The sequence below is a fragment of the Apostichopus japonicus genome, chromosome 22 (assembly GCF_037975245.1).
Source record: "Apostichopus japonicus isolate 1M-3 chromosome 22, ASM3797524v1, whole genome shotgun sequence".
Classification (NCBI taxonomy): domain Eukaryota; kingdom Metazoa; phylum Echinodermata; class Holothuroidea; order Aspidochirotida; family Stichopodidae; genus Apostichopus; species Apostichopus japonicus.
In genome coordinates this window covers 4,579,079-4,691,697 of record NC_092582.1, presented here as the reverse complement: position 1 = coordinate 4,691,697, position 112,619 = coordinate 4,579,079, and the positions used below count along the sequence as shown (strand labels likewise).

At 37.3% G+C, this 112,619-nt stretch overlaps 6 protein-coding genes and 1 long non-coding RNA gene across 9 annotated transcripts; 5 read left to right on the top strand and 2 right to left on the bottom strand.

Annotated features, from left to right (window-relative positions):
• Positions 1–1,467: 1,467 nt before the first annotated feature.
• Positions 1,468–36,151, top strand: LOC139963357 (cholesterol 7-desaturase nvd-like). Its single transcript, XM_071964026.1, has 7 exons — positions 1,468–2,125; positions 17,781–17,969; positions 19,004–19,182; positions 21,009–21,103; positions 24,825–24,972; positions 26,984–27,160; positions 30,221–36,151. Exons 1-7 carry the CDS (start codon positions 1,660–1,662, stop codon positions 30,383–30,385), a joined length of 1,419 nt encoding a protein of 472 aa, XP_071820127.1. The 5' UTR covers positions 1,468–1,659; the 3' UTR covers positions 30,386–36,151.
• LOC139963358 (uncharacterized) lies at positions 31,600–43,676 on the bottom strand. The gene is made up of 4 exons (XM_071964027.1): positions 43,437–43,676; positions 41,264–41,425; positions 39,850–39,954; positions 31,600–38,412 (listed from the first exon to the last, which is right to left on the bottom strand). The coding sequence occupies exons 1-4, from the start codon at positions 43,524–43,526 to the stop codon at positions 38,047–38,049; spliced, it is 723 nt and encodes a 240-aa protein (XP_071820128.1). The 5' UTR covers positions 43,527–43,676; the 3' UTR covers positions 31,600–38,046.
• A 2,720-nt stretch (positions 43,677–46,396) lies between these two features.
• LOC139963837 (uncharacterized) lies at positions 46,397–65,480 on the top strand. Of its 2 annotated transcripts, none has more exons than XM_071965025.1 (19): positions 46,397–46,577; positions 48,788–48,930; positions 50,401–51,514; positions 53,019–53,146; positions 54,094–54,175; positions 54,498–54,559; positions 55,328–55,351; positions 56,017–56,133; positions 57,072–57,153; positions 57,830–57,918; positions 58,515–58,688; positions 59,628–59,722; positions 60,308–60,370; positions 61,169–61,257; positions 61,977–62,058; positions 62,685–63,542; positions 64,101–64,235; positions 64,729–64,831; positions 65,074–65,480. In XM_071965025.1, exons 2-19 carry the CDS (start codon positions 48,799–48,801, stop codon positions 65,230–65,232), a joined length of 3,588 nt encoding a protein of 1,195 aa, XP_071821126.1. In that variant the 5' UTR covers positions 46,397–46,577; positions 48,788–48,798; the 3' UTR covers positions 65,233–65,480. The 2 variants fall into 2 exon arrangements, with proteins under 2 accessions (XP_071821126.1, XP_071821125.1); XM_071965024.1 differs by having other exon boundaries at positions 46,398–46,577; positions 48,792–48,930.
• Positions 65,481–67,005: 1,525 nt separating this feature from the next.
• On the top strand, positions 67,006–69,220 carry LOC139963554 (uncharacterized). Its single transcript, XR_011791596.1, has 2 exons — positions 67,006–67,820; positions 67,881–69,220. It is a non-coding gene; the product is annotated as an uncharacterized lncRNA (long non-coding RNA).
• A 914-nt stretch (positions 69,221–70,134) lies between these two features.
• On the top strand, positions 70,135–73,180 carry LOC139963968 (uncharacterized). The gene has a single exon (XM_071965230.1). The coding sequence runs from the start codon at positions 70,667–70,669 to the stop codon at positions 72,203–72,205; it is 1,539 nt and encodes a 512-aa protein (XP_071821331.1). The 5' UTR covers positions 70,135–70,666; the 3' UTR covers positions 72,206–73,180.
• Positions 73,181–74,951: 1,771 nt separating this feature from the next.
• LOC139963967 (uncharacterized) lies at positions 74,952–79,756 on the bottom strand. The gene is made up of 4 exons (XM_071965229.1): positions 79,622–79,756; positions 78,882–78,972; positions 77,008–77,318; positions 74,952–76,651 (listed from the first exon to the last, which is right to left on the bottom strand). Exons 3-4 carry the CDS (start codon positions 77,224–77,226, stop codon positions 76,028–76,030), a joined length of 843 nt encoding a protein of 280 aa, XP_071821330.1. The 5' UTR covers positions 77,227–77,318; positions 78,882–78,972; positions 79,622–79,756; the 3' UTR covers positions 74,952–76,027.
• Positions 79,757–84,267: 4,511 nt separating this feature from the next.
• LOC139963812 (uncharacterized) lies at positions 84,268–108,850 on the top strand. Of its 2 annotated transcripts, XM_071964992.1 has the most exons (14): positions 84,268–84,507; positions 88,085–88,134; positions 89,842–90,019; positions 90,778–90,908; positions 94,142–94,830; positions 96,789–97,027; positions 97,597–97,754; positions 101,476–101,636; positions 102,680–102,792; positions 103,859–104,026; positions 104,825–104,976; positions 106,394–106,559; positions 107,864–107,948; positions 108,369–108,850. In XM_071964992.1, the coding sequence occupies exons 5-13, from the start codon at positions 94,166–94,168 to the stop codon at positions 107,941–107,943; spliced, it is 1,902 nt and encodes a 633-aa protein (XP_071821093.1). In that variant the 5' UTR covers positions 84,268–84,507; positions 88,085–88,134; positions 89,842–90,019; positions 90,778–90,908; positions 94,142–94,165; the 3' UTR covers positions 107,944–107,948; positions 108,369–108,850. The 2 variants fall into 2 exon arrangements, with proteins under 2 accessions (XP_071821093.1, XP_071821094.1); XM_071964993.1 differs by lacking the exon at positions 88,085–88,134.
• Positions 108,851–112,619: the final 3,769 nt, after the last annotated feature.

Genomic DNA, 112,619 nt, shown 5'->3' with positions numbered 1-112,619 from the left:
TCCTTTCATCAAAGGAGTGATCAATCAGGAACTTAAAACGTTCTGCATTCCTTTGATATGACATGTTGTAAAATCTACATAACCTTTTCGTTGTGCTGATTTGCATTTCGACAGATCACTGTACAAATAATTAGAGTCTAAAAGTTCTACCAATGTCATCATAGGAAGAACAGTACAAGCTTATTCGATTTGAACTCGGTTAAGAATGTGAGATATTTTCTGGACAGCATGGCATGAAACGTTAGTAGCCTACTCATAATTTTATGAACTGCATCGAGATAGGATTTTGATAGCGAATGATGTCGAAAACTTCATCTAAATTCAACTAGTAAGCCGCGTAGCACTATTTTGTAGTATTTTGCAGTGACCTACTGTGATGGTAGGCTCCGTCAGCGGTTTAAATTTTTGTTTTACTTTCAAGAAAAAGAGCGCCCTCTATTCGCCCGTATAATCTCATTCTGTTGATAGGAGATGTGATATGAATGGTATCCCCCTATAACTGAGTTTATTCCTACAAATTTCAACTGGATGTGAATCCATACAAGTAGTAAGAGACATGCATGGTAACAGAAAGTGAAAAAGATGATCGCTTTTATGTTGAACAGATAATTTATGAAGTAAATGACATTGACCTAACCAAACTTGCTTCGTCCAGATGGCCCCATACAACTACAATGATAGCCTAATTATGATACAGAGTAAATACAAAGTATTGTAATAAGTCCATTCAAGTCGACTCCCACTTACATCCCTCATAGACAGAAAATTTCATTCCAGATTGTGGGAGCAAGTTAAAACAGCCACCATCCCAAACATCATGTTCGATCTTTGAGATAACTTTCATCAATAACTTCCCCAAACTGCAAAGAACACTCTCATTCCATTTGGGAAACTATCACAGATTTCAAGTGTTTTCCTAATGTAAGGCGGAAGACTTGATCAAAGCTAATTATGGCATCATCAAGCCACATGTGTTTATTTTCTTATTTTTTTTCTATACATATTAGAGATGGATTTTGAATTTGCTGAATATAAAATATTGAATCAGGTTATATGACCTTATGTTGGCTTCAATGTCGCCCTCAATAGCCCAAGGACCAACCCCTCCTTTACGAAATCCTTCATTCGCCTCTGGTTCTTCAATGAAAGTTCTCTCCTATCTAAATCCCCCTCCCTACCTTTCAAGACCTGTGCACGCCACTGTTGCCCATTTATCGAGAACCTGTCAGCAATTCACATTTTCACAAACTTGTTCATTGTGTACAATGTTACGACAGAAATTTATACATACTTTATGTTTAAATGTTTGTGATTGTTACGTGTTCAGTTACCATTTTCACGTTTGATTGATAACGTAAACATCGATGCGGTTAAACCCTTTGCGCGTCCCATGGAACTTTGTTTACATTAGGTAATCTCCGTGGTTGCACGCACACATGGCTAGTACATTGGTCGTCTGCTATTTATAGTGTTATTATGTAGTACGTTCATCCAGAGCGCAACTAAGCAGACTCAATAGCAGACAGAGAGCATCTTCTTTGGCATAGGCTTGATCATATATTTTCTATCAGAAATACTTCACCGAAACTGCTCAGCGTCAACTTTGGAGGATATTTGAATTAATTTTGTTTACATGGACTGTGAAGTCATCTGTTTTTTATGATGGGTGTTCATGGTTTTAAACTTCATCTCTTTTTCGGGGTTTTAGTGGCGGTTATTATAGCTGTCGCGTTCGGGAACTCATCACCTCAACTGATCCGGGATAGAATTCGCGAAACAGATAATCCGTTCATGCAATCTCTTCTTGACATGCTTGAAAATCCTGTCGAAACTGCTAGGTTTTTTGTATCACAAGTGACGCTGTTTTCTCTCATAGTATGGCCATTGATTATTTATTGTTCGATACGCATTATGCGCGTGATGTTTGAACCGCTTCATGTCGAGAGAAAAGCCGGTGACATGGGATACATTATGGATGACGGCCGTAGCAAAATGGAGATAGCCAACGAAATGATGAGAAGACGAAGGCCCGGCAATCTTCCACCAGTCTACCCCAACGGATGGTTTTCCGTAGGCAGATCAATGGATTTGAAAAAGGGAGATATTTGGTACAAAAGTATGCTAGGTAAGTCTAGTCTAAGTAATTTAGTCCATGGCATATTTGGCACTAAATTTAGACTTGTCTAAGAGGTCAGGGACCATAGCCTTACCCTTACTCCCCTTAGGTACACTTAGGCATATGGTCCTTTGTGGCATGAGGGTTAGTTTAACGATTAAATTAGGCCTACTCTATAGTATATTTAATTTACTGAACAAATTAACTAAGACCAAGGCTCATGTTGAGTCACCTACAGTACCTGAGACCGAGGCTAGTATGCTTTACTACCCCTTTAGGCTTACAGTAGGTGTATTTTAGTCATGTTATCTTAGAGGGTCAGCCTAGGTCTACAGTTACACTTACAGACATAGCCTAACTGCAATACCTAATCAATTATTTAATATCAGCCTATGTAATATCAGCAATTGATAGACTAACGTTACAGCCTGATCCAGAAGATTTAATGGAGGCAAGCATATCCCACATTCGTTTGTAGTGCTTAATAAAGTAGGTTGCCAATCAAACAAAAGTGTTCTCTGTGAATAGCTTGTAACTAACTCTTGTTTTGTTATCTAATAACTTATAACTCTGACTCACACTTTGTAGCGCTCGGTTGGCGTTTATGTCCTCAAGTAGGATTTTAACCCATTCAGATTCCGAATATTTCTACAGCACATAGATATTAACTCCACATATAAAGTTGCTATATATAATGAACATAAACAAGAAATAAAAAGCATAAATAAAATAAATCAGTATACAAACATATAAAAAAATTGACATGTCACATAAATGAATAAGTTTACAAGGTCAAGTCTGTCATAATTTCTGTTCTGAAGATGAAATCAATAGGAAGAGTGTTATTGATTTCTAGTCCATGTATCACATCAAAGATTATTGTGCATTGTACTCATCCATTAAATAAACTGCTATATATATACTTGATTTCTCGACAACAAAACAATTAGCTTGTACAGTAAGAAGATGGGAACTGGACCATTGTGCTCTATTTCACCCACTTTGTTTTATATTTCTTAAATCTTTCACTTAAATCGGTTTAATAGGCAACCAAACATGTACGGAATTAGGAAGGGCCCAGGGAATAATTTATCCAATATCACATCGCAAATTGGTCAAATTGCTATGTACATACAAGTCCAAGATGTATTGCAAATTTTCTCTTTACACTTGAACCGTAGTATTTTATAAGAGAAAAATTTAAAGCCTTCAATAGTGCTACTAGCTGTACACAATACTTTGAAGACTAAATTATTCCCTGGGTAGTACGTCACAGCATTTTCTCCCCAGAATGTGTTTTCTTGTACTGTTGTACACTAAGTTTGTATACATGTGTTTGACAGTTTGAAAATAATTCCAGCAGTACAATGTAGAAATTGCACATTGAGACCTATTGTGCTATCATACTGTATCATATATGATGAGAATCGAGATAAGATTTTGATGCATGTATTGAGAATATAATTAAGAGCTCAAATTCTCATGTAGCAGTTTTTGAAGCCTCTGAACTTTGTCTCCTATAAAACATGTGGTTCCTATGTACACCAACTGTTATATACATCTTAACACTTAAGTGGCACTTTGCACTACATGCATGCAGCATTTTGTTAACAGATAGGGGATCAGTTATTCCCATGTGTTCTTCCAACTTCATACTACAGCAAAACCAAATTAATGAACATTCTACACTTTATGTGAATGTGCAGCTTTGAAGACTAGTTTGTTCCACCCAAGATGATGTACAGTAGAGTTACCTTTTGGCTTCTAAATGGATGAATATTCTACTCAAATACTATGTATCTGTCAAACTTAGTGAGAAAATATGCATAAAAAACCCTTCTCCCTCCCTTTCAACAATAAGAGAAATATGAGACTAATTGTACAGTATCTGGTGTAAATTATAGTTTCAGAAATTTCAACAGACTAGGCTAACACTCTGTGCTCATCTGTGAGCTCAACGTCTGCAGTATTATTGATGAAATGAAATGAAATGAAGTCTAGGAAGACATACCTTCGAGGATCAAGGTCAATGTTTATCATCCCAGTGCTGAAGTATCTTTCATTAAAAGCTTTATATAATTTATAATGTCATACTACCAATGTTGCAGTAATTAGGACTGACAGTATTACAATTAATTTAAACACTGTAGTACCAATAGAATATATTTCTCATCATATATGTACAGTTCTGTCTGCTTGGATCCCACATTGCATATGAAAATTTACTATCAAGCATAACTAGGTTATGTAATTAATTTAAATTAAACTAGGATTACAGTATAGTTATCAATGCAAGGAAACAGTTTTTTACAAAATTACAATTCATTAGAATATAGTTGTAACTGTTAATCTGCATTTATAAATGGTATATATGGAGAGATGTATTCCTTTCTTTGGAAGTGTATTTCAGAAGTAGGATAGTCCAACCTGAGAATGTGGATTCATTGCAAGCTTAATAACCTGACACACATGTCGTTAATATATTGAGTCAAATTTTGTCAATTAAATGTCCTTCATGTACTTCTACATGTCATAAGTTCTTTTAACATGAATATTCCAATCCTCTGGTGCACAAATATAAATGCATTTAGTCTTCAGTTATTTTGTGCTGAGCGTTGAGTTGACATTGACTCTTTTGGAAGTGTATTTCGGATGAAGGATAGTACAACCTGAGAATATGGATTCATTACAAGCTTAATAACCTGACATACATGTCGTTAATATATTTAGGCAAATTTTGTCAATTAAATGTCCTTCATGTACTTTTACATGTCATAAAATCTTTTAAACATGAATATTCTAATCCTCTGATGCACATAATAAATGCATTTAGTCTGCAGTTATTTTGTGCTGAGCGTTAAGTTGACATTGACTCTTTTGGAAGTGTATTTCAGATGAAGGATAGTCCAACCTGAGAATATGGATTCATTACAAGCTTAATAACCTGACACACATGTCGTTAATATATTTAGGTAAATTTAGTCAATTAAATGACCTTCATAAACATGAAAATTATAATCCTCTGGTGCACATTATAAATGCATCATTTAGTCTGTAGTTAATTTGTGCTAAGCGTTGAGTTGACATTGACTCTTTTGGAATTTTGGAAGTGTATTTAAGAATGATAGTCCAACCTGAGAATGTGGATTCTTTGCAACCTTAATAACCTGACACACATGTCGTTTATATATTGAGGCAAAGTTAGTCAATTAAATGTCCTTCATTTACTTCTACATGTCATAAAATCTTTTAAACATGAATATTCTAATCCTCTGGTGCACATTATAAATGCATTAGTTTTTGTGTACTTAGGGTTGAGTTGACATTGACTCTTTTGGTTATATATAGCTTATTGTAACGTCAAGAAAGGATTTTCAATGGCAGACTGGAAAGATGAAAGTCACTTAACTTTTCAACCTGGGCATTTTCATGCTCTTCCTGTAATATGAGACTGTAAGTGTACAGGAAATGTACAGGGCAGACTGTACATAATATCCATACAAGCATCATTGTACTTTCCTCAATCTATATTTATAAGCAGATTTAGTTCAATCCAGGTCTCAAATTCTGGGCTATTTATGAACGTCAGTGGATTTTGAAGATAAACGGTCGAATGACAAAGAGAGGATTAAGGGAAGGGGGTAGGGAACAGGAATAGTGGAGTTTGATAGAAGAATATTAAAAGGCACTGTATGTATTTTTCTGCCAGTATATACAATGAGAACATAAACACATGATAAGTTGGCTAACATGTCTTTCATGGAATTGGCATGATACCTAACATAAGCCCCATGTAATACCGAAATTTATTTATTTTTTATTAGCTCTGCTCTATACTTTTCTGTATAGTACCTGATCAGTGTTTTGATCCAGGAATTTTATAAATGCCAGTGAGAACGTGATTTTAAGCCAACATGTGTTTTAAGCACTTTCATTTTATAGGAAATTGAAAAACTGTGAAATTTTAGGTGTCATCTGACAGCAGATTTCAGAGAAACCTACCTCAGGAAATTCATTTTGTGTATGTACAGTATGTATGCCTCATATATTGTAAATTATCTCTAAATCTAAGTATTTTCTGTCATCTCACTTTTTACTGGTGTACCTACAGTGTACCTGGTGTATCTACACCTATCTACACCTACTGGTGTAACTACACCTACACTGGTGTACCTACAGCTCATCTCCTGTAATTTTCCAGGGTATTCATTATTTATTGGTTAGAAGTGGTACGGTTCATACTGTACTGATAATCATTTCACTCTCCTGGTTTATCTGATAATTTAAACCTAATCTCCATTATATGATATGTACAGCCACAGGGATATCCATAATTATAATAATAATTCTCGGCCAAAATGGCAAGTTTATGATGCTAAGCAGCCACATGTGGAAGAAACAGAACGACAAATTAATTTACACTTTCAAGTCGTCCTGTGGCTAACCAGTTTATAGCTCATTGTGGAAGCTAATTTTGGTTGTCTGAACAGAAATTTGGTCATCTCAGATGACCAGACTACCATTTAAAATTTTGCTCTGTATTGCATTTGGACAAAATGTTTGTATTTGACCAAGAGGTAAAATAACTCATGACAGAGACAACAGACCAAATTACTTGTTGCTCCAAAGGCCCTGGATTCGTCGTTAGTCACGTAGCGATACTCAACATCCATGTTGTATATGTCACAATGGTGTCGTAGTAGTTGTAACCCGAAGCACAATTTGCAGCTTTCCCGGAACAGCTACTGAGTTCTTGGTGTAATTACATCTAGCCTAACTGCATGTGTATGGTGAAGGAACATTGCAAATCCAATGATGAAAATTATGTAACTCAACCTGCAGTGAGTTCAACAAACTTCTTAAACCTTTGTACAGTAAGTTATGAGACAATATGTATGTACATGGCAATTGGGTCACTGGATTTACCTGGGTTTGAAATTTCCCAGTAAGAGTTAGTTGTATTGAATTTATTTGCTTTTCTTAGGACACAGGAGACACGGTATTATGATACTATACTGTACTGAATGGACACATACATGTTTCAACAGAAATATATGTGTCTATATGTGTCTAGGATGACAGTGTCTTAGTTGCATTGAGGTAATCTTCAAGATGAGAAGCACCCTGCATGAGGAACTGGTTAGGATAAACAGGGGTTTATTTAAATTTAAATATATGTTTTGTCTTTGTTAACTTGGGATATGGGATACGGATTGGGATATGTTCATTAGATCGACTACTGATAATGATGAAATAACTGAGATGGTCAGCAGTTACATGTTTTGTGGGGACTGTTCTGTAACCTCAAAAGCAGATCAAGATTTATCCAAACAGCAAGATAACAAGGTATCACGTTTCATTACTGTCTGCATTTTGTAGCGACAAGAAGAAACGTCATTTGCAAGTAACGGAAAGTTAACTTTTTCAGAGCGCGGTCTTCAATACCTTTAAGTAAATACAGAAAATGCCATCTTATATTGCCTTGAAATACTGTACTCTCACACTTTGTGATCAGAACTTTTCTTGAACTGAACATAAAGTTCAAGGCAAGTGAGATGGTATTTGATTTTAGGAAAGTCACACTCGAAGCCACGGAGGTAATCATTAAAGACATCGTTGTGGAACGTGTCTCACTCTTGGTGTAGTAATAGATGATTAGCTTGCTTGGCATGACCACATTGATAAAAGGATCAACCCGAGATTGCATTGTCTCCTTAAATTAAACAATATCAATAGCCGCATCCTTACTATTTTAAATAATTCTGTGATTTTCAGTGTGTGGCTGTGTTGAATTTTATCTTGGGGTGGGAATGGGGACTGTACATTAAAAAAAACAAGTTGATTCCATTATTTGACAAACTAGTCGTATTTTAGGGGATAGTCAGCCTACGATGGACTCATCATTTCAACATTATCTTGAGGCTAGAAGCTTGACACCATTCTTGATGATAACAACCATCCCTGTTATGTAGATTTTAATATTGCAATAATCCTTCGTAGTGGACGGATTAGATTACCATATGCTGCTACAAATCGTTGTTCATCCCTCATTGTATTAAACTTTATAACAATTTCTTTAATCCCTTTCTGGTATTTTACGGTTCTACTTTAATTTCTCTGTTTCTTAACTTGTCTTTTCATCCCATCATATGTATAATACTGTGATGCCATTGGTCATCATATATGTCGCCCTCTATTTGTCGTAGGCTACATTACGTAATAATTACAGGTCACGTGATGTCTGCTCACCAGCTCAGCTGAAGCAGACCTCACGACTTGTGACCAGTCTTCGCTCCCGATCTGAATCGTTCGGTTCGGTAGTAGCCCTGGCTCCGACCATTGTGGTCGTACTTGTATCTGTCTTGTATTCGTCTTTTATACACTTTTGTACGTATCGTTATAGGACTCTACTTCGGTATTGAGACCTCGTTTGTGACCATTATCGTTAAGTGCATGTTTTCTACCTATTATTGAGGGCTTCGTGCCGATGTATTGTTTGTACCGTGGCTGGTTATAGTAATAGATTGCGAAATCTACACAGCGCTTGTTCTTTACTCATTTATTTATGTGTTATATCTTTTGCATGTAATAGCGAGATGTAAGGCTCGTCGTTACTAACATACAGCCATCCAAGCCGCATTTGTTTCCATACCACCACCAGTCCTCAGCAGGGAATATTTGGACGCCCCAGAATCTTAGACTGAGTTAGCGTTACAATACCTTATTTTTTTATGCATTCTAAATGTTTTTATATTTTTATTGCAAACATGCAATTGTCCTTTTGGGCTATAATAAAGTTGAACTTGTCTTTGGACAGTAGATGTAGATTGGCAGTATCTTTTCAATGTTAACGTGAGTGTACTACTATTTAACTTACAAGTGTAATCAGCAAAGAAGACCTGCCCTACAATTTATTTTTCCTGAATTGTATAGTAAATTTCCATATTTCTGAGAGATAAATCATAAAATTTAAAGCTCCCATCCCTCCCTTCCACATGTCTTTTATATATATACTGTAGACTACATCTGTATGAAAAATACTCATATGAAAATGTCATCATTTAAATACCAACGTATTAGTTTCAACCTTAAGTAAACATATAAATATATAATCAACAGCTGTGTAAATTTTAATCCATAGTAGTTTTGTGTCTCTTAGATTGATTTTTCGTCCCACATTCAAAAACCAGCAACGTTGTAGTTTCATGCTTTTCACAGATATATTATATGTAAAATTGTGTATTCATGGAGAACAATTAAATTTACTAATTATTAATTACTAATTATTTTAAAGGCCACAACAATTCAAGCCAAACAAAAGGTGTCTTATTCTTTGTTGTTGCTTACAATGGTAGAGATGAAACATGCATCCGACTAATAGTTTCATCTCGATTATCATCATGATTGTGTTAATTATTTACTACACAATAGAACTGAAAAAGATCGTTTAGACTGTCGTCGAGACTGACTACATAATGGGGGTTTTAAAGCAACTTTCTGTTTACAGTGATTAGGAATTCCTGATCGAATATCTCAATTGTCAGGATCTGGAAAGGGCATTTTGTGACTTAATAAAGCATGAAAAGTCATCAAAGAATTTGAGCCAGGGTTGAAATGGTTTGTTGTTTCTTTTGAGTAGTGGCCCAACTATTTAAAAGTAGTCAGTATAGGCCCCAAATTATAGCATGCTGTAATTGCCAAGTTTTTAAAATTTACTTTCTTAGAGGTCTTTACTCTCCAAATTGTTCTCAGACATTTTTAAAGAACACACAAGATGACTGAATGTCCTAGTGAAGAAACTTTCTGCGAAAGGTTGTAACAAAAGCAGTATAAGAATTTTGACCTAAGGTGACCATATTTGAATATCTGGCATATTCGGGGCCTATACAGCATGACTTTAAACAGCCAATATTGTGGGCTGGAAAACCTTGCAAACCATCCAAACCAGGGTCGTGTGAAATGCAATATGCGAAAAAAGCAAAGTAATAATTTAAGAATAGACAAGTACGAAAAGAAACAAAAACTAAAGAGACATACAATGGTACTTAGAGCATTCAACTGTTTTTCTTTCAGTTTAAAGTTCCCTATTGTATCGGGAGTCGTTGATGCCGTGTTCCTCAAATTTGGGGAAAATTTGGGAAATCCCGTGTTTGAAATGTTCTCATAAGAAAATTTGTTAATATTATTTTCCCTACTCTGTTCCACTACAAGTTCTGCTGATCAATGTATGATTTGGTTGACAATGTATTTTGTTCATATCAAATCTATTCAATATATATACGGCAATTGTGTGTAAATTGAAAGCGTGCTATAAATTGTCCAACAGCATTGATTTCAGTTCTACATGTACTTATCACCTCAACTAATTGCAAGTGAGCAATAGATCTGTGGTGCATATATCATGATAATGTATGTATCTATTGTGTATGATATGAATTCAGCGTTTAAAGTGAATTGATTAGGTTCTATGTGATGACTGCAATATCCGAAAAAGTTTGATGAACTGTTTTCATCAATTGAACATTGTATAGTATGCATGTATCTGTTCTTGAAAGCTATAAGCACTAGTACTGTACATGTATATACAGCTTGTGCTTTTAATAGGCTGTTTATATTTTCAGTTACAGAAATGAAGTCTGAAGTTAGAAGATATTGTATGTCAGGGCTTCTCAAAAGAGATCAAGAGAGCAAAGTTAAACAAAGATTGGTTTGAGCAAATTAAGGTCATACAGAATAGGGTAAGCATGTGTGACGATTAATCAGGATTCGTCTCGTTTTTTGGCAACGAAAATATATTGCCCCTCCGGCAAACTAGATCTTCTCAATTTTCTAAAGTCTTTGTGAAGTTAGAAAATATGGCTGCTTTGCTGATGCTCAAACTAACAAATGTTGGACATTACAGAATTTGCCCTACAAGCATGGCTGGAAAAGTAGGTAATGTGAGCTACTTACAGTAGTTGCAACAGGTAGCCTGTTAATTAACGCAAACGTTATTGTATCTATATCGTGATATGGAGCAGGGTGTCCCCGGTCCAATGAAATATAAAATAACTATATAAATGCATACTAATAAAAGAAACCATATGTACTGCTATGCACCAACAAACTATCTTAGTTTCTCTTAAACTTGAAACATTGGAAGATAATATTTAAAGGATGACTTGAAGCACAGAAGTTTAATTTTTACATCCTTGTATAGTTCAAGAAACAAGAAAAATTTGATTGCTTGTATTGACTCTACAGCGATTCTGGTTTTCAATATTAGGGTCACCTTTAAAATATACCATATACTGTATGTGGAGCGCTCTTTTAAGGCTTAACTAGTAATGATGATGTTGGCTCCTCTGTGCAGGCCTAAATGTTATGTTATGTCACCACAAATATAATCAGCTTTTTGTGATGTACTTTAAAATATAAACCTCTAGTTTGTAGTGTACTTGTTAGGGGATTTCCCTTAAAATTTTACGTGATTACTACATGACGAGATCAATAATACTATATCGAGTGATAAGTGCAAAAACGATGGCAATAAAATTGCGGAGAACAAACTCAAAAAGAGACAGAAACAGAAACAAATATTTAGTGTGCAAAGTTGGTGTGTCATGTTTGCAGGTTTTGACAATCTTCTCTAATAGAGAACTTGGATTCTATGCACTTAACTTTCACTTTGTAAAGTAATTTGCCCATACTGCATATAAAAGCATTTTGCTATTTGTAAGTACTGGATAAATATTGGAAGTAAACTTAACCAATCTGCATGGTTTCATTATTAATATATGATACAAATATTAGGTTAACAAAGCACTAAAGCAGTGCAGAAAGTTTTCACCTCTTTTTTTTGTGGGGGGGGGAGGGTGGGGGGGGGAGAGAGGGATGTCTCAAGTTGGCTTCTGATTCCACAAGGATCAAATTAGTTTTAGAATTACATGAAACTTAACAGTTTAGATCTGGATATGTATCAAGAAGCTTATCGTATTATATAGCCAAGTGCTGAGCAATGCTGTGAGTATAATGCAATGCTGTATGCACATATACTTCGGTGAATTACCATACTTATTAATAGTCTTTACTACATCTACGGAAACCAAAAGATAACGTTATCAAACTTCATTGAACGTCCTGTTGCGTAGTTTCTAAAATTAAGACTGCTCAGTGCCAGGTGCAAGTTGTTAGTACTAAGCTGTTACCGTACAATTGAGTTGATGATTAAACAGCTAAAGAGGGTGAAGCTTGATAATTCTGTGAAGAGCTGTTTCATCATTAACTAACTACTATTAAAATTTATGCAAATGTTGACAGAGTTAATCAGGATGTAAAAAATAATACTTCAAATTCAAACTTTTCTTATTTGTTAATAAGTACTACGGAGGAAAAGTATAGTTATGTACAAAATGGCTTGTACAGTGTGCGTGTGGTTTTATAATTCTGTCACTGAAGTGCAAACTAGGTGACTAGGTCAAAAAGGCTTATGCAAACTCTTGGTATCTTATTTTTAACCAGCAATTACTTATTGATAAGATAACACAGATCATTTCCAGTGAACTGTAACAACAGAAAAATTTGCTTCCAGTGGTCAGTTGAGTCTTGGAAACAAAGTTTACCAAACTGTCTAAAGTGTCGAGATGACTTTATAAAATTACAACCTTGTTGCTTCTTATTTGCACCTTTGATAATATTCGCTAAAAGTTCAAACTACTTTCCTTTGGTTAAAATGGGGAAAAAAGAATTAAGTGGAAAATTCCTCACAAACTGGAATGGAATAACATGTTGAATGCTGACAATATTTGACTTGGTATTTCTGCAAATGTCTTTTGACATTTTTATCCCAAGAGGGATTTCTGGATCTAACAGTTTCTCAAAAAATGATCCACATCTGTTTCTAGTTACATATAAGGGTGAAAATTGTGTTCCTGATTTTTTTTTTTTCAATTTCCCTTGAGCTATTATTTCATTTATTCTTAAAATCTTTCTCAGAACATGAAAATTATTTCAAGGCAAGATCATGAGAGTTATTATTTATTTAATATTAGGAGTTAATTTAAATGGAATTGGGTGTTAATTGGTTTTTTGCTGTACATGGCTAGTTGTCACTTAGAGGTCAGCAGTATTGGCCCCAAATGATAGCATGTTATTGATCCCTGAACATTTTCAGAACTACTTGCCTGATCCTTCATATATTCTTTCCAAACATTGAGGAAGGCTCAGTTGGACATGTCAATGTCTCTGTATTTAGGCAAACCACTTCCAGGATGAGATGACAAAGAAGTTGTTGTTGAAATCTGAACACTTAGTCACTATTATTTTGAGTATCTAGCATATTTGTGGGTTATACCAATGACCTTTAAAGTACAAAGTTCATATCACCCTGAGCCTGTCATCATCTGTGTTTCCTTGGTACTGCTGCATGCACTGTGGTGTGTACTATATTGGTTACAGTTGGTCTGTTCCTTGGTTTCTCCGGTAGTGCAGTAGGTCGTTGAACCCGACGATCTTGTAGGTGTTACTTGTGCTAAGCTCACAGACAATAGCATATATAGCCAAAGGTGGTGCAGCGTGGGAACATGGTCTGAACGAGAAGGCAAAGAGATGTGGTGTTTAGGTAGTCGCTATGCCTTATAACGTAGTATAGGGATACGGTTTGCAAGGTAGCGTCCAAGTAGCTTTCTGGTAGTATCCCGTAGATATTGGAAGCTCATTTATATGCAAAGAGTATTATGTAGACCATTTGAAGGTAGATATGTAGGTGTCGCTTTTAGGCCAACTATAGGAGGAGGAGAGTTTGAAAACTAATTCACTAACCGTTGTTTAAATATCCAAATTTCACTCTCAGTATATGGGAAACAGGCAAAGTCAGTCGATTTCATCTCTTTGACAACAAAACTTTTCATTATTTCCTATCAAAACCCTCCCAAATGTAACTTGTGGTGAAGTTTTCATTGTCAGTACTAGAGAAACGTCCAGAAAGTGGGTTTATATCAATGTTAATGAAGAAGACCACATGCTTTACAATAAAGCCAGAATATTTCCCACGTTGTAATAAAAAAAAATATATAAAAAAAAAACATATTTTAATATGCTTCTTGAGCATTTTAAATTATACAAAAACCATGTTTATTTACCATGTGTTTATGATACCTTTATTTCCCTCCATAGCTTCAAATGAAATAAATAATGATAAAGAAATAAAAACCAAGGCTGTATGTACAGAGAAATAAAGAGGAAACCAAGGTTAGGTTCACACTTCATGCTCAATTGATTGAACTACTGTGTGTTTTGTTCTTTATGGTATTTCTTCCGGCCTTCACATCGCAAAACAACCATCTGCTTTCAGACGTAATGAGATACCGAATGGTTTAATGTTTAAATTCATTCGACTTTATCATATGACCATTTAAGTTTCTGGGATGAAAACTGATATAAGCATCTTTAAAAATAGTGTCATTACAGTCATAGTCAGCTGCACGAAGGCACGTATCGTGACTTTCAGATCAACTTTTTTCTTACCGAATGTGGGGCGCGTGCGTAGAAAAGGCAACCCAGACGTTGAGTTTGTGTGCACATGACAAACAAATATTGGCTAAAATTAGACTAGTGCTAGTCTCGAATAATTTGAAGGTTGAATGAATCAATAAACATCCTGCCAAGCTTAGTATGTTCACATCCATGTGCGTGCAACTTTGCATACAGGTAGTGAGCTGCAGGGTGGAGCAGGAGAGATCTAAGGTCTGGATTGGGAGGGGGAGGGGGGGTGGAGGGATGGTAAGAGATAGCTATAGAGGAAAGAACACAATTGTTTGTACATGAGTGGACTGCACTGTTTCAGGTCTGTGCAGACAGCTCTCATGTATAGACTTGAAGCTAGAAACCAGGATTGTTTTTTATCTGCTTGTGTAGTAAGACTGAATTCTGACATTCTGAATTCTGCTTCTGTCTTTCTTTTCTCTCGACTTTAAAGGCATTGAAGACTCGCCCCAAACTGTGTGCTGCCCTCTGAAAACTTAACTTTCTGTTGCTTGCAAGTGAAGTTTTCTTCCTGTCGCTACAAAATGCAGATAGTAATGAAACGTGATACCTTGTTATCTTTAGCTGGACCTGAGATGTCCATCGCTGCTATGAAAACTGTGTGGTGGGTATTGACCTTAGCTGCATGTATTGACTGTACACTAGTGTCTAATTACCGACGGTAGCAAGCTGTGTGTGTTTTTTCTGGGATCGATGGTGGTGTCTAAAACTGCTGTTACACCTAATTCAAAACTAGGATACATTACCGGCATCAGACGTTTCTTTGTGCGCAAGTCTTCAATGCCTTTAATATGCATAGTGGTAACAAAAGTAAAACTAATTTCGCATGTAACTGGTGGACTCATCTTGATGTACACACCTCTGCTTGTAACATGATCAATCTGCAGTTTACTACTCCCCATTCTAATTTCCACTCATTATGCATTCTAATTATCCACCCTAGACTACACAAACTGGACCCACCTCCTGGTACAACAGAGACACCTACTTTTAACCCCTAATTCACCATTCTGAAGATACAGGACACAACTAAATTTCTATGTGTTCAGTGTTATGATCTAAACAGGACAAAAAGGATTTTCTTTCCTGTATCCAGGACAATTATCTGGTCTGAAGAGATGGTTGTCTGAACAGCAAATTTGGTTTTCCGAGGAGGGATGTAGCAAAATAAAAAAATAAAATATGTACACTGTTTGGGAGGAAGATGTGTAAGTTTGGTGAATGTAGAACACTAGCTATGGGCCAGTAATACTCCTTAATCATTTGACCTAGCTATTTTAGGCTAAGTATTTACATGTAGTTTCAATGTAAACAACAGGTTGATTACTGTAGATGACTTTCTAAGATGATTTTGGTCTTCTGAACAGTAAAATGTCAATATATCTGACAAGCACTAAAAGTGTGCCTGTCACCTATAATATGACCGGTTTTATTAACTGTACATATGTGAATTTAATCTTGTCTAGCCTAGGTATAACACAGCATTTTCACTGGGTTTTTATGACCAAATAGTATTAAAGTTTAACCCCAATGCAGCAACAACAAAAAGGGTTCTTTCTGACTAAAATAGTCAAGCCAAGTCACTGGACTGCATTTTCACTGGGTTTTTATATGATCAAATATTATTCAAAGTTTAACCTCAAAACAAAACCAAAAAATCCTCTTTTTAAGACTTACTTATGATTGATCCTTGTAATTTTGTATCATTAATTAATTACATAAATGCTTTACATTTCTGGCAATGTTTTATGGTAACTTTATGAAAGAGAGGGAATTTGATTTTGGAATTTTGCAAATTTAAATGTTATAAGCTTGCCGGTATTAAATAATTGCAGATGGAGATGTCTGTGTTGTTAAGCACTGTAGCGTGGTTGAATGTGATTTAGAACAAGTGTTGATCAATGAAACGATTAATCATTCCTCCAAAGTGTACGAAACCCTTTTGGCATGTGTACACAGAGTAGATAGGAAGTGAAGACCAGCAAGAGACTGGTACTATAGAACTGTGTACACAAACTGGAAGAGGGCACTTGATAATGTCTATCTCCTGGATAAATAGACTAATAATTAATAAGTGACAACCCCCCACCGGTGACCCTTAGTTTCAAAGGTCAATATCAGGATAAGGGCCTAATTTTAATAGTAGAATGGTTCAAAGTGGAACCAATGTCACAACTTATGTTATGCAATAAAAAACTATCGTGTTATCGTTGTAGTTATTACTAGGGACAAACAACGCCCCATTGCACAAAACACATTGTAGTTTTCATTCATGCAATAGTAGAATGAAAACCTAAAAATAGCATTCCTCTGCTAAATCTGCTAAAACGTTTTAATTGTGCTGACCCAAACTTGCTGACGAAAATTGCACCCATACAATGATAGAATGACTTGCAACTTGTTTACAATAGACATACCACAGAGAAATATACTGTATATATAGAGATATATATAAAGAGATATATATATTTATATGTATTCAGTGGGACAGGTTTATGTTTTAAGTTGCCTTAATTACAAAGTTGCCTCATAAAACTTGTTTGCATATTGATATATACACCTGCATGGTCTGACATCAGTGGGTAAAATCAATTATTCGTGAGATTATAGGGTAATCTTGAACTCCTGATCTGCAACATGAATGCTAGCATCAAGTGACAGTATATTGTGGTATTTACAGTAGAAGAGGGCTCATTAAAAAAACTTATTGCAGAAGAGGTTGTTTTGCAAACAAAGCCAACTTTTATCTTTCTGTCATCTGTAATTTAATATTGCCTCCTTAAAAAAACTTACTCCACTGGAATGAGGGCTCCTCTGGAAAGCAGTGCTTCTGTACTGAGTAGGACTACCCTCAACAAACATACAAAAATGTTAACCTCACTAAGAAACCTCACTGACAATTGTTCAATGGTAACCATCCTTAATAAATGTCTGGAATAGTCTAGGGGAGTCTGAAACAACAGGGAAAGTGAGTTTTGTGAAACTTATTTCTAGGATAAATTTATATCACACCTGTTAGAGTTTAGAGTCCACATGGAGGATCTTTAAGACACGTATTTTGTTTAAGGTTCATCAATTTGAACAGCTATGTAAAAGTGTACTAGCTGACTTAATTTATGTTTTTCTCTTCATCATGTTACAGGGTTAGAGCTGGCTGTTTATAGGGGAGAAGATGGCGAGGCCAGGATCCTTCATGCCTACTGCCCTCACATGGGCGCCAACATCGCTGTTGGAGGTAGAGTGAAGGGCAACTGCCTGGAATGTCCATTCCATGGTTGGTCTTTTGAAGGAAAAACAGGAGAAGTCCAGTCCATACCATATGCAAGTAAAAGTAAGTATGTGCCTAATTGCCTATACTAATTAAGGTACATTAACTATATGAATTTATATTAATTAATATTAATATTAATTAATGTGAACTTTAAACACTGCTGTGCTATAGCCACAATACTGTCTTCGTTATTGAAAGCAACTAGACAGCTTTTAAGCGATTGCGGTTCGTCCAGTATTGTCAACAAGAAGGAAAGTACTATACTGGCCTTGAGCAGTATTTTAGATTGTTCATGCTAACATGTTGAAGGTCTGTAGGTTTCAATTTTCAGGACATTAAATTAATTTCAACAATATCTGTAACCTTACAAGGAGTCTGAGATTTTGTTGATGTCTACGCATCTTATCCAACCATCATATCGAATTTGTAGAAAACATTAGAAACATGTTGAAAATGTGTGACTTTTTTTCTACAATTTTCTACGGTAGTTATAAACATACAGTAATGCACTATGTATAAGTAAAAACTTAAACTGTTCTTGGTTGAGGAATTGTTTTCTTAAATCCCTTTTTTTTTTTTTTTTATAATTCAATATTCTACTATATGGGATGGTTTCTTTAAACACCATGATTCTACTTTGACTTGAAGAATTAAAGTTCAGATTTAAAAGCTCTAGCTCGGAGAATTATTTTAAAGATATAGCAGGAGAAATAAAATCCTCTTAACCTGATTAACATCTAGTAAAATTGCTATTGTGAATCATCGTAATATCAGTTTTGATAAATTTGATATTTTTCAAAGTTTCTCCATTACCTTTGTTTAATTTCTCTAGATACTTTTGGTGACTAATGGTATGAGTCATTTGTTGTTGACCTAGCTCCTCTTATGTTCAAACTGTCAGTCAACATTTCCAGATAAAGTTGGTAACTACTTTAGAACCTCCGTCTCACAGACTCTAAATAATTCCTTTAACAATGTTGTTGGTGGTAGCAGACATGCTTTAAAATTCCATTAATGCTGAATTCCAGTCTCTTCAATTAATGTCCACAATATTCTTTAGTTTTTGTATCATTTTTTTGTTTTTGATTTTGCAGTTCCATCGAATGCTAAAACCAAGCACTACAAATGCCTTGAGTTGAATGGTATAATCCATCTGTGGTACCATGCAGAAGGAGAGGAACCATCGTGGTACCCACCCGATGTCAAAGACATCCAAGCTGGCAAGATGAAATACCATGGTAAAACAGACCATGTGGTTAATGCCCACATAGAGGTAGGGTATGCTATGGAGTGCCAAAAGGGCAAATACGTTACTTACCCCTCCTCCACCTCCATGGCTTTGCCACCAAAGTTTCATGTAGGTGCATCTGCTGTGAAGTTTCTTGACAATGACAGACTATAGATATATTTGGTTAAGAATGGAATATATTGTTTTGATCATGATACTAATGAAAGAAAAACTATAAAATATATTAAATTTGTAAATTTTTGCAGGAATTGATGGTGAGTTGCCAATAACATAAGATGTAACTTTAAACCCAGTCTCATGCTTGTTCTTCTTTCTGAAAGTTGTTGTACAAGTAAAGCAGCACTTAAGTTTGTAAACCTGAAGGATAATCATATTTGGTGCTACATATTTAAAGTACTACTGACACCTAACCAATTTGTGCCATATTCATAACATTTACTTTAAGCCCTTATTACAAGCCTGTATATCATCATTTGAAAATGTGATGTTCCTTTGTCAAAGAAGACAAAATATTTTTAAAAAGGATCATAGGCTACAAACCTGTGCTCAGTGTCCTTGAAATGAAAGTTTTAAAAGTAAAGGAATAACATAACAGAAACTTTGGCTGTCACTCCCTTTACATCATCAATGTGCATAATTAGCTATGATTATTCAAACATTTAATAATAATATAATGATCAGCAGTTATTTTCAACTATATATAACTAAAATTGAGGAAAGACTTGTAAAATGGTCAATCTTTGATGGATTTGATGGGAATTGCAGCTGTTTTCATGATTTCTAATGCCTGTTAGAGGTTAGAGGTGTTTGTAGAACTTTAAGGATAGAAGCATTAAAGCACTCATAGTGCAACCTTACTAATATAGTTATTTAGCTATATTCATACAAGACACAGGCATGAGAGTCTTTTAACTACAATAACATTGTTTAAGGAATTCTACCCTTCAGCTTGAATTTATTTGAAAGTCATCTAAACTGACACACACATCCCTCGTACTGTAAATCACACACAAGCACGCCGTGTGCGTGCAAGCAAATTTGTACTGCCCCAAGAATTGAGTTAATCTGGACAATTAATCTTGTAAATGAAATTGGGTGCAAAGGTCATGTGAACACCAGATAGAGTTCTATAAATCTGCAGAGTGGACAGCAATGTCTTGTATAATATTTAAATGCCTTGTCATCATTTATACTACCTGCCAGGTGAAACTTCTCTCAGGTAAAGATGTTGCTCATGTAAAGAAGGTCTCCTGTGTTACTTTTTATGGAAAGACCTCGACCTGAAATGTCGGATGCATTATACTAACTGCAAAGTGAAAATGATTACAAATTGTTTATATAATCACCCGAAAAAAAACTACAATTCTTTTTTTAAAATCTAGTACAAAATATTTTCATGACTCAGAAATGGAGATTAATATTTGTATTTTTTCCTGGTGAGATGAAAAACACAAAGTTTTGAATGATCTGCTCAATTTAGAATTGATTAGAAAAGTCGTATTTTGCACATTTTAGAGCAGCTTATTGCATGTGAAGTCAATTCTAGGTATATGTGTCACAGATTTACTTAGCTTAACCTTTCTTGCATGCAAGAATTTAGGCGCTGAAGTTTGCTAATATCTAATTAAGCTGAATTAATTAAGCTATTAATATAATTAAGGGTTTAATAAATTAATTCTTTACATTCCTCATAATTTGTACAGTTTCCAAGTTTTCATAGCCTCCTTACCCACAAAACCATGAACACTATTTCCTATCTATCAACTGCCAGTTAATAATATCGTATGCACATGCACTTGATAGATGAGTTGGTTTCTCTTACAATTTTTTTTTTACCTTTTGCTTGACAGGAAATTCCTGAAAATGGGGCGGATCTAAACCACCTCACCCACCTGCACGAGCCAATTCTGTTTACTGGGCGGGATTTAAGACACACAACAGGAGGGTAAGGACCTTAACAGTTTTCACTGTGCATATGGTCATTTTTCTTTGCTTCACCCTTTCGCAAGTAGAATGAAGACAGCAAAAACATACGAAAGAGTGTTTCTGCTTTGTCATTTAAATGAGAAATGATAACTCTTTTAACACTGAGTTTATGTGAACTTATATTTGCTGACTGTTTGAATATTGAAGTGTCTTCAAACATTTCAAGTCCATTAAAGGTTTATTCATTAACTAGAAATAAATAAGTAGTTATAATAGATGAGTAGTTATTGAAGGGAACAAGTGATTTCAGTCACGTTTATTTCATTAATTGGTTTAAATTACTCCTTTGTCTCTATAACAGTGATTCATGATTGTGTTCCCTGTTATCTTTAGCATGTTATCAAAACTTGAACTATGTCTACAAATGGGTCCTTTTTATATTTTTAAACGGCAATCAGACGAAAGTACCAGCACTTAAACAATTTCTTGCCAGGTTGATTTTAATGACTTAAAGTACACATGTTGAAATGACTTAATCATTCAATAACTAGAAGAGACATTACATATTCTTAGAGACTGGTGGTAACAGGCTATAAAACTTAATAGCTGGTTTTGTAAGTAAAAGAGAGATATAACTGTTTAATATTAACGTATATGTTTGTTTTTCACCAAACCAGACTCCTTTTGGAGATATCTAAAAAATGAGGTTATATGAACTTTCAAACTTGTCATTGTTATATTAAGCAGGCCTAGCATTTTACAATTTTAACCACTTGTTAAAAAATGCAAATTGCTCACAAAATTTAGTGGCTGAAATCAAGTCATCACTGGCATTTTCCTGAAATTACACCACACATTATCCAGTTAAGTACTGTACACTGTGTATGAGAAGTTTGAGAGAGGCCCAATACTATTTGCTGATAATAAGCTTTATAGCAGGGCTGTTTGTTGGGTACAGAAATCATGCTACTTTCTTCATTGACAACTGTTAACCGACTTATCACAAGTATAAGTTCTTAATGTCTACTGCCAGAAAATTGCCGGGAACCTTTGTTTTGTCCTGGTAAATGGTAAAATCCACTGGCATTAAGCCAATAATATCCCAAATTTTGAAACCTGATGTTAAGTTGCATTTTGCGCTAGGTTCATCGTAATTAAGATTAATTCCACTAAGTCGATGAAACTGATCTTTATATACAAATTATATCATAATATATATGATCATAATTATAGTAAATCAAAGACAAAGAACTGTTGAAAGAATTGTCCAGACCAAGATGAGAACTTCAGGTAAAACAATTGAAAGGATGAAATACTGAGCCCGATTGCAATAGCATTTTTGATTTTTTAAGCTTATCCAAATTCTAAATTTGATTCAGCAATTTGACAATTTTTTTCAAAAGTGAATCCTCCAGTTATACAGAAATACATATGCTTTTGTAGATAAAGTTTGAACGATACTGTTTGCTTTCCTCCCCCCACCCCCCCCCCAAATAATGAAAAAGTATGGTTATGCCACTGAAGAATTAGCGCGTAGTCAATCACAATCAAATGAACAAGTAAATGAGTCTTTAGGTAACATGTAACATCTAAACAATATTGAAGTGACCAATGACGTCATTGTAACCTTCGGACATCTGCCACTCCTTATCTCCATGGTGATGCAAGATATTAATGGAGCGCTTCTTCTTATCAACCTGTCACTACTACAGTATCTATATTATTATATAATCAGCTTTGTATTTCCTTCTAGATTGTGTTTCACTGGCCACCCAGTACACTGCATTTAGTATAAAACATTAGCAACCTTTGTACAGTCCATATGTAGAGTAATCGATGGGAGAGATTAAAAGCAACAGTGATATGCGGGTGTGTGAACTTGTTACATAAACTGCTGATATATGTAGGGCAATCAGACCTATCCACATATATTGAAACATTCCTTCAAGCTTCTTTAGAAAACATCGTTAACACTAATTTTTTTTTGTCCATGTTATTTTCACTGAGACTCATAGGTATCATACCATGTCACCTGCACAAATTCATAATTCAATAGAAACGAGACTGGCTTGAAGCCAAGTTTCAAACATGACCTAAACATTGTAGTGTAAGAGTAGTTCAATAGGGAGGTTGTTCCAGTCATTACTGTGTTATATATATATATATATATATATATAAATATATGTATACCTCTGACAGTACAGGCAACCATGCATGGAAGGTATTAAGTACAGGGGCGTTTGATGTAATGACTACAGTATATATAAGGGAAGGTGGGAAAGGTTGAGCAGGTGATTAATCAGTTTGGAGGATTGGAAATGGAGTAGGGATTGATGATGAATTAGGAAGAGTGAGGGCCGCGGTTGATCTGTTTTGGGGGGGGGGGAGGGTGGGAAAGGGTGAGTGGTTGATTGATGAATGAGGAAGGGTGAGGAAACATAAGGGATTGATTAATGAATTAGGTAGAATGAGGGGAGAGACTGATCAGTTGAGGGGGGTGGGGGCATGTAATGGCAAGGGGTTAATTGATGAATAAGGGAAGGTGAGGGGAGTGATTACTCAGTTGGGGTGGGAAAGGGCGAGGGGTTAAGTAATGCATTAGTGAAGCTTGGATGAGGAAGCATTTACGTGTGTGATTAATGAGTTTGGGCGGGGTGAGGGGAGTGATTATTCAGTTCGGGGTTGCATGTGAAACGGAGAGGGGTTGATTGATGAGTTAGGGAAGGTGAAGGAAGCAAGGGCGGCGGAACCGGGGGGGCACAGGGGGCACGTGCCCCCCCACTTTTCCTCAGGGTTAAAAATGTGCCCTTTTTCTACATAAAAATTGAGGTGTCTCAAGTTAGCAAGAGGCCAGGGAACCAGAATGAACACTCGGGAAGGGCCGTTTCCGGCCATCTGAGGGGTTTGTAAAACCAAAAATTTTCTTGTACGCTCCGCGCCAACCGATGGTGGCGCTCCGCTCAGAATGTCGTGCATACAACTTTGGATATTGCAGTGCTAGTATGCATTTTTTCCATGAAAGGGGAGGGGGGGGGCGTTGATGGAGTGATGTGTATACGCGAAAAAGATAATACAATAAGAGTTATAAAGGGTACTAAATATAAGACTACATCAGTCAAATTGAATTTCTGCAAAGTGCCCTTTGATGTCGGTGCCCCCCCAGATTAAAAGTGCTTCCGCCGCCCTTGGAAGGAAGTGACGGATCAGTCATGAAATGTGTAGAAGGGTGAATGTTGATGAACTATGTTGTAGGATTACATGCAGTGAGTGCAGGAAGTCAACTGAGAGAAAAGCCCTGACAACGAGCTCACACTTCCTTGAGATGAAATGATGCTTTGAGAATGATATATGTACAGTTAGAATAATGGAACAGCCCAAATTTACTTCACTCCACTCTAGCCTGTCTCTGCCTGAACTATATATACTTTTCTATTTACCTAACCTGCAAAACTTGATAGTGTTTTGGCACTGCGCCTTCATTGACCCACTTGGGTAACACTGTCCTCTTCCTGTTCCTTTCGAATCCACCTTTCTGAGATACTATGATCTGCGTTCACGAGAGTCAGAATCATGTAAAAAAGAAACATTCATATTATAACCACTGGATGATGAAACAACTGGAAGGGGGTAACATGTTCTCAAGGAATGGGTGCTGTACATTATGATTTAGTTTTTGTTGTTATTTCATGAATAAATGTCAATTTATGTAACATGTTTGGTTTTCTCTCTTTTATACACAGACTCGGACAGTACATGTCTCACTTATGGGAGGGTGAATGGCATCAAGATAAAGACATCTCACATATCGGAGTACTCAACCTCAAAACCAAGATCGCAGTGCTGGGAGTCACTCTACCAGCTATTGAAATAAATGCCAAGGCAGAACAGGTAATAAATCTCTTAATCCAACCACAAAATTATTCAATATCTATCGAACTTTGCATAGTCAAGGTTCCCCATCAGTAGTCAAAAGGGTTGACCCTTTTCTGATCACTGAGGCTGGTGGTCAGTACATATATTTCTTATATTCTTTTCGTGTAAGAAAACTGGAGTAGGTTGTGTCACACCATTGCTCCCAACCAATAACTACTATATGAAAAAATTGAAATAATGAAGTAAGTGAACCTCTACGGGGGGGGGGGGGGGGGCGGAGGTATCGTTATGGAGGGTTGTGTTTTAGTAGTCAAATTAATATTTAACGGTCTTCGATGCCCGACAAAGTTCTGTAATGGGTCATGCCAAAGATATCCAGCTAGATGCAACTGCATTTTTAATTACTCATGTCATTTAATTTAATTACCAAAATTCCTACAGTACCAGTAAAAACACATATATGTCAGCGTCACCCTTGCATTCATTGCTTTGTTAAAGGTAGCCAATATAGGCCCCAATTATAGTATACAAATAATGAATGGTTATGACTGCAATAGTGCAAATATATCATGAGTTGAAAGATGGAATGTTCCATTCAACTCGGCTGCGCCTCGTTGAATGGAATAAATTACATCTTTCAACGAATGAAATATTTGCACTATTGCACGAATGGAAACCATTCATTATTTGTTTTATACAACATATTATATTAAGATGGGTAAAATGCACTCATGCAACAGATTGTTTTGAACAGACAGGTTTCTCTGCTCTCTTACCATTGAAAAAAGTGCTACAAAAAAGTATAACCCATGGTTCTATTTCTATGGAATACAGCAGATTTTGCATGCAATCAACAAGCAATTGACCAATCAAATGACCAGAATACAATTAGGTGTTGTATAATACCCTCTAATTGCCATAAGCTTTCAAAAAGTACTTTCATGGAGGTCTTTACCCTCCAAATTGTTCTCAGACATTTTTAAGGAACACACAAGATGACTGAATGTCCCATTGAGGAACATTTCCTCAAAGGTTGTAATAAAAACAGTTTTAAGAATTTTGACAAAAGGTGACCATATTTGAATATCTAGCATATTTGAGGCAAAAACAGCATACCTTTAAAGTTCATCTGCTCGGTTTTGATGTTCGTTTTATAGGAAAAGTTATAGATTTTGTCATGAATGGATAATTTGAACATCTGTATGCAATGTTTTGTTTTTGATCAAGTGTCTTTGCTTGGCTACATTTTAGGGCCCTACACTGCAGGGATAAGAAATTGATTTGTGATTTGTCTACTGGAGAACTCAGGTCTTTTGTTTGAATGCACTCATTCTCAATATATGCATTTATGCTTTACCACAAAAACAAATTGTTAAAATGTACCTTTGAAGGTCAATGTTTGTGTGATAAAGTGTCGATTATTATACTCGACCACAAAAACAATTTGTTAAATTAAACCTTCACTAGTCAATGTTTGTCTGATAAATTGTTGATCATTATGCTTTACCATAAAAACAAAGTGTTACAATGTACCTTTGAAGGTCAATGTTTGTCTCCCAAAGTGTTGATCATTATCCTTTATCACAAAAAACAAATTGTTAAAGTGATCTTTCAGTAGTCCATGTTTGTCTGATAAAGTGTTGATCATTTAAAGCTGCATTTTGCATCAGGTTGCTACTTAATGTTGGGCCCGGTTTTCTGACCCAACCATGAAATATTCACATTATTTGATATCCCTCCATCTACTAAATTTCATCATGATGTTATTTCAAAATCTTAAGAAACAGATGATGTTTTCAATGGTCTTGTCTTTTTCTATTAACTTTCGATCAATAAAACACGATTGATTGCAAATTTGACTAAAAATGTAGCTTTATAAAACTTTTGCATATTCATGATTCAAAGGTACACACTATCTGATTGTTCCTTAAAGCCTTTGTGAAGTTACTGCAGTTGGATGCTTTTAAGAGATTGCAACTACAGTTGACCTTAATGCTTTAAACTCTTATTTTCTATTTGGATACAGGTCGGACCAGGATTAGTGTACCTTCATATCTTTCTACCGATATTCGGCGAAGCCCTCCTCATTCAAACAGTGACTCCACTCGAACCTTTACTGCAAGAAGTACAACATACAGTCTTTGCAGTGCCAGGAATGCCTAGAATTTTAGCTAAGTTTGCACTCTGGGCAGAAAGTGTCCAGGTAAGTTTTCTTCTGTTTAGAGTACAGGTGAGCAAAGTGCCCCTCCCCCTCTCTCTCTCCCCCCCCCCCCTCCATCCACAAGCACACTTTGTGCAGGCATCGAAAAGGTTTTCAAAACTTTATTGATGTAGTAAGGGAAAACAAGAAAAATGTACTTTTGGAATCATTAATGGGAATTTGAAATGGTGGTGGAAACCTCACGTGCCAAACTCTCTGATCATTTAATTCACATAATGTTCAATAAAGTGTCCATTTTTGTCACCGAAGTAATTCCAGTCAATTCAAAGTCAAAATTTATTTCTCATGTTATCGTAGAGAAAAAAAAACCATAAACTTACAGTACCGTAGTACAATAACGTAATATGAAAGACACTAGAAAACATAGCTACTGTTCACAAGGGTGGTGACTGTAAAGAAATATAATAACCTTAAAGGGTGTGAAGACTCGCGCAGAAAGAAACGTCTCATGCCGGTAATCTGACCTAGTTTCGAATGAGGTGTAACAGAAGTGTTAGACACCACCATCGATCCCAGAAAATACACACACAGCTTGCTACCGTTGGTAATTAGACACTAGTGTGTACAGTCAATACATACAGCTACGGTCAATACCTACAACACAATGTACATAGCAGCGATGGACATCTCAGGTCCAGCTAAAGATAACAGGTATCACGTTTCATGACTGTAGGCATTTTGTAGCGACAAGAAGTAAACTTCACTTGCAAGCAACGGAAAGTTAACTTTTTAAAGATGGCGGTACGCTGTTTGGGGCGAGTCTTCAATGCCTTTAAGTGTTGTGGCAAATGGATTAGGTATTAAGTGTCACTGTGCCCGGTCAGATTTATTATCTGCTCTTGCCTGATTTCCAGTGACAGTGAAATTTCCTACCAAATTCTTATCTCAAATTTCCTACACGCCATCAATGCATAAATTGTTGCAAGTGCTTTACACAGAAGTCGGAATTTTTTTTATAATTTTTTTATATAATTTTTTTATAATTTTTTTTCTCTATACTTTTGAATGGATAGACAAGTAATATGTGTTCTGAATAGTTGACTGTTTTAAGATAGGAATCATACCAAAGAAGTATTTGAAAGACCTGGAAAATATTATAACATAATTAGAGAGTGAAGTAATTAAGTTACTTGTTTTTGCCCTGAGTTTTGACTACTTTGCTTCAGTCCGACCTCGACATGAAATGTTTTGCGTCTGTACTTTTTGTAATGCTCAGCAGTTGGAGATATTTACAAATAAGGGGATGTTGAGAACTAGCAGTGTTTTAAGAGACACTTGTAAAGTATTTAGGTGTTACCTCCCTCATGATGAAAAAGGATTGACCAGTTCCACTACTTTCCATTTGAAATAGTTTAAAGGAGAATAGTATCTTGATTGAACAGCTCAAAACAGGTCGCCCCTTGAGCATATATTTTTTGTATGTTTTTATGATATCGCTAGTAATTTCAAAAGAGAAAATGCTAAGATGCAACTCACAAGGCCTGTGAAGTGCCATTTCCAGAGATCTGGGAGGCATTTTCGGCCAAATTGTTCTTGTACGCTACTCTTAGATATAGTACATTAGTTTGCAATGCCGTATCTACGGCTTTGATAGTTTGCCTACAGGTTCGCCCCTCCCTTGGCAAATTCCTCGCTACGCGCCAGGCTCAAAACATATCAGCATATCAAGTATTATAATAAACAGGATGATTAAAGAAAGGAAGTGGTTTAAACTTAGAGAACCTTTAACTGATGTTAGGATATGAAATTGACAGTTAATATACGGATCTCTTGAAGCAGGTCAGAGGTCATCATGTAAAGGTTTGTAAACTTCCAAGAAACCTTACAATGAAAATATAATGTTACAAAGTTAAGTAGCTTTCACTCTGCGACCACAAGATTCTGTTTAAACTCGAAGAGATTCCTGTAAAAGGAAAGAGACAAAGACGAGTGAAAATAGATGTAAGAAAAGTATAGAAACTTCTAAAGGGTTCTTTAAAAGTGCTTGAAATAGATAGCAACTGGAATTAGACTAGTTGTATGCAGCAAAAAAAATCATAGCAACCATCTAAAATGTGGTTGTTGGTCATCAAAAATGACAGATTTGGATGGAAGAGGAAGTGGTCTGAAAATGTGTCATTGTGGGTACAGAGCTAAACTTAACCATTAATAGGCTAGGAGTATTTTAGTACATATGCAGAGATGTGAGGGGGTGGGGTTGTCATGTCTTTGAAATGACAGACAATATTAGGGGTAACTCCAGTGAGTTGCTTTTATAGGTTCAAAGCAGATACTCACCTATAAACTGTACTGCACTCCTCACTAACCTGTTTTCAGTCATCTGATGCACATATCTCCCTACCTGTTGTGTTACCTCTCTACCCATCCCCACGTCCTCCTCCACAATAAACCTCACTTTTAATTTGTATGCCCCATCTCCTATTCCACTCTACAATCCCTCTCCCTATCTCACTCCCCCCCCCCCACCTCCCCATCTCCTCAATTGACCTCACTTTTAATTTGTATGCCTATCTCCTATTCCACTCTACAATCCATCTCCCCCCTCCCCAATCGACCTCACTTTTAATTGTTATGCCCATATCCTAATCCCCTCTACAAGCCCCCCCCATCTCCCCCTCCCTCCCCAGTAGACCTAATTCAATTTGTATGCCCATATCCTTAATCCCCTCTAAAAGCCTCCTCCCCCCATCTCCCCCTCCCTCCCCAATAGACCTAAATTTTAATTTGTATGCCCATCTTCTATTCCCCTCTACAATCCCTCTCCTCTCCCCCCCCCCCCCCAGTACACCTCACTTTTCATTTGTATGCCCATATCCTAATCCCCTCTAACAATCCCTTCGGATGCATTGTTGTCATTGAATTGCCCTTCTCTAAATTGCGTAGATTTCCATATGAGTTCATTCCGTTTGGTTCATCCATCTCTGTAAATAAACTCTCTTCTTTGCTGGATTGCAAACTCACCTTGCTCTCGTAGAAATGTTCCCTCTCTTTGATCTCATCAGCTTACCTAAAGTGTTTACTCTCTCTGTCATACCTTCCTAGTTTGAACGAGACCTCATGGTGTGGAACCACAAGACGTACGAAGCCAAACCTATGCTGACGAAGGAAGACCATTTGGTGGGTAAACATCGCAGATGGTACTCTCAGTTTTACTCAGAAAATAGCCCTCGATTTCAGTTCAAGAAGAAAGACGGTTTGGATTGGTGATGTGCACACTCTACTCCATATAGAGTGTCATTAGAAGAAGATCAAGGCAGCTGGTTGAATATTCTAACCATTTCAAACATTGATTAGTTTAGGATGAAGTCTTCTGAAGTCCTAACCATTTGTAAAAGGAAGCCAAACTTACAAATACTTCTGGGTTTAGTTGCAATTCTTTGACATGTTTATCAGCTTTTAGTGATAGACGTAAAGCTTAATAGTTAACTCTCTTTAAAGGATGACAGGGTGCTCCCATGTATTAAGATGGACAAACAAAAACAAAAACACTGTTAACATACCATCTACATCCTGAAAAGATGAATTTATCCTCTTGTAATCATTAATTTATTCTACCAAACCTTAAAAGATGAAAAGCAAAGAAATTGAATGACTGATGCCTTTTTGAAAATGTAACCCATCCTTTAATAATAATAATTTATTCTTATATAGCGCTTTACATCAAAAGAATGATCTCAAAGCAGCTTCACAGAAACGCATAAAAAATACAACTTAAAAAGTATTACAGCTTAAAAATAATACAATCTAAAAATATTGCATCCTAAGAATCACAGAAATAAATAACTTAACAATAATTATTAAAAAAACATTAAAATTCAGAAATTAAAGACAAAAGCAATAAAATATGACAGCATACAATGAAACTAAAATACTAAACTATCCTTTAGAATTAATAGAGATAAATACACTGTGAGGAGTATTATATAACCTATGCATAGAGTACTTGAAGGAAAAATCATGGGATTTAGAAGCAGAATAATACTAAATTAGTATTTAAGTGACAGCAAAAATGATATTATATTCTGTTAACTTTGATAAGTAGTAAATGATGAGTGAAAAAAACTGATAAATATTTCCTCAAATTGATTTTCTCTGCAATGTAATTTCCATTTAGGGTTGAAGAAATATGTTAATTTGTTGACCCAATTCACCAAGATTGAGATGACATGGTAGTATATTGTGCAACAAGTATTCATTGCGATTAATTATGCAAAATTCATCGTTGAAATTTTAAAATTTGTGTAAAATATTAACCATTTTGGATGAAGTTCTGATAGCAAAACTGTAATGAAATTGCAAGTATCGTCCCAGTAACTAAAGTCATTTATCTTTAGTTGTAATCACAATTTATTTGGAGTAATTTGGAATCAAATTGCAACATTTATTTGACATTGAAAATCTCCTCTCCCGCTCTTTCCACCCCCCCGCCCCTACCCCTCTCCCTCCCCACCTCCTCTAATGCAACCACTAGTGATTGATCCAGACTTTTCAATCAAAAAAATTGTCGTTTTTGTAAAGTAAAAGATGAAACATATGTTGTGAACCTGTAAAGAGTTAAATATCATGCAAATTATTCTATAGCAACATTCCCATAATGACACTCAAAATGAAAATTCATTTTCTGAACACGGTTTTGATATAATATATGTAAATAGCTACCTCTCTGACAAAAATTAATACTGCAGATGTGTTAATGCATTTCATGAATAAAATTATTCCGTTGCCTGCTAGATTTACTTAAATTTGCAACCTTCTGTTGGAATATAATAATGTGTTTAATTCCCTCACAAAAGGTACATAAGGCATAGGAGTAGTTAATACACACACAACAACCTCTAAATTTGGTAACCTTCGAAACCAGTAACTCTTGGGGTGTTGACTAATTTGTTTGGTTTAATAGTCCAACTTCATATTATTTAATTAATTCTTTTGTGTGCCTTCTCATTATATTTCATAATTGTTTTTCTTTTTTCCCCCATCTTTTTCTTTAATAATGCAAAATCAATTACCAGTTTCTTTGTCAAGAAGTATAACAATCATTTAAACTCTTTGGTTGTTATTTGGCATTAACATCATCATAGTTTTATTTACACTAATATTTAGTGGTTTTTTATCCTTAATCTTATTAATATCTTTCTTTTGGTTTGCTCCACTTCACTGTTTGTGTTTTTTTCTCGTGAAGATAATATGAAAAAAATTGATTATTGATTACTGTTATTGCTTCAAGTGAAGTATTTGATCCCTTACTTCCAGTGGAAGTTTTATTTATTATTTTATAGTTATATTTGTTTTATTATAGTTTGGATACAAAAACAGCAACTTCAATCTTCATTTTATTTTCATCATGATTGCAGGACAGTTATTTCTTATGGAATTGAACCTTTCTTGATCACCTAATTTAAGTACGGGGGGGGGGGGGGGGATGCTAATTTGGACTATACATCAATTTGGAAAGAAAATTTACTTTAAACGCACCATGATTCATGAAATAGGCATACATGCAATTTATTTTAATTCATTTCACGTTCAGATTAAGGCGATAAATCTTTATTTGGAATTTTTTTTTCAATCTTGCAAAATGACAAAGCACCTGCCCTTTTTTTTATGCATAATTTTTTTATTAATGATCTAAGCTCATGTTTCTTACATCCTTGTAATAAGATTTCCTAATATTGTTATGTTGTAATTCATACAACTTGTGGATAATAGTGCAAATATGGTTTTCTTGAAAGTCAAGTACAGTAGGAGCATCTTGTTATACATGTTAAAATTTCAGAAATTTTATTTGATTTCAATACATGGTGCACTTTTAATGAATTCTGGCAATCCAAATGAAAAGTTATTTTTTACACCTGTTATGAAAAGTGTAAACAAGCGTCTTGTAGATTAAGCGAGGAGTATTAGAAGTTGATATTTTTTTCAATCAAATTTCATTTGGAAAATAGTCATAAAAATGCTTTTATTTTTTAAAATTTTGAAATTGTAAATCTTTTTTTCTCAAAGTGTTAGTACCTTGTCATTCCAATAGTGTGATTATGTAATATAGTTATTTCATGATAGACTTTTTGCTAATTATATTAATATTTTCTATCATGCAAATTCAGAGTAAGAAATTTTCCAAAAAATTAATTTATCTGCTGTAGTCTTTCATCTTCAGATAGAACTAATGTAATATAGAAATTATGATTTAAAAGAAAAATTTTAACTGAATTATGTTCCATCCATTTCTTGTAGATTGTTATATTTTAGCATTCAAATTGAAATATAGTTGGTTAGGTTTTAGTTACAATGGTTACATAAATATGTTATCTTTTCCATCAGATTTGATTCACTCCATTAATTAGTGCAATGTTTCGCATGAATATTTAGTCTTACCCCATCCCACATCCCCAGCCCCTCCCATCAGTTCCCCTTAGCTAGTATTCAGCCTTACTAATTCATATCAACAATTCTTGTCCCAAATGGTATATGCAAATGAGGTACCTCTGTCATAAAAGTATTACAAAGAGCAGAGAAGATTGTATTGTATGTTGTCATGGGGAACAAGTCAAATGTTGCGTGAGATTCTGATAAATACTACTAAAGATAAAGTTCACCTTCTTACATCTACATTTTCAATCATAAAAAATACCCTCTGGTGTAGGGCATGTGATTTACGCCACAGATTCAGCTATTCATTGGTGTTCCAGCTTCAAAATATTCAGTAGGAGCAAATAGAGGGGAGGGTGGGGGTGGGGGTGATTCAGGTTGGCAGCCAACTGTTGAGGTTTTGAACAGAAAGTGACTCCTGCCCTTCCCCTTCCCGGGCTTTGTTAGTGCAACTATGATGTAAAAGCAGCTTGTATAATAATGCTCAGGTTATATTAAATATAAAGTGGTGGAGATCTCATTTTCATATTTATGAAACGATTATAATTGACTATTTAACTCTCTTCATATTTAAGATGATTGATCAAGTTCCCCTCCTTTGTAGAAGTCAATTTTGACATAGATGCACATTTTCTTGTTTTTATATCTGTTTCATTCATTTTCATAATTCTGTTACTGTCATCATCAAGCTGTCATTGTGAAATAAGTTTCTTTTCAGTAGTATTTGAGATAAATAAGTTTGGTGTAGTATGCAATTGGATAAGAAAGCCATTAGACAGTGAACAACTATATACAGTGTATTATATAATTACTTTTGAAATATATTTTATTGATTTTAATTTTAAATGCTCATAAGCTGATTTTAAATTAGAGTATAAACAAGTTTTTACAATGCTGTGACTGTTACATCTGAAACTGTATCATTTAGTGTTTTGTTTTTCTTGTCAGAGAGAAGGTGTGATGGGTTAGAAAGGTTTATCAGTCGACATGGTAACAGTTTTTTGTTTTAATGTTTCAAGATTGTTCTAAAAACTTCTGGAATTTTTTTTCCTGATAACCTTAACATTTTCTTTACTGTAAGAATAAGCAATTTTTATGAAACTGTTCAAATTCATTGTCTAATTCTGACAGCAATTGTTCATGAAGCAAATTTTAAACAGGAAGGTCTTGTTTGTTTAATGTAAATGGGAGTTAATTGGTGATTAATGTTAAAGACAATCATATTCTGAGAGTCCAGGTGATATTTGTCCTCAATTCTTACATAGTGTCTTGGAGATAATGATTGCTGAAAATTGACACTGTTTGTACCGAATAAACGTGAACTTGAAGCAACAACAGGTGTGATATCAATTTGCATTGGTTCCTTGGGTACCTTTGTTAGTTTCAAAGAATATTCAAGAGAATATATATATATATATATTTAATTAAGGAAAGAAGAAAGTTTACTGTATCAGCCTCCTGGTGAAATTTTCATGCAATTCCTTTGTTGTGATCTGGAGATATTGATAGTTGAAGTCATCACAATTTTTACCAAAAAGTGAACTTGAAGCAAGCAGGTGTGATGCCATAGTTGCACACTGACAACAACAAAATGCTGTTGTTTTTTTTGTGCTGGACTATCCTTTTAATGAACACTGCTGTTATTTGCTGTCATTGATGAATGGTCGATTTGGCTAACAGCTATCTTTATCCCCTTCTCTTGGTCGCCAAGGACAATAACGCTATGACATCATCAATAGGGTAAAGGAATGTATTGATGTATTGATTTTTAAGGATTAGTCAATAAATTTAAAAGGAATGCATTATGTTGTGAAGTTAACCTGCATGCCATTGTTGGGGTGGTTAAGGCAAGACTAGTCTGTAGTCATACTAGTATTTGGGTGTCATTACCTGTACTCTGGGCAAAGAGCAAATCTAGTTAGGGGTGTAATTAGACCTTTTTTTTTATTGGGGGGGGGGGAGGGGGGTTGTATTCGGGGCAGGCAAAACCTATTTCTAAAATAAAAACATTCTAAAATCTTTTTGCATAGGGGCAGATGGATGTTATGGAGGCCTAGCCCACCCCTCCCTCTCCCCCTCTGGTCCCCCATGGCTTCACCACTGAAGTTAGTATAGTTATTAGTACTTAGTGACAAAATATTGTTAATGATCATATTAACAAATTACTCCCTCATTAACCAAAATTTGTTCGCAAAATGTAGGAGAGGGTTTCAATTGTTACAAAAGCTCTTCATATTTTTCCGGTTACAAATCTATCCAAACTTTACCAAGAGTTATACAGCTGGTTTAATCTTCACTACAAAGTATTTCCATCATTAGAACAGATAAAAGGACTTGGGAGCAGAAAATCAAAACAAAGGAATTTGACTATTCTCTAAGGTCATCTGGAAGCAAACTTTAGTTATTGTTATATTGTCTGGTTTCTTCTGACTCAACATACTTTTGATTTGTTACTTAAATTGATAACTTTTCGGCCTTATTTCTTCTATCATATATTAAGTTGAATTACTTCTTCTTTTTTTTGCTTGATAGTGTTAGTGTGTGATTTGCAAATCATGTTGCATGTACAATTTAGGAATATGAAAATAAACAGAGATTAAACTACCCGTGGATGTTCCTTTTTGTAATTTTGTTCCAGTATTTATATTTTATTAGTTCCTTGTCCAGGGAAGCATATTTATTTAAATTTGCATAAATCTGCATGAGGAAATTTGCATAAATATGCATGTATGTCAGAAGAAAGTGAGTGTTTGTGAATCCAGTAGCAAGATGCACCGCAGAAAGAACTGAAAGCTTGACGTTTATGGAATGGAACAGGACAAAGTTTGGTGTAATGTAACAATGATGGCTGGGTGAAACTTCATTGCACATTATACCTCAAGTGACAACCAGAAACCACCAACACCAAAAACATCATGTTAGGTATGAATGGGGGGAGGGGGGGGTGCATTACAATGGTATAGTTGATTTATATAGCGGCATTTGGAGCAGGTTGAAATACTTAGTAGAACAAAGAACTAGTTCTGTGGTAAACGAGGATTTAATTCAACTTGCCATAAGGATGTAGAACTGTCAGAAAATAAAAGTGTTAACTTTTTTAGAGTTCATAATCTTCCCCTCTTCATTCCTACACGCCCCCCCCCCAAAAAAAAACATTCAAAAATGTGAACTATTGTTTACCTAAAGTGAAACCACAGGCATTTACTAGGAGCCTCAAAACATGTTAATTATTGTGCCATCTTGTTTAATTTTACATCCCTCGATGCCCAGGAATAATATGGATGCTTACGACCTACATGAAGGTACTTAGGTAAATGTTTAGCAATTTTCTTTTAGCGTATATAAGCAAACTATAAGCAAATTTAAGGAGAGAAATCCTGTTACTGATGTAACAATAAGGAATATACACATACAGAGAAAAAAAAGACAACTTGTATTTATTTATCTAATTAGGTCACTTGATCTATAATTTGTAACATCGTAGAAGGTGAATCATCTGCAGAAATGGTGTAAATGGAAGATAAATATCATAAAAAGATAAATATCAATAAATAGAAAATTAATATCACTTTCAAGAACAAATGGTTGTGCTCCCCCTGTTTGATACACAGATGACAGCATTAATATATGAAGTCTAATTCTTTGACACAGCAGTATACTCAGCAAATCATATACAAATTTAACTTAAAATGATAATTCAGTGATAAATTTATTTTCTGTTATGTCAAAGAGGAAGATATAATCTAAACATGAAATAACGCGTCAGTTTTTCACATCTGGTGTTTTCCGTAGTTCACTTTGGTACCAACTAGGACAACTTTAGTAATCTAAATCTCCCCCCAAAAAATTGTTACGAACACAACTTTCAACTGGATGCTTTTAAATTATTTATGTTAAGTTATTCAAACCTGATTTCAGGACTCCTGTTTGGGCTATTCTTTTAACTTTGTCAGTTTGTTAACTTTTGTATAACTTTTACTAACTCTCCAGGTTGGCGTCAGATACACAAGTTATGATTTTCCTCAAAGGATCCAATTGATTAAGAACAGATCTTGTCCGCGGACAAGGACGACCGGGTCACTTGTATCCCATTAAAGTGATTCTTTAAAATGTTTGGAAGCTACAGTATGTGCCTTCATCATTATATTATTGTATCAAAATGTGTGGGTTCGAGGGGGTGGGTGTGGGGGGGGGGGGGGGTAGGGTCGGTGAGAGGTTGGGTCGCGTTGGGTTTGAAGGGGTATTTAAAAGTTTCAATGGAACCATATACATCCCTCTCACGTTTTCATCTCGTCGAATGATGTTCAACAATTATGAAGTTATAATGTATCATGTGACCCCTTATATGTGATGCCGGTATGAAAGACACTTTTATTAATTTAAATCAAACGGAGCAGAGCTTTAAGCATAGTAGTAGGTCCTACGTGCTTCAACTCTCTAAAGGTGTAATCTAAACGTACTCTAAAGTATTTACAACTGGCGCAAAATGGAGGCCGAATTTACTTCTTGCTGACAGGCTTGGTTTTTTTGTGGTGACCTGCGGTGGAGGGCTGAGCGCCATCTTGTCTCCGAAATTGTTGCTGCAGACGATGAATTTCTTTCTTCATCTCTTGGTTGAACTGCTCCTTCCTGTCTTCTTGTGTCAGGCTTGCGTCATTCATGATGTGTTTCATCTTCGACATGACATCTGCGCGTGCGCGGGACTGTAAAGTCTTCTGCATCTGTTTGTGCGTTTGATGTTTAGCTCCTTCTTTGGAGGCGCCCTTCGCTTCATCCAGCGATTGTCTGAATTGTGTCCGTGCAACACCGATGGCTGATTTCCTCTCCTCAGTGCTCATTGAGGTCGATTTCAAAGCGTTGTCCACCTGCATGAATCGAATAAGAAATCAAATTTGTGTAAATTTACATTATGATATCTAGAATGGATGATCTCGTACTAACTTGAGGCATAACCCAGAACAGAGTAGGCGGGGAGGTTGGTTACGTTTGGTTAAGCTAACGAGAGAACTCCGTCACCACAATCCTCACCACCGCGATAAAGACTGCATTGTCGATTAAGTGTTCGTTACATAGTACGATTATGCTCATCTTGTTGTCAGAACTATTTGGCTACTCTTTCATAGTTTTTTCTCTTTTCTTAGCGTGCTTTTATCTAGGTTCCTTACTGAAGCTACGTTTGTATAGGTAACGTCAACCTGACACTGATTCCCCACCTCCCCAAGACCTCTCCCTGTTATTCATTCGAATTGGTCGTGTAAACATCATAGGAACTTTGATTTGGTTGAGTGAAGTCCCCTCCCCCTTTCAAAGTAAACATGGGGAATAAGTGCACCACGATAGACCCGTGTTAGTTACAGTACCGTGCTGCCTCAGAAATGAGTTACCGACACCAGCTAAATTCTCCACCCACATTGGCCCCACTTTCACGTATGCATACTTTTTTTTAAGAAAGGTCACCCAGGAAAGAACCTAGTCACGAAATACCAAACAACCGAACGACTGATCCTCTCTCAACTCAAGTCCCTTTCACTTATGCAAGCACTCGCCAAATGGATTTAGCCTACAAAGGTGGCATACTCCTATTAAAGTCTATATCAATCCGCCCAAAGTGTTCTCCTATATCTCATAAAAGTGCCAACGTACAGGAGGAGAACATATTTTTTGATATGTTATCAATCAGGATCTGTTTTATTGTGTGGCTTAATGTTGAAGAGCATGAATGGAACCACGTGTGGGTGCAAATATGGGTCAATTGAGGCAACTTTAGACCCCTTCGGGCTCTCATAGCAAAAAAAAACCTTCACCGTCATGATACGGAAAACTGGTCGTGCCATGAAAGGCCAACTTGTCAGCTATCCAGTGATGGGTATAGCGTTTAGCTAGTGAAAACTTCTTTGTATAGATTTAGAGACCACATTACTTATGTGATTTAGTGTGTAAGTCATTTGGGCTTTTACTAGGCGTAGGTCACCACAAAACGTCCAAGTTGCCTGTACGCGCCTTATTTGTCTTGTTAAACATCATAACATAATATAACATATAAAATTTAGTTATAACATTGTGGGCCTGTAATCTAATAAAACCATATAAGCCGAAAGGATTGCCTATCTGAAAACGCTTTACAAGGTTTTCGAGAAAATAATTCATGTAAAAAGAGGATTGAATAATCGTCTTAGTGGGTGTACTCATTGTCCAGTGTTACTCTACATATTTTGCTCACGGTATTTTGCATTAGCACGTGTCACAGCAAGGCATCTTTGTTGCGTATTAAAATGAAAGCTCGAAGCGCCGACATACATTACCTCTTTGAGAAATTCCTGACGCAGGGCCTCGGCTTCAGGATGTGGGAGTTTGTTGCCAATGAGGTCTTTGGGTACGCCAGTTACACTGTGTATCAGCTTGGTAAGCTAAGAAAAAAAACAACGAAATAAATTAGAAGAAGCATCTAATAGATATACATGAAATAATGTTACGGAAAACGCATGCTTCTAAATTAACTATTTTTTTTTACTTAATTAAATTGTAATGTTTCGAATGTATTCAAAACGTAGAAAGGGATGTTAGTAAACTACTCACATTAGAGATAACATAGGCGAATCCAAATAAAACACACGAATGAATTGTGATAGAGAATTCTGGACTCGTTAAATGACGCTTCCTAGTTTTATTAAGTGACATTAAAAAAGACAATAGAGTGATACAAAATTGCTAGATAGTGTTCAAATGGTCACAAAGATTGAAATCGGACATTTAAGCACAAATTTCGGCGTTTTCTGTGAAAGATTTGGAACATCGAAGCTCTTTGAAGCTCATAATCAAAGCCTGAGAAATAGAGTTACACAATGTCCGGTATCTCGTTTAAAAGCATGAACAAACACAGCGATGGAATTCCTCAACACGAATGCTTGCGACTCATTGAATTTCGAGACTGATTAGTTTCTAGCAATCAACGCACAACGTGTGGAGTGATGACCTGAAATGGTCATTGGCAATAAATGTGCTAGAAATGCAAATAAAGGGCAAATTATGCCAACATCTTCCACAAGCAATTTACTATATGACCCTCAAAGCCATTCTGTCTGACCGTGGCATTTGACTGTCTAATAATTTAGAAGAATCACATAATTTCAGAAAAAAAAGTACTTTGAAAACGTCTAGCATTTTTAGCAGACTCTTATCTGGGGCCAGTACTGGTGATCTTGATTTTGTGATTACGTAATTGACCTGCCACGGTCGTAAATCGACCTCAGGCTCTACAATTAGCCTGCATAGCTTCTTAACACCATTAGGCTCTTTGTGTAAACACTATGTGGAAATATGTTCATGTCTACAGTGTAGTTAATCATACAGCGTTCACACAAAGACCCTCATACAAGAAAAAATATGTGGCAAGCGTTGCAGACTAATTTGTAAAAAGAGGTCACTTTACGACCACGGCAGGTCCGGATTACGTAATCTCAAGAAACGTTTCCATGATAGCATGCTATAGTTGCATGGAGTCTATACAGCAGACTTTAACTATCATGTGGATCACAGCATTTTCACACCAAGTCAAGATGGAACCATTTAACCTCGCTATTACGGAACGTATACATTAATTACTGGACGGGGAAACAAGCGTATATCTGGTGTTCATGCATATTAAGGACTTATGCAAAATAAAAGAATCGCATAAAAATGTTTAATGTTTGCTCATGAATTATTCATAACTCTAACCTGTTCATGAATGGCACCAAGCCTACGCTTCTTTTCCTCTGGTTCGAGACTATCATCAGCATTGACTTCCGCTGCCAGTTGAATGAATCTTTCATAAGCTGTGGTAACGTCAGTGGGATGACCGTTCTTACCATGAGCTTCACCCTCCACAGGAGACATCACCTTTGAAAAGGAAAGGAAAAGAAATGGGGAAATGCTGTTAATATGTAAATATAGGCCCTATTTTAACGTAGGTATTGTCAATATTGTAATCATAATGCATGACGAGAGCAACATCGTTTCAAACTATATATATTAAAGGGGATAATGAAATTTTGAGGTAATATTAATTAATATGGCACGCCGTTTGTACAAATTAATAGTTTTCAAGGCTAAAATAACGGGAAACGTTAGTTAGCATGTGCATTCATCGTTCGTTAACGTTCATTGCCCGTTCAGTAAAATACTACAGAACGTTATGAACGTCAAAGGTACCGTAACAGTAATACCGTAAATTAACATTCGCTATTGGCTGTAGAATCACAGCTGAAGGCACTTTTAATGGCATAACGTCAATTAAGAATAAACTGCATTGAATGGTGGGTATCATGACTTAACTAACATTATTTAATATTTGGGTGACTTGCACAATTACACACTATATTGTTTATATGTTATTCAATGAAAAATGTCCCGATATTGTCGTATGCCGGGAAACTTCCTTCGAAGTGGCAAAAACTTTCACGAACTTATTTTATGCAATAGATCGTTGTAGTTATTACTACGGATAAACTAGGCCCCATTGCAAAAAAATATAGAACCAACAGTATATATACACTCCATAGTTTTCATTCATGCAATAATAGAACGAAAACGTTAAAAAAAATAGTACCGTCCCTCGGCTAAAATGTTGTGAGTATGACGTTTGAATAGTGCTGACCCAAAATTGCTGACGAAAATTGCACCCATGCAATTATAGAACGACTTTTGTCGTCTTTTACAGTCGACGTACCACAGAGAAACGTTAAAGAGCAGAAGTCGGAGTCGGCTCCAACAATAAAGGCCATACTCACACGTCGTAGTGCATACACAAACTGTGGAAAAGTTAAAAATTGCTAATCTGCCAAGTAGTCCTTTTACAGAGAATGACATCGAACTGGATAGGCCACTTGAATAACAAGTAACTATTTGACTTGCTCTAGTCTCCCACGGGTGGAATTATTTCCCAAAATGACGGGAATATTAAAATAGAAGACATTTTGCTACTCCACACCAAAACGCCTCCTGGTCATGAATACTAACAAATTGAAATACATATTTCATGATCATCGCATTATGATCTGTGGCCTGCATTTCATCATAATTGAAAACTCTACAGACGGTCCTGTTTTGAGCCCTGACGTGAAGACAAAAATATATTTCCTGAGCAACATTGGTTCACACCATTCAAACGTTATTATCACAACATTTCAGCAAAATTTGAACAATTAAACGCTCTGGGAGGAGTAGCATATTTGACGTTTTCAGAAAATGACCTCTCGCGACCTCAATTGACCTTCAGATTTATAAGATATGATCGCATGTATGCAAATTTAACTTACATAAACCACTGACGAGATTCCAGATAGGGAATGAAAAATGGCAAAAAGTGACAGAATTTCGCAGAATCGCACGATCGCCATAGCTCAGCTGAAAGCTTTAAGCCATGAGCTCAAAAATTGGTCAATCAGCAGAGATCGAACGAACGAATGAAAAAATCCAAATAAAAAACAAAGGGAGTGTCCAGTTCTTTGTTGTATTATTTGGTCGAGAAACAAGCATGCGTCCGATTAATGTTTTCATCTTGACCAAAACAATAACAAAGAACGGGAGACTTCTAAGTTTGGGTTTGAAATTTTCATTCGCTCGATCTATATGTGAATCAAGTCCAAAATGTTGGTCAAAAAGTTACATAGAATTTCGGGATTGTGTGATTATAACTACGCAATAGTACTTAAAAAAAAGATGGCTTAGAACGTCGAGATAGAATGCATAATGGGACTTGAACTTGGTCAATTTTATGTGTACATTGTATTCTTAATATTAAATCAAAATCTATGGAATAAAATACTATTAGGCAAGTTATGCTTCATTTTTTTCAACACCATCGGCATTGGTTACATAAAATCTAGCCTTCGACAAATGACGCTCATACCTTATGATTCTTGGGATTCGTCTCTTCAGGAAACGATTTTTGTGATAACACCATACCCAGAAGGGCCATCAGTAAGACAACAGACTTCATGATGAAAACCAAAATTTCCAAAAATAATCCGTTTAATTTTTCAAGAATAAGAAGGCTCGCTTATTTTAAGCCCAAACGGTTGAGTATATCACCAACAAGGGTCCGAAGTAAAAAAGAACAACAACCTCGCACCACACGGAAAAGGTTAATCAAAACCCAGGAGAGAACATGGGCCCACGGGATACGGTAATACAAGAATAAGAAAATCAATAGAAAGGTTAGATCGTTTCTATGGTACCCAAATATATGTTTTGTAAATGTTCCATGAGATGAATGGACGGGAATCGAATGGTTTTGTTCCGAGATCGATCCCTGCATACGTCCCTCGGAGGCCCACCCCTTTGTTCTGTTCTTTCTTATTGACTGCAAAGGGGGGCTAGTGAATAATGGACGGATCACCATTTTATATTGTATTGTTTAGATGTTACGTACGTTGCAGTGGTGCCTACAGAACATTGAAGGAAAAGATATATCGATTTCTTTTCTGCAAATTTAATTCGTCGAGTTCATCAGTGATGAGGGGTGTTGAATATGCGATTCACGTGACCCTCACTGGTGTAGGCCTACGTACTACAGTCAATCGTTCCATTGACGTACGCACTAAACTCGTCACTTTATAAGGCCCGCCAAAGCATAGATACGTTGCAACTGGCATATCATAACCACCACATGATAGCTGAGGTCTTGGCCTGTCATGGCACTTGTTAATTTCCATACCACGGCTGTTTAGATTTTGAGCTGGAAGAGCACGTTTAGCACATAGCCTATGAACCCCAACCCTTTCGTCTGCCCGGCCTGCTCGGAACATTATCAACATTTACCCAAAAGAATTTCTTAAATGGTTTACATCACCTTCAATCATCCTTGGCTTATTTTCACACCATCTGTGCTTAAAATTATTCTCTTTCACATTAAGGCAGAACAAATGAGTGATGGTAAAGAATAATATGCTAAAACAAGCATTACATTAGGTCATGCTAGCTCTTTTTTCCCGAATGTGAAGAATATTCTTAAAGGATGTATGTCCATATCCTACGAGAAGTGTCTATTGTGATATTAATGTAATCTTCTTGTTGTACGATGGTATGAATACGGTAGGAAATTAACATATCAGTTTTAATACGTATAACTACATATTTTTTATCAGTGTCGAGGGATCAAGGGAGAAGGGGAGGAGAGGAGGGGAGGGGTCAAGGAGCACGCGCCATCCTAGTTTCGAGCAAAATCTTAAAGTGTCCTCATTTTTACAAGTGCCCATTTCTTGGTAACAAAAGTATCTTTCCATTCTCGGGGGAGTAAAATGTGTCATTTTGTTTATTAACAATTTTCCCCTTTCTTGTAAACTGTAAAAATAAGAGAGCCCCGGTTTTCGGAATATTATATTAAGACCAAAAAAAAAAAAAAAAATCAAGTGTGCCTTGTTTTTTTGAACAACAATCGATACTGGCATATGTGGTACAGATGGAAAGAAGATCCGTTATGTTTGAAAATATTGAGATAACTTTGTGGCTTGCACACTGCCTAAAATATAGTGACAAGGGGTTTACAATAGCCAGCCCTCCCTCCCCCCCCCACACACATACACACTGTGACACATACACTTTGTCAATTCCCCCCCCCCCCTACAATGTGGTACTATGCGGCGTCCATTGATGTAGAATGGAGTAAACATAATTTAACCAATGAATAAATGAAATTGGGTAAGCAAAATACCACTGAAATACTGTATAAAATACCCATGCTTGAAAATATCAGAACTACTGTATGAAGTGTTGACCACGAGAAAATGAGGGCGGTATTGAAGAACTTAGCATGCATAGAATCCGGATGTGTGACCTGATCATTTCACAGATTACGTTGCAAGGGTCCTACCTGTACTGCGTAAGATTTGTTACAGGGGTACTACTCGTCAGGTTGGCATGTAATATACTTTCTTGAGTAGTAGAATTAGAACTTTATTTAAGGAAACATAAAAAATACGTGTGCTCCTTATAATTCTTCTGATGTGCAAACAGTCATTTTCGCTATAGATATATTTTCACTATTGTGTTTTATTTTTTAAAGCCAACTTACGTGACCCCTATCAACAACTAACTGAAGCTCCTTTACCAACATTTACTAATTTAAAGGGTGTAAAGGCTCGCGCAGAAAGAAATCTTACCTAGTTTCGAATGAGGTGTAACAGAAGTATTAGACACCAGCATCGATCCCAGAAAATACACACACAGTGCAAGTGAAGTATTCTTCTTGTCGCTACAAAATGCAGACAGTGATGAAACGTGATACCTTGTCATCTTTTTATCTAGAACTGTGTTTTGGGTATTGACCGTAGCTGTATGTATTGACTGTACACTAGTGTCTAATTACCGACGGTAGCAAGCTGTGTGTGTATTTTCTGGGATCGATGGTGGTGGCTAACACTTCTGGTACACCTCATTCGAAAGTAGGTCACATTACCGGCATGAGAAGTTTCTTTGTGCGCGAGTCTTCGCACCCTTTAATGTTCCTTTGATAATTTTATTCTACCTATTCAATGTTTTCTCTAACATTGACAAACAGTGCAGGCCCTACGATTAGTAATAGCAAGTTTGCTGCCGCCGGCCAAACAACAAAGGTTCGGCTTTGAGCACAGCGTTTCTGTTTGTTGCCATGTTGGACAAATCTTACCGTAATAGGTAATACCGACTTTACGACCCGGGTTTTAGTAATTGCCGACGTTGCAACTTTCCAATCCCCGCCTCTCACAATTTTGCAAGATTGATAAACGTGTTTCTTTCCTTATCCTATCCGTAAACCGTAATAGAAGTAGGTATGTGTGGCGCTATGTTGAATTAACTAACGTTAGCCTCTGTAGCGTAGATTGTAAACATGTGGTTGACTCAGTCCTATATACTGTATAAAGTGAAATGTCAGTGGTGAATGTTTACATATACGCTTAGCGTGAAGTTTATGGGAAAGTCAATTATATCCAGGGAACGTGCAAATGAGAGACCAAACTGGAATGACAGTTGAGACATTTCCCCTTTCCTTTCCGTGACTCTTTTGTTATTCGTAAGTAGGATCTAGCCTAGTCATAGTTTGAGCCTGTAGTAGCCTATAACTCAGTTTAAATTACGTTAATATTACTAGGCTAGTTATATTTAGGCCCTATGCCCAGTCTAGGCTAGCTAAAACTAGGCCCATGGTTAAACTGGTTATGCAGAGTGCATCCATAGCCATATCTAACGTTAGGCATTGACCTTGCAGCAACTGGTCTCAAAAACATTAAAAAATGGCAGATAACGCTATTGCAAACGTTGCCAAGGGCAGCCATAAAAGGCACCGTTCAAAATTTGGAGCAATTAATAAAGAATACCCCGCCACATGAAAATGGGGGCTGTGTCATTCGGCCAGTGGTACATTCCAGTACATTCATGCTACCCCGATGGCAGTAAGCACTTTTTGTATGACGGAAAGAGCACATTATTGTGGGTGCACTGTAGGCCTATATGCATGGTATATTGCTTCGCGAAGTGGAACGAAACCTATGGCAGGAAGGTATGGTGGTATGGCACTAGATCCGAGACGATGTAGCCTACTAAACTACACCGTGGACTTACGTGTTTGCGGGGTATTCTATACTTGTACCCAAAATTCTGCTAGGCCTTATAATGCTGGGTTTATGCCATCCCAAACCTGCCAGAAGATCTCCAAATTACAGCTCAAGGCCATAGATGACCAATTGCCTTGATTTCATACCTGGATACTTGGTTGTTCGTCATTCTCAAATTATTTTGATATCAACAGACATTTCACATGAATTCCTTTCTTATTTTAATACATATTTGGTTACAATGCCAAAGGCTCAGTAACCTTTCTGATCATCCTGGTGTGCGAGTTTGTGTGTGTATGTGATGGCTGGCTTGTAAACAACCACAAGTTTAATCAATGTCATACTGATGTAAATAGGCTCCATTTCCTGTTTATAATCAATAAGCTGCTGGCTTCACAGTTTACTTAAGATACTGCATCAGAACAGAAGTTCATTGTTTCTTCTGCAGTTTTTGTATACATGAGGTGTCCATTAGCATATGGGTTGCCTCTTTAGTACAGCAGGACTCCCTTGTTCTTAGAAAAGTGGCATCATCATTGCTGTGGGCAGAGTTTTCTGGTAGCAACTTCAATCAGGAGATCTCTAAAAGATTTGTTAGAGAAAGTAACTTTCCTGATTGGGTACTGTATCCTCCCTCCATTGTTTGCCCCCTCCATTTAGTTACACAAAGAAATTGCTGGGTATGCCAAGTGGCTGTAGAGCACCTTAACCCCCCAAGCCATGAGGACATAGATTTAGTGATATTGAATTATAAATCAATTGTTATCTTCGGATACGGACCACCATTGGAGTCTCCACAGAAGCTTAGCTCCCGGCTATTACAGGAACTCTTCAACACTATTTTTAATATATTCACTCTCCGTTGTCATCACATGGAATAATTTATTAACATTCTAATTGGAGGACACTTACTTTACTTCGCCTTTATATATAGCCCGCCATTGTTGTCCCTTTGGAACTTTACTTTATTTCACTTTTCTATTGGATGGACTTCAAATTCCGAACTTTGTAGGAAGTACAGAATAGCCAAATATTTCACACTTGTGTAAACAATGTCATGTAACTTTCATTCATTAATAACAATTGTTAAAGGGATGGTTCATAGCAGAGCTGATTTGCTAGCACAAAATTTCTAAAAGAAAATGTCCTTTTTTTCATACATATGTGTGTCTATATTTCACATATTCGTTCTGGATATTGGAGCATTTTGGAATAAAAGTTCTATACAGGTAATGTAAAATCCTTACCATGAAGTGGTTCATGCCCACAGTGAAGTGTACAAATAGGAGCTCGAAATCTATGATCATTTCTGGCTCTTACTGAATTCTTGGACAATTTTAACTGATTCCTGGTAACTTCTCTTATGTTATTGTTGCTGCATTAGTCAATAGATAATCCCTCTTCATTGTGGTGTGCACAAAGTTCATGACTATTAACATGTATATGGCTTACCACACAATGAATATGTTTGGGCATCATAACCATTAAATGTTTCGTTTTCTGGTGTTATTAATGTTATGAAAAGAGCTTCACACAATTTCAGTAGTCAGGGTATTTTGTCAACTCAAACAAACAACTTAGATGTTCTACCATAACCCTAATAATTTAATAGAACAAACCAACCACAGAACCGCATTCTTTAATCGTTTACATATTTCCCTCTTGCAAGCCAGCATCGTGATGCAAGGACTCGCCACAAAGAAACCAATGTTACCCTATGGCTGGATTGAGAGGATCTCGAAGACATTTCCTAACAGGGTCTACTATTTCAATACGATGACTGGAGCATCCACTTGGATAGTACCTTTCATGGTTTGTTGCGAATCCCTTACGTTTACTTTTATTGGCTGAAGATTGTAATAAGATAAAGTAGACATCTCAGGGAATGGTCTGCAAAATGTGGGGCACCTCCCACCAAAAGTGGGGCCACAAAAAATTATGGGTTGGTCACAGGACTTTCTGGATGTCTGAAAATCTATCTATATTTTTGGGGGCTTGCTAGTAAAGATTTTACTGAGTTAATTCTGTTAACATCATAGTCCAGGTTTTCTTACATGCATTCTGAGAATCCATTCTGTGTGGTGGTGGTCTGCTTGGGTGTAGGTTCCAGTCTATTTGTTAGATCCTGTAGGGGCCTCTTTTAAGAACTTTTTAGTATGGGAGCTACTTCCCAAAGTATCGGTTGGCACGTAGAGTACCACAATATCTTTCCCAGGCCTCGTAAGTTGAATCTAAATATTCTTTTTTTTTGAGATCTCATGTTTTAGAAATTGACACTTCCAAAAGCAAGAGGTAAATTGAGAGAAAAATTATTCGGTAAAATAGCTTTGTTGGGGAAAAGTAGGACTTTTATACGTTACCTTATAAGGACTGCTTTATTCAATGTTTCACAGGCAATTGAAGGTAATCATATTTTGATAAGTGATTCTGTGGGTCCATGAGAGTTAGCTGTAATAATTTTTACGTCAATAACCAGATAAAAGTAGACGCAAGGGCACTCTGATGGTAGCGGTAACGTATATATGCTGAGGGGAAGCCGAGCCATATGGGGAGTTTAGATGTAAATTAATTGTTAGGTTTGTGTTATCATTATTTGTTTCACCTGCCAAAATGGGACCTACTGGAGGGGGGGGGGGGCACTGCCCACCTAGTTAGTATGTTAAAAAAGGCCCTGAGGTCCTGGATCATGGGCTTAAAAGTTTGTGGCTCACTGACCTAAGTGACATAATGCACACCTACTGTACCTCTGTGTTCAGAATTCTCAGTTTGTTGTAGCTGTTAACAGTGATACCTTTAATGATTCTAAGTTGATCCACGAATGACATCTTAAAAATCGCTCCAAAATTGTGTCAGGAGTGAATAACTCGATAGAAGAAGTCTACAATTTTTCTTCAATATGCGCATTTTCAGAAAGGAGCTGCTAACAAACCAAATATACAGGTTTTGTACAGTTTCCTTTAAAAAAAAATTAGCTGTGACTTTATTAGCTAATTTGTAGGGAACAACTAGCATCAAGACATAAGTGTAGTACTGGTAAGAAGATATCATAACAAAATTAACATTTAACATTTAACAAATAAACATGGCCCAAAAAGACAGTTGTAGGAGTGGAAACTTGTGGTTTTATGATCGTAAGTATCACTCTATTGGTGTGTGTTCCATCCTCAGTAATATGTGACCCAAAATGCAGTCCTAATGCACTTTTGTACCTTAACTCATATTCTAACCTTCCATCATCTTCTTTTTCTCTACCTTTAAACTCTTTCTTCAATTTATGTTCAGCTGAAGGGTGAGAGGGACAAGGCCAAACGGAAGGATGACAGGGCCAAGCTGAAGAAGAGGCCCCGGCTTTCGCAAGAGAGAGATAGTGGCATCAGCTCAACCACTGGAGGGTCGGTATCTCCACATGACCTCAAGCATACCACACCGCAGAGGAAAGATGCGGAAGTCATCCAGGCTGAATTTTCTCCCACATATTCACCGAGGTCTGCCAGCGATGACGATGGTCTGGATCTTCCGAATGGTGACGACCGAGAAAATGCACCCTTGTGGTCAGATTTTATGAACGGCTACATCCAAGGAAACAGTGACGGTTTCGAAACAGACTTATTGGACAGCGTCACTGGGACGACTACCTCTCTGTTTGACACGGAACCGACCGACAGTTGTAAAGAAGATATCGGTGACCCTCTGAGAGGCAAACCGGAACAATATCCCAGTATGGGGAATCATGAAACGACTGGTTTGATAGATCTTGAAAACGGTTTGGTTACCCCCAGACGGAGGATAGAGGAGTTACCTCAGCACAAAATGACCAATAATGGTCTGACCGATGATAAAGTGGGTGGACATCTGCCGGTCGGTTCCAGCCGAAGAGTAGAGAAGGTGAAAATTACGCCTTTCAGGAGACACTCGGATCACGATCCGTTGGTGTGGGAGAAACATGTACAGGAACAACGAGATACACGAGGGAAGAGAAAACGTGCGGCGTCGAGTAGCAGGGCCACGGAAAACAGTAGAGAGGGACCTCCGAGAATATCTGTCAAAGACAGGCTCGGCTGGAAGAACTACAAGCAAGAGAAGAACAGATCCCGAGACAGACAGTTGAGTCCCAGAGGTAGAGGTAGAGCGGACAGAGGTGAAGAAAAACAGATGAGTCCTAGAGGTAGAGGGAGGCTGAAGAAAGTCAGTGAGAGTGAGAGCAGAGAGGAAAATAATAATGTGAAGAAGAAGAAAGGAGAGAGGAGAAGGTTATTGACTTCGTGGGAGGAGGAGGGTGCAACGACAGGAGATAACAAAACAACTCAGGAAGAGAAGGGTGGGACGCCGATGGAGACAGGTGACACGATCAAAGACTTTAAAACAGGAGGAGTCAGAAAGAGCACAAAACCTAAAAGTGAGTCGCTGCTTATCTAAATCTTTCTTTTACAGTTCTCTTGTTCTCTGTCTCATGTAACATTCCACACCGAAATTTATAAAAAAAAGTCGCTCCCAGTTAGGGATGCACCGGATATCCGGTCCGGCCGGACTATCCGGCCGGATAGTGAGCAATTATCCGGTTCCGGTTCCGGCCGGATATTTTTCAAAATCCGGCCGGATCTTTTTCAAAATCTGGCCGGATCTTTTTCAAATCTGGCCTGAATTATTCCTTAAAAAGGTGTTGGTATTAACTTAAATCAATGTAAACTATTTCCAAAAATTAATAAAAACATTGAAAGTAGGGAAAAAATAGGTTTAACATGTTTAATTTAATTTTCTCAATGGTCTGACCCACTGTTTCTAAAGATCAATCAAAATAATACAACTAATGTAATAATATGAAGCTATATACAAATACAGTTTGCAGTGAAATCATTTCTTGTAGCCTTCATCAGTTCAATATTGTGCAGTTTAAATAGACCATTTATATACTTCTCAGTCAAAATACTGTTCCATTGAATCTTTACTTTCCCATTATTATGGGCATTCATGTTTTCTCTGAATTTTTATGTGTGAAACAATCTCTTATATGGTTAAATACTTCTGATTTTTTTTTAATTCCACAAAACCACTTCATCTTAAATTTCATTCTTAAACCTTAGAATAACTTTAATTCTCATCAAGAAAGTTTAATTCCAGAGCTGACAATGAAAACAATTTCAAAAGTAACCTTTCTACAGTTATCACATACAGAGACAATTATCTTCATAGATAGTATGCAGTATTTTTCCAGCAAACAAATTTACATACTGTATCAAGCTTGTCAACAATTATATTGTAGTTATTTTATTAAAGAATGTAGATTAATGATTTCTTTTGTGTAATAAAAAAATCCGGTCCGGCCGGATTTTATCCGGCCGGATTTCATGTACTATCCGGCAAAATCCGGTTCCGGCCGGATCAAAAAATTTGGATCCGGTGCATCCCCACTCCCAGTCATGATTGGATGATAGGATTTGATTTAAATTCTTGATATCCTCAGGAACCGTTTTTTCTTTCTTTTTTCCACGAGAGGAACATTAACCTATCGTGAGATTTAATGATAACCTAAGACTTTTGATCCGTTTTGGTAGCAAAGAAATCCAGACTTGAAACAAAATGGGTTTTAAATTCATGATCAGTTTTTTTCCATCTCTGGTTCTGGAAACTTGTGAGTTGTGTAATGGGCTTGTGTAAATGATGAGTTGACTAATGAATATAGATTTGATGGAGCATGCATGAATGTTCAGTATTAATAATAATGATAATAATAATGATGTAGATTTATATAGCGCCACTCCAGGAAACGAGTAGACTGCCCATGGCGCTATTAAAATACTAAATATGATCCAAATGCTCTCAAGTATCAAATAAATAAGCATGTATCACAATATTCTCATGGCCCGTCTTTGTAACTTGCATATAATTATCTGCGTCTACAGCACCTGTTCAAGGCCCACCTCCAGTGGAATACAGTGGCCCTTTAACCGTCTTCTCCTCCGAGGGCCTCGAGGACATGGAGGTGGACATTACTCGGTCAAATGCCTCACAAACACAAATCCAATCCAAGGTATGCCACAACAGTCTGACACAGTCTTTGTTCTCCTTTGAACAGAACCTGTGGATTAAAAACCTGCCTTTACTGGTTTCTAACGTCTGGACAGACAAACACTCTGCATAGCCTAGTTGGTTAGGGTGTCCGCATATACAGCGGGAGGCCCGGGTTCGAATCCCAGTGGAGGCTGGTAGTTTTCTCACTGTCTTTGTTCTCCTTTGAACAGAACCTGTGATCTACAATGGTCGTTGGTTGATGTGCTCTTCCTCTCAGGCTAATAACTTGGTTAAAGCTGGATTTGTCATCTGTGAGCAAGCCACAGAACTTTGATCTGATTGGTCTTCAAACTTTGTAAAGGAAATTCAAAATGAGCGAAAAAATAGTTCAATTGGTTTGCTCCTCCAAGAAGGGTTTCAACTGAGAGTAAAACTGCAGTAATCCCCAAACATCAAATTTTCTGTTCTCATGTCCATTATTTACCATTTCATTAAACAGAGTTCCGTTCAAAGGCTCTCTTTGGAGATCCGGCTTTAGGATTCAAAATGATTTCGAGATGGTTTAGCAGCATGATTGATCTCTAGAGTAAGGCAAAATATGTCACCAAAACAGAACTAGCACTGTTCAATACAGATAGCAAAAGCCTACAAGTGGATAAACAACCTTCCTTAACTGTTTTCGAACCTCTGGACAGCCAAACACTCTGCATAGCCTAGTTGGTTGGGGTTTGAATCCCGGTGGAGGCCAGTAGTTTTCTCACTGTTCTGGATTTTCCAACTTATTACCGCTTCAAAATTGCCTTGTAAGAGGGTCTCATAATGCATTTGAACCTCAGGGTGATCAAGGTGTGAGAAAAAGATGTATTTATTTTGGCAATTGGTGACCACTTCTTGTTTTTCATGGTATATTTTGAAGAAAAAATGTAAGTCACATTAACCTAGAAATTTTCTGCCTCTCTCTCCTAGAAATTGAACATTATCCTGGACACCAACATTCTATTGAGCTATTTGAACTTTGTTGAAGAGCTGCGAGATCAGTTTATACCAGGTAAGTTGTCATGGTGATTATCGCTAAGGTACCAGTTGCCTGCTTATGTGGTGTTAGTAGTAGTTATATGATAGTCTGTTAGATTATGAAATCAAAAATAAATACCTAGATGATAGGGATAAACTGGAACTGGGGGTTTTTCTTGATTTGTTACCTGGAATGTCTTGTTGTTGTTTTGTAATTTAAATTAGTTTTTTTTCTACAGTCGTCTTGAACCTGCCTTTATAACACCTTTTCAAAGTTGTTTTTTATTTGTTGTTTTTATTAATGTTATTCAGTATCTTTGATCTTCTGGTTTGAATTTCTGTTTTTGTTGTTGTAGGTTTTGGGAGGCCAATGCTGGTAATACCATGGATTGTACTACATGAGTTAGATTGCCTCAAGGTAAGGGTTTTGCTCTGCTCTGAATAAAACTTGCCAAGCTCATTTTATTCTTTTGATAATTTAGACAGTCAGAGGATTTGGATGGGGAGGGTGAGGAAGGGGAGGGTGGGGTGGGGGATGGTAGGTGAGGGTGGGGTATTGGAGGGGTGGAGGGGGATAGTGTTAGGTTGGCATTGAGAAGAATGGTGGGACATTGAGAAAGTATTGACTACATGCCGTTTTTATCATGAATTAAGGAAGTATGAAGAAATCTATAACAAAATAAAATGTTTGTAAGAAACGTTAACCATGATATTGTAACCAAATTATGTTAAGGTATCATCAGTTGAGTAAAGGTGAGACTGGTTCTGAAAGCTCTTGACAGTTTTTTACATTTTGTTAAAAGTGTCAGGGGAAGTTATTTCTGCCAGCACTTTCTCCGCCTCAGTGATATTTGCTTTAAAACAAAACTATATATGAAGAGGGTGAAGATACCTTAAACAAAAAAAATCTTTAATTTTTCTGTCCTCTGTTATGGTGTTGACATGATGTTAACTTTAAATGTTAGTTTTTGAAGAGATGGATGCAAATATTTGAAGAAAGTGTGATTTTTCATAAAAGTTATTGTTGTAAAGTTAAGTTATTTAAATATTTTACCAGTGATGAAAAGTACAACAATATTATAAATATTCAAAGCTACTTTGTTTATTTCCTGTTGTTAGACAAAATGTCTTTGGAATTGACCATTTCTGGGTTTTTTTTAATTTGTCTTTTGCTCTCTTTAAACAGGAAGGAAAGCCATCAGACTTGAAGGTAAGTTGGCTTTTACTTAAGTTTAGTTGATCCCAAGTTCACCTTGACAGAAGCCAAATTACATTGACCATAGTGAATTACTTCCCCACCTCCCCCAGCTTTCAATAGTTTAGAATGTTTTGGTTCTGTTTTGCTCTGGATTGGTTTGAGAATGTGAATGTTAAAGGTTGATTTTTTGGAAAAGTATTTAATTAAAGAAATACTAGCCTCAGTTTTGCTTTGCCCTTAAATTATCTTTACGTATGGAGCTCTGGCTCTAAGAATGGGAGCAACGAAAAACAACAAAATGATCGAAGCAATTTGTAATCAGAAAACCATTGATTCTACTGTGGTTATTCACAATCATTATGGTCATGTTTAAGCCACTGTAGAGCTTCCTAATCCTGGGGCTATTACATTAAACTTAGTTGAGCACAAATATAATTAAAATTCAGCTTTTCATAAACGATGGGGTGCATAGGTATTTGTCACATTGCTCTACCACCTTCCTGTCGTTTGTTCATGTAATGTTACTGGAATATTTCCGATGACATTGGGAAATCTTGCGTTGCAAAAGTTTCTCGTAATATCATAATTAAGTTTTGCATATGAGCAGCTGTGGGAGGATATTTCCTTTGTATTTGTATCACTGAGATGTAACATGCTTGAATCCCTCTCTGGTACAGGATGTCCGTGGGAGTTACAAAGGCTCACTCACCAACAAGGCTAAGAGTGCGGTGACCTTCATCAATAGCTGCTTAATCAACAAGCACCCACGAGTCCAGGGTCAATCAATACAGGAGGTAAGCTTCTCCAAAGACCTGTTTTTTGCTCCTCTCACCACCTTCGATTACCTTCCTCTTCTTCTTTGACCCTAAAAAAAATATCTTCTCATCTTACCTGCATCTTTTACTATTACCTGTTTTACTCCTTTTACCACCTTCTCTTACCTTTCTTTTCTTATCTGCTTCTCCTTTTATCTGTTTTGCTCCTCTTAACTTCTTCTCCTTCTCTACTTACCACGGTCAAAGTTTGACCCTGAAAACCATGTAAACACGATATCTCAAAAAGAAAAACTTGGGAGGACCTCATATTTAATGTGTAGAAGTACCATATTGAGCACAAGAAGCCTATTGTTTTGGTGGAGGTCAAATGACATTGGGGTCACCAGGGGTCATAATGTGAAAACCACATAAACATGATATCGCAAGAAGGGAATCATGGGAAGACCTCATATTTGGTGTGTAGGAGTACCATATTGTGTAAAGAAGCTTATTGTTTGTGGTGGAGAGCAAAGGTCATTTGAGGTCACCAGAGGTCAAATTGTGAAAACCTTGTAATCATGATATCTCAATACTGGAAGCATGGGTGGACCTTTTATTGAGAAGTACCACATTGAGTTAAAGGAGCCTATTGTTTTTGGTGGAGGTCATCAGAGGTAAATCGTGAAACCCTTGTAAACATGTACCCACACTATACATTACATCAGATTCATGAAGAAAACTGCTCATGTTACATCATCGAAATCACAATGCATTTTTGCATTCTGGTTCTCCTAACTTCTTCTCCTTCTCTTCTTACCATCTTATCTTACCCACCACTTCTTTTACTCTTACCTGCTTCATCTTCTCTTACATACTTTGTCTCCCCTTATCTGCTGCCTCTCCTCTCACTTGTTCGTTCATCCTCTTCCTTCGACCATATCAAAACAAACATAATCATATTTCTTCTTTGAATTTAGTGTTCCAAAAAGGATAGGGGTGTCTACACAAGAAGTAATGACGACAAAATCCTACAATGCCTGCTCCAGTACAAGAATAGAGGTATGTAAAAAAAAACTTCTTAGAAATTTGCTCTGCTAAATGAGAATGGTAACTCGAGATGGGTATATATGTAATTAAAGGGTGTGAAGCCTTGTGCACAAAGAAACGTCTCATGCCGGTAAACTGACCTAGTTTCGAATGAGATGTAACAGAAGTGTTAGACACTACCATCGATCCGAGAAAATACACACACAACTAGCTACCGTCAGTAATAAGACACTAGTGTACAGTCAATACATACAGCTACGGTCAATACCCACAACACAGTGTAAATAGCAGCGATGGACATCTGAGGTCCAGATAAAAGATAACAAGGTATCACGTTTCATTACTGTGTGCATTTTGTAGCGTCAAGAAGAAATCTTCACTTGAAAGCAAGGGAAAGTTAACTTTTTCAGAGTGCAGCACATGGTTTGGGGCCAGTTTTCAATACCTTTAAGGTCAATTTGCATACCCAATGCTTTGAGTCCTTTTTTGTTTCAACGCTATGGTTCAGTGGAACCAAAATTTGGGTGAAAATCACTGTTCAGACTACACAGCTACATGGCTGATGATATCACAGGTACCGGCATTTTTCACATCGGGTGTCAGTTTTGGGGGGCAAAACGGATTTCTTGGTAAGATGAACTGTCTGTTGTAAGCTAAACACCTTATCGTTGCTTCTCCACATCCCCAGGAAAATCCGCAGAGAACGTCCTGGTTACGGAGGATATGAGTCTGAGGAACAAAGCTATTGTGAGTAGCATCCACGCCTACTCCAAGGAGGTGAGTGTACACAAGTCCTGGTAGATACTGAATGCTTTATTCCCCATACAGCAGGGACATGGAAGTTACAAGTGCCCATCTTAAACTCCAACATACATTTCTTTTTGCCAGAAAGAGGCGTATTTACTAGCTTTAACGGCCTCGACAATTTATGACCAGAAGCAGTCTTCATTCCCCCCGCATTCTAATGCAAGTTAGGTTCGGCTAGGTATATCTTCTCTCAAAATTGTGGCAAGGCTAGGCTTTAAGCTTTGATGTCTGCTTTGATAATAAGGTGACTTTCCCAATGTTTTTCACAGTTGCTCTGACATTTATGAAACATACCAGTTATGTAAGTTCTGTTGAAGTGTGTTTGTTCCTGGGAATACTGCCCTCTAATTATTGAATAATGCTGTTGCTAATGAAGGAAATGAAATTTGACTAGTAGCTTCCAGTTTTTTCTCTCAGAAAAGTTTGCTGTGGAAAGTGGATCTCTTTAAGTGATAAGGTTTAAAGTTTCCAGTGTAGATTCGAATGTATCATATTATTTAAGGTCTTGTTTGTGTGGTTTTGTCGTGTCAGATATTTCAACCTGGTTTTATTTTCCTTTCTTGTAGGATTTAATGGATGGTTTGAAAAATCTATCCAAACACATAACAAACGCGCTTCCAAAGAAATCTCCGAAAGGATTGCCGAAAAAAGCCGCAACAAAGTCTGCAGTGAGAAGTTCACCAAAAAGGACGCAACAGAAAACACCACGGATGCTAACCGATGCTGCTGTTACAGACCTGGTATGGATTGTATTGGAAGCAGTATTTCATAATAAAAACTTGTAAAAAAAAATTGAGAAGGGGATTAAATATCGAAGACACATAACAGCTCAATTTGTGGGAAAATGTAGGAAATATTTGAGAAAACTTGAACTCTTCTTACCCCCTACATCTATATATTTGGCAATTGACCACAGTTTCATGTTAATCAGTGATACTGACTGCATACTGAGCAAACATTTTGGTCAAAGGTTATGTTGTGAAGTAATAAGGGGAAATGTTGATTGGGGTTTTATGGGTGACAGATGGGAAGTTAAGGCATGGTTGTCTCCTTGATTAGCTTAAAAAAATAAAGGGCTACCAGTTTGCATATAAGTACTCTCAATTGAAGACAATTTTTGACCAGCCTCTCCCTAAAGACCCTTTACCTGGTCCGCAAATTTGACACCCAGTGCTATTGATTTAACTTGTGCCATCGTGTTTCTGGCTGACTCACTGAAGTACACTGGTGTGTATGGACCCCCTGGGTAAAATGCTAAATGGAAGTATGTGAGAAAAAATTTTCATTTTAGAAACAAAGTCACCCTAAGGCTTTGAGATTGACGACATCATAAAATAGTGAAACAATTAAGTTTTATGTGTGTAATTGTCTTTATGTCTACTTTCATGAACAGTAAAGAACTTTCTGTTTCTTGTTTTGTCTCTGGGCTGTTTTATTTAATTGCTTCTTACCTGAAATGATATTTTCTACAACCGTTTTCCTTGCACTTTCATCTTTTATTGTTTCAATAAGTTGTAATGACTATTTATTTCATAACATTAGTACTGTATTTTATCTTTGTCTATCATGGTTGATTCAATTTACAATTTTCGTTATATATATTACAAAGATATTAATGCAAAAATATTACAAAGGTTTCCGTTACAATTTCATCGGATATTTTGTCCCGTTTACCGTAGGTGGATAACCTGGTCTGCAACCTCAGGAATCTCCTCAGAGGGCCTTTGTCTGTTGTCTTGGAAACAGAAATGAAAGCTGCTTTTGAAAGTCTGTGGTTAGTGAAACATGGATTTGATTAAACAATGTACAAAGTGTCTATTTTGATGGTATAGCAAAATTTACCACAGACTCAGGATTGGTTGTTTAAGTTAGCTGTGAATTGGGCCTTTATGATTATACATGTGTGCACTAACAGCAATACCCTATCACATACATTGATTGGTGTTAAGTTACCTGGAGTTGTTACGCTATACACTTCTCGGTCTTTTGGGGCTAAGGTCAAGTGATCACGGGTTAAACAGTACATGGTAGATTTCTCACCAACCTTTGACCTGTTCATGTGTAAAGTATCTTTTTCCTTTACAAGGGACTCGTGATGGATCATGTTAATTAGTTTTGGTGCCCAGGCTCTATCTTGGATGACAGATCATTTAAAAATATCAAATTTAATAAGTATACGTATTTTGCGTTTTGTTTAGAGGAGGAGGAGGGGTTAGAGAGGGAGGTCTATTATTTGTGCATTATAAGGTATAAACAACATTGCCTGCTTATTGTACTTAAAGAGAAAAGAATAGTGAGATATTTGCTCTGAAATGTTGGTCCATTCCTTTCTTCACCGATTTCTTTGTCTATCGTGTAGGCCTGATGTGATTTTAAGAAAACCACCTTGGACTTTCTTGGATATTTTAGACTGTTTTCAGAAGTAAGTCTGTTTTTAATCTATTGACTATTACCAGTTCTTTTTATCGGTTCATCCTGGTTGAAACGATTTGAAGCATGTGTTAACGCTGATGGCCGATTTCTGAATGAGTGTCTTAAAATAATTCGCACAATATTGCTATCAAAATGAAAAACTTGGTTCAGAAATTGGCTGAAGTACTTTTGATCACGTTGCATGATGTTTAAGTTAAAGGTCTATGGACACAAGTGAACAAAATTGCCCTAATCACTCTAATAGGCACTAGAAATCATGAAAATAGCTGCAACTCTCATCAAAATCCATCAAAGATGAACGATTTTACAAAGTCTTTTCTTAATTCTAGTTTTACCTTATGCACCTTGTAAAGGGAGTGACTGCCTAATTTTCTGCTATGTGATTCCTTTGTTTACCATTTGTTTGAAGGACACTGAACAAAGGTTTGTGGCCAAAGGCAGTTCGTTGAAATACTTCATTGCCTTCTTTGAAAAGAGGAACATCACATTATTCAATTGATATATATGGGCTTGTAATTTGGGGTTAAGTCATTTAGGGCTAAAACTAAGAAATTTTGATGAGTGCAACACTCCATCTCATAGTTTGCACATATTTAATGAGTTTCCCAGATTTATCAAATGTGTGTATCTTGGAAATAAGAACTTTTTGAAAAATTTTCTTAAAAAAAATATGTTAAAACAGATTTTGAATGAGATTATCCCACAACAAATGTACTGAATATTGGGCAAATTTGCTATGTGTCAGTAGTACATTAAATGGATTAACATATTCATTTTCATGTAACAGACATTGGATCGCAGTATTCAGTCAAATATGCAGCAGATCAACGAAAAACAGCTTTGACAAAATCAGGGATTTCTACAAAATCAATAAAGGTAAGAACTGTTCTCTGTGCATTTCGGCTATCGTCTAAAACATATCTATATTTAGCGATATGTGTATCAGAATATGTGAACAGGAATATGTGAACAGGGATATGTGTATAGGAATATGTGAACAGGAATATGTAAACAGGGATATGTATATAGGATTATGTGAACAGTAATATGTGTATAGGAATATGTGAACAGTAATATGTGTATAGGAATATGTGAACAGGGATATGTGTATAGGAATATGTGAACAGAAGTATGTGATCAAGATATGTTTACAGGTAGATGTGTAAATATTAAAAAATTCTATGCGGAATGAGAGATGTGTAATGCACTTCATTACAAAATTGATTTAGATGCTCAAGAATGCATACAAAACAAATAAGTCATGCTACTTCCTTGCTTTGTCCAAATTCATTTCCAACAAAAATTTTTGTGGTCACAAACATGTTTAAAGGTCCTGTGGCATATGATTCTGATAAATGGAAAATGTGTTAGTATATTGAAAGCAAACTGAATGAGGATGGAGTAACTTCTTCTCCATGCCATAAATCTTTCTGATGACAACATGACTGCAGAATGACATGACAGTCTATAGAAGCAGAAGGAATCGACACAAACTTTAATTTATAGATATTGATTGTAATATAGTCTGGTACTTCACGGTTCTATATTTTTCAAGACATTACAGTATTTTGTTTATTTCTTATTTCTAATCTCAGGTCTCGGTGCTAACCTGAAGAGTGCCGAAGAATTACTTGAAGACGCTCTTCAGTTTCTAATTCAGCTTAAAGTCCATTCCTCGTAAGTCAAAACCATGGTCTCTGTCAAATTTCATTTCAATAGCATGAAGCGTCTCCTTAATTTTGGATTATTCTTAAAAAATGTTCTTAATCTTTTAATCATTAGCCTGTGATCACCCAGGTCGATTATTCCAACAATCTATTCAAATTTTAGCTATTTCTTTTCACCTTTGAAAGAATTAAATCAGCTTGGCTCATATGTTCAACGCTGTAATACAATGCTTGCTGCCTCGGCCTAGGCCAGTTTGCGTGTGGGACGTTTCTGTGATCATAACCAGTATCTTTCATAACCAGTATCTTTCATAACCAGTACCTTTGAAGCATTGTCATGCCCACAATTTCATTCTTGGCCAGTAGTTTGATAAATCATTTAGAATATATGTGCATCTGCTGGATGTTGCCTACTTTTGACCATTCTCGGGAAAAATATATGTCTACCCGATGTTATCCGTACTTACCTGTGACGGAATTTCATATGTCTACTCTTGTCGTTATCTTAATCAATCTTTCATCTTTGACGTCTCACACTTGTCATGTTTTTTAAGGAATAATTCACAAGACTTCAATTTTCCAATTAACCATCGTGTAACTTGCGTGCTTTTGTCTTCATCTCGTCTTCACACTTAGCTTCAACGGTGCTTTAGATGCCCCAATTGCCAGCCTGAACAATTACGTCGAGCAACTCGCTCTGGTGAAAACGTCATCCCCGAGAAGAGCCCAGATAGCCAAGACAGAGACTACCAAGGCGAAACCAAAACCGTGTAGTATCTCCAGGAACGAAAAAATCATGACAATGAGAAAGGCCGTCCAAGATGTAGAAGCCTCTAGATTTCAGAGGACCAAAAAAATCGTAGCAAAGAAATCAGAGGCTGCCACAACTGAAATTTTGCCAAAGAAAATTAAACTAAACAGAAGTTGTTGGAAATCGAAAACATCTTCTCTACCACCGAGTAAAAAGCTTGCCGTAAACGTGAACGAGGAGGTCGCTATGGACACATCGTCAGAGACGGACATTTCCATCCCAATTCGCGACGACGATGAAGTAACGACTACGCCTTCTTCGGCTTCAGTCAAGGCGTCGTGTTTATCAGGAAGAAGTAGCAATGTGAAGTCCTCGTCTTCTACTAGTTTTAGTGAAAGTGGAAAAAATCCTTTGAAAATTGATGCCAGTACTGTAGATAATCATTCTGAACAAATGACAGCAAATGTGTATTCTGAAGATGTGCTGCCCCCTGACAAGGATGTCGCTGCCTCCTCTTTGATGCCTTCTACTCCAGCAGCTATGTGGAGACAAATGTCTCAAGTGCCTTCTAAGTTGGACATTTCCAGTGATAGCCAAATGAGCAGCGGTACTAATCCGTCTCCTCATCTCGCCGGCGATACCAGTCCGTCCTCCTCCTCCTCTGCCGATCGGGCAAGGGAAGACAATAACACCTGCGTGCTGCGTGTACTGGACACAGCGTACAAGGAAATGTATGCAATGTGGTAAGGAATAGATGTATGTAATAATATCTTGACATTTGTTTTTCAGGTTCAGGTGTTTTGAAATGTGTAGAAAACATCAGTTGGTCAAAAATCAAAATGTGCTTAATTTCTTAATTGGTGATGAATCCTCCCTGGAGAAGATAGTTTTCTGTTGCTATGGTTTCTGGTGGCACCATTGAAACAGACAAAATATTGTTTATCTTTCAATTTTGTTTGGATCTCCAAGTTGAAAAGTAGATTTTCATCTTCATTTTGGTTGGTTAAAGGGTCGGCAGTTTGGAGTGAAATATTTGGAGAATCGGGAAAGTTTTGTCGCCCAATTGCTTTCTCATAACGGATGTAAGTAATGTCCACAGAGGAACTCAGAAATATGAATGACACTGTTGTACACGTCTTTTATCATTTAAAATGAAACCCTGGCAAAACAGTGAATTTTGATAGTGATGGGATTCCTGTTAGTGGTACAGCATCAAAGATTCAAGAGGGTGCCTGAAAGTGTTTCTAAAATGCCGGCAGACAGTTGCCCCGTAAAATGTCTTTGTCGTCTTACCCATTCAGCACAAAGGTCGACAGTTCGGTCCGTCAAGATCAGAATAATGAATATGCAACAGCGCAGCTGAATTTGAAGGAAGCCTTAACGCTGGTGGAGTATCTTCTGAGATATATCGAGAAGCAGATTATAGCGATGAACAAGTATGTGGGAGCTAAAATATGTTTTACATAAATGTGACAACATTAAGTGAAGAAATTAGTATTAATATTGCATTGTTTGTGTATATGATCTTTGCTCTCTTTGTTTAAATTTTCCTTCTTATTTTTAGTAAATCATCACTCCAGCTGTTAAAACACTTTTACCTTTTTTTGCCATTTTACTTTTTCTTACTAAATTGTATCGATCATTCCCACAGCTTGTCCTCTCTCTTCTCGTGTGTGCCTGGTTTGTTAACAATGTTTTGTACAAATTTGTTTCTGTTGGCTGTGAATAGAGCTTTTTTTTGTGTGGGGGGGGGGGAATTGTCTTAATCATTACATGCTCTGCACATCCACCTTGCCCCCCCCCAAAAAAAAGGGCACTTTGTTGCAACTTTGCCTTAAACATTTATATTCCACAACTTTTTCAAAGACTTAACCCCCTTACATGTATAAATTGTTTGGTTAAGCTGTGTTACCTTATTTCTCCTTACAGGGTTGTAACTGTAGCAGAAAGCAACGGTCTGATGGCGTCCGTCAGTGGCCAGATTTTCCAAGAACTGATAGATGTCATAGACGGGTTCTTTATTGGGATGGAGGTAAGTGATTGTCATTCTCTTGAGGTGTCTGGTCGGAACTGGAGGAGTAAAACTGCTCTTACCATATGATTATATTAAAGTAAGAGATTTCCATCCATTTTTCCTGGACAATTCTTGAAGTCGATGGGTTGAGCGACCGCAGCCTCACGAAAAACACTGACAGATGGTCCAAGTTCTTTCACATTTCCACCAAATTTAAGATGGAATGGTCATATCCATTCTTCTTTTTGTGTTTCTTGCAGATCAGCAGTAGTGGCTGTGGACTCACCCCACAGAGGTTAAAGGAATTCTTGAAGACGGACGAAAACTGTGAATCTCTGAAGCGGGGCATCTGTCAGTATCAAGTGGCCCTTAACGGCTGCCAGCAGTGTTATCAGTTTCTATCTCAGGTCTTGTCATAAATGTCTGTGTTTCTTTCGTATTCTTCTGTCGTGAACTCGGTGTGCACCAGCTGCACTTGCACCTACAGTAACTTCATCATCCACCTTCACTTAAAACTTTGTATTTTGCCAGCTAGCTGAAATAGAGTCACATTATCTCTTTAGGCCCAGGCCTGCAATGCGCTCACAACAGATACTCCCAGGCTTAGCCGTCATTGCACATATACGTATGTATCTAAACTTTTGGATGGAGGTGAGGTTGGGGTGGGGTGAGAGGGGATGAGCATGGGGATTTCAGAGAGAGAATGGAGAAGATTTACACTGCTTTCTTGACTCAGGGTATTGGGATATGTATTCAAACTGTATAGTTACAGGATATCAAAGTTAAGGATGGGGGGGGGAGGGGTGGGGTTAGGCTTTGAGATGGGAGACACTATCAAATGTATTTTGGGAAACCAAAGTGTACTAAACCGAAACAAACCAAAGATGTGATAAAGTTTGTCCATCTTTGGTTCATTTTGGAGGCCTTTCCTTTAATCAAGAAAGTAACAATTCTTTCTATTTTCTGTAGTAAACCTGTTTATATCATATTTAATCATTTGTTACACCTGCCATAATATAAAATCGTCTACCACAATCAGCTTCAACACCTGTGTGCCCCTTCTCTGGGTCTTAACTATAAGTGGACTTTTCATAAAATGTTTCATTTACAGTAATAGGTTAGTTTTGCTATTAACTTTCTGTCAAATTTGCATGCTCATTTTATGTTAATCCTTTATCCTTTTTGTTTTTCTCTCTTCTGCAGAGAAATTTTGTTTTTTAAATATCATACATTTTTGTAGTGCCTGCACGACATGTGCTGAGTCACTGCAGAAGATGTTAACATTGGGAGGAAATGTTGACTCTTGTTATTAACTGGGTCTTTCCTCCTCCTCCTCCTCCTCCTCCTCCTCCTCCTCCTCCTCCTCCTCCTCCTCCTCCTCCTCCTCCTCCTCCTCCTCCTCCTCCTCCTCCTCCTCCTCCTCCTCCTCCTCCTCCTCCTCCTCCTCCTCCTCCTCCTCCTCCTCCTCCCCTCCCCTCCCCTCCCCTCCCCTCCCCTCCCCTCCCCTCCCCTCCCCTCCTCCTCCTCCTTCACCTCCCCACCCCTCCTTCCTCCTAACCTGTCTCTTATAGCATTTTGATGCACAGACCTGGGAATGTGTGATTTTTATTTATCATTTCTCATAGCTGTATTTGACAGAGCTGGAATCATGCAGTTTGCTATTTCTCACATGTCTCGCTGAAAGAGATAGAATATGAAATTTTGGGGTGTTCTCATATGTGTTGTTACCACAGAAAGCAAAGGAAATTGAAGGCTGTATATTCACTCCAAGCCTATCATATTTGATTTGGCTGCTGACATGTTCACTGTAATAAGCAGCATGAGATGGGGCTTACATTGCCAACATTAAAAATAGTTATTCTTTAACCTGTCTCCTGAGTTATCTGTACTATGTTTGGGATGTCCACTGTTTAAGTACTACCCGAATCAGTACCAAGGGAGGATATGATATGAAAAGAGCTGCATATTTAGTTATATGATATGTGAAAGGCTGCATATTAGTTATATGATATGAAAAGAGCTGCATATTTAGTTATATGATATGTGAAAGGCTGCATATTAGTTATATGATATGAAAAGAGCTGCATATTTAGTTATATGATATGTGAAAGGCTGCATATTTAGTTATATGATATGTGAAAGGCTGCATATTAGTTATATGATATGTGAAGAGCTGCATATTAGTTATATGATATGAAAAGAGCTGCATATTTAGTTATATGATATGTGAAAAGCTGCATATTAGTTATATGATATGTGAAAGGCTGCATATTAGTTATATGATATGTGAAGAGCTGCATATTAGCTATGAACTATTTGAAGAGCTGCATATTAGTAACATGGAAACAGCATCTAAAGTTGTTGCATATTAGTTATATGATATGTTAAGCATGGCATATTAGTTATATGATATTGAAAAAGTTGCATGGGAGTAATATGCCATGTAAAGTGTGGCATTTTAGCCATATGCTATGTAAAGAGTGGCATGTGAATTACATGCTTTTTAAAGAGTTGCATAGTAGTATTATGTTATGTGAAGAACTTACTGTACATTAGTTATATGCTATGTACAGAGCTGCGGGTTTTGCGATGTGCTATGTAAAGTGTGGCATGTGAGATACATGCTATGTAAATTGTGGCATGTTAGTTATATGCTATGTAAAGAGTGGCATGTGACTTACATGCTAGGTAAAGAGTTGCATGGTAGTATTATGTTATGTGAAGAACTGTACATTAGTTATATGCTATGTACAGAGCTGCATTTTAGTAATGTGCTTTGTAAAATATGGCATGTGAGATACATGCTATGTAAAGAGTTTCATATTAGTTATAAGTTATGTAAAAAGTGACGTGTGAGTTACATGCTTTGTGAAGAGTTGCATAGTGGTATAATGTTATGTGAAGAACTGTACATTAATTATGTGCTATGTGAAGAGTTCATATTAGTTATATGCTATGTACAGAGCTGCATTTTTAGCGATGTGCTATGTAAAGTGTGGCATGTGAGGTACATGCTATGTACACAGTTGCATTTTAGCAATGTGCTATGTAAAGTGTGGCATGTGAGTTACATGCTATGTAAAGAAATGGATTTCAGTTATATGCTATGTAAAGAGCTTATTATTATGGGAACTATGACACAACCCACCTTCAGATTCAATAAAAAAACGTTGTGTTTAGCAGGATTTCTTCTTACTGTTGATTGATTCTGCATCAACGTTACTTCATTCATTTCAAACAATCAAGGAATTTGTTTGTATTTTGTCATTTGTAGTAGTAACATTTAACCATATTTACATCAATAAACAATATTTACAAATTAAAATGGAATCGTTAGTTATTTGCTATAATTATCCATCTTTGAATAATTACATAAAAGAAAACAAAAATTTCACATTGTTTGATTTGATAGATCATAGTCATAAAAGCCTTTGTTCTAAAGTAAGTTTAATATTTGTTGTTTACCATAAACTGATATTACAGTGCACTATTTTTCGCTCTGGCCACATGACCTCCTACAGATCTATCCCCACTGGTGTGAAGTAAGGCAAATTTAACCAAGTGACCATCTCAAATAGTTTTTGTCTTGATCTTTAAAATTGTAACTTGATCATTTGTGCTAATCAAGTGTATCAATGATAACAGTGCCAAATGATAAAATCAACTCAAGATATTGCTTAACCCCCAGTAATATACCAGATGCATGTAAGCTATGTTTTTTTTTTAGTTTGGTTTGTCTGAAGAAGTAAGAGAAAGTTTATTTCAGTATGTTCATTTGCTGCTCAGTGAATACAAGAATAGTTAGGACATCTTTAGGTCGGTGGTGGTGTAAGGGGAGAGACAAGTTCCCCCTCCCACACCCCCTACCCATGTTGGCTTCGGTAAGACAAAACTGAAGCTCCTCTGTACATGAAGTGCACTTTATATAGCTTTTTTTATTTGTCCCAGCCCTTCCCAAACTGTTCGCATCCCCTGTTTTCCCCCCTCCCACACTCTGGAAATTCTGTCCCTGGTACTGCTTAATGTTTTATAGTGTTTAAGTGTTCTTTAAAAAAAAGTTGTTAAGGAGATGATTTTTTGGGGGCCTTTTGTTCTTTCGAACTGTTTTACATGTTGATCTATTCCATCCCACCCGTTTTTGACCGTTGATTATGTAAACATTTTAGTGTTTAGGACAATCAGGTCCAGCCTTTTTTATGTGTTCAGATTCAATGATAACGATTTGTGTATAGTATCACTTCATGTTGGTCTGTAAACACAACCAACATGCCTATGCAACCAAAGAACGTAATTTTTTACCTCACATTCCTTATTGTAGTTCTGTAAACGGAAGTGAAAGAAGACAGTTTGCATGCTCAGTCTTACATTGTTTCAGACTTATAAATAAATACAAACATGACAAAAGTACGGTTGGTTTCCATTCTTCACTTACTGTCCGTTTCTTTCCTTTTGGAAGTAGAATTTCCCCCTCTCCTTTTCCCTCCCCCCCCCCCCCACTGTTTCAATTTATTTAGTTTAGCGATTTATTTATTTGATGGCTAAAATTTCTTTACATTTTGTTTGTTTGATTAACAACCAATGGAATCGCAGGGGACTGATAATTTACATGAATTATAATGTGCAGTTTGTGTAACCACCTTTTATTGTAGTTTTTTTTGGGGAGGGGGGAGAGAAGATGTTAAGTGGCCGAAGGGAGGGGTGTCACCTACCTTTTGGGAAATCTTGGTAAAATGGAGTGCGCTTAGATGCAAAATGGTGCAACTCTTGAAACAACATCTAAGAATTTTCGACTGTTTATGTTGTATCGCATATACATTTTATACATTAATATGCTGTACAGTTTTGTGTTTTTTAATAGTTTTTCTACCAGGGGGAGATTGGCGGGGGAGGACAGCCCCTCGCTTTCTTCTTCTGGTGGTGTGGGGCTAAGGTTCCTTCATAGTGACCTCATTAGAGGTCTCTTTTACTATTTGTATGACGTCAGTTAAATGCTACTTTGATAGAGGTTGACGTCATTGAATTGTGTTCAAACTGATGATGCCTAAGAATTGTTCTCAAACTGCTGCATGCTCCTTTAAAGATACCAAACACCTTTACTCCGTGTAATGATTTACGTTTCCGTAGTATGGCAGTTTGAAACTATTTTGAAAGTCATAAATGACGACTGAAAATTGTTTCCTGTCCTTTAAAGTTATCTTTGGCCCCTTTTCAACAGCTGCGATGATTTGAACACAGATATTAAGTCACTCCTCAAACGTCAATGTTCATTTCACTTGTGTATACTTTTCACTTTAAGTCTAGCCATTGCTGAAGAAGATCCTAGGCTGACCGAAAATAAAAATCAGTATTCATGCTTTGTCAATTATTAGTTCTGTCTCTCTTTTGTGTTCTTAATTTCAATCGGAATACAAATATGAAATAAAATAGATATCCAATGTATTTCACTTGGAAGTAAGAATATCGATTATTGTGGTCTAAATTTAAACAGATGGTGGTGGATAGGGAAATCTCTACGTTGGAGCTCACCTGTTTGGGATTCCCGGGTATTTTATTTGTTTTTTGTATACGGTAGTCATTAATCGATTCATCATCAATACAATACGTGTATGTATGACGGAAACTTCCACGTTGGCGTATAGCACACGTTTACCATTTTACTAATTAACAACAGCCGACATTTGTCGTAGATAATCATATCACTTACCGTGCATGGACAGTTATTACACTTACTTTCGGATTGTAAGACCACGTCCAACATAGATTATTTATTGTTTTGAGATAAGCATCAGCCTTTTGCCGTAGGTACCACCTTCCATCGGATCTAAATTCAGAACATTCCGATCAAACCACACAATGTATAATTTAACCAGTAAAGACAAACCTCCACCAACGTTGGGAACAATTATCCGTCATTACGTCAAAAGAGCAGGTCCTTTGGCTTGGATTTTAATCATAGCACTGATAATTTGTCTTTACATGGCTTACACCCGAATCAGAGGTCAACCATACAGTGGACTAGATTCTCAAAGTTTAGTGAAGGAGAGTGGTCATCATGAAGAAGATATTGGACCAAATTTAGCTGTTATGGATCAACCGGACCTTGACTCTTTACCAGGAGGAGGAGGAAAAAATGAGCCAGAGATCGGGGCAGACCACGCAGATGAAGACACAGAGATGAACCGACAAAAGATGAATCAAGACTCCGATGATCAAAGGGAGGAAGATGGAAAAGAAAACGATCTGAAACTTGGGGAAAATGATGTTCAAGAATTAGATATTGGTGATCAGAGGAGGAAAGAAATGGAAGAGGAAATTTTTGACAAACTTAAACAAAATGTCCATATCAACAAGGAGGGAGAGGAGAAGGAGAAACCTAAGATTCCATTTAACGTTCATAACCATGACCTCGACGAAGTGGATGAAGACTACATCATTGCCCAGCAGCACAACAAAGACCCGAATGCGATGCCTGTGCTTCCAAAATTCGACCCAAATAGACATATCCACGGAGCACTGCCAGAAGGAGAAGTATTCTATCCGTTGCCAAAGGTATTCCCTGTAGCTGAGATACTAACACCGAAGGTGGAAGAATGTCCAACGGTTAATCCATTTCTCTTGGTAATTGTTGTGACCCATGCTAATCAGAGTAAGCATCGCAATTCCATCAGGAGGACATGGGGAAAGCCCTCAAACTTTCAGAAAGTTGCCTTAAGGACTGCGATGCCCTGGTGGGTAATTTTCTCCATGGGAACAGAGGATGGTACCGAGGAGTCCATACGAGAGGAGCAGAAGGCTCACGGTGACATCCTCCAAGGAGATTTTGTCGACCATGAGTCGGAAGAAACCAGAAAGACAATGCAGGCCTTTAAATGGATCGCAGAGCATCTGCCAGCATCTTGTAGACCTTCTTTTATCCTGAAGACAGAATGTTCCATTTTTGTGAACACTCCTGTGCTTACCAAATGGATAACGGAGCACTTCTCGCAGAGTTTAGCGACGTACGTCGGTAAACTGATTCGTGATGATGTGCCTATTCGTGATCTTAGGAGTTCACTTTACGTGCCTGAACATGATTATATACGGGACGTCTTCCCGTCTTTTATCCAAGGACCGTCCTACCTGCTCTCGATGGATGTCGTGACTGCCATGGCAGCGCTTTTTCGACAAATCACTCCCATTGCGATGGAGGATGCATATATAGGTTTACTGGCCGAAAAATTGGGACAAGCACCAAAGAATGAAGATAAATTTAAGGTAACTGACAGACCTCAAAATGTATGTCATTATTTGGAAATGATGATGATGAGAGTACGAAAAGCTACGGTTCATCATCAAATATTCAATGTTGTGAATCACCGAGACCCAACCTGCACAGGACCCAGAGATCTTTGAGGTTCTGAAAGAAATTTACAACCAAATTGTAAGTCAAATAGGTATTGCTTCGTGGTTCGTGGATGACGTAATTGCTTAATCTCTCGCTGTGTTGGTTGTAACCGGTTGTGACGTGTCTCAAATGTCTTGACAATGGATCACTTCTTCTGAACCGTTTAAGAGGCGATGCTTTTGGAATGAGATGAATGTGACGTTTATATCAAAGATGTGCACTCGTTAAACCATATAAATCGTTTATCTGTGAATTATTGCATCCGTTACGTGGAATTATATCTTACTAAAGTTGTACTAATACCATAATAACATTTTCATGCCCGTTTCATTAAGTCAAATGAGAGAGATAAAAGATGCTTTGGATATCTTATGCAATATGGCACGTTCCACGTTATCTGCGGTCCAACTCAATGACATTTTTTTGTGACACCACAAACTGCTAGCTTCAATAATGCAACTACTACCACCAAAGAGGAAAACATGTTGGCCCTTCTAGGCTCACAATCGCAGTTTTGGAGTACGATCTTCTTTGGGGTTGCTTTTTTTGTGCTTATTTTTTGCAAACATGGACCAAACCATGTAAACAATTCTGGATTTGAACTCGTAGCCTTGCAACAGTTGTTTATTTCTCTCTCTCCGTACTAACCCTGTCTAGCGTTGAGTTCGATATCTCACATTTCATATTTTTATTTTCTGACAAAACCTTTAAAGTGGAAATTGATTTCTTTTACACTTTCGCACATGTCTTAGAACGTATATAAATATAGAACTGTTCAAGTAATAGGACACCCACATAAAAGACGCAGTAAGTCAACCGTGAAGCTTTTTGAAATTGTGAAATCGATAGTTATGACAATGAATACTAAAATGATATACTTTGGTTACAAAGAACGAAAAAGGAAAGTCGCCAGCAATCACTTATTCCGAACTTGGGGGGGGGGGGGGCTCTCTAATTGATGTATAATTCAGTAAGCTATATGAAGCAGGGAGTCTGTTTTCATTCCCTGATTTGTGCGGGATGACTTTGGCTTTTACTGTTGATATATGCCTTAGTACAACAACAAATGCAGTATAATTTATAGGTGCTATATAGTTAGACTTATATAGCTATTCCGGCCTTTTCAAGTCGGTTGCAGTTAAAGTATGCTGAATATCTGGGATGCTCGCATAAGAAATATTTAAATTAATTGTGACGTCAGCTCCTCAGTCCGGGTCTACATGTTCATGTTAATCCATTGAATTGTCAATTCTATTTATTTATCAAAGTTCAACCGAAGTGGTTTTTCTTAACTTGACACACAAACAACTGTATACACCCATGGATGACATTCAACGCCATTTTGTCTATGATAAATACTGTAATACAATGTAAACATGTTAGTTGGGGTCGGAAAATTCCTATAAATTTGTATTGACATTGTGTTTTGTTTCTGAGGGGCTGAATGATTACTGTTGCATGACCACTCAAATCTAAATATGATATACACACACACATATTTATTTATATATATATATATATATATATATATATATATATATATATATATATATATATATATATATCATTATAATTATTATTTATATTAGATTAACTGAGAGAAGAAACAGTTTAATTTAGGTCTTCATCCATGTTTCCCGTTTTCGTGCACGTACACCACATTTTGTTGCCCGGGCCAGGTTGGCGAAATTACAGTGAAACTGTTATATCAAAATTAATCGTCATATAACTGGTTTTGCTCGATGAGTCATGTGATGTTCATAATCGAACATCACTCATTCTAACTGTAGGATATCTGTGGTTTACAAAATTGTTTGGTTCCCTCTTGTGACTTGTGAGATATAATAACAATTTAATATACAATACACAAACGTATCTATGTCCCACAAATTGAATTGTTGCATTTCTAACTTCCTTGTTCCTTGTTAGATTTTTGATGAACTAAAAGGTAAGCAAGTGTGTTTAAATGGAGGGAGGGGTAACAACCACCCAAGAAATTCAACAATGTTATGATATATATTTATATATTTCCTTACAATTATGCTGAGTGTGAGGAAATTGCTATTACATAAATAGAAAAATGCAAGATAAGGGATTTTATATTCTGAAGACGTCCGATGAAAAGTTATGTTACATCTAAGGTTGAAATTATTGCATTTTATGATCTGTATAAAGCTGTGTTAAGATAAAGCGTTAGGGTGAAACCAAAACTGGGTCACAGGTAACCCTTCCCTATATCCCCCCCCCCCCCTCAAAAGAATGAACTATATAGACAGTGTAACAAAGCTGCAACTGGGAAAAGAAATTTTCTTGCAAATATCGGATTTGACCTATAGATCAAAAATCTCTTTCGTAGTATAACCACCGTGATTTTGGAGGACCTGTCCCTCAACCCGTTCCCCTCCCACTATGTTTCGGAAGAAATTGTAATAGGGTTTTATATTTCGAATCATCTATTGCTATTATGGTACGGTCATGCATTTCGAGATGTAACGATACTTTACGCCCCTCCCATCAGTCCCTCCGTTATCCGCCCCACCAAACCCCATCCCTTTCCTCCTATCGAGGATCCTGTTTAGTATTTTATAGTCACCCAACAGGTAAGAAATATCCCAACCATGAGGTCATCTAATGAATTGTAATTCCAAGTCCGATACCAAATGTAATACAATACTAGTACTGTTTTGTGTACATAAGAAAATGTGATTTACGTGTTTTACGGAAAGGTGATGAAATGATCAATAATATCACACGTTGCGTGTTTAACACGAGATCTATTGATGACGTATAGGTCACATCTGCATAGATTTGACATTATTTAGCATTTATAGATAATATATAGCACAGCAGACAATACACGTTTAACGGGGCACAACTCCATGTATTTGATCTAATTTAAGCGAAGGGGTGGGGTGAGGGGGTGGGATGGTACGGAAGGGGAACCGATGGTCACAAGTGACACGGGGAAGAGACTGGACTGACGTATTCAAGCATTCAGCTAATGAATTATCGAACAATGGTGAAAAATATGCTTCAAACATATTGAAACTTTTGGACCAACAAATTCATTGTAACCCCCCCCCCTCACCTAAACAAATACACTGTAAACATGTAATATTTTGCAGCGTAACAATGGTGTAACCAGCGCTGAGGTGGGAACCTAAGGGGGGGGGCAGAGTTCACTTCTTCATTATTGTATCGCGTAACCCCCCTCCCCCTTCCATCGCCTATGAAATATGTGGCCTTATTCGCCATGCAGCTGTACGTTAGTTGTATTACGAACGCGCTTAAAATATATGTAAATCGACTAAAATCGGGAAGTTTATCGGAAGCTCAGTTAACTCATTTCAATATTGCCCATACTAGTGTGCATGATATACAAAGAAATGTCAGCCACTAGGATAAAAAAAAAATCCCCAAAAACCACGCCCTCTCTCTTACTAGGTTACACACAAGGCCCTGCTATAAACGAATAGTGATATAGCGAATTTGGCAATAATATTTTATAACTCACAATCAGGCTTGATGATGAGAGGGGGGCGTCTTGGGATTACACCCCCAGGGTCCGGGGCACATGGAGGGACCCGGGAAAATATGGGATAAAGAAAAGAGTTTGCTCATTTTCGTAACATACAAATGAAGGAAAAATTAGGAGTTCTACAAAATCGGCACGGTGAATATAACTTTCCCGCGGGACGTACCGGCCATTAACGTCGCTGCTAAATACGGTACCTCGTAATAGAGTTGCAATCTGTTTTGTTCTCGGACATGATGTGACGTATATACTTCATCACATTCTTATCATATTTGCTGTAGCAATAATTCTCTCTTTAATATTGAGAAATACAACCTTCTAGCATTTGAAGTGCGTAGGCTTTCTCGATGATTTTGATGATATCTTGCATGAGTGGTCTTTTCTTTGGATCATCATTCTTGCACATTTCTCCTAAAGTTACCAATAATTCAACGTTTCTGGTAGATCCAATATTAGTTATGATATTCCCGAATGTGACTAAATCATCGCTGATATCATCACGTCCTTCACTGTTTGCTTTACAATCGGATGATAACGGATAGATTTTACCCAAGTCGATTAAAAATGGAGATAATTGTCCTCTTTGATATTGTAACTTAGAGTAATCTAAAGCAAACTCATCTTCAGTGGTATCTCCAAGAGCAAAGAAATGTTGATGTAAGTTTTCGACCAAACGGCTGATGTACAAGGTTACGCACAACCAATCTGCATCCGTTGCTAAGGGGAGTAAAGTTGATTGATATAATTTTAGTGGTTCAGAAAGCATTAAATATCGTGGTGATTCCAGTTCTCCCACGAATCCTTTGACTATTGAAGGCAGCTGATCAGCTCCTGTCGATTGGTGGCAAACTCCGTAAAAGAATGGCACGCCCTCCTGGCCGCCCAAGATTTTAAGGGCAGTAACCTCGTTGATGAAAGCCTAAAAAATATAGAGAGAAAATTTGCCGCCCAATTCGTTTGTATATTTGCATCATTACATTACTTTTTGAAGTTATCATTCATGGATCAATATTCAATCAGTGTGTTGATTTCTGAATTCACAGCGTCTCACAAATTCCGTATTGCTTAAGGTATACCTGTATACCCCCCCCCCCCTACCGTAAGCAGAAGAAGTTGTAACAGATCTACCGTATCTCACCGATAAGGGCGGGGGTGTGCGGAAGTTACTCTGCCAATTGTGAAAGTTTGGACAGAATAGATGTTTCCCACCACCCCAACCTCCACCAGTGCAGTATTCTTGGATACAGGCCTTAAATTCCTCCTTCGCAGACTCACCGTTACTCCTTGTTCTTTGTTATTATCCAGTAGGATTGTTTTCACTGTCACTATCTCAAAGGGTTCCGTTGTTTTGAGTACACGCTTCCGTCTCATCAATTCCTCCTTAATATTGCCCTTCATGTGAACAAGTATGGTTGTGTTGGTAACCTTTTCCAAGTCGTTTATTGATATGACCGGAACCCTTAGTAAACATCTTTGAACATCATTCCGATCCATTGTTCTTTAAAATCACGTGAGTTGGATCGTGCGAACAATAGATAGAAACATGATCGCCTGCAATTGATTTCACAGAAATGTGGTATATACATCTGAGAGGTAAAGAGAATGCAATAGAAGGTGGCGGGTATAGGTAAAGAGAAAAACCAGACTTGCACTATGTATAATAATTCATTTATTTGTTTTATCGCCAATTGTGTACAATGGGGAAGGAAGTCTCCTATAAAGTCTTAAAAAGACTTAACAAGGTAGGAGACTTCCTGGGAGAAAAGAAAAGGAAAAAGTACAAATATATATAATACAGAATATACGTAAGGATTAAATGTACAGTAATAATATCCTAATGATGCTGAGATGGATACGTGAAAAGATTATAAAATACTAGTACGAGTTAATAAATTCCTTTTTCAAATGTCTGGTGAATGTGGGTTTTGAAGTTATAGACTTCAGTTTTTTGGATAGATCATTCCAAATTTGTATTGCATATTGTATGTATGTTATATGTATGACCATATGTATGTATGTATGCAAATTGTATGTATGACCATAGTAACTTGCAAATTGTATGTATGACCAGAGTAACTTTCTGGTAGACTCCTCCTGAGCCATTCTTTCTTATCTTATTGTTATCATTTTGCATTGGTATTCTGTGGTTCAAATAAAGTTCGGTTCAAATAAAGTTCGGATTCAATACGACGATAACTACAATGCTTTCAAATTCGAACCAACAATTTCAAATAAATTAAAGTCAAATATATTTGGTATAATGTGTCACTTTAACCTCTGAAACTTCACTCTAAAGCGAAATGAAGGGTGTTGCTGTTAGTGTGTAACAACTACATTGGAAATCACACCACGTGTTTGCTTCGAATCATTTTCACTTCAAACGTTTCAGCTTCAACTGATGTCATCTCACAAACACGATCGATGTTTTCTCTGGACTTTAACTTCACTAGTTAACATCAATATTGTATATTGTATAGCGTCCATCAAGCATTGAACACTATTAATGTAATAAAAACATTACCATCCCTTCCTGCAGAGATGTACAAATGCAAGCTCATAAATTGCATTAAATGCAGACTATCATCCAGGGAAGAGCCGCTGAAAGTATAATGTTAGCTCCACCCCCTGCGCCCTCAACTATACTGTTAACAGTAACACGTCTCTTCTGAACTCATTGCCTAACAATACTTTTTTTTGTCAACTTCTTCAATTTTATTGTTCATGTCATTTATTTGTAAAATGGGATAGACTAAAAGTTTCTCTATAATAACGCTTGGCAGTATATATACACTTTTATCAGAACTGGATATATTTGATGTTTAAAGCATGAAAATGGTAGAGAGTGGGGGAGGGGGAGGGGAGAGGAGGAGGGAGTGGGCGAGGAAATGGACTGGAGCGAAGGGAGAAGAGAGGAAGGGGGAGGAAGGAAGCGGGACGGGAGGGTGGGCGAACGGGATAGTTGAGGATCTAAGAAGTATTATTTTAGCAGACGAATATATCTTTAATCCCTTCCAAACAGTTCCATTCAGTCACTAAGGGGACTTCGCCCTTCCTCCACCCCATCGACCCCCCCCCCCCCCCCCGTTTCGTCCGGCTACAATGACCTTTAACAAATGTTTTAATGACTTAAACACACAGTGTCTACTTACCGAGCTGATGCAGCATGCACGTTTTATATGTCTCTGCTGCCCACCGTCAACACATCTTGAAGAGGTTCTGGCTGCAAGAATCTGTTACAATCTGTCAATCAGTAATTCTGTATAGTTGACTTGCTGATTATCCCATGCACGTATACAGTCAGGTGATCATGAATTGACAGATTTTACTAATCAAGGCATTAATATTCCTTTCTACAATTCGATAATGTCACTTGACAGTATATGCTAAAGAACAAGACTACAGCATACTTTCATAATTTGTAACGAGGAAATTATAGTTCACTTATCATTTAGTTCATGCCAGGCACGCAAAAAGAAACATGTTTATAATTAGACGAGGAAGGTACCTCATTACAAAATTGTCATCGAATAGTGTACTGTAAATAGTAAATCGAAAGTGAAAACATACATGATTAATAGGCCTACTAGGGAGGGCCTTTTATGGTTGAGTGAAATGTTTATATATATACCGTACCTTTCAATTGCACTACTTCGGTAAAAAGGGTTGTTCTCGTTTGGAATAGGATAAGTATGAATTGAACATTGATACACGTTGCATGATGTTTAGAAGTGGTGCTTCAGTCTAGTGGTTGATACCGACAGAGGTATTCAGTTTCTGCCACGAACAATTTTGAGTTCGCAAATATATATATATTTAAAAAAGTCAAACGAAACTAATTTGAGGCTATATAGTAGCAAAATGACTTTGGTAAATGCTTTTAAATACTCACACAGTTTCAAAAATCTTAACACGTAGAAAGTATTAATGATGCATTGCTGTGATAACCTTCTTCATTTATAAAGGCAAATAGAAACCTTTATTGGGTCTGTGCATTTCCTCATAACTAGTGCCATTTTTGTTTCTCTGAACTAGAAAGATCGTAAAATGAAGGCATGACAAGTTCTGATTTGATCACCTGATAGTGTGACGTCATTGATATTGATCGAATCCAAACTACATTGCTGCTAGTATGCGGCATTGATATTGTTTGGAATATCCTTGGAATATCTATTAGAATGGCATTTATAAACTGATATGTTTAAGTGTTTCTTCAAGTTGTAAAATTGTAACAAACGATTAAAATGAGCCTGCATTAGTTCAATTTCACAAGATTTAAATACCATCAAGCTACTACTGTTTGATTCAATCTATATTATCACTAGGCCTAGGCCTATACTCCTAATTCCAAATGTTAATATTTATATGGGCGGACGACCGCACAGGCTGTTTTCAATTATCATTTGAACAGTTTTAGCATACGTCACATGGTACACTATACATTATGAACAGCAATTGCACTATTAATTTCAGCTCTGCCTTAGGAGGATTAGTCACTCTAGGCTGTAGACGAGTGAGTTTTACACCGTCCCCACGAGTGAATTTTTCACACTCCCTCCCCCTCCCCTCCCCAATGGCTAAGCCCCCGCGCTACACAGATCCTGGAACTTTTGACGGGATCCTAGACGGACTCTCGAAGCCAGTGTGTGTGAATTGTTTGGCGTATGCCTGCGTTTGTGGAGGTGGAAATGTAGGATGTATGTGCGTGAAACTAAATCAGGCGCGGATCCAGCGGTAGCCATGTCGGGGGTTTATACTCTCCGTTTCCAACCTCACACAAGATTCAACAAAAGTCAGTAGCACAATAATGCATTTTCATTTTTCATTTTTTTACCCCTCCTCCTTTATAAAATCATGGATCCGCTCCTGAAAACATAGGTTTTAATCTTTGAAAACCCCATGAGATGTTTAGAGACTCGCATTTCAAGAAGTAACACTTATGTATACATGACTAAAGGGTTGAATCTTGACTGTTCTGTCAACTGACGACAATACCACTTGAAATAAAACAGAACGAAATAAACACGGTGGACCGGACCACACATCTAAAATCTTTTTTGAAATCTCAAACTATGGCCAAAATTTAATAACAAACAACACACACATACGCACAATTCACAGCAATGGAAATAGCGCCCCCGTTAAAGGATGACGTTAGGGGAATAACATTTTGATGTGTTGTAGACCGTTAAGAAACAAAACAAAAACAGCTATCAGCCAGGTTGTATTTCTGCTTAAACTTTACAAGTTTTGAAAAATGCTGAGGTTCATCAATTAAAGTGACTGGATTATATAGTTTAATACATAGACAATGAGGTCAGATCCTCAGATGTAACACAAAACTCAATGAAAAATGACAATAAGACTTAATTGTATGGCCTCAAATAACATGTTTACAATGTGTTAAAACTTTCTACATGACAGATAGTGTTGAATGTCGAATGTGATTCAATGGTGGTACATTGTTGAACCTGTTTTGGTTAAGTCATTAGAATTGATCAAGCAGTCGATTAATATATAGCATTTAGGCCTGCTCTGAGAAGATTATAGTCATTAAGTTAACTTTAAAGGAGCATGACAGAGAAAATATTTTAAAGGTAAATATTCTGAAAACTAGAACAGCTGTAGACACATTACTAGTACTCAAACTGTTTCTTTTCTTCTTATTTTTGCTTGGACTATAACATAGCAAGACTACAACTTGTGCGAAAGTCCTCCATTAATCCCACCCTCGTATATATATATAGCCTTCATGTCATTGCAAGAAAGTTGAACTGGTGACACATCTGTGTGTGAAAAGTTATGAAACATGTTCATTACTTTCACATTGTTAAGATCAACGGCTCACTTTGCAGAATGCAGAGTAAGCATAATTTCTCAGTAGTATCATGACGCGAATTGGACGGCCACCACTAAACCTCCTGTGATGAAAACGGACGAGAAAGTATATCCTGTAGCATTTGAACGAATTCCTCAAATATAGCTAACCTGTTCGTGAACTCTTACTATACCCTTGAGAGCATCATAACTTCCTCTTAACGATGGCATGGACATCATGTGTAAGCGAAATGTCCTCCCTGGAGAACAATTCAAGCTAATGGTATATGTCTAGGGTATACTGGTCTCTTGATGGACATATGATGACCGAGAATGTAACCTCAATATTACACCCATTACATGAATAAATATACAGAAGCACACATGGATCATTATAACCGACAGCACGAATTAAGTGGAAAAGAAGGGAGACCAGTGGCGTAGGAAGGTACTTTTGAGTGGGGGGCTGAAGACTGATGGCCGGCCTGGGGGAGGGGTCTAAGGGGAGGGGGTGTCCCCCTCCCCTTTGGAATTTTTGGCACTTCCAGGTGGCCTCAGATGCAGTTTGGTGCAATATAGCACACTTCAACACCCACTCCATTTTGTAAACTTAATTTTGTATTTTCACCTGGCCTTAGATGCAATTTGGTGCTCCAAATGAGATTTTTTTTCTCATTTGGAAATGAAAAAGGGGTTTTCTGACTTGCGAAGCGGGGGGGCGGAATGATACTTCCGCCCCTCCACATTTTTCACTGGGGGGCTGGCGCCCCCCAGCCCCCCCGGTTCCTACGCTCTTGAGGGAGACAATTATGTTTGATTCAAACTTCAGTTTGTACCATATTTTCAGTAGCCTATCCTACTACGTCTATAATAGAGGGCCTTCATTTAAGGTATACAGTTAAACAATTTGAGAGAAAGTACGCATAATTCATTGTGAGTGATTTTCTAAAACGTCCTCAACTAACCTCAAACGCATCTATTCAAATGCCCGGTTTCTACCCAAAGTTCATTTCACAAACGTCCTCATCAATCTGTATATCTTCACGAAAGTTTATTTCTATCATAAAAGAAAATAAGAACGAATGAGACTTTTTTAGGACTTGAAGAAAACATTTCAATCTCTTGATCACATCAACTGACGATCATGAATTCTGGCCTAATATTCACTCTATAGAGAATGAGAACACGTGGACTTACGGCAAGACAATTCGGTTTCATTGCCATCGGTTAGAGAGATCTTTTAATATTTAAAAATATATTTCCTTCAAATATGCAATTATCTTAGATTCCTATGAAAGATATCTCCAAATCCAATTGTCTTTAAGTTATCGGAAATCTAAGTTATATCTAAGTTAATCCTTTATAAAGATAAACCGAATGTTTCAATTTGATCTTTAAGCACTATGAAACATTGTTCAAATCGAATAAGAGATTATCTCCAAAAGAAATCAAATTAAAGGTATCTTCAGTTTAGAAATATTAAGTTCCCAGTAAAGTTATCGGGTATTGTGAATGGGAGATTGCTGTAATTCCTGAAAGAGGCAGGTCATGTTTATAATTCTAAAAAAAAAATCGTCTAATCGAAATTTATAGAAACATCGTTAAATCGAATTAAAAATATCTTCAATTCCTACATAATAGTCCTAATTTATTATCTCATTTAGTATGTAATTTATTTGAAGACATCTCGGAATTCCTTGAAAGATGTTTTCTTTATTTCCGTCTGTATCAAGATATCTCCAACTTTGGTTTGAAAGTGTCTGTCAAACATCATACTGACTGTTGAGAGTAAAAACCACAGATTTCTCAATGTCTATTACATTGCAGATAAAACTTACGTTGACATAGTTTTGGTGGCATTATCTTTCATTCACCTATGTCTCCCTTCCCGTCAGCTATACCCCCCCTTCCCACCCACCTTCCACCCCAAGGGTTACTTCTCGCCCATAGCCTCGACGCAACTCCACTTACAGCGTTACATGGAAAAAGTAACACCCTCTGTAGTGCGTGGAGTAGATGGGTTTTGCAAATGCATCCGAGTCTATGGTACGAATGGTGGAAAGAAATCGACTTATGTCGAATTAAACTGTCATATGTTGGTTTAAATTAAATTAAAAAAGATTAAATTATATATGCATATTCATAGTCCGCAGAATCCAAGCAGTTGAATAAGAATAACTAAACGATATGTTCACAATGTTCTTTTCATCAAGATATGCTTAAATGCCAACATTGGAAATCATGACCATGGAAGAACCAGCAAAAAGGACCAGCATAATCTCGATATACATTGTAATTGGTTTTGTAAGTATCACTATCTTTGCAAACCTAGGATGACCTTATCCGGTCAGCTTTGCTCTTTGTCAATTTAGTCTCATAAATTAGTCTCATAGCCAGGCTTGTATTCACATATACCGATTTCTTCTAACAAACATAATAACATGTGACATTGGTCGTCCAATGAGAGCACGAAAAACTGACATATGTCAATTTAAATTAACATATGTCGATTTTGTCCAATCAGAGCACTAGAAAATAACATGTGACAATGGTCGTCCAACTTAATGAGAGCGCGAAAAACTGATATGTCAATTCAATTTGACATATGTCGATTTCGTCCAATCAGAGCACAAGAAAATAACGTGACAATGGTCGTCCGATGAGAGCACAAGAAACCGAAATCTGTCAGTTTGAAATATGTCGATTTCAGGACTTATGGCACACTAGGCACACCATACACTTCCTTTGGATGTGCGGTACCGGTGCGGTACAGATTACAGAACTAACATGCTCTAGATCGCTGACCTCGGTGACCGGTGTGACTCTGAGGCATACGCTGTAAAGGTTAACAAGTAAAGATAGTTTTGGGGTTTGAGACGAATCTGAAATCGTTTGATTTACAAGGCTGGCTATCAGTAGATCGATCTGTCAACATGGATGCTGCTACCTTTCAATCAAAGAGTAAGACTAATGTTAACATTAAAAAGTTCAACAGTCATGGCGTGTTCACTGGCTGAGCTACTGCAGTGTCTGGTAGTTGTGGTTCCATGCATGGACATCTGCAGGGAGGAGTATAGGCCTAGGGGTTGGGTGAAGGGAATGACTATCCTCGGGACGTCCCATTGGACATTGGTGCTTTCAAATACATTCCATTTAAATTGAATTCTTCCCACATGTATTTTTATGCTTAATTTAACACATCTGAGTAGTTAAAATTTCACAATCACAGCTGAAGTCCTCATGACCTCCCCCTCCCCTCTAGGAGTAGACTTTGGGCCTAGTATACAATCTGGAGGAACTTAGCTGCGCTTCTGACATGTAATTTCATGCCTTGAACTCGCAATGAGAGATGAAGAAGTCTTCGAAATGCTCCAGCTGAACCCACTAGGACTCTGAGATATTATATTCTACAGAGTAAAATAAGAGTAATTCCTTGTTCTGACATGTATTTATATGCTTCAAAATATTTGGCAGAGGCCAAGAACTATCTGAAAATGCTGTACTCCTAGCCAATAACAGTGTACACAATCAGAAGTACTTTCAATGCATCTGATAAATCAAACTGTCACTTTATTGGTTTCATTTTTAACATGTTGCTCAGCCAGTCACTGCAACTGATCTCAGAATCTTTGAGCTATTCGATCTCAAAATCAATGTACTGTACACCTACCCCCTTGAGAGATGATCTTGCCAGGTTGCAAGCAGCTGGCTTCATCTGCCAAATTTGTGGAAATTACCGGCCATATTAGCAATCAGTACGCATGCAGTATTGCAGTCACTTATTGTTTAAATGGCCAGGCACCAATTCCCACCAAGTTTGAACTTGATCGGACTTACTGTCTGGGAGGTGTTTGAGACACTTTTTCGCAAACTGTTGGCCATTTTGACTTTTGACGTCAATTGACCTTTGACATTTGATTCCAACCCTATAAACACCTAAATTTGTCCTATTTTAAAATTTGTCTCATCACTCTCTACATATGTTGTTTAATGACTTTTTCTCACATGTTAACAAGCAGAAAATTGGCTATAAAAAACAATTTTTAGGTTTCTTGACCTTTGACCTATGACATCAATCATGCAGGCATGAGTTTACATGGTCAGGCACCTACCCAGGAAGTTTGAACTTGATTGAACTTACACTCTAGGAGGAGTTTGCGACACTTTTTCGAACACTTCCAATTGACCTTTGACCCCCGACATTAAACACCTAAATCTGTCCTATTTTAAAATTTGTCTCTACATATCATGTTGTTTAATGACTTTTTCTTACATGTTAACAAGCAGAAAATGGCTAAAAACCAATTTTTAGGTTTCTTGACCTTTAACCTATAATTTCATCAATCCTGCAGGCACAAGTTTATATGGTCAGGCACCTATGCCCACCAAAATGGGAATCCAAATACGGTTCTCAACAGAGTAAGCTCAAGAAAGCCATATCCGTTATAATTTTGAGGACTTTTCCATAAAGATTTTCCCCTTTAATACAGGGTCAAGGTGAGGTTTAGCTGAATGTCACCCAATATACTGACCATGAACACTTTGATGTACACTATGAGACTAGGTGTAGGAGTTGATGATCTGGTTTATCTAATCTCTGTGCATTTGAGGAGGTTTGTATTTACAGTTAGTTTGATTCATCTGTGGGAAGCATCTGGTAGACAGTATTACTTCCCTTTTACTATTTTATCTATCCTTTTCAAACAAAAAATGTCAAAAGAAATAAAACAAGTTATAACAACTCTCTTCTTGGAAAAGTATGTAGTTTGAGTATCAATGAGGATTGACATTTTCCCAATAACTTGGAAATATTTCTATGGGGCTTTATGTAATCCAGTGAGGAATACGTCAGAGAAGCACTAAAAAAACATCAGCGTGGGAGGTTTGAAAGAATCGATCATTTCCATTTTCCATGTAATAAAAGGAAGTTATTTATTGAAAATGTTGTTATAAATTTCATAACTTGGCAATGAAATTGAAGATTATAGGAGACATCAGACATGTTCAGTGAACACTTGAAGATTTTACCAGACAAAATTTGATATGCAGTGGGCACAAATCTGCAAAACTGAGGTATTCTTGTAATTTTAAAGGTTAATTATGTTATAAGGCAACAACAGAACATTTGAATGGAAACTGAATAGTTTGAGTTTTCAGACGTAGGACAAAATTGTCAAGATTTGCAGGCTTTAGGAATGAACGAGGGATTAAATTCTTCTTATGTATAGTTGACATCAGTGAATTTTTATATTTTTATCTGCAAATATTTACCAGAAATGTTTGGTTTCCTGTCAAACTGTCTCTTATTTTCATACGAACTTGGAAAGTTAGAAAAAATTGTGTTCGTTTGCTGTTATTATTTCAAATTACCATTGTTCAAATGGAATGGTGATGCCAGCATTAGAAATCTGCCTTCCCTCACCCCCTCCCCCATCCCATGGGGAGGGGAACTAAAAGCAAGATTCCTCATTCCACCTACTTGCATCTACCTGCATCCCTCTTTGCTGTCTCTGCAGTTTATTTTTCCTTCTATCTTTTACCTGGTAAACAATGAAATCTGCCATTCATGGTAAAGTCGCATATTACATTGTCATAGAAAGTGACAGAATAATACTACTTTACTTTTCCCTATAATTTTACTGTACAAATGGACTCCCGGTATGTACAAAAGTAATACAAGTTTTTGTATCAATAAAACTTGACATGACACAGTAAAAAGACACCCCTCTATCCAGGTAGGTTCATACAGTTTCCAAACACTGAACTTAGTAACAAATATTGATGAGCAATTAAATAGAGTGAGGAAGTGTTTTTATAGCGGAATGTTCATGACGTCATCCACTGACTGCAAACATTCAAAATGCCCAAACCACCTCTAATCTAAGCAGTTTTCACCAAATTTTGATAAAATCATTGTTGTAGAGGGTAGAACAAGAGCATATATTGTAATAATGCTGACAAACATTTCAAGCCCTCATGCATATTCAGTTTATTCACAATAATGACAAAAATTTTCTAGCCATTCTGCTAAATCAGACATCTGATAATATTGCATACTGTGTAACTGACCGATGAAATAGAGATGTCCTATTCCAGATTGTACCACAGGACTTTGCCTGAAGTAAAGGGTATCCTGACCTAGTTCTGGAAGGGCTGTAAAAATTGTTATTAAAGTGCCTGGGTCAGTTAATGCTCAAGATAGTATGGGATACATTTGCAAAGTATAAGTAGGCCTACATGAAAGCCAAAAGGCACATGTAAACCATAGATGTAGGCTGAATGGTTTCTCTGTGTTCTAAATGATATATCGATCCTTATCAGTGACATGAGCAAAGGGGGTCACCACAACAACCTCCATCGTTATTTCAGTGGGAAGGGGGGGGACGGATATGGTTCAATTGGGATGGGCATTTTGACATTCAGTTGGGGTAGAAATACAGTAGACCACCACACAATGTGTACTAATTTATAGTCTAAAATGTGCCCCAGAATGCATATAAATTTGACATCTTAACATTTTTTTTTCTTTTCACGGGAGATATGCAGGTGTGGATGCCATACATTTTTCAGAAGAGGAGATGAGTGTTGGTAGGTACTAAAATAACTACCAAAATGGTGGCACGTAAGAAAACAGTAAAAATTAAGGAACACCATGCACAAAGCATGCTAAATCTTTCCACTGTGTACCTTAAATTTAGTACAATTATGTTTGCAGCTAGGTTTTATTGCCCAAACTTTTTCCTTAGAGCAGGGGTGGGCAACCTTTTTGAATGAATGGGTCAGATATAAGGAGTGAAAAATTGACTGGGCCGCACCTAACCAACGATCTGCTCTTGATTTCAAAACCTTTGATTCCGAGAACTTTCAAGCAATTGGTGTGTGTACTTAATCTGTATTCACAAAAACATAATGTCAATACAGTACAGTTGATAATTAATGGGGATAAAAGGCCTACCTGACAGCATCATTAGTGCTGATAAATTCTAAGCAGCTAGCTCGTTTTTTGTGATGATGTAAAATAGATTGATTTTTTTTCTTTTTCTTAAGACATCTCATGGGCCGCAAAAAAATCACTTGCGGGCCCCATGTGGCTCAGGGGCTGTAGGTTGCCCACCCCTGCCTTAGAGGAATCTAGATTAAACCATGGCCCCCTGTCCCTCCTTGGATCTACCCCTGATACATTGCGATTCTATATGGTTTTCACTCAGCATTTCCCATCATTGAGCTTAAATTTGATGAGAAAGGGGGAACAATCCTTCCTGAAATATTCCTTTTGTTTACTTTTTTTCATGTTTTGTGGTGTGATCTTTTGGGAATAACTTCAACCCCACCTTTAATGCCACAAGAGTTCCTGTGGGGGGTGAAATGTGGTTCACCAGTTGAACAGTTATCTATAACAGCAGGATTTTGTCTCTGCCTTGGTAATTATAAATGTGCCTTGCGGTTCCTCCAGTGCCACTTCTGATAATCTTGGTGATCTAATTTCCTCTTGCAGAATATCAACCAGCAGGTGGTTCATCTCCTTTTGTCATTCAAAGATAATTTTTTTCTTCTTTTCATTTTACATGTATTCATCTCACTCTATAATCCTGATCTTTCCCATCCCCCCCCCCCAAAAAAAATAAAGGAATTAAGAAGTGAAATAAAAACGATCCTTTTTTTACTTTTGCCATGATAATATCACTGTTGCAATGAAATATGAGTGACAGAATGTTCACATTAATGTTTGTCTCTCAAATATCAATTTGTAGATGGCATAGTCCCTGCCTAACAGTGATACTCACTTGTGAATTACATGGGGTTAGCTTTCATCTAGGTGTTGACCCAGATCCCCGGTCAATACCCTGCAGTACCTTACTGAACACCTTGTCTGATCCATGTGGCAGACATCTCTATTTATATCTGAGTGGGAAAAACAGATAATAAGCTCAGCATGGCATCACCTAAAATACACACTGTAGATATAAATATATTCCTTGTTCCTGTATATTTTTCAAAGAATGAGTATTTTTGCAAATGACCTTCCTCTTGTATGGATGCCTGCTCAAATTTCTTGCTCAGTTTATTCATCACCTTCATCACAGATAATCCGCAGGCGATAACACCTTTCTCGGCCTAGCTACAGCTTCAACTGTAAAAAATCATCCACAGGGTGGCTGGAAAAATTTTGATGGTCGTTAATTAATTTTTCGATTTTTATTCAAGCTCTTCATGTTTAGAAATGATGTAATTTTCATCTTTAAAAAAAAAAAAAAAATATGAAAATTCAAGTATCGTCACTTGGATGTCTTTCAGAATGACTTTCTTTGATTGTGGAATGGAAAGCTTGGACAAGCAATCTTGGGAATGATGCCAATGTCATTCCTAGCAAGAATGTTTCACAACTCAGTGAGATGCATTATAGTTCAGCCCAACAAGTACCTGGAGAGCCTCAAAGCAAGATCCTCACAAGATGTGTTCAGTTTGCTGCAAGGTACATTTTCAGATACAATCCTTTACTTGGCTCTCTTAACAAAATACATGATGCCTGGGTGGGGGATAGGGAAGGGGGTGGGTAATACCCCATTTCAATCTGTGAGTGGGCTGGGGGATAGGGAGGGGGAGGGTAGCACCCCACTTCAATCTGCATTTTTTTGTTTCATATACTGCTGTCTACAATTCATGTCAACAGTTCATGACCTGTCCCATGTTGAAAACAAAATTACCTATATGGTCAAGCTTAATTGACAAAAAAACTCAATTGCTATGCAAATTTTCTTACCTCTATGCATGGTTGGCATCATTGGTAAATGTTTTTATTTAGTCTTGTAGCGACATCCCTTTAATTATTAATTAGCAATATTGTTGTGTTTTACTTTTTTTTTAATATCAACATCATTTGTTTTCAATTTTCCATTTTCCTTTGACCCTTAATTGTCAAGAGTGTGTATTATTTAAAACAGTCACAAATGCAAACTAATGTAACCCTAACTCTTCCTTACATCATATCTCACTTTACCAAGAAAATCATTCACTTTTTTGATCCTTGACACCAAAATAAAATGAAGAGAAAAGAAAACAAGTGTAGCCTGAAGGAAAGAATTTCCATGTCCTACTCTGATCACATTAAACTTGTGGTTTGGATAAGTGCCATCAATATTTAAACCTATAACAGCTGCAGCGGTTATTATTTCTGGCTTTTCTTCTCTTTCTTCCTTTAAACTTTTGAGACTTCTATTTGTCTATCTGCAGGGAATACTTCCATACCATAAAACCGATATTTTCGGTTTTGTCTGCGTCCTGTGAACAAGTGATCCAAAACGATTTCTTTCTGTGCAGGTTAGATCGACAGCAGAGAAGAGAACTATTTAATCGGAGAAGAGGTGAGTACAAGTTAATCCCTCTTTACAATAATCTGAATCTCTATATTGTCACCCATCTTGTGTTCAGGTGATACAGACCTGTTAAAAGTCTATTAATTAAGTCAGTGCATATACAATCCATACATACATCGACACTCAATTTGTATTGAATTGCTTAGGTATGTTGCCAGTTTCCCTTTTCTCAAACTGTAGCAACAGTGCAGTTTTATCCAAAATAAAAATCAGAGAGAAAAAAAAAGAAATGTTTACAAGTTACTGCTTATCTCCTGCAAAATACCTGTATAGGTAAAATAAGTAAAATCTAGAGAGCCTGACCTCAGAGAAATAGGTCAGTGCAGGATCTTCTGCAGAGGCTAAATTGAGAGGACACTTCATTTGTCCTCTGGGGAAGATTCTTGTTTCAATGGTATAAAACCTCAGGCCTATATATTTATACACATATAAGAAAGGGATCATGATTTGTCAAAGAGTTTAATAATTTATTATGAGCCTAGTGATAACTGTTCTTTATCATTGATACTAGGTAGCAATTAAAGTGAAATTACCGGTAGCAGTTATTTGTAGATCAGGGGTGGGCAACCTTTTTGAATGAATGGGCCAGATATAAGGAGTGAAAAATTGATTGGGCCGCACCTAACCAACGACCTGCTGTTGATTTCAAACCCTTTTGATTCCGAGGACTTTCAAGCAATATGTGTGTGTACTTAATCTGTATTCACAAAAACATATTATGTAAATACAGTACAGTTGATAATTAATGAGGATAATAGGCCTACCTGACAGCATCATTAGTGCCGATAAATTCTAAGCAGCTAGCGCATTTTTTGTGATGATGTAAAATAGATTGATGTTTTTTTCGTTTTCTTGAGACATCTCACGGGCCGCAAAAAAATCACTGGCGGGCCGCATGTGGCCCGCGGTCCGTAGGTTGCCCACCTCTGCCTTAGAGGAATCTAGATTAAACCCTGGTCCCCTATCTAGAAGTTATCTAGCAGTTACTTACCTACTGATGTTACCTATCAGTTATACTGTTCAGTTACCTAGACTCTCTTAATTTATTTACTAAATTGTTCTTTTAATATTGCATCTTAAGTGAGGTATTAAACCAAGGTTATTTGCATAGAGAAGAATGAAGGCTGCAGTTATTCCTCATTAGTTGGTAATTAGCTTAACAAGCAGCTCTATATCCACCCTTACAGGCCTGATAATTAACAGGAAGGTACCCAAGTTAACGCCTGGAAGCCTTCCTTAAGGGGGCTTTAGCTACACTAGAATAAACTCAACTCACTGGCACACATGTATGTGCTGTACATCTTAAAAAGTTGCAAATCCATCAACTTTGTTTCAAAAATTGCAAAATATAGCACTGTTTTGCATCTACTGTAATATCCATTTCACAAAAGCTCTGAAAGGGAAGGGGCCACCGATCTAGCAGCTCTTGCACCCCTCCACTTGACAAGATATCATCTAACCCCCTCTTCCCCCCCCCCCCCCCCTCCCACCTTGCTTGGATGTCTGATTAAAATCCCTGTAGTGTTTGTATCAAGCATGGCAGTGGATGGAGTGTATATGGTTAGAATTGAAAATATGAATTAATTATAATTGGAATAATTATGAAATTATAATTGGAACATACATGAATTAGAACACAACATAATACCTCAGCTGTCTATAAAAGCATACTAAATGCAAAATGATTTTATCCCACAATATGATTTTACAGGTCGACATTCGGTCCACTCACATAAAAATTTCCTTTGAAATAGTTATTGGAAGTGGAAAAAATATATATAAACCAATCATTTGGAACTTATTATTTCTTACAAACAAATAATATTATGTAAAAGAGGTTTGGTGAGAAAAAAAGGACCAAGATTATGAAGAGGAAAATCTGGGTGAATGTCAAATTTTGACAGTGTGCCAGCTAGTGTTTATAGCTATATTTGTGGTTCAATAAAACTGTAATACTAGGGCATGTGACTCCTACTATATAACATTGCACCAAAATAGTCTCATTTGGCTGCAAATGAAGAGGTGAACTTGTGGTCGGATCCTCCCCCCCCCCCCCAGAGTTTCACCTGTGATCGTTTATCATCTAACTACTAGTGAGCATGATGTTATTTCCAGAAATGGTGGAAAGATCAGCCCTGACATTTTATGGCTGGCTGTGTGAATGACCTACATATTCCCAGACAGCATAGTCTGCTTACAGTGTAAACTATAAAAATGTCATGATAACAGACATATATAGCATCTTTTGTTCCGGGGCCTTGCTAATTTGCAGATAAATGAAGAATAAATAGGTGTCATCGCCATTTGTGACAACTCGGAGGTTTATATGGGTGTTGAAAGTACGTGCGCATCATCACAATCCCTGTGGTAAAGACCGCCGATAGAGCATTTTGTCAGAAAATTACACCAACAAAATGTGACAAATGTCAATAGGTAGATGAGAGCGCAGTAAAAAACTAAAATAATCGTGAATAAGTAAAAAGTGGTAAAAAGCTGAAAAGGGCACCAGCAGTCCATTTGAGTCTGTCAGGGGGGCATCCGCCCCCCCCCTGACCGTATGGACGCTCCGCCACTGCTTTTGTTGTGACGACAAATGTATGGATTATATTTGTCAGACATATGAGCTGTATTAAATACCAATTCCAGTCAAATTTAGCTGAGAGTCAAGTTCATTAAAGAAATATCTCACATCAGTTTCCCTCCAGGGGCAGAAGGAGGGGGGGGGGATGAACACCCCATGGATGCACACCTGCTATCAAGCAACTACACATCCCCAGATCTTTGTGTAAAAGAAGTTACCATTTGGGTCTTACTCGATCTCCTGAAATATTATTGTCTCTCAAATTTTATTGTGCCAAACATTTAGGCGCCCTCAAAAAGTGCACTCCAAAATTTTAAACTGCAAACACTTTTTTAATGCACCACAATAGTTTAGTATCCCTTCATACTCCCCCCTCCCCCCCCCCCAACGCACACATTACTGATGAGTTCTTATATCTTATACTGGACTGATTGCTATTTTCAAATATGAGTAAATTATGTCAAAATATGGGATAGGTACATTTAAAAAAAAAAACACTTCATTGGTGGTTAGAATCTCCAAATCAGTGTTTTCCGTGTTGGTCATACGACCATGTCTTAATACGCATGTTTACCGAGTTGTGTTTGAGTTCATATATGATCAAGTTTAATTGCTATAATAATGTATCCTCTCATTTCAGGTATTCCTGCGACCAATTTCTATTATGGATATTATCAACCCGGTGTCCTTTTTGCTCTGTTTGGTTCTAGTCGTTAATACACATGTCCTCTCAGCTTTCATAGCTCCAGGGATGAGGGCAGAGGTACAAGACGAAGAGACACAGTTAGACCAGCTACCAGAGGGATCATCCGAGCCACCGGTGGAGTCCTCTACTCCTCCGAGTAACCAGGCTTTCTTGCCCGCATCTCGAACGAGAGACGAAAGGAAGAGAGTCACCTCATCAGAAGATAACGATGGCGAAGACGAGATTATTTCCGAGAGCAGGAAAGGTCAGAGCAAGAGGGGAAAGCGAAAGAGAAGTAAGGAGATGTCCTCAGAATGTGGGGAGAGATCGACTCACACGGGCAGAGGCGTGGACCAGAACGGAAGGAAACAACACCATGACGGCAAGAGCCAAAGAAAGCCGGGGAAAAAAGGAGGCGCCCAAGAACTGGCGACTGGAGTACCAGGTGGAGGGGGCAAGGAGGCATTTGATATACTCACCATGGGTGCAGTACAGATGATGAGCCAGTGGATGACAGAGGCCAAAAGGAGATACCCAGAGGAATTTGAAAGACTGGTCACCGAATGGTCTTACATCATGACTGAATTCGACAACATCAGTTTTCCGGACCCTAACGAAAATAACACGATGCTGGGCAGTCCGGGGTGAGTGATTTCTGATATTTCTAATCGTAATACAGCCAGAAATCAAGAATCTCCATGTTTAATTGAGTGCTTAAAACATGGTAACTTAGCCCATGGTACAAGCAGACATGAGGGCAAAATTTGTTGAAATTTTTGGGCAGTAGTTTCATCCTTCCCCCCCCCCATCCCCATAGTGCCAGAGGGGGTTCTGTGACCCACAGGGGTTCAACTTCATGGTATGATTGCGACTTTAGGGCAGTTTGACTGTATTTTCCTTTTAAGTCTATGACTATGTATAAACATCATTGCTGTCTTCCATTTTAAAGAAAAAGATTTAAGGGAGAATAGTAGGAACATCAACTTTGACATGTTTTACTGACTCTACAGGAATTATTAAGAATATAGATCAATTTCAAATTAATTTTGTAAATTTTCACTTTTTTGGCTAACAAGTTGCTACTGAGATGGATAATGATGCTGTTAAATTGCTCACGTTTGATGATGAAGAGTTATAATAATTGGGTCCCCCAGGTCCCAAGGGCCACCATTTCTTGCCAAACAGCCCATTTTGATCACGAAGAGCTCTGATAATATTTGCTAAATTTTTGGTGTAACTACACATATCTCAATTTTGCAAAGTACATTGGAATAGTCTCCCCTGTGCCCCACCCCCCCCCAACCACGGAAACAAAAACAAAATCCCCAGTAAAGTTAGAATACAAACTATGTCTTTGAACTTTAATAATTAACGCCTTCCAATTTTCTGTCTCTAGAGTTCGGTCTAGTTGATTTTTACTGTGATAAAACATGGTTTTATGTGTCTGTGTCTATCGAAAGATCTCAGTTATGTGTGAAATCGCTTGGACAGGAAGTTCTCACTCGTAAATTACTGGGTATTACCCTGGAAGAATTAAGAAGAAATACTCAGCTGTTACTATAAGAAAATGTAACTTTACTCTGAACATTTGAGAGTAATCCTAGTGGGCGGATTGCTTATCCGTTCCCAGCATGATCTGAAATGCTAAAGAAGAGTAAAACAGGTTAACAAGGTAAACCAGACAGAAAAGTCACGGACTAGTTAATTGGTAAAACACATTTTATACCTACAAAGGCTTCTGCCTGTCTGTATGTCTGTCAGTGTCAGCCTGTCTGCCTGTCTGTCTGTCAAGTTCAAAGCCTACAGCTGGTAGGATTTTAGCAGACTTGGGGAGGGTTGTAACATACATGAGGAGGGTGACCATTCCCCCACCAAAAAGAAAGACAATGTCATTTGTGGTCATGAGAGGTCAAACAGTGAAGTGATGATAAATATTTGATTTTCAAGAAACTTTTTTCCTTACGATCAGCAGATGATGGGTCCTAAAATTGTGTACACAACTTTCAGGCCAAAGATCATTTTGGTTCTTAAAGAGGTCAAAACAGCTAAAATCACATACAAGCTATAGTTTTATATCCTCCTCGGACTTTGATCAAACTCGGTCATACTAATCAAAACATGATATGATTGGTCAGTCGTGAAAGTTGTACTTAGCTGTCAGGTCACTATCATTTTTGGGGTCAAAAGAGATCAAACATCCAAGATCGAATAAAAGTCTACTCCTAGGGTTTACGTTTGATTACGATGCAATTTGCTCATAGCAATGGAGCAAATGGTTTGATCATAGATTTTGTATTCATTTTGAGGGTAAAGGTCATTTGGGGCCAGAAGAGGCCAAAGTAGGTAGCTTTCTACTTCTAGACAGTAAAAAATGGATCCAAAACTTGTCTTAGTGGCTCAAGTTTCACTAGTGAAACCAGTAAAGGGTATTATGTAACACCTCGATCCCTCGTTAAGAAAGCATTACTCATCATGTCATGTGATTTTTATGCGCTTTTTACACACTTTTTAGACACATGCAGTGCTGCCATGTTGTATCAGAGTTGAGCTATAGCAGCATTGCATGATGGGTCTAACTACTATTTTTTTCTCCTCCCATCAGAGAAGCATCAGATATGGCAAAAGATTTCGTCAATTACGATTCCGATTCGGGTTCATTGCCGAACTATTTCAAAAACGCCAGGTACAGTGTGGTGTGTGCCTCTCCGTCCGGATACGAAGTACGAAAATACGAATCCACCCTCTGGATCAACGTCATCGTTAATACGTCGTCGTACGACTTTGCTGGGATGATTGCTTTCAAGCGGCTGTTTGAGTACGCACAGGGGAAAAATAGCTTAGGTTAGTCTAAATCAACATCTGCCCGCACTCTTTCATTGTCAAAATCATATTGCTATGAAACTTTTTCTTCTTAAATAGTTTCATTCAAATAGTTCCACCCCCCTCTCCCTCCTCCCCACATTCCAGTCAGTTTTGTGACAATTCTCATATTATCCACTACTAAAACTTTTCACACTAGCGTTAAAACACGGCGATCTAACTTTGCTCTGGACTGGAGCTACATGTAGTTGGGGATTCGCCCAGAACCAATTAATCTCCCAACAGTTAAATGTACAAGGTGAACAGGGATGTATTTTAATGTTTAATTATGGACAACAATTTTGAGGTGTTGGAGTAATGCTGGTTTTTCAAATACTTTTGAAAATGGTAAGGTTTTGTGTAAGACAGACTTTTTAAAATCTTTGTAATTTTTTGGCAGATATATAATGAGCTACTTTGATATAAAGCATGTGTGATATCCAGGTTGCTATCAGAAAACGTATACCTCGCATCCTAAGCATTTCTTCCACAGACGTTTCCATCTTCTTGTTCCTCTTACACTCTTTATATCAAATATTCCGTTCTTGTAGGTATACAGGTTCCAATGACCCTTCCACTCCGGAAGCAGATTAAAAGTGTCAACGGACGTATTGCTCCAGTCTCACTGTTACGTGACGAGGGCTTCCGGGTGTCCATTTACCTCCCGGACGAATACATCCACAACCTACCAGAGCCTCTAGACGATGACGTAATATGTTTGTTTCATCTCTTGTTCGTTGGTTCTCTCTGATTATATTCGTTTCTTCCCCGCTCTCGTAACATAGAAGGTGTGGGACAAGCATGTATAGACAAACATATGGCTCTTGTGCTCCTTACAGGATGACTTTAGTCGAAATATTTAGTCTCGATGATATGTTATAGTCAAAGAAACAAAAAGAGATGGAAAAATTGAGTGCTGGCTATATATTCTAGCTGTTCTGGGTTTCAAGGTATTTCACATTTAAAAAATGAACCAGAATGCCAATAGGCTTAATAATGATGATTCCTTGCCAAGTTTTACAGTAAATGGAGAACCTTTAATCATAGGCGTAGGAGCCCAACTTGATTTGGGGGGGCTGTAACAACTTGCCCGAAAAAAATAACAAAAATTTTTCACGTGCTCCGCGCGTTAAACATGTTAACGTGAATATCATATAGGCATGCATCTGTTATTACATCGCATGCCAATAACATACAATCATTTGCCGTGTTATTACCCTTCCATATTGGTTAGAAATATTGGGGAAGTCGTTACAATAATAATGATAATAATAATATCAGTTTAACCATTGAAAAACACATTGCAAATTATTCTTCTTTCAGTAGGTGCCCGAAAAATTCTCAGCATATTGCCCGAATTTTTCACAACAAATTTGAAAAACACATTGCAAATTATTCTTCTTTCAGTAGGTGCCCGAAAATTCTCAGCATATTGCCCGAATTTTTCACCAACAAATTTGAAAAACACATTGCAAATTATTCTTCTTTCAGTATGTGCCCGAAAAATTCTCATCATATTGCCCGAATTTTCACAAAAAAATTTGGTTGGGGGTGCAGCCCCCCCCCCCCCCCGCCTCCTACGCCTATGCCTTTGATGTAAACTGTGTACAGACAGTTGGTATACTTTATTAGGTGGATACACATACCAAGTATGGAGTTTCACCCACCAGAAAGGTTTTGAGTTTTGTGTTGACATAGGTTTTCAGACTTTTGAAATCAAATGACATTTGACCTTCTCAATGAGCTGCATCCACACACTAAGTATGAGGTTTATCCAAGCTTTGCAAGTTTTTAGTTATTGTGTTTTAAAGGTTTCAGACTTTGTCCTTAAAATGACATTTTACCTCAGCTGGACACAATATAGTTTCTTCTGCACAATATGGTGCATTCATATACTTAAATATGATCAATCAACCAACCTTTAGCTTTTGAGTTTGTTTAAAAGCCTAGGCATTGCACACACCTACACAATGCCTACCTTCATTGTGACAGACAGATCGCAAGTTACTGAATCAGGTCCCAAAAATTAGTGTCGAAAATATCAAAATAAAACTAATGTGAAGGGAAGCTTGTTTGTCCGAGATAGCTGAAGTGAAAAGTAAGCCTTTCAGCAACAAATCATGACAAGTTACCCTGGACACAAGAGTACAAGTGCCTTAATAGTTTGGAAATAATTACAGACACGCCATTTTACTAAATTCCCGCTGTTTATTGTAACCGTAAACTTCAATGAACCCACAAAGTTGATGAGACATCATATTTCTTGTCCTTTGAGCAAACTGCTGAAATTACCCCAAAAATATCTAAGAGAAGCAAATTTGCTCCAGCAAGTTCACATCTATGGTCGCAATGCAAAATAAATCCAGACTTTACAGGACGTTGCCCAATAATTGGAAATGTAGGGTAGGTCAACCCAAGAAGGGGTGAAGTACATGTGAACCAAATCCATTTCCCTTTGTACCATAATGTTGTGGTTTTGTTGTTCCAAGCTTCCTTACCAGATTGAAGAATGTCTATAACCTTAAAATTCGTTGAACCCACATTGCTAAGAAGAATTTTTTTTCCAGAAAACGGCTGGTACATCGTTAAACCGACAGTTGGTTCATTGCTTTAATTGAAATGAATCAAATGCTTTCTTTGAAAGCAAGCCGATTGGTATAACACATAGATGTATAAATAAATACTGTCTTAAAGAGCAATTAACATAAGCCTCTTTGAAATTTTCTCCCCTGTCGTTTTGGCATTTATAACAAGATATAAATTTTGATCAAAATCACAGAAACTCCAGTAATTTGATAGTTTGTTTATGACAAATAAACAGCATGTTCAGATTCCTGACAATTAAGCCATGGCAGACAGTTTCTGTTTGAAATTACTTCAGAAGAGGCTTCATTTTTCTATTCCTTTGAGCAAACTGCTGAAATTACCCCCCCCCCCCCAAAAAAAAAATAGCAGAGAGTAGCAAATTCTATACTCAGAATTCAGAATAAATCCAGATTAACCAGACACTGCCCAATAATTGGAAATGTAGGGTAGGTCAACCCAAAAGGGGGTGAAGTACATGTGAACCAAATCCATTCCTTTTTTACCATAATTTTGTGGTTTTGTTGTTCCAAGTTTCCCTTTCCAGATTGCAGAATGTCTATTTATTAAAACCCACAAATGCATTGAACCTACAAAAGTTGATAAGAAAAATATGAACAGAAAACACATGGTATGTTGTTATTAAGTGACAGTTGGTTCATTGCCATAATTGAAATGAATCAAATGCTGTCTCATTTTACACCAAATTGCCAAACTATGTATATTTTGTGGGCACCAGTATACACTATGTACAGTGCAGGGATCAACATTCTTATATCTGCGTTGCTGGCATTAACTGCTGGCATCATCTGCATTATGAAATTCTAACTTAAACGTTTTAAATTTGATTTGTTTTAACCCCAAACTTCAAACCACCTTCACGGAACTGAGACAAACACCTGTCACCATATGTTTGTAGTGTTATTTTCGCTTCATATTTTATTTGTTTAACTTGAGACTTCTGGTAGGAATGTGCACCCCAGTTGGATTATAAGAAGTGTGAATTTAGTTATTGTTTCTTCTGTAAATATATATGCTCTATAATACTTGAGATTAAAGTTGAACTTGTCAACTAGTAAACCCTTTCTTTGATTTTAATAAAAAATTCACTATTTGTTATTATAATTGTGTAAAAGTAAGTTGGCCTGACGTTTCAATCCTAGCAGGATCTTCTTCAGAGGCTAAATGACAAGTAAGAGTAACAGAAGGGACAAAAACACGCACAGAATACAGACAGGTTAATGAGCATGGTGAACACAAAGAGATAGATGTAAGGGGATTAGTGGACAAGGGATGGAGAGAAGAAAGAAAGAAAGCAACAGGGGAAGATGAGAGGTGGGAGATAATCAGTGGAGGGACAAAGAGAGGATTAAGGGAAGGGGGTAGGGAATTATTAAGGGGGTAGGGTAGGGTATTATAATTCATGACACTTCAGAGCATTAGCTGTATAAAGTATCTAGTCAAATGTTGTTTAATAACGTAATCTCCTCCTGCCCCCCTCAAAAAAAATATAGAAGAAAAAGATGGACGACCTGAAAATGTTTATTATGTTCTTGTTATTGGTACAATTACCATAAACAAAGGAGTGAGAATATTGTTTTCAAAGCATGGAATCTCTAATTACTCATCAAATGACATTAGAATTTATCTTTGACTTATTTTTCTTTTAATGTATTTTCTTATGTTTTATTCAATAATATAGTTACCAAAAGGTGATAAAATAGGTCCTACTTTTATCAGTGCAGTCCTACAACATAACCTCTGATCTAAAGCTATACAGCAACAGCTTGCGGCATCCATACAACTGGTAAATTATGCAACTTTTTTACGCACATTTTCTCTCCCAGCTATTTCTGGAATATTCCGACCTGTTCGCTTATGCTTTCAACTTCAGCGGATGGGCCTATGGATTGAATGTTTACCAGAAATATTTTGAATGTCACAACGTTCTTGCAGAAAACAACGAGCCAGTCGAAGAGGGGAAGTTCTACATGCAGATGTATGACTCGTAAGTATACATACATGGACAAGGAAGTCATCTGTGCTTCCCCCAAATATGCTAGAAAGTTCAAATAATGGTCACTCACCATCACTTGTGATCAAAATGTAGCCTACTTTTTTTCTTCCACAATCTGAAAACCTGTTATTTACGTTTCTACCATATTAAACACTCAGCAATGGCTGGATGTTACCACCCTCTACGAATGCAAAAGTTTTGGCAAGTTTTTTTTTAACATGCTAAGCTTTGCTTCCATTGTATTTATGTGTGTATGGATGTATTTTTAGATCCTCCTGCAAGCAGGAACTTGCGAAGAAGCCATCATTGGCTTATCAAAGCCGCAAGCTGACCGAAGTCAGTCTCTTAGATTCATATTTAATGTCCATGATTATGAATTGTCAATTGTCAACAACTCTGTAACTGGAAGACAAAGATTAATCTTGGAGTGACTCGAACTCGAGCCCTTTTGATTGAAAGGCACTGGCGTTAACCACTGAAGTAAGATTATATACTAAATTATATACATAGTTTATAGATTATATACAAGAGTGTAAGTCTTTTGGTTTGAAGATGGAAGTAGTAAGAACTAAGCTATCAAAATCACCAATCTTTTGGAATGTGGCTCTATGATTTACAGTAAAAGCAATTGTTTTTGCTTTCAGACTGTTCAACTGTGCTTTGTGAACAAGATCTTTCACTCTGTATGTCATTAAGTACATCTATCGTTTGGGAATTGTTTTACAAGCAGACCCAAGAATGTTCTGTAATGTTGAATTTCACATGTGCTTCAAATGCAGTTTCTCATACTGAATGATGCAATTGGTACTGTTTTGCTTGCAAATTTTAAGTATTGCAATGTAAAGTTTTTTCTTTCGAATACAGAGCAAAAAAATTGTGATATAGGAAAGTTAGTTACTTGAAGACAGGGCATGTATGATATGTTGAAAAGAAAAGTCCAATCACAAAGCAGAAATGAGGAAAGTGACAATAGAGAACTTGAAAATTGATTGATTTTGTTATTAATATTTCTGAGTCTCTCCCCTACCCCGCAGGCCTTGGGTGATCAATGCAGCCGAGCGTCACAATGAGCTGTTGATTCCGGTCAGCTGTTCCCATGGAGGGTTCCACTCTTGCAACGGCCAACAAGCTGAACAGAGACAGATAGGTAAATATCTTCCCTTTATTTATTTACTTTGGAGGGTGTGGGGGGGGGGGGGAATTCTTACTCCTCTTTGATCTTGAATTAGCACATTTTGAACAGCTTCTTAAAGGCATTGAAGAATCGCCCCAAACCACGTGTCGCCCTCTAAAAAAAGTTAACTTTCCGTTGCTTGCAGGTGACGTTTTCTTCTTGTAGCTACAAAATGCAGACAGTAATGAAACGTGATACCTTGTTATTTTTATCTGGACCTGAGATGTCCAGCGCTGCTATGTACACTGTGTTGTGGGTATTGACCGTAGCTGCATGTATTGACTGTACACTAGTGTCTAATTACCGACTGTAGCAAGCTGTGTGTGTATTTTCTGGGATCGATGGTGGTGTCTAACACTTCTGTTACACCTCATTTGAAACTAGGTCAGATTTCCGTCATCAGAAGTTTCTTTGTGCACGAGTCTTCACTCCCTTTAATTTGTGTGCAAAAGAGTGAAGGTAAGGTATACAAACACTGAGCTGGTTTCCATCCTCACATGTTTGAGGAAAAGAGTGTATTATTAGGTTTTTTTGTTGCATTAATGTCTCCATAGGTCATAGGTAACCTTCACATGTCATGTTTTAGAACGAATACCGTCAAAACTGTATAAGATCACTTCATTTGAAATGGGCTGGTCACCGAGAGAGTATAAACAATGTCACAGGTAGAGCTGGAGGACATTTTGTGATTAGTTGTGAGAAGTGCAGTAAATATCCAAAAAAAAAAAATTTAACTTTATATGTGCTTATTATTATCACCTGAATGTTGTGATAAAGCAAAGAAATAAATGAAATGAAATAAATGAAAGTGGGTAAGTTTTAGAATTCACAATTTTAACCTATAATTGTTGATGTCTGACATTAATATGGGTACCGCAGCATCAAGTAGCTGTGGTACCGATATTAATGTCAGAGATCAACAATTATAAGTATCTAGTAAAACAAGTATAAGGAAAACCTTGTTACCTTGATGTTTGAAATTAACAGTGGATTTGTTATCTCCCCCTCCTCATCCCCCCCCCCACCCCTGTGAATTCAGAAGCGCTGGTTAAAATCAAAACCATTTCCACCAGACGCGAGGTCTCGCTGCAGCTGTTGCAGAGGGGGGTGTTCGTAACCCAGAGCTCCGACCTTAATCTCAACATGACAGAGAGGATATATGGAAGTTATCCAGGTTGCTTTTCAAGAATACATCCTCTTATTCAAAGTGAGTCCTTAATTTCTCTACCCCACCTTTTTTTTTGCTTCTTCTTTTTGTTTACTGACTGACTTTCTTCTCTTTTTCCCAATTAAATATTAAACTCGATCAAAAGTTTGTTCACATTATGTGGTATGAGGAAATTAATTGGTTGCATGCATAGAGGATATAGATCCAACCAATTGTAGATATGATCTGAATTAGAGTAAGGTGTATCCGGTGTATCTAACTTCAAACCAGTTTCTGGTGTATATTACTTAATACCAAAGTCCTGTGTATCTAACTTCAAACCAGTGTCCAGTGTATACTACCTCAAAACCAGTTTCCAATGTATGTTACTTCAAACCAAAGTCTGGTGTATCTAACTTCAAACCACAGTGTGGCAAACCATAACTTCAACCCAGAGTCTTGTATGACTGTAGTCAAGCCAGTTATCCAACCTCAAATAGCGTTAAAAGAAGCAGCTTCTTGCTTTGATTGTTGGTATTACTTTAAAACTATGGGATTCTATTCTCCCATTACAATGCAGCTCAATAGTTTACCCAGTACGTTATAGGTATGCCTATGGTTTTTATTGATAATAGTTAAGTAAAAATGTCCAAAGTTAAACACTTATTTGGGGGTGGAGAGGGGGTGGAAGGGGGAGGAGTGGGGGTGGGTGACAAGGTAGATCAAAGGCCCAGAACTTCATATACCTTTGGTATTTTCTTTTACATTTTGGTACAAAAACTGTGAAGTTTTGATAAATTCATACAAGGTTATATTTCTATAAATTTTTGTGCAATATGTGCATATCTTCACCAACAGCAAGTTACACTACCCACAGTGCACCTTACTTTCTGAAGCTAATGCCTAGAGAGTCGAGCAGTACGACAGACTGTAATCCCTGCTTCAAGAGCTTGTATTACATACCAGAGGTTATTTATGACAGTTATGTGCAGCCCAACATCCTTAGAGAGGTAACTAAATTAAGATCAACCAGTGGTGGAGCGTCCATACAGTCAGGGGGGGGCGGATGCCCCCCCTGACGGACTCAAATGGACTGCTGGCGCCCTTTTCAGCTCTTTACCACTTTTTACTTATTCGTGATTATTGACTTTTTTATTGCTCTCTCATCTACTTATTGACATTTATCACATTTTTTTGGTGTAATTTGGCGATGACACCTATTTATTCTTCGTTTATCTGCAAATTAGCCAGGCCCGGAAAGGGTCATTTCCGGCGATCTAGGGAGTATCTTTACTCAAGAAATGTCTGTACGCTACACGCCAACCAGTGGTGGCGCTCCGCTTAGATAGTGTCGAAAGCACCCCTACAGACCATTCTCGCCCCTCCTGACTAATATACCCTAGCTCCGCCACTGAGCTCAACCGTTCTTCGTCCCAGTTTCTGCTAGGATCACTCTTGGTGGATAAAGTCTGTTCTGCAGTACTGACCAGATGCTGTTGATGCAAATTTCTGTTTTATAAGTTTGTCAAAACTCTATCAAATCTATCAAATCTTTTCTTAATAACTTCCTACGAAGGCTTCCACAAGGCTACCCAGAACGAGATTATAAGCGCAACTTGTGCTTGACAAATTTGAAAAATACATTTTAATATATGTTTTTCAGGCTTTGAAAGTCTTAGTATGCTTTTCAACCAAGTTTGTGTTTCTATTTGAGGAGCTCGACCTCATCATTTGTCTGGCATAGTCCAGCCACTTTGAATAAAGATCTTCTGGAAATTAAAATTGTGTCAACCTTCTCAGATAAGCAGAAAAATTGGTTTCGTTTGTCTGTTACGCATGTAACTTGCCATTTGTACTGATTGAAAGCCTTCTAGCGATACCTCTGCTTTTTAAGTTTGCTGATTGGTGAAAAGCATTGAATCATTGATTTTCAAAAATTTCATGATTCTTCTGATTGCAGCTTCCATAATTAGTAAAAAATTCCAACTACTTTGATTTTTCTTGCCGTAAATTTGAAAACAAATGGTTGCCCCCCCTTCCCCCCCAAGAAAGTTGAAGTAAAATAATTATTGTCACAATTGGTCAAACTCTTATCCAACTTTGGGAGAATTCTCTTTGGACTAGGATATGTCTAGGATGTGTGTGTCTTTTTTGTATTAAGGAAGACCTAAAAAGTTGGAGCCTTTGGTAAAAATACTAACTACTTGTGTGTCAATTATTGCTGGCCTAAAATGGGGACCAATAACACATATCTGTGCTTTATTGTAGATTGGGTCAGGTGCCCATGTAGGAAACTCTGGTTGTTCTGGTTTTCCCAAACCCTGAAATTTGACGATAACATAATTGATTATCTTCATATATTACTGGTTTGTCTGTTCCTGTGTTTATATTTTCTTTCTCCCCCCCCCCTCCCCATTTCCATTCCAGGCTCCCCCTGTGGTTGATAGTGTTAACCCTACGTTGTACTTTGTCATGAAGTTCCCAAAGCTGCCTAAACTCAGCCGGGATGACATTCTCGATAGCTATGACAGGATGCAGAGTATACTTCAGAGCAGAGGCTACTGTTTCTCTCAAGATGAAGTCCTCGTGGGTTGTAAGTAATCTTCTTGTCACAGTGTTTGGTTGTCTAATAATAATATTATAAAACTTCTTATAAAGCACTTTCCATGAAATCTCAAAGCACTGTACAGCATAACATTTTAAAGCTTAAAATTATAATAAAAATGCACAATAGTATGAAGAGAGGTAAGATAATAAAAAACATATAAGAATAAATCACTCTTAGCATTTAAAATATGACATTGGGGTCAAAGGTCACACTGTTAGGTTTTGTTTCCACTGGAGCATGAGCAGCGGATCAGATCCACTTCCGATCCTCTGCTCAAGACTTCCCAGTGTGAACAGTCTCGCATCCAGGATCCGACCTAAAGATCTTGACTCCCCCCTCCCTCTTACCCACTCATCGTGAAGGGATCAAATCCAGAGCTTGATATCGCAAAACTCTGAATGGTGGTGACGATCACTGCATGGGAACTGAATAAAATACTACAAGGTTCGTGATATCCTATCACATTAATAGTTAGCAATAGCCTAAGTAGCTGCAAACTTATAAATGGCTGACATTGAATTCCAGGTTTGTTGATTAGTGGTATTTTAGTAAATAACATTTGCAGATATCATCATGGTGGCAGTATTGCATGTAAGTTGTTTGTCATTGGCATGTATTTAATGAACAATGAATAATTTCCAGGTGTCATGGTGGCAGTATTGCATGTAAATTGTTGGTGAGTGGCATGTATTTAATGAACATTAATTTCCAGGTGTCATGGTGGCAGTATTGCATGTAAATTGTTGGTGAGTGGCATGTTTTTAATGAACATTAATTTCCAGGTGTCATGGTGGCAGTATTGCATGTAATATGTTGGTCCGTGGCATGTATTTAATGAACATTAATTTCCAGGTGTCATGGTGGCAGTATTGCATATAAATTGTTTGTCAGTGGCATGTATTTACTGAACATTAATTTCCAGTTGTCATGGTTGCAATATTGCATATAAATTGTTGTTCAGTGGCATTTATTTACTGAACATTAGTTCCATGTCGTGATGATGTATTTAATGAACATTAATTTCTAGGTCTAGGTGGTGGTATTGCATATAAATTGTTGGTCATTGGCATCTATTTAGTGAACAATAATTTCTAGTTGTCATGGTGGCAGTATTGCATGTAATTTCTTTGTCTGTGGCATGTATTTAATGAACATTAATTTCCAGTTGTCATGGTGGCAGTATTGCATGTAAATTGTTGATCGGTATCCTTTAATAAAGAACATTGTGTTGCATCTCTAACTTAAAAATAACTGAGCAGCGTTAAGACTTGTTTTTTTTTTACTTTTAGTTCGGAGAGACCAACAGTGGTTAAATGACCTGGAAATGTTCATTCCCGTTGATCTTCACTGTTCTGATTCACAGTACTAATCAAGGTAAGAGAAATGATCATTAATTACACTACAGGGAGGGGCGTGTGTATAGGGGAGAGGCGTGTGTAAGGGGGTGGGGATGAACCAGGTGCATGAGTGTGAGCTAAGGGCTCGAGCATTGTGGTGGAGGAGAAGGAACTGCATGGGGCCTGTGGATGGGGGAGAGACTGTTACATGGAGTTGGGAAGGGGATGTTACATTGGGGTGGAGATTAAGTGTTGTGGAGAGGCTGAAGCTAGGGAGGGGTGCTGGTACATGGGTTTAGGAGGGGTGATGGTACATGGGGTGAGGACGGGAGCATTGTGGTGGATGAGAGGCTGAATTTGTTTAACTAGTGTGACAAACAATCCGGTCATGTAAATTACATATGTAACAAGTTAGTGCTTGAATTGATTTTATCAGTATTACATTCCTTATCTACAGGAAGCAGTTGATGCCACCCATTAAACCCTCAGAAAATTGTGCCGTTGGGTGAGCTCCCAAGAAAGACGCTACCCTACAGCTAATTGTATGTCACTATTTCTATTTTTAAGTCACGAAAATCTGCATCTGAAAATGAGCTTGAATTTCATGTAAATCATGTAGCGGAAATAGGTAAACAAGGTATATGGCAGGCTCTGCAGTCTGCAGTTTTTATTCCTTCTCTTATTGTTTCTTAGACCATGGAGTACGATTGGCAATTTGCTTTCATACCCTCGATTTTGTCTTTTATGTGCCATGTGCCTTTGTTTTGATCTCTGAATCCATATATTTATCAATTCTATATTTTCTATATATTTAGACTGCATGGGCACAAATCCCTCTAAGTTGAAAATAGGATCGTCATTCCTGTTGGAGTTTTAATATTTATACCAGATTTAATTTCTCCTTTGATATGGAAAGACAGCTGTAAGGAAAAAAAGAAAGACACACACCTGTTCATCTCTGGAGATTTGATCTAACAAATCATTTCAGGAACCCAGGAATGAGAGATTAATGACATGCTGATGTGTGATGTCAAAGGTCAAAGGTGCAATTGAGATTAACGGTAGCCTTTAAAGACTGCAGTTTGCATTGAGACTGTAACTGAAAGCATCTTACTTTTGTCTAAATTCTAAGATCCCAGTGACATTCCAAGTGATGAAGAATTAGAGGAAAATGATCCTCAAAATTACATCTGATTTTTGAGATCCATTTTCTTCTTTCTAAATGTTTTATCACATTTAAGGGGTTTTAACTGTCTTGATAGCTCACACGTAATTCTCTTTGTGCTGCCGTAAACCTTTTGAATTTCATGAAACAGTTGATTACACTTATTTATTGTTAATTAGGAGTTAGGAGGGTACCTACAGTACTTCAGTTCGAAACCCCCTCCCACCTCCACACCCCCACTCCTACTATATCTTAAGCCCCTTATGAATTAACTCACTCAGTGTGATCACTATATTAGGTGAAGTGTCCAATTTGAAGCCCAAACCCCGACCGCCTTTAACCAGTGAACTTCTAATGCCACCCAGGCATTAATTTATCTAATGCAAACTTATACGTCCACCCAAGTGCAATTTTGTGGATCGAAACGTTGATCACCGTAACAAGTCTGTATCGATCAGTTCAAAATATGCCAAAGGGACCAGGAAGTTGATAACAAGGGATATGTTATTATGATTTTGTGACCTTTCTCAATAATCTGAGAACAATATTAGTGGCATTACATTACAACAGTTATAACAATCTCTTCTTGTACTATATAATTACACAATCACTTTTTTTTTCTTCTTTCCTTTTGGCCAAAACGTTGGCTTATATTCGCGGCAGAAATCGATCGTGATGTCTGTCTCAGACTTCACCACTTTATGTTTCTGCCTCTCTCTCTCTCTCTCTCAGATAATGTTTCCATTGAACTTTTGTGAGAACAGGTTTAATAAAGACCCTTGAGTCATTATTTGTTTGGAAGGTAGTTTGAAATCATGACTAAAGGCACATTATTCTTTTATTAATATTATGTACCGAGGTTAGGTCAAGGCATTTGCACAGCATATGTCCAATAAAATGTGATCTTGGGTCTTGCTCATATGTATTTTTCGTTCACTTGACGATCTCCATCAAAGGGCTGGAAGTTGGCAAGAAAGGAAATAATAAATGAACAGCTAGCTGTTAAAATTTACGATCAATCATGCATGTATTCATGAAACAGTTGCCATAGAAGCTGTACAGCTCCACTTAGAAGTGTGCATTGCTCATTTAAGACAAGTTTGTGCTCTATCCAATTGAGAATACTCTTATGTGATATCTGTTGTAAATTTTTAAGTTAATTTTACCATATTGCTTTGCTTCTTTATGCAGCTTCTTTCCAAAACGGTACTATAACTTTTGAATACTTTTAAAAATTTGATGAAAACTTTTTTTTAAGTTATGTCAGATATTTAGTATTGTTAATCTAGATGGTTGTATTATTTAAAAATTGTCTTCATGCTTTATGCCAAAGGTGAAGTTTTTTTTTAAATGTGATTAAACTGCATCATCCATCACTCTGTTGCCTCTCTTTCTCACTTTCTCCTTTTCTTAACGAAAACAAACATTAATCAGTATTGCAGGATTTGTAGATGCAAGCTTTGTCAATTTCTATTTATGGCAAAGATGACTGATCATGGGCCCAGATCAGTCTTGGATAATGGTGGTGGAGCGTCTCGTTCTCTGATACTATCTAAGCGGATGATGGGTTCGCGCATAGCGTACAAGAAATTTTTCGGCAAATATACCTCCCAGATCGCCGGAAATAATTAACACTTCTCAGACCCAATGATGCTCCCAAACCTCCTTTGTTGCCGCAAATGCGATTTCCGTCCTATATTTAACAACTGAATACTTTAATAAAATGAGAACTGCTGCATGTCATTTGCACAATGCTGGATCAAACTGCGCCAAAGTTCAATACGGGAACGTTAAATGCAGCGTTTGGTCAAGACAAATTGGTGGGGACACGGTATATCATGTCCCAACCACTGAAAAAGATGGTGGGGACGCGTCCCGCTGTCCCCAACAAGATCTGCGCCCATGACTATCGCAAGATCTTGGACTGTAGCAATAAACAGAAAGACATCGACACACCCCGAGTGGCTTGCATGCTTTGTTGTTCTTGTGACTGTGATCTTGAAGAAACATAATAAGTACCAATTTTGCAGCTTTTACAACTCTACAGGAGTGGTTTCAGTCCTAGACTTTATCCAAATTTTAACCACTTGCTAAATATGCTAGTGCTTCAAATCTTCACTGGTTTAAATCAAGTTTTTGCTGGCATTTTTTGCTCATTACCAGCCCAGATATTGAGGCCTGAGTTAGTTTGGTTCAATTTTATCCTGCACATTTTATTGGAAAAGTAATTTGTGGTTTTTCGTTGATACTAGGGACATTTGCTACCTCAGATCCATCACTGATGACTATCATATTTTGAGATAGTTGGAATATTTCCTGTGGTTGATTATATTTACTGATATGTCACTTGAAGAGGAAGCAAGGTCCTCAGTTGTTAGGGGTAACCCAGCTTGCTTGAAGTAAAATAGTTAAAGTTGATGATTTCTTTCCTATATTCCGCCAAACCACCTGCCTGCGTTTGTAGTTAGCCTGTGAAATGCCAGGTGTGTTATCTGAACAAATTATGAGCCAGCAGGCTATGTTCAGTGCTTGATTTCATTTCATTCATTGACTTTGGCTTTAAAGTAATTGAAAGAAATTTCATAATTTGTACAACAAATTAATGATTTAGTTGAAAGTGGAAAATCTGTCAAGGGAAAAATTTCGTCCAAGTTAAGCAGAACAATTAAAGGAGAAGATGAAAAGGGGGAATAAAAACAATGTAAACAAATAGTAAACAGTTACAACTGAGGGATTGCAAGTAATTAACAGCTGAGGGCAAAAAAATGAATTTCTTCAAGAGCGCAACATTCAGTAAAGTTTTAAATTTGTTACAAATTTGGTTAGATGCATTGACTGCCTGATAGATTTAAGTTAAACAAGCAGAGATGGTAGTCATTGTGATTCACTTTATGTGGGAGGTGTTGTCCCCCCCCCACCCCCTCCCCACAAAGTCTCAGTGCTAGTTTCAATCAGTGGTGGAGATAAGGGTATTGGTCAGGGGGGCGAGAATGGTCTGTAGGGGCGCTTTCGACACTATCTAAGCGTAGCGCCACCACAGGTTGGCGCGGAGCGTACAGAAATTTTTTGAGTAAAGATACTCCCTAGATCGCAGGAAATGACCCTTTCCGGGCCTTACTAATTTGCAGATAAACGAATAAATAGGTGTCATCGCCATTTCGTCAGAAAATTACAACAACAACATGTGACAAATGTCAATAGGTAGATGAGAGCGCAATAAAAAAGTCAATAATCGCGAATAAGTAAATAGTAGTAAAAAGCTGAAAAGGGCGCCAGCAGTCCACTTGAGTCCGTCAGGGGGAGCATCCGCCCCCCCCCCCTGACTGTATGGACGCTCCGCCACTGGTTTCAATGTCTTGCTCATAACCATAGTTTCAGTTTTTGTTACTCTCATTCACTCTGTGCTAGAGTTAGGGCTCTAGCTGTGCTGTTGCAAGATATAAATCACTCATCTCAGAAGAATTGACTGAAACATATTTCTAATTGACATAAATGAACAATTGGAATGCAGTTGGTCTATAAATATATAATGATGAAACAGTG

Bases quoted from the DNA above. Each gene is read 5' to 3' on its own strand.
- LOC139963968 (XM_071965230.1), top strand. From the start codon at position 70,667: ATGTATAATTTAACCAGTAAAGACAAACCTCCACCAACGTTGGGAACA.
- LOC139963812 (XM_071964993.1), top strand. From the start codon at position 94,166: ATGGATATTATCAACCCGGTGTCCTTTTTGCTCTGTTTGGTTCTAGTC. The intron at 94,831-96,788 runs GTGAGTGATTTC...TCCTCCCATCAG, and splicing joins ACGATGCTGGGCAGTCCGGG to AGAAGCATCAGATATGGCAA. The intron at 97,028-97,596 runs GTTAGTCTAAAT...CCGTTCTTGTAG, and splicing joins ACAGGGGAAAAATAGCTTAG to GTATACAGGTTCCAATGACC.
- LOC139963837 (XM_071965025.1), top strand. From the start codon at position 48,799: ATGCAAGGACTCGCCACAAAGAAACCAATGTTACCCTATGGCTGGATT. The intron at 54,560-55,327 runs GTAAGGGTTTTG...CTCTTTAAACAG, and splicing joins ATGAGTTAGATTGCCTCAAG to GAAGGAAAGCCATCAGACTT. The intron at 59,723-60,307 runs GTTAGTGAAACA...TCTATCGTGTAG, and splicing joins GCTGCTTTTGAAAGTCTGTG to GCCTGATGTGATTTTAAGAA.
- LOC139963357 (XM_071964026.1), top strand. From the start codon at position 1,660: ATGATGGGTGTTCATGGTTTTAAACTTCATCTCTTTTTCGGGGTTTTA. The intron at 19,183-21,008 runs GTAGGGTATGCT...TTTGCTTGACAG, and splicing joins TGGTTAATGCCCACATAGAG to GAAATTCCTGAAAATGGGGC. The intron at 24,973-26,983 runs GTAATAAATCTC...ATTTGGATACAG, and splicing joins TAAATGCCAAGGCAGAACAG to GTCGGACCAGGATTAGTGTA.
- LOC139963358 (XM_071964027.1), bottom strand. From the start codon at position 43,526: ATGAAGTCTGTTGTCTTACTGATGGCCCTTCTGGGTATGGTGTTATCA. The intron at 41,426-43,436 runs GTATGAGCGTCA...TCCTTTTCAAAG, and splicing joins CGAATCCCAAGAATCATAAG to GTGATGTCTCCTGTGGAGGG. The intron at 38,413-39,849 runs GTAATGTATGTC...CGATTCATGCAG, and splicing joins GTCAGGAATTTCTCAAAGAG to GTGGACAACGCTTTGAAATC.
- LOC139963967 (XM_071965229.1), bottom strand. From the start codon at position 77,226: ATGGATCGGAATGATGTTCAAAGATGTTTACTAAGGGTTCCGGTCATA. The intron at 76,652-77,007 runs GTGAGTCTGCGA...TATATTTTTTAG, and splicing joins ACAAAGAACAAGGAGTAACG to GCTTTCATCAACGAGGTTAC.